Below are 143,669 nucleotides of genomic sequence, written 5' to 3' on the forward strand. Positions count from 1 at the left end.
AGTAAGACAACAAGATTCATAAAGTGAAGTGATGACCTTATGTAAGGGTAAGACTGTATAAAAACCAAGCACTGTAACGGTCATCGTAGGTGGAAGAAGGAGGGGACCAAGGTACAGCGTGGTACGTGTTCATGATCTTTTAATTACACTGAACACTAGAACAAAAATAACAAAAACGGAACAAACGGAACAGTCCTGTCTGGTACAGAGGAAGAGACAAACAACTAACCACAACTCAAGGGCGAAACCAGGCTGCCTAAGTATGGTTCGATTGACAGCCGATTGACAGCCGACTCTGATTGTGAACCATACCAGGCCAAACAGATAGAAATACAAACATAGAATGCCCACCCCAACTCACGCCCTGACCAACCTAAAATATAGACATTAAAAAAGGAACTAAGGTCAGGATGTGACAGTACCCCCCCCCCCCCCCCAAAGGTGCGGACTCCGGCCGCAAAACCTAAACCCATAGGGGAGGGTCTGGGTGGGTATCTGTCCACGGTGGCGGCTCTGGCGTGTGACGTGGACCCCACTCCACCTTAGTCTGGGCCCACTTAGGTGGCACCTTTGGAGCGGCGACCCTCGCCGCCGACCCCGGACAGGGGACCCTTTCAGCGGGCCCCGAATAGACGGGAGACTCTGGCAGCGCCGGAGTGAAGGGCGACTCTGGCAGCGCCGGAGTGACGGGAGGCTCTGGAGCGTCCGGACTGGAGGGAGGCTCTGGAGCGTCCGGACTGGAGGGAGGCTCTGGCAGATCCGGACTGGAGGGACACAGGAGACTTGGTTCTTGGAGGAGGCACAGGATAGACCGGTCCGTGGAGGCGCACTGGAGGTCTCAAACTAAGGGCCTGAACCACCCGTCCTGGCTGGATGTTGATTTTAGCCCGGCACTTGCGGGGCGCAGGCACAGGACAACTGGGCTGTGCAGACCCACGGGAGACACAGTGCGTAGGGCTGGTGCCATATAACACGGACCGAGGAGACACAGTGCGTAGGGCTGGTGCCATATAACACGGACCGAGGAGACACACTGGAGACCAGATGTGCTGAGCCGACTTCATCCCTCCTGGCTCGATGCCCACTCTAGTCCGGCCGATACGAGGAGCTGCGATGTCACTCTCTCTCCACTTTAAGCACGGGGAGTTGGCTCAGGTCTCCTACCTGACTTTGCCAATCTCCCCGTGTGTCTCCCCCCAATACATTTTTGGGGCTGCCTCTCGGGATTCCTTGCCAGCCGTGTTCCCTCGTACCGCTGGTTCACCTCTCCTGCTGCCTCCGCTCTCCTGGCTGCCTCCACCTGTTCCCATGAGAGGCGATCCCTTCCAGCCAGGATCTCCTCCCATGTCCATTCCTCCTTCTTACCACGCTGCTTGGTCCTTTTGTGGTGGGTAGTTCTGTAACGATCGTCGTAGGTGGAAGAAGGAGAGGACCAAGGTGCAGCGTGGTACGTGTTCATGATCTTTTAATTACACTGAACACTAGAACAAAAATAACAAAAACGGAACAAACGGAACAGTCCTGTCTGGTACAGAGACAGAAAACAGCTGCCCCTGATTGGGAACCATACCAGGCCAAACACATAGAAATACAAACATAGAACAAAACATAGAATGCCCATCCCAAAACATAGACCAACCTAAAATAGAGACATAAAAAAAGGAACTAAGGTCAGGACATGACAAGCACTAAGAATGGAATTGCTCGGCTTTGTTACTCTCTGTAATAAAGTCTATTTGAATTCACAAGCGCCGGTATCTGAGAAGTATTTGATTCAATATTTTCCACAACAGGCTCTGGTGTCTGGAGGAACTCCACAGGTACAACAACTTCAGTCTGATCTCATAATAGGCCTGCAAAAATGAAATCATTTGCTAATTAATCTAAACCGTGCAGCTGATATCATGGCAGTTAACACATCTGATTGTGTTAACAGTCTGAGTGAACACACATTTAAATTTAAATTCAATTGATAGTAAATAAGGATATTGTAAGCCCTCATCAGCCACCTGTGACTGCATGTTCTGCAATGATGAGTGTGTGTGTTGAGTGTGTTGACCGTGTGTTTACTGTGTGTGTGTGTGTGTGTGTGTGTGTATCAGAGAGAGAAACATAACTGACATATGTGTTCCTATCCAATGATGACAGATCATTTTTTATTGCTCCTCTGTATTCAAACCAGTGTTTGACAGCGCTGGTATTAACAAAAGAGAGGGAGGGAAGGGAAGGGAGGGAAGAGAGGAAGAGAGAGATGCAGTGGGAGCAAAAGCAAGGTAGACAGAGAAAGTGACTGAGAGAGGGGAGGAGAGACAGAAACAGGTCATAGAGATATAGACACAGAGAGAGGTAGTTCTGGATGGCCAGGTTGTTATGGTTACAGCTCCTCTAAGTGAACCCATCTGCTTTAGCATGTGTGTGTGTCTGTGTGTGAGAGAGTGAGTGAGTGAGTGAGTGAGTGAGTGAGTGAGTGAGTGAGTGAGTGAGTGAGAGTGTGTGTGTGTGTGTGCCTGCCTGTAATATGTGGCAAATTGATGTTTGATCAATATTAGCCGCTTTCTGTCTCTCTTCTCCTCTCACTCTGTATGCCATTAGGGCCTATAAGAAATTACCTGCAATTTTCTCACTATTACGTGTTCACACACACACGTACTGGCGAGAAAATTGCAGGTAATTTCCTATCCAGAGTGAGAGTAGAAAGGAAGCTGCCGATAGCTGAATAGTGATCTCATATTGATGTGCCACATATTTCAGCCTCACAGACACACACACACACACATACACACACACAGACACACACGCACGTTACAGCAAATAACAATGCAAATAATTTATTACATTTGTAAAGTGCTTTTCAATTTACAGAACAAAATGCATAAAATTACAAAATTGACACGGCAACTAGACATAGCAACTGAAACAAAGAACACAGCTGACACGACAAATGACAAGGACACCAAGGATGACAGCTATCAACAGACAGCCTTCCTGTCACACCCTGATCTGTTTCACCTGTCTTTGTGCTTGTCTCCACCCCCCACCAGGTGTCTCCCATCTCCCTCACTATCCTCTGAGTATTTATATCGCGTTTTCGGGATGGTCTGTTCCCAGCTCGTCTTGTCCCGTCAAGTCCCACCAGCGTGTGTTTCCTGTCCTCTAGTTTTTGTTTTTCCTCATCTTCCCAGTTCTGACCTGTCTGCCTGTCCGACCTGATCCTGCCTGCCGTGACTTACCTTTTTGTCTGCTCCTTGTTATATAATAAACTCTGAGACTCGTACTATCCGCCTCCTGTGTCTGCATTAGGCCTGAGCCATGATACTTCCTAAAGAGAAAGGCCCATTTTAAAGGAGCCCAGAGTCTGTGGTGCCTTCAGGTGGTCTGGGAGGGACCTCGGTGCTTGGTCCTGGGGGCGTGGAGGAGCAGGCTATCGCTTGACCGGAGGGTGGGTTACGGAGGGAGAGCAGTTCTTTGCGATGAGGATTGGGCACTGCCATGAATACACTGGAAAGCCAGCAGGAGGGTTTTGAATTCAATCAGGAATTAGACGGGGAGCCAGAGGTGCCAGGATGGGGGTAATGTGATGGTGTTTCCGTACTCTCATCAGGATACTGGCAGCTCTGTATTGGAGCTTCTGGAGACTTCTGCCAGGGATCACAATGAACAGTGCATTGCAGTTGTCCAGCATTGAGGACATAAAGGCGTGGACAAGCTCATCCGCACGCTTGACACAGTTGTTTGACATGGCTGTCAAAGGGACCAACACTTTACATGTTGCGTTTATATTTTTGTTCAGTGTAATTACTATGACTATGCCTAATTCACGTGCTCTAGGCTCCACTAGCTTTATCAGCTGGAACTTAAAAGGCATGAATCGTGTGGTCAAGCATAGCCGAGTGTGTGCTCATCTTAAGTCTTTAAGTCTGGACATCGTTTGACCCATCTCCGGTCCAGCGACCATGGTAAACTAAAGAGAGGATGGGTGGACCAAATATTTCACTTCAACTTTAGTGCCAAGAACAGAGGGACAGCCATCCTTATCAGAAACGGCACCCCGTTTGTCTCCTCCAAAGTAATTCCAGATACTAATGGAAGATATGTTACAGTGATGGGGAAATTGTTTAACACACAGGTTCTCTGGCTAACCTCTCTGGTCCTAATTGGGATGACACAAACATTTTCCCCTGACCTCATTGCAACACTTCCCGACCTCAACTCTCATCATTTGATACTGGGCGGAGATTTCAATTGTGTACTTCATCCAAGTCTAGACAGATCCAAACCGAAGCCCAACAATGTAACTTCAAAATTGAGCGCAATAATCAACTCATTTCTAGAATCTCATAATTTGTCTAATCCATGGAGGAGGAACAATCCCACTGCTAAACAGTACTTGTTTTTTTCTCCAGTCCATCCCTCATAATCTAGGATTGACTTTTTCGTGCTGAACAATAGAAGTCTTCCTTTTGTAACTAATAACCAATATCACAGTATCTTTATCTCAGACCATAGCCCTGTCCAGCTAGATATCCACTTTCCGGACAGTATTACTACTCATGTAGTGCCTTTAAAAATATATATATCAACTCACATTGATTTTTTTTACAGGTCAACTGCACCTTTGACATTTCTCATTCTACTGTGTATGAGTCGTTAAAGCGTATCTAAGGGGCCACATTTTTTCATACACAGCACATGACAAAAAACAGCGCACTAAATGCATATCGAAGCTATCTAAACCCATTCTAGATGTGGACAACAGATATGCCTCTTCTCCAACTCTACAAAGAGAGACTGCTACTTCAAATGGAATTTAACAATTTTCCCACAAAACAAGCCGAACGGCTTCTGTTAAAATCGAGGCAGATATTATATGAACACGGAGAGTAAGCTGGCAAGTTCTCACCAGCTTCCACAATCCGCTGCTAGCAGCACCATACCTGAAATCTGTGTTGAAGCTGATTTAATTTCTACCAATCCCCAAGAAATCAACAATCAATTTAAGCAATTCTACTCTTCTCTTTACTCATCAGAGTAAAGAGCAGGTCCTCTTGTGCATTTCACAGACAGTGATTCCTAGCATAATTAACTCTCACCAAACTGGCTTATCTCAGGTAGGCAATCTTTCTATAATATAAAGCTACTATTTAATGTTCTTTATTCTGCCCACTCAACTCTACAGCCAGAGGTCGTCATCTCTCTCGATGCTGAGAAGGCTTTCGACCAGGTTGAGTGGGAATATCTATTTACAGCACTAGAGAGATTTGGGTTTGGCCCGTAATTTCTTTCCTGGATTCATATTTTGTACTCGTCCCCAGTGGCTTCTGTCCGCACCAACAATGTTACCTCCAGCTACTTCCCTCTCCACAGGGGGACCAGGCAGGGTTGTTGTCTATCCCCTTTCCTATTTGATATGACTACTGAGCCTCTTGCTATCCCTCTGCGGGCGGAGGAGAGGATGAAGGGAATACTAAGGGGCGACATAACTCACAAGGTGTCTTTATATGCAGATGATGTTCTTCTATATATCTATATAGCCCTGTGGAGTCTATACCCTATCTCTTAGTCATGCTACAAGGTTTTGGGACATTCTCTGGTTATAAGTTAAACCTTACAAAAAGTGTGCCAGTTAGCAGAAGGTATTGAGTATGCCAATTTCCTGTTTAAAGTGGAGCATCAGGTCTTTACCTATTTAGGGACGAAGATCACACGCTCATTATTAAGGTTCTGTTTAAACATCACTTCAAAACAATACTCAGCAGGATTTCATACAGTGGTCGTCTCTTCCCATTTCATTAGCAGGTCGCATTAATTCTGTCAAGAAAACTATACTACCTAGGTTTTTGTACTTATTTCAAGGATTCAAATTTTTCTGCCAAAGTCGATGTTCAAACAACTGGACAGCTGCTATTTCAACTTCATTTTGAATAAATCAGATCCACGAATGAGAAAAGTATATCTAGAGAGATCTAAACCCACAGGCGGGCTGACTACTGGTCAGCAAATATATCTAAATGTGTTTATTGGTTTTCTACATTTGAAAAAAGTTTGGTCCAACTTGGGCTATCATGGAGTCACAGTCAAGCCTCCCAGATTCTCCAGTCTCGTTGCTGTGCTCAACCTATGAATCTTGGCACCCATGTTTTGAATCCCATTATCAAGAAATTTGGTCCAAATTCCCGAAATCACTTTAGCCTTAACCAAGCAAGCTGCTTCTCCCAATTAACATCTTAACATCTTTCCCCAGCAACTCAGGTTGACACAATATTCCAGTTCTGGCATAGGGACGGCCTGGTGGTTTTTGTGACCTATTTGCTGATATCACATTTGTCTCATTCGGTACTTGGATAGTTGACCATAATGTTCCCAATCCCCACTTTTTTAGGTACCTGCAAACTCACACGCGTTCTGTCTCCTAGAGATGAATGTACTTTGCAGTGAAACGTGCCTAATCAATCGCAGAACAACAGCAAATGACCTTGTGAAGATGCTGGAGGAAACAGGTACAAAAGTATCTACAGTGGGGCAAAAAAGTATTTAGTCAGCCACCAATTGTGCAAGTTCTCCCACTTAAAAAGATGAGAGAGGCCTGTAATTTTCATCATAGGTACACTTCAACAATGACAGACAAAATGAGGGAAAAATAATTTTTTTAATACATTTATTTGCAAATTATGGTGGAAAATAAGTATTTGGTCACCTACAAACAAGCAAGATTTCTGGCTCTCACAGACCTGTAACTTCTTCTTTAAGAGGCTCCTCTGTCCTCCACTCGTTACCTGTATTAATGGCACCTGTTTGAACTTGTTATCAGTATAAAAGACACCTGTCCACAATCTCAAACAGTCACACTCCAAACTCCACTATGGCCAAGACCAAAGAGCTGTCAAAGGACACCAGAAACAAAATTGTAGACCTACACCAGGCTGGGAAGACTGAAACTGCAATAGGTAAGCAGCTTGGTTTGAAGAAATCAACTGTGGGAGCAATTATTAGGAAATGGAAGACATACAAGACCACTGATAATCTCCGTCGATCTGGGGCTCCACGCAAGATCTCACCCCGTGGGGTCAAAATGATCACAAGAACGGTGAGCAAAAATCCCAGAACCACACGGGGGAACCTAGTGAATGACCTGCAGAGAGCTGAGACCAAAGTAACAAAGCCTACCATCCAGTAACACACTACGCCGCCAGGGACTCAAATCCTGCAGTGCCAGACGTGTCCCCCTGCTTAAGCCAGTACATGTCCAGGCCCGTCTGAAGTTTGCTAGAGAGCATTTGGATGATCCAGAAGAAGATTGGGAGAATGTCATATGGTCAGATAAAACCAAAATATAACGTTTTGGTAAAAACTTAACTCATCGTGTTTGGAGGACAAAGAATGCTGAGTTGCATCCAAAGAACACCATACCTACTGTGAAGCATGGGGGTGGAAACATCATGCTTTGGGGCTGTTTTTCTGCAAAGGGACCAGGACGGCTGATCCGTGTAAAGTAAAGAATGAATGGGGCCATGTATCGTGAGATTTTGAGTGAAAACCTCCTTCCATCAGCAAGGGCATTGAAGATGAAACGTGGCTGGGTCTTTCAGCATGACAATGATCCCAAACACACCGCCCGGGCAACGAAGGAGTGGCTTCGTAAGAAGCATTTCAAGGTCCTGGAATGGCCTAGCCAGTCTCCAGATCTCAACCCCATAGAACATCTTAGGAGGGACTTGAAAGTCCGTGTTGCCCAGCAACAGCCCCAAAACATCACTGCTCTAGAGGAGATCTGCATGGAGGAATGGGCCAAAATACCAGCAACAGTGTGTGAAAACCTTGTGAAGACTTACAGAAAACGTTTGACCTCTGTCATTGCCAGCAAAGGGTATATAACAAAGTATTGAGATAAACTTTTGTTATTGACCAAATACTTATTTTCCACCATAATTTGCAAATAAATTCATTAAAAATCCTACAATGTGACTTTCTGGATTTTTTTTCTCATTTTGTCTGTCATATTGTGTGTCAGTGTACCTATGATGAAAATTACAGGCCTCTCTCATCTTTTTTTTTTTTTTGATTTTTACCCCTTTTTTTCTCCCCAATTTCGTGGTATCCAATTGTTGTAGTAGCTACTATCTTGTCTCATTGCTACAACTCCCGTACGGGCTCGGGAGAGACGAAGGCTGAATGTCATGCGTCCTCCGATACACAACCCAATCAGCCGTACTGCTTCTTAACACAGTGCGCATCCAACCCGGAAGCCAGCCGCACCAATGTGTCGGAGGCTACACCGTGCCCCTGGCAACCTTGGCCCGGCCCGCCACAGGAGTCGCTGGTGCGCGATGAGACAAGGAGATCCCTACCGACCAATCCCTCCCTAACCCGGACGACGCTAGGCCAATTGTGCGTCGCCCCACGGACCTCCCGGTCGCGGCCGGTTACGACAGAGCCTGGGCGCGAACCCAGGGACTCTGGAGCTGGCGCTGCAGTACAGCGCCCTTAACCACTGCACCACCCGGGAGGCCCTCTCTCATCTTTTTAAGTGGGAGAACTTGCACAATTGGTGGCTGATTAAATACTTTTTTTGCTCCACTGTATATCCACAGTAAAACGAGTCCTATATCAACAGAACCTGAAAGGCTGCTCAGCAAACAGCTAATAAAAAAGCCAGACTACGGTTTGCAACTGCACATGGGGACAAGATCGTACTTTTTTGAGAAATGTCCTCTGGTCTGATGAAACAAAATTAGAACTGTTTGGCCATAATGACCATCGTTATGTTTGGAGGAAAAAGGGGGATGCTTGCAAGCCGAATACCATCCCAACCGTGAAGCACGGGGGTGCAGGAGGGACTGGTGCACTTCACAAAATAGATGGCATCATGAGGCAGGACAATTATGTGGATATATTGAAGCAACATCTCAAGACATAAGTTAAAGCTTGGTCGCAAATGGGTCTTCCAAATGGATAATGACCCCAAGCATACTTCAAAAGTTGTGGCAAAATGGCTTAAGGACAACAAAGTCAAGGTATTGGATTGGAGCTCATAAGCCCTTACCAAAATCCTATAGAACATTTGTGGGCAGAACTGAAAAAGCGTGTGCAAGCAAGGAGGCCTACAAACCTGACCCAGTTACACCAGCTCTGTCAGGAGGAATGGCCAAAATTCACCCAACTTATTTTGGGAAACTTTTTTCGGCTACCCGAAACGTTTGACCCAAGTAAAAAAATGTAAAGGCAATACAACCAAATACTAATTGAGTGTATGTAAACTTCTCACCCACTGAGAATGTGATGAAAGCTGAATAATAGCTGAAATAAATAATTCTCTCTACTGTTATTCTGACATTTCACATTCTTAAAATAAAGTGGTGATCCTAACTGGCCTAAGACAGGACATTTTTACTCTGATTAAATGTCAGGTATTGCGGGAAAAAAAAAAGAGTTTGAATGTGTTTGGCTAAGGTGTATGTAAACTTCTGACTTCAACTGTATGTTCCGCTCCCCACCCCACCCTGTGACCAACCCGTCCACTTGGGATGTATTGTATTAATAAATCAATAAATCAATTGGAAAACAAACCCATTTGAAAGTGCAGTATAATTCAGCATTTGTATGAATGTAACTCTATTGAAAATCCTAACAAGCCAGAACACAGACAAATTACTGGCAAACGCATGGTAATTAATACCCGTCTTGCAGTGTTCGCTCGGCTGTACAACCTGCGGTCCCGTGTCAGCAAGTTGAAGGAAGTTTTGCTTCATCCATGCCCTTATCTCCTCATGGCAGGTGTTCAGACAGGCACATGCATCAGAGGGACTTGGGGCAGTTTTTACAAACAGTAGGGTGTCAGCATAGCAATGGAATGAGCTTCCATGCTGGCTAATGACATGAGAAAGGGGGCGCATGTACATGATGAACAAGATGGGTGCAAGAAGAGATGCTTGTCGGATACCGCAGGTGACGTGGTGGGTCCAGGACTTGGACTCACCTAGCGACACATAATCAGTCCCGTCTGAGAGTTAGGCGTGGATCCAGCTCAGAGATGGTCCAGACCGACCGTCCGATGGATTCTAGGAGGCATTCCAGAAGGACTGGGTGGTTGACAGTGTTAAACACTGCACTCAAGTCCAGGACGATCAGCAGATAGGGAGAGCCTGCATCAGCCCTCATCAGCTGTTGGCCGGACGGAAGCCTGACTGCAACTTCTCAAATAGGTTGTTCTGATTGAGTTGTACAGCAACCACTTTTTTCCAAAACCTTGGATGGAAGGGGAGGTTGGATATTGGACTGTAATTGGCCAGCAATTCCAGGTTCAGGATGGGCTTCTTCAGAAGGGGCTGATGACAGGTGTCTTAAATGCAGGTGCAGACACTGCCAGATTGGCAGGAGTGGTTAACAATCTGGGTTATCAGAGTGCTGAGTCTAGTATTGATTGACACCATGCCATTACTAGAGACAATTACTAGTTGGAGAAAACATCCATTAATCCTAAGGCTAGAGGGCAGTATCCTGAATTTCCGGATGACTGACATGCCCAGAGTAAACTGCCTGTTACTCAGGCCCAGAAGCTAGGATATGCATATAATTGGTAGATGTGGATAGAAAACACTCTGAAGGTTCTAAAACTGTTAAAATAATGTATGTGAGTATAACAGAACTGATATGTCAGGCAAAAACCTGAGGAAAAGTACATCCGGAAATGTTCTTTTGTTGAGGTCACAGGCCTTTTCAATGCTAGCCTATGGGATATACAAAAAAATAGGACCCCGATTACAGTTCCTTTGGCTTCCACTAGATGTCAACAGTTTTTAGAAAGGGTTTCAGGCTTGTTTCTTGAAAAACAAACAAGTAGTTGTAGTTTATCCAAGGTGTTCTCATCAGGACAGGTAGACTTTTGGCGTGCGTGAATGAAGGCGCACTCTTCGTTATTTTCCTTTTCTATTGAACACTGCTCTTTCTGTCTGAAATGTGATCATTTATTTACATATTAGGGTACCTGAGGATTGATTAGAAACATTATTTGACTTGTTTGGACGACGTTTACCAGTAGCTTTTTGGATTCCTTTGTATGCATGTTGAAGGAGTGGATTACTAAAATCAATGGCACCAACTAAACATACTTTTTGGATATAAAGAAGGACTTCGAACAAAATAAACATTCATTGTGTAGCTGGGACCGTTGAGATTGCAAACAGAGGAAGATCTTCAAAGGTAAGTTATTTATTCTATCGCTATTTGTGATTTTTGTGAAGCCTGTGCTGGTTGAAAAGGTTTTTTGATGTGGGGCGCTGTCCTCAGATAATAGCATGGTATGCTTTCGTCGTAAAGCCATTTTGAAATCTGACAAAGCGGTTGGATTAATGAGATATTAAGCTTTTAAATGATGTAAGACACTTGTATGTTCATGAATGTTTAATATGTCGATTTTATTATTTTGATTATGGAGCTCTGCAATTTCACCGGATGTTGTCGCAGGTGGACCGCTAGCGGTCCACGATCCCTAAGAGTTAAATTTGCTGTTCTATTACCACTCTGTTCAATGCCTTATGTTGTTATGTACTTTGCTAGTGAATTACAAGTCCATTTCATTGCATAATCTGAAAACCAGGGATTGTGGCATCTGTGTTGTGCAAACAAAAACACTTGTTCGCAAATTTCACTGACAGAGAGGGCTGCCTCGCTTCTAATTGTTAGGAAACCTTGCAGTATTTTGTTTTGTTATATATTGTTTCTTACATTGTTAGCCAAGAAAATGTTGTGTTATTACATACTCCCGGGAAGAACTATTGGATACAGGAAGTACCCATGCTAAGGACTATTCAACGCAAGCCTGACCAATCGGAATCCACGCTTCAAGATTGTTTTGATCACGTTGGCTGGCATATGTTCCAGGTAGCTTCCGAGAATAATATCAATGAATATACTGAGAAGGTGACTGAGTTTATCAGGAAGTGTATAGGAGATGTTGTACCCACTATTAAAACCTACCCTAACCAGAAACCGTGGATAGATGGCAGCATTTGTTAAAAAACTGAAAGCGTGAACCGCTGCATTTACCCATGGCAAGGTGACTGAGAATATGGCAGAATACAAACAGTGTAGTTATTCCCTCCACAAGGCAATCAAACAGGCAAAACATCAGTATAGAGACAAGGTGGAGTCGCAATTCAACGGCTCAGACACAAGACGTATCTGGCAGGGTCAACAGACAATCATGGACTACAAAAGGAAAACCAGCCACGTCGCAGACACCGACGTCTGGCTGCCGGACAAGCTAAACACCTTCTTTGCCCGCTTTGAGGATAACACAGTGCCACCAATGCGGCCCGCTATCAAAGACTGTGGGCTCGCCTTCTCCACGGCCAACATGAGTAAGATATTTAAACGTGTTAACCCTCAAAACGCTGCTGGCCCAGACGGCATCCATAGCCGCGTCCTCAATGCATGCGCAGACCAGCTGACTGGTGTGTGTACAGACATATTCAATCTCTCCCTATATCAGTCTGCTGTCCCCACATGCTTCAAGATGGCCACCTCTACCTTACTTGTCACCCTAGACCCACTACAAGTTGCTTACTGCCCCAATAGGTTCACAGCTGATGCAATCGTCATCACACTGCACACTGCCCTATCCCATCTGGACAAGAGGAATACCTATGTAAGAATGCTGTTCATTGACTATAGCTCATCATTAAGCTCGAGGCCCTGGGTCTGAACCCCGCTTTGTGCAACCGTGTCCTGGACTTCCCGACGGGCCACCCCCAGGTGGTGAAGGTAGGAAACAACACCTCCCCTTCGCTGATCCTCAACACTGGAGCCCCACATGGGTGCATGCTCAGCCCACTCCTGTACTCCCTGTTTACCCATGACTGCGTGGCCAAGCACGCCTCCAACTCAATCATCAAGTTTGCAGACGACACTACAGTGGTAGGCTTGATTACCAACAACGACGAGACAGCTTACAGGGAGGAGGTGAGGGCTTTGCAAATGTGGTGCCAGGAAAACAACCTCTCACTCAACATCAACCAAACAAAGGAGATGATCGTGGACTTCAGGAAACAGCAGAGGGAGCGCTCCCCCATCCACTTCGACAGGACCGCAGTGGAGAAGGTGGAAAGTTTCCAGTTCCTCGGCGTACACATCACTGACAAACTGAAATGGTTCACCCACACAGACAGTGTGGTGAAGAAGGCACAACAGCGTCTCTTCAACCTCAGGAGGCTGAAGAAATTTGGCTTGTCATCTAAAACCCTCACAAAGTTTTACAGATGCACAATTGAGAGCATCCTGTCTGCTGTATGACCGCCTGGTACGGCAACTGCACCGCCCACAACTGCAGGGCTCACCAGAGGGTGGTGCGGTCTGTTCAACGCATCACAGGGGGCAAACTACCTGCCCTCCAGGACACCTACAGCACCAGATGTCATAGGAAGGCCAAAAAAGATCATGAAGGACAACAACCACCTGAGCCACTGCCTGTTCACCCCGCTATCATCTAGAAGGTGAGAAGGAGAAACTGAAAAACAGCTCCTATCTCAAGGCCATCAGACTGTTAAATAGCCATCACTAGCACAGAAGCTGCTGCCTATATACACAGACTTGAAATCTCTGGCCACTTTAATAAATGGAACACTAGTAACTTTATTAATGCCACTTTAATAATGTTTACATATCTTGCATTATTCATCTCATATGTAAACTCAGCAAAAAATAGGCAACGTTGTTGCCGGTGATGTCTGGTGAGGACCTGTCTTACAACAGGCCTACAAGCCCTCAGTCCAACATCTCTCAGCTTATTGCGGACAGTATGAGCACTGATGAAGGGATTGTGCATTCCTGGTGTAACTTGGGCAGTTGTTGTTGCCATCCTGTACCTGTCCCGCAGTTGTGATGTTCGGATGTACCAATCCTGTGCAGGTGTTGCAAGGACGATCAGCTGTCCGTCCTGTCTCCCTGTCTTAGGAGGGTTTGTGCCCATAGGCGACGTTGTTGCCGGTGATGTCTGGTGAGGACCTGCCTTACAATAGGCATAAAAGCCCTCAGTCCAGCCTCTCTCAGCCACAGTCTGAGAGGACATTCTGAGCACTGATGGAGGGATTGTGCATTCCTGGTGTAACTCGGGCAGTTGTTGTTGCCATCCAGTACCTGCCCCGTAGGTGTGATGTTCGGATGTACCCATCCTGTGCAGGTGTTGTTACATGTGGTCTGCCACTGCAAGAACGATCAGCTGTCCGTCCTGTCTCCCTGTAGCGCTTTCTTAGGTGTCTCACAGTACGGACATTGCAATGTATTGCCCTGGCCACATCTGCAGTCCTCATGCCTCCTTGCAGCATGCCTAAGGCACATTCACGCAGATGAGCAGGGACCCTAGGCATCTTTCTTTTGGTGTTTTTCAGAGTTAGTAGAAAGGCCTCTTTAGTGTCCTAAGTTTTCATAACTATGACCTTTAATTGCCTACCGTCTGTAAGCTGTTAGTGTCTTAACGACCGTTCCACAGGTGCATGTTCGTTAATTGTTTATGGTTCATAAACAATGGTTCATAAACAAGCATGGGAAACCCTTTATAATGAAGATCTGTGAAGTTATTTGGATTTTTACGAATTATCTTTGAAAGACAGGGTCCTGAAAAAGGGACGTTTTTTTTTTGTTGCTGAGTTTATATACTGTATTCTATACTATTTTACTGTATCTTAGTCTATCTATGCCGCTCTGGCATTGCTCGTCCATACATTTATATATTCTTAATTCTTTACTTAGATTTGTGTGTATTGGGTATATGTTGTGAAATTGTTAGATGTTACTTGTTAGATATTACTGCACTGTCAGAGCGAGAAACACAAGCATTTCGTCACACCGGCAATAACATCTGCCAAGTACGTGTGTGTGACCAATACAATTTGATTCGATTTGAATAGTTTATTTTCTTGTTTGTTTCAGACAGTTACTACATCACGAGGCACCTGGACACCCACATCAAGGTGTGTGTGAGAGTCTGTTCTGTTCTGAACCAGTGGTCAGACTTCTAAAGCCTGTGGGGAGGACCTGGGTTATATGCTCTGTTTCATGTCCCATATAGGACTGTCATCCCTGCCTACCTTCAAACCTCAGAGGAGAGGAGGGAAGGATGGAGAAAGGGTTCAGAGCGAGGGCAAGTTGAAATAACACACACCTGCACACAAAGAAACGCCTGCATGTACACCGACGGACGAACGAACAGACACACACGCAGACGCACAGAGCCAAAGCACGACATGCATTTGTCGTGGCAACAGCCAGACAAGGTCTAGCCACTCTAAAGGTCACCAGACAGTTAATTCAACCCCTTTTTCTTCCGTAAGTCCGCTCTCTGTTTCTCTCCCTCCCTCTCTCTCTTCTGATCTCTCAGCTTGAATAGAGTCCTCCCTCGCTTGTTTACCTGACTGCTGTCTTGTTTCATTTCCCTCGCTGTTAATCTTGTTCCCTCTGTCCCTCTTTCTTTTGACCTCATGTCACCTCCTCTTAGACTTGCTCATCTCTTGTTCACCGACATACACTCCTCCAGGTGTCTCTCTCACTCTCTCTCTCCTTCTCTTTACCCCCCCCTCTCTCTCTTTTTTAAAGGCCATCTCTGCCCTCAGGCTCACATCCATCTGAGAGGAGGCAGAGGGGAATGAGGACTGGTTCTGTCCCTCAACAGCAAGCATCTGTTTCACTCTGGTGCCATCTAGTTGACCAGATTAAAACTGCAGCAGACTATGCTCTCTCTCTCACACACACACACACACACACACACACAAACACGTGCACATGCACACATGCAAATGCAAGCACTTATTCAAAACAACAGCTGACTCGTAGAGTGGTTAGAAGGTGCAGTGGAAATATGTAGAAAATCCTGTTTGAGAAGGAAGAGAATAAGAGAGGGAGAGTTTGGTGAGTGATTAGGGGGTGAGTAGATAGACTGTAGTAGTCCATGGGCCACCCACCAATAAATGCTTCAGAAAAGGCATTGCAAAGTTTCAACATCATTACGTAGATACTTGAATGAATATGAACACTGTGTGGTTTAAACATTGTACAAGTTGCAGATGAATTAAATGTTATAAATCAAAAGGTAACATTTCTAAATCATAGCGCAAGAAGCTGTTGAAAGGTGCTAAAAGCATTTTTTTTCCTCAGATGCCAGAAGAGCGGTTTATGTAGCTTTCTGGACCTTGAATGTTTTGAGAGCTGTTGTTAGCTAGCAAATTGCTGTCTTTAGTTTGGATAGCAGGCAAACACAATGGTGGCCCTTGTAGGCTAAATATATCTGGCAAAATGTCTTATGTTAACTGAGAAAACCACTCCATGGTTAAAACATATGACCTAATTTCAGGGTTAATCTGGATCAGTGAAGGACTGGTAACGTGCTGCTTGAATTTATGCAAGGACGAACATGAATAGTTACTCGTGTGACTAGTGTGTAAGTACAGTGGTATTTTTGTTGTGTCTTTCCAATATTTAACTATTTTTTTCTTATTTTAAAACATGTTTTTGATTATTATTATGATAATTGTATTTCATGTCTTTGTCTATAACTGTTCTGTACTTTGTCATGTATTTGTTTGTTTTATGTGGACCCCAGGAAGAGTAGCTGCTGTGATTCTAGTAAACTAAACTCAAACCCACAATTTACACTACTTGACCATAAGTATGTGCACACCTGATTGTCAAAATTCTCATTTCAAAATCATGGGCTTTAATATGGAGTAGGTCTGCGGAGTGGAGGCTTTAGGGAAGGCTTTCCACTAGTTGTTGGAACATTAGTGAGGTCAGGCACTGATATTGGGCGATTTGGCCTGGCTCACAGTTGGCATTCCAATTCATCCCAAAGTTGTTCGATGGGGTTTAGGTCAGGGCTCTGTGCAGGCTAGTCAAATGTATCCACACTGATCTCGACAAACCATTTCTGTATGGACCTCGCTTTGAGCAAGGGGGCATTGTCATGCTGAAACAGGAAAGGTCCTAGCCCAAACTGTTGCCACATAGTTGGAAGCACAGATTACCCTTCACTGGAACTAACGAGCCCAAACCATGAAAAACAGCCCCAGACCATTATTCCTCCTCCACCAAACTTTACAGTTGGCATTCTCCTGGCATCCGCCAAACCCAGATTTATTCGTCGGATTGCCAGATGGTGAAGCGTGATTCATCACACACAGAGAATGCTTTTCCACTGCTCTAGAGTCCAATGGCAGTGAGCTTTACACCATTCTAGCCGATGCTTGGCCTTGCGCATGGTGATCTTAGGCTTGTCTGCGGCTGCTCGGCCATGGAAAGCCATTTCATGAAGCTCCCTACGAACAATTATTGTGCTGACGTTGCTTCCAGAGGCAGTTTGGAACTCGGCAGTGAGTGTAGAAACTGAGGACAGTGCAGTTCTGTGAGCTTGTGTGGCCTACCACTTTGCAGCTGAGCCTTTTTGCTCCTAGATCTTTCTACTTCACAATAACAGCACTTACAATTGACCGGCGCAACTCTAGCAGGGCAGAAATTTTACAAACTGACTGGAAAGGTGGCATCCTATGCCGGTGCCACGTTGAAAGTCATTAAGCTCTTCAGTAAGGCCGTTCTACTGCCAATGTTTGTCTATGGAGATTGCATGGTTGCGTGCTTGATTTTACAGGTGTGGCTGAAATAGCCGAATCCACTTATTTGAAGGGGTGTCCACATACGTTTGTATACATATAGTGTAGTTGAACCACACAGTGTTCATATTCATAACATTATCTACATAACGTTGTTGACATGTTATAGTTTTGTTTCCAGGGTCACTGAACAACACGTTTGATTGGTGGCAACATAGAGAACGGGCTTGGAAGCTCTAACCCTGGCAATTTGACTGGTAAACTCGCAATGGCTGCCTGGTTGGGTGATGCAATAATTCCCATGGTGTTTCGTTCTATCAACTGATGCTGGATTGTCATGGTAATGTAGAATGTTCATTCAAAATATGGCAACTGATTTGGCTCATGCAAAGGAAAATGCTTTTTGTGATTTCATTGGGTCAATAAATCACAGCACATATTGAAGGGTACACTTCCTGCTTTTACTTCCTGGCATAGTTACACTCACAATGGCTGCCAGTCCACCCAATATGCCATTATCATCTTGAATGGAGACATCCTTTCGCTTCATTCTATTTCTATGGGTGGCCCTGGGACTATAGGAGAGGACTGAAGAATCAGGAAGATGTCGAAATATCCCAAAACCACCCTCTCTTACTCTCTATGCTCCTTCCTCCTCTCCCTCTCTCTCTTTCCTTTCCAAAGTTGTTGCATATCAAGTTGTCGTTGATAGTTTGAGCATCTATTAGGGACTATCCAAACAGTGGGATCTTGGCAGTTCAGCACATGCCATAGACTACAGTGCATGTTTTACCCTTCTCTTTCTCACCCCTCTCTTTCTCTGGTGTGTTTACAGCCAAAGCTGGAGGGGGGGGAGAGAAAGTGAAATGGTGGCTCGTTCCTGATTGTTGGCATAGTAACCATTGTGATTGTCATCACCTTCATTCTGTTGACCACTGGAGTCATTTCCATGAATGTCAAACACTTCCCACACCACCCCGAGACACACACTAACATTCACACTGTGTGTGTGTGTGTGTGTGTAATGCAATGTCTTTGTATACATTATAAATAAAGCACACAATTATGCATACAGTTTTACAATGTATGCATACAAACATGCGTACAGAGCAAACACACACACACATTGAAGCATCATGGGTTATATTGCACTTTAAGTATGAACATAAACATAAAAAATACAATGTTGTCATCTAAATAGTCTTTGGGTGTGAAAAAACAGTGAAGGAAGGTTTCATAGTGTTCATTTGTGTTGTAAACCAGTATAAAAGTATGTTTACGTCTTCACACAAGCACACACACCCGATGTAAAATACCACAGGAGACCAACCCAGCAGTGGAAGTAATGTACGCCAATTCATGGCACATTTATTTACAAAGTTATCCTCGCCACTTAAAGGAGTACGATGGTGCAAATTCACAAATCTCACAACAGCCATCTCATTGAAAGATCCTGCGTTGTCAAAAAGCACACAATGAAACGCATCCAGACCCTTGTGTGCCTCCCGAAACACACCCTATTGCCCAATACATACATCCCAAATGTCTCCCTAATAGTGCACTCTGGCCAAAGGTAGTGTATTATATAGGGAATAGGGTGCCATTTGAGATGTAGACAGTTTGGACACAAGCATTTTTAGGTCCTACGCTCTTTACATTCAATCACAGAATTATTACTGTGTACAGTATGGTCTATGGCAGGGCCAACAACATTTGGTTTGGCCTCTCATGGTAATGTAGCCCATGTCAGGGAACATATTTTTGTTATTGCTAGATAAGATAGCTGGCTAGACTACCTAAACCTTGTAGAAGACTAATCACCAAACTACCAACTGGGCATGTGCCCAGGGGCCCTAACCACCAGGGGCCTCCCACTGATTGTTTACTTAGTCACTCACTCAGATGAACATGGCATAAGTCATGGCAACATTTGTAAAATGGCCCCTGGGGGAGGGGACACACTAAATTGTCTTGCCTGTGAGGTGGTAATCAGAATGTAGTTGGGTTTCAAGTTATATGGCTACAATGTTTTGAAGTGTGATTTTGTTTTATGCTTACTAAAAAGCTATCCTTTTTTAAAATTGTATTTTATTTGAATAAATACTTATACGTTCAGCCCGTGGCCCACCACTTAGATTATATTTTGGCCCACCAAGCCCAAAAGTTTGAGCACCCCTGGTCTATGGCCACAACACACAGGACACACCCTAAACGGCCCAATTCCAAATTGACCCCTAGCCTTGGACGCCCATGAGCATTTGCTGTATGGTGAAAATCCAGAGAGGGCAAGGTGGAGCTACCAGAGCTATCCAATCCTCTCCAATCTACATGGAGTGGCAAGGGTTTAGGAGTCAATTTGGGCTTGGGCAAAGTAGAAGTTTCCAATTGAAAATTCACATCGGTGTAGTAAAACAGTCAGTCATTATTGGTGCCTATGCCATCAGTAGAGGGACATTTCTAGGTCAACTAATTTACTCTGAATGAGGCGTTATTCCTAACATTGCAAAAAAACAAAAAAAATGGGGTCGAGGCAGTGGCATAGGCAGAAATCCATTCACGGCGGGGCCCGCTAAAAATTTAGGTGGGCAAAAAAAAAAGACCTACTACACATAATAAACCGTAGAGCTATAATTATTAGAGTGAGACTAGAACATAAAACGCACTGATATAGCAGTAATAATCACAACAGGCTTGGCAACTTCTCTGGATCAGCAACCAGGAGACTATAGACTAGGCGGACACAAACGTAACCCTTTAACACTAGGAGAGCCAAAAGAGTCATTGACTGGAAATTCACTTTCTCCAATTACTATGCCATTTAATTTTTTTTTTTTCTTTTTAAAGCCGTCACCCCTGTCCTAAATAAGTCCAACACGTGATCGTTGTTAGAATCGCAATGCTTATAACCTCAATTCTAGTTGATATTAAGAGGATGTCATTCCCCCCCTGCCCATCAGGTCTGTGCAGCCGATGGCCCAACAAAACTACACCTAAACCATATCAAAAGTAATTTTACATATAGTTAGCATAAAGACTAGATTAAATTGACAATAACGTAATGGGTGAGAATATTAATTGTATATGAAGTATCTGATGAACAATTAAATTATCGATAGCCTATAGGGCCTAACTATAATGCATGGGCAGAGAAACAGGGCACAGTTCTGTTTCCAATTCAATTCCTAAAAATCATTGACTGGAAATACTGCTTTGACTGTTTCATGCATTTGCCTATTTTCATATATAAATAACAGCTCCAGTTTTATCCACATAGGCCTACCCTTATAAATAACATAGAATCCCTTCTATTTCAAAATTAGTCTCACGCTAGGCTATTAACACGGGTAAGACAATAGCCTATTATTTGCGAGGCACATCGGAGCATACATTTAAATAACTTTTTCACTGGACTGATGTCCATGAGTCGAAGTGGAGAAGAGCATTTCATCATTTCAAAAAAAAAAAAGAAGTGTTGAATGAAAACAAAATTGTAAGCGCTGAATAAATTTACTGAAAATGTCTTAAAAGGCCCTTAAATTAGATCCGTGAGTAAAAAGGAGGGGGACAGGAGGCCCTTCATGGTGAAATCACTAAGATCAAATAACATGGCATATGCTCCAACATCCTGTTCTAGAAATGGTATCTTAAAAAAAAAAAAAAATTGTAAACAGTGAGCGTTGTTGGCTAGTGAGTTCCCGCTGGCTCACGGTGAGTATCCTACACAGTCTAGCCTAGCCTACACAGCTATTGCTACGGTTTACTGCACATGGTATCAGTGTGAAGTGACACATGCAAGAACCCTCCCATTATTTTGAAATTGGTAAGCTGACAGTTTCTTTTTTGATTTCCCCGGTAAATAATTCATTCAAATGCATTACATAGGCCTAAATGAAATAGATTGTATGTACAGCACCAGATTTTATGTAAGATGCCTTTCAGGACACTCAAGGACATCTGCCAAATAGAATGTAATGTAAATAAATATCCCTTTTGTTTTCACACACCCTTCCTTCGGTTTGCTATGAATTCTATCTGATGGTGTAGACATGTTTAGGCAAGTGTTTGACTTTCCGGTACTCATTTTGGGTGCTGGTACAGTTTGTATTTAAGTGCAAGAACTCCTTAATACTTTGGAGTTAATAGTCAATGGGAGGTGCAGGAATTCAAGCAGAAGAACATTTGAGTTGCCAGTACTCAGTTCCAGTGAGCTCCTGCCCAAGTCAAGTACTGTGCTTAGGTAAAAAGACAAATGATATCCCATGTGGAACACCGACAAGTCATGTGTTTTTGGAGCAGCCTGAGTGGGTAAGCCTTTGTCCCCGAGTTGGGGGGTAAATCCCATTTAAATGCCAGTCAAGTCAGAAAGTAAACCAAATTCCAGTTTCCCTAATTGAAAAGCATGGAAGATAGTTGGAAATTCAGTCTACTTCCTGAATTGACTGGAATTTACCCCAGAAACAAGTTCACTTTTTGATTCGTTGGTCTGGTGAGACATTGTAGAATGTTGCTTTTAGGTGCCGATTTTGGGTCACTTTTCCATTTCTTCCCCTAAAAGGCTAAGGGTAGGATTATCTGATCCTAGGTCTGTGCATACAGGCAACTTCTACACACACCAGAGGAGAGGAAAGCAGGACAATACAGATCTAGTGGTGTGGTTTCCTATGGCATTTCAGGAATAGTAAAAACACATGATACTAAGTTGTTAAAACATCGGAGGAACTGGAAGGACAAAGAGACGAAGGAAGGATTCACATAACAACGACTGAGGATGCGGAGATGTATTCCAATAGTGGATCCTCATTGGAGGATTGGATGGGACACCACCAGAGAGCAGAACCAACCGGGGTGGTCCTGCCCTTCCCTGTTGACCGGTGAGTACTGAACAGAATGACGGTCTCCAAAGTCTCCCGGAGCAGATGCAGGACCAGGTGAGAACTGTACCAGGTGAGAGAGTTTATAGCTGAGAGAGAGAGAGAGAGAGAGAGAGAGAGAGAGAGAGATATAGATCGCAAGAGAGAATCAGTGTTTTTTGGGAGTTCCAGTGATCATCAGTCTCAATAAAACACATGCACAGAGTGTCCTGCAGAACTGGGCTAGGCAGCTCGCCCCCTACATGCGTGTTAGTCCACGTGGTCCTGTATTAGAGGGGTTTGCTCGCTGGATGAAGTGCTCACGCTGGCGTCCGGTATGACAGTCCTCTCACATTTTATGATCTGTCAGGAGAAAGAAACGGGATGGGAGAAGTCAGAGGCGAGGGTATAAGAGAACGGATGTTAGAAGCTCAACACCGTCAACGTAGTGAGGATCAAGTCTGTTTTGGAGCCGAACTAGGCAGCTGACACCACTGTCATTTCATTGAGTTAATTTGTGCATCACAGGCGGCTGGTGGCACCTTAAATTTGGAAGAACAGGCTCATAGTGAATAGCTGGAATGGTAGACATGGTTTCCTTGCATTTGATACAATTCACTTCATCCCAATTATTATTATTATTATTATTATTATTATTATTATTATTATTATTATTATTATTATTATTATTATTATTATCATTATCATTATCATCATCATCATCATCATCTGTCCTCCACTCACCAGCCTCCTGTGGTGGGCATAGAGTAAACTTCTTAATGATCTATCAAACTCACGCACCAACACCTTTTCACTACAAAAGGCCCATAAACAATGCCTCGTACCAAACAAATGTTCAGATACTTTTCAGTTCGATTTACATTGGGTGTATTCATTCCACTGATTCTGTTGTAAACAGTTTCTTAAACTGAAACAACCGGAACAAAAATGGAGAAACCTACCCGAATTTGTTCAATGGAAACTCTTGTCGAGTTGTTTACCTTTTAAGAACCAAATGGAAGCAAACTGTTTCCGTAATGAATACACCCGTTTGACTACAGAGCGTCGCCTGTAATCCACATTCTGGTAACATCATTTAAACTCCCAAAACATTGATCCTAATTGTATAACAGCAGTCTTCAACCAGAGGGTCTGCTGCAAGAGAACATTAACTATGGCCTGTCGGGAGTTTCTGGCTCAAACCATGCTCAGATTGACTGGACACTTAAAAACACAAACATGGGCAGACCACTGGGTCGTATGAAACATGGCACAACGACAGTGGATAAGAAAAGTAGATTTTAAATGATAGTGATGTTTGTACATTAAATATGGGTGAGCGTGATGCTTCGTGTGAGCCCTCAGTTTGTGTTCGTTTGTGACCTGTAGAAAACAAAAAGGTGCAAACACAATGTACAGGAAAGGGGTGAGTGTGTATGTCGGCCTGAAACCTACCTGTGTCATTCATGATAAATGTGTCCATCTGTGCCGTTTACTGGGTCTTTAACCGTTGCCTAAAAGATAGCCAGACCTTTACTAATGAGCCAGTCAGAAGCAGCTACAGGAAATCTTTGACCAACCTGATTGGCTGTCAGGTGGTTGATTTGACTGAGACAGGAAGTGCAGTATTTAGTCACTCAGCCATTGGGTCATTTAATCACGGGCTGAATGTGTGTGTTCATGCAGTGTGTGTTTTAATTGTTGCAGTGTGTGTGTGTGTGTGTGTGTGTGTGTGTGTGCAGATTCAAAACTGAGAAAGACAGATTTAAAGGTGTGGCATGCAGGGCTCATGCGATTGGTTAATGACGCACCTCAGACAGTCTTGACAAATCAATTGTGCCATTTGGATTGATTGACACCTGACCCAGTTGAGAAGGGATGATCAGATTCCATATTCCTCTGATCAAATCAACTTCGTACAGTAACACAATCAGGCTGAAACTGACACGTTATACGCATTCTCCCCCCCGATCAGGAAAACTCCGGTCCGGGAAGGCCAGCGTGTGCAGCCCTTTTGCGACAACCCAGCTTCCACACACACCTGGCTCAGCTAACACAACAGTACTCACCGTCTTCAATCTCCAACATAACTTTACTAAAGATCGAAGACCATGAACACTAGTGTGCAAGCGCTTGGCTGGAGCAAAAGCCTGCACACGGGGGAGCAGCCCCCAAGGACCAAAGTTGGCCTTCCCCTCCCTACGGATGGGTCCTTATAATCAAATCAAAGCCGATCAGAAGCTGTCAGGGTATATAATTGTATATTCATATTGCCATCACATTCTCCTGATTGACAGAGGCATCTTTTCTGGAGTGATTGGGAACAGTTTAATGTGTAAACCAACCCTGTGGTTCTCTATCACTGTAGACGGATCTTTTTTCAACAACACCTGCAAGAAAGAAAACCGTTCACGCCACACTAGTCATAACCACGTGACCTGAAATGCCTGTGTACATGCCATAACCATACACTGTACGTATGGGTAGTCTTTATGGTCCCTGGGGAACAGTGCGTTCAAAAACTAAAATAACCTTGAAATGTGCATTGACCTGACTTGATACACCAAATAACCCCATATTTAATCTGAAGTATCCTTTTAAGAGTCTTGGCAATGAGGCCCTTAGTCTACTTCCCCAGAGTCAGATGAACTCGTGGAGACCATTTCTGTGTCTGTGTCCAGTATGAAGTTTGATAAGGTACTTTCGTGAGCCAATGCTAACTGGCGTTAGCACAAGGACTGGACGTCTGAGGGCATCTGCTAGTACATACACCCATAGACGTCGTCATTGAGCTAATCTAGCATATACCCATAGACTTCCAGTCGTCGCAACAACTCTAGTTAGCATTGGCTTGAGAGTTCCGTTCATGCGTTGATCAAATTAACTGGCTAACGTATAGAGTCAGCCATGTAAAATACAACATGTGCCTTTGGATGAGTGTGTTAAGGAAATCTCTCCCGTGATTAGTCTAACGAGAGTGAGGCGGTGAGGGTGGCATTGTGTGTGTGTCCCCAAGTGGCACCACTGTACTGCATAAATCACAATCTACAGCCACTCAGAGGGAGATGGGGGAGACCTCACAGCACCCTTTCTGGTAGTTAGAAAGGGGGGCGCCAGTGTGTTGGTTTGTTAGCCGAGGCTGTGGGAATAGCCTGTTCTCTGGTGGGTAACAGAGGGCTGCTCAGGACTGTGCAAGAGTCACAGTACCTAGTACCCATGCAAACTAAAGAATGACTCATGTCTCTCCCCTCTCACAACTACTTGCAGCACATTCCGTTTGTGAACACACAAACTCTCGCTCTCCCATCCAACACGCCACGCAAAACGTTCCCATCCACAGTCAGCGAGCGGTGACCATGTGCTGTAGAGGCCTTACCTTCCCGCTGTAGTGTAGTAGTACAGCTCCCAGAACAGTGGCCAGGCCCAGGCCTAGGAAACAGTACTGCATGTACACCATCACCATTGGCAATAGCACCAGGTTGGTGTGGAACGTTTTCACGATGGCACCGTCCATATAGCCATTCTACACGAGAGAGAGAGACGTAGAGAAACACAGGGAACACAAATCTGATGAGCGGACAGGGTTATGAGGGTGTTAAAAAGGGCTAGACACACACGTTAGGGCGGTGATGCTTAATCCTGGTCTTTGGTGAGTTGATTAGTGGTATCAGGTTGGCAGTGATATTACACTGCCCTTTGGGTTCCCAGGACCAGGATTAAGAAACGCTGATCTAGGGGTATGGGTGAGAGATGGAGTGTGTTGGTTAGGTTTGGAGAGTGTTGGGGGGAGGGTAGAGGTATAGAGCAGGTTAGGGGGTAAACGAACCCAGTAATACTCTAATCACCACTCACCTCCTCAAACCAGATCATGGGCATCACAACCTCCGAGATCTTCCCTGTTTCCCTGCAACAGACAAAACAGTTACTCACAGAGATGCACAAAAACACATCCTACATAAAGAACTGAAACTCCCAGATTTAATGGGATCCTTCAGCTTTTTGGCCTTTGGGGTTAAAGGTCAGGGATAAGGAGTTGTCATCATGTGGGGAGTGCTGGGTTGGGGGGGGGGGGGGGGGGGGTCCTTACGTGATACCCGACACCTTCTTCATGTACAGGTTGAGCTGCAGACGGATAGACACATTCAGAGGCACACCAGTCTCCTGCAGAGAGAGAGAGAGATATATATATATATATCTACACATACATACACAAACTGAGTGTCCTAAACATTAAGAACAACTTCCTAATATTGAGTGCACCCCCTTTTGCACTCAGAATCGTCAGGGCATGGACTCAAAGGTGTCAAAAGCATTCCACAGGGATGCCGGCCCATGTTGACTCCAATGCTTCCCACAGTTGTGTCAAGTTGGCTGGATGTCCTTTGGGTGGTGGACCATTCTTGATACACACGGGGAAAAAAAACTTTGCAGCGCTATAGTTCTTGACACACTCAAACCGGTGCACCTGGCAACTAGAACCACACCTTGTTCAAAAGTACTGCAATCTTTTGTCTTGCCCAGTCACCCTCTGAACAGCACACAAACAATCCACGAAAAGAGGGAAAGGATAGAAAAGAGAAAAAAGAGGATAAGGACAGAGGAGAGTGTCAATGCAAAAATACTTGCTACAGTAAGCAAGTAAGGAGAGGAAATGCACATTAATGAGAAAGCACTGTGCGTCCTCAATGGAAAAATATTTTGTGTTTGGACAAAGGCTCTCTGCCCTCTTATTTGGATAGACAGTCGTTAAGCTTAGGGAGAGAGCTAGAACCACACATCTAGTCTCACCTTCTTTTACCAGGATCATTTCATTCCACTCCCTTGTTCCCAAACAGTTTTGTGCCACAAACGAGTGCATCCCCTCATAACTTGACTGGCATAGATTAAAGTCTGCATTTTGTCAAAACAGTGGATTAAAAACACACGCGCAAGTTAAATTAACACAAGGGGCATACACGTGCGGACACAACCACACCACTATGAGCTCGGAGACTGAGCATCAGTCCAACCTCACAAATCAACTGTTCTCAGTTCACTGGCTTATTCATTTTAAAAATGACAATGAGAAACCTATATAAAAACACCAATGGTGATCAAGATAAAAGTCCTGAACTCAAATATACAGCATACACAGTGCCTTCAGAAAGTACTCAGGCCTTGACTTGTTCCACTTTTTACATTCCAGCCTTAATCTAAAATTGATTAAATTGCCCCCCCTCAATCTACACACAATAGCCCATAAATGACAAAGCAAAAACAGGGTTTCCTTCACTTTGTGGTCCAATCACGCTCCTTCTTGGCCAAATAGCCGTTAAAAAGGCTGGAGGTGTGTTTTGGGTCACTGTTCTGTTGAAAAACAAATGAGCACACAAAAGCGCAGACTGACAGCATCACTTATCTTCATAAGAAACGTGTTGAAAATACCAAAATTGTTTGCATAGTCAACTTACACACCGCTTGATATGTAGGCTAAGTGTGCCTTTAAAATATGTTTTAAGTATGTTCATGTTCTGTATTGTTTCATGTGGACCCCAGGAAGAGTAGCTACTGCTTTTGCAACAGCTAATTGGGACCCTAATAAAAAAAAATATATATATATATATTATTTTTTTTTAAACCAAAAATACCTTTCGCTTGCTACATAACTTCTGAGTGACAGGAAGCACGAGCACCAATCAGCCTACACCACTGAGCACTCACCCGTCTAGAATAGCCACGTCAGCAAATGACTGCTGTCTGAACCCACAAACAGCGCCGATTTGGTCACTTGCTGTTCGGACAGTCAGTATTCCAAACCTGATTTGAGCAAAAAGGCCTGCAGTTTGAAGGCATCGTCATCAGACACCTACCTCTGCCTACTTTCACAACTTAAGTCATGAGTCGTTTAACTCCCCATCTGAAACACCAACACCTGCCTATATCATGTCACACCATATGACTTAGCTAACAAAAAACCCCAAAAGTTAGTAATATTTTAGATGATATTGATGACTCAATTGTGTTTACTGTAGGTAGCGTTAGCTAGCGTAAGTTAGTTGTACCTGAACCAAAACTCCAGTATTTGTCATCATATAACTTGTTCTGCAGCTCCTTGTGAGACCCAACTTTGCAACAAACAAAAAAATTCCCGAGCCAGAGTTAGTTTCGTAAGTGTAACAGAAACACTACAAAAAGCCTTAAAGGGTTGCCAAACAGACATCGGGTCAAGATCATATATAGACAGACAAGTTGGATTGTTTCCCTTCCAAATATGGACAACCAATTACTTACAGAACTTGTCACATTAAATGTCATAGATATAAAAATAAATAAAAAAAGATATAATTGTGGTTTAAGAGAACATTCATTTTATGGTAAGTAGTAAGGTTCTCTTCAAATTAAGCCAGAAGGCCAACCAAATATTACTAAAAATGTGTTAGATGTTCTCTACATAGAAAACACAAAATAGTTTATCCGTATTCAATCAAAAAAAAGTTTAACATTTGGATTGGTGAAATTTATCAATTTATTCAAATTAAATATGACTTCATTTCAAATGTATACACCATTAGACAATATTTTATATCACATGTACAGTGCCTTGCGAAAGTATTCGGCCCCCTTGAACTTTGCGACCTTTTGCCACATTTCAGGCTTCAAACATAAAGATAGAAAACTGTATTTTTTTGTGAAGAATCAACAACAAGTGGGACACAATCATGAAGTGGAACGACATTTATTGGATATTTCAAACTTTTTTAACAAATCAAAAACTGAAAAATTGGGCGCGCAAAATTATTCAGCCCCTTTACTTTCAGTGCAGCAAACTCTCTCCAGAAGTTCAGTGAGGATCTCTGAATGATCCAATGTTGACCTAAATGACTAATGATGATAAATACAATCCACCTGTGTGTAATCAAGTCTCCGTATAAATGCACCTGCACTGTGATAGTCTCAGAGGTCCGTTAAAAGCGCAGAGAGCATCATGAAGAACAAGGAACACACCAGGCAGGTCCGAGATACTGTTGTGAAGAAGTTTAAAGCCGGATTTGGATACAAAAAGATTTCCCAAGCTTTAAACATCCCAAGGAGCACTGTGCAAGCGATAATATTGAAATGGAAGGAGTATCAGACCACTGCAAATCTACCAAGACCTGGCCGTCCCTCTAAACTTTCAGCTCATACAAGGAGAAGACTGATCAGAGATGCAGCCAAGAGGCCCATGATCACTCTGGATGAACTGTAGAGATCTACAGCTGAGGTGGGAGACTCTGTCCATAGGACAACAATCAGTCGTATATTGCACAAATCTGGCCTTTATGGAAGAGTGGCAAGAAGAAAGCCATTTCTTAAAGATATCCATAAAAAGTGTCGCTTAAAGTTTGCCACTAGCCACCTGGGAGACACACCAAACATGTGGAAGAAGGTGCTCTGGTCAGATGAAACCAAAATTGAACTTTTTGGCAACAATGCAAAACGTTATGTTTGGCGTAAAAGCAACACAGCTCATCACCATGAACACACCATCCCCACTGTCAAACATGGTGGTGGCAGCATCATGGTTTGGGCCTGCTTTTCTTCAGCAGGGACAGGGAAGATGGTTAAAATTGATGGGAAGATGGATGGAGCCAAATACAGGACCATTCTGGAAGAAAACCTGATGGAGTCTGCAAAAGACCTGAGACTGGGACGGAGATTTGTCTTCCAACAAGACAATGATCCAAAACATAAAGCAAAATCTACAATGGAATGGTTCAAAAATAAACATATCCAGGTGTTAGAATGGCCAAGTCAAAGTCCAGACCTGAATCTAATCGAGAATCTGTGGAAAGAACTGAAAACTGCTGTTCACAAATGCTCTTCATCCAACCTCACTGAGCTCAAGCTGTTTTGCAAGGAGGAATGGGAAAAAATTTCAGTCTCTCGATGTGCAAAACTGATAGAGACATACCCCAAGCGACTTACAGCTGTAATCGCAGCAAAAGGTGGCGCTACAAAGTATTAACTTAAGGGGGCTGAGTAATTTTGCACGCCCAATTTTTCAGTTTTTGATTTGTTAAAAAAGTTTGAAATATCCAATAAATGTCGTTCCACTTCATGATCGTGTCCCACTTGTTGATTCTTCACAAAAAAAATAGTTTTATATCTTTATGTTTGAAGCCTGAAATGTGGCAAAAGGTCGCAAAGTTCAAGGGGGCCGAATACTTTCGCAAGGCACTGTATATGCTTTTGATCCATTTTCATGTGATTTTAATATCAATTTCTCAGTCCTTCATTTTTTAAATTTTTTTTTTACCATTGAAGCTCAATGTTGCATTTTTGCAACACTTCATCAGATTGTCTTATAAAAATAACTTACATTTTGAAATTTGTAAGAGGCTTATTACAAGTATTTCTGGCGAGTAATATGTTTTTTTTCCCCCTTCATTTGAATCTATGCTTGGGTCTCACAGGGTTAAATAGTGAGGCAACGTGTTTTCAGCATTCCCTTTGTCCCTCTGCAGCAGGCATATAGTGAGCAACAAATACATATAGAATCGTGAAAAATCGCACTACATATCTCAGCAACTACGTATCGTGATAATATCGTATCGTGAGGTCTCTGGCAAGTCCCAGCCCTAATATGACTGGATAACATGAGACTTTGGTCAACAAGAGCGATCTCTCCACAATTGTCACATTCAAATGTTACTGCCTATAGCCATAAAACAGACTGCTAAACCAACATTATCGACTGAGTCCACTAACTAAGACATCAGTATATCTATAGGTTACATTCATATGCAATGCTACATATGTGAACATTAACAGAAATCAATAGATGACTGAAAACAGACTAGAGGTCATTGATCTGTCATCATCTTAACCTGAGTTTAGATCGTGACACACCCTGACTAACATACAACCGCCCCACCCACCTTCTACCCCCAAGCCATAATACAGTTATAACATCAAATTGATCAGAAATACAGTGTAGACATTGTTAATGTTGTAAATGATTGTAGCTGGAAACTGATTTTAAATGGAATATCTACATAGGCGTAGAGGCCCAATATCAGCAACCATCACTTCTGTATTTCAATGGCACGTTGTGTTAGCTAATCTAAGTCTATCATTTTTAAAAAGGCTTATTTATCATTAGAAAACACTTTTGCAATTATGTTAGCACAGCTGAACTGTTGTGCTGATTAAAATAAGCAATACAACTGGCCTTCTTTAGACTAGTTGAGTATCTGGAGCGTCAGCATTTATGGGTTCGATTACAGGCTCAAAATGGCCAGAAACAATGAACTTTCTTCTGAAACTCGTCAGTCTATTCTTGTTCTGAGAAATGAAGGTTATTCCATGCGAGAAATTGAAAAGAAAACCTCTTACGTATGTAGTACGCATCTTGTCTGAGTCGCTTGAATTGCAACTCCACTTTGTCTCTATAGTGACATTTTGCCTGTTTGATTGCCTTGGAGGATAATAACTACTCTGTTTGTATTCGTCCATATTCCCAGTCGCCTTGCCATGGTTAAATGCAGTGGTTCACGCTTTCAGTTTTGCGAATGCTGCCATCTATCCACTGTTTCTGGTTAGGGTAGGTTTTAATAGTCACAGTGGGTACAACATCTCCTATACACTTCCTGATAAACGCAGTCACCGAATGAGCGTATTCGTCCATGTTATTCTCAGAGGCTACCCGGAACATATCCCAGTACGCGTGATCAAAACAATCTTGAAGCATGGTTTCCGATTGGTCAGACCAGCGTTGAATAGACCTCAACTCAAAACAGGAAGTATCCGTGCTTCTGCCTATAGGAAGGGAGGAGCAAAATGGAGCCGTGGTCAGATTTGCCAAAAGGAGGGCGGAGGCCTTGTATGCATCGTGGAAGTTAGCGTAACAATGGTCGTGTTTTTCCAGCGCGAGTGCTAGTCGATAGAACTTCGGCAGCATTTTCCTCAAATTTGCTTTGTTAAAATTCTCAGCGACATTAAAACTGCAGCTTCAGGATATATGGTTTCCAGTTTTCATAAAGCCCAGTCAAGTTACTTGAGGGAAGTCGTGGTGTTGGCATACACGGCTGTGGCAATAACCGAAGAGAATTCTCTCAGGAGATAATACGGTCGGCATTTGATTGTGAGGAATTCTAGGTCAGGTGAACAAAAAAAGACTTGAGTTCCTGTATGTTGTTACAATTACATCTCAATTACCTCCTACCCCTGTACAGCGACTTGGTACCCGGTTTATATAACCAAGTTATCAGTCAGTGTGCGCTTATTCCTCGATTTCTAAAATATAGTCTCTGCATTGTTCTGAAGGGCCCATAAGTAAACATTACACTTTTAGTCAACACCTGTTATTTATGAAGCATGTGACAAATAACATTTGATTTGACATGCACAGTTCAGGCTGGCAAGGACCTCGATGAGAGTTGCAGCCCAGGGCTGTGGATGGGACCACCAGGTGTCAAGCTGCAATCCAACCCCAGATGGTCAGTTCCACATCGGGGAGCCTTCCTCTCGCCATATCCTCTCCCTCCTGGAACTATGCTTCGCGCAACAGTCCACGTCTGATCCCCACTGCCAATCGTTACAGCAGCAGTTACAAACCATGTCTTCACTTAGATAACGACGCCTCCTTGTATGGAAGTACACTACCAAGAGATCTGGCCCTAATTGGCACAGTTGGTAGTGACTGGCTCAAACCCTGCTGTGGTTGTCCCCCCTTAAAATTGCTACACACCAACAGACCGGTCATATAACCAATTACTGGGCAAAGCTTATTGCCATGTCTGCAATGCTTTTATAATTGGCAGTGGTGTGATTGTAGAGTGACCTAAAACAAGTGTGCGATTCTTGCTTAGTCAGCGATCAAAAACCAACTTTATTGGGGGCAAATACTAGCAGCTCAGATGCAGTCTTATCTGTACAATACATCTTATCACCTTCAGCCATATTATGACATGGTGCCAATAATTAGTTGCAGTGTATTGGCCAGCAACAGTACGGGATCACCAAACGCACCAGTCACAGCCTTACTACCACCCCCCCCCCCCCCCCCACATCTGGCCTTAATCTGTTTATAGGAGCAATATCGACACCATAATACCCATTTCCTCGTACCGTAATACACAGAAAAGCTACAGCTCCAATTAGGCTATCGCTAAAAAAAGGTCACCGACTTTGTGTCCTGTGCTAGACAATTTACCATTAGCATGCACACGTCTTAAATATTTAGCTGCTAATGTCTGTTCCAGACCATTTGACTTGAGACCTTTTATATAGTTTCATCGTGGACCGGGTGGATTACTGCATGGCAGGCAACCTAAACCACATACATGACCCCCAGGCCTTAGAGGATTGTTAAGATAGATTGCACCAAAAAACAGAGCTGCTATAGGAGGACATTTACACTAACCACTGCCACAGAAAAGCAATGTATATAATTAAGGACCCCAAGCAACCACGGTCACTAATGGCCTTCAGTCCTACAGAACTCATGCTGTGGCCAACGTTCTACAGCAAGGAATCACGAGTCGACTACAGTAATTTCCGGACTATAAGCCGCTACTTTATTCCCACGCTTTGAACCTTGCGGTTTATACAATGACACGGCTAATTTATGGATTTTTCCCACTTTCACAAGATTCATGCCGGCAAAAAACTGAGCACCGTCACACAATGTGACGTAAATCGAGCGCGCTCAAACTTCCCATCATTCTGATTACGGTAGTAATTTTGTCACCCTCATCATGGCAAAGACACGGAGAAATGCATATGATGCAGCTTTCAAGTTGAAGGCGATCGATCTGGCTGTTGGAAAAGGAAATAGAGCTGCTGCATGGGAGCTTGGCCTTAATGAGTCGATGATAAGACGTTGGAAACAGCAGCGTGAGGAACTGACTCAGTGCAAAAAGACACCAAAAGCTTTCAGAGGGAAGAAAAGCAGATGGCCCAAAGTATTTGCAGCCACTCGACATCAGTGTAAATCGTGCATTTAAAGTGGCGCTCCGTGTTCAGTGGGAGGCTTGGATGACAAGTGGGGAGAAATCCTTCACTAAAACGGGCCGCATGCGGAGAGCAACTTATGGTCAAGTCTGCCAGTGGGTCCTGACAGCGTGGAGCATTGTCAAAAAATCCACTATCAACGGGTTTCGAAAGGCTGGACTGCTGCGTGTTGAAGGGGCAGCATGAGCTCAGCGGGGTATTTGCCTCCGGATGAAAGTGACGAGATTGACAATGAAAACGATCCAACATCGGATGAAGCAATTCTGAGGCTATTCAACTCCGACACTGAAGGAGATGACTTCAGTGGTTTCAGTGCACAGGAGGAGGAAGATAGTGACCAAGTTAATTTGTTTCAATGTACCGGTAGGCACCTGCGGCTTATAGACATGTGCGGCTTATTTATGTACAAAATACATCTTTTTTTATAATTCAGTGGGTGCGGTTTATATTCAGGTGCGCTTAATAGTCCAGAAATTACGGTAGGTTAAAACGTTATTTTATTTTAAAAATCTGTCGATGTGCTCTTAATTAAGCAAGGCACCTAACCCTTCGCTCTGGATCAGAGCGTCTATTAAATGACAAATGTACTATGAAAAAGAGTACACCATATCCAACTTGGCACAGGAGCTGGACAAAAAAAGAATTGGATGATATCTGCTCACGTTGGCTGTCCCACAAGTGTATTTTAAAACCATGCTCTCTGCGATTACAGTTGAAGATCACGATGTTTGCATCAAACAGCGAGTGGATGTTTTTCTACAAATGAGTTCAGAGGCAGGACTCATAGGAGTCACAAACACACAAAAAAAGTGAATATATACAAGAATGACTGTCCAACACAAGTTTCTCACCCTCAGCCAGGGAAAATAAATGTTATCTAAATGAATTCTAAGAAAGTGCTCTGGCCAAGCCTCTGTGTGTGTGTCAGGTGATTGCCTCAAGGACAGGCTGTATGGTGTGCGTTCGCTACGGCTATGAGATCAGATGTGTTTACACAATCAATTTAGATAAGGGGAAACAGCATCGCTTTTACTGCCAGAGATATACGTTTATAACAATGTGAACGGGCCCAATTCGCACTAGTAAAAGCACACACACACGTCTATAAATGGGGAAGAACTTGGCACAGATGCTTCAGGCATTCAGACAATGTGGCGCCCCCCCCGTCAGATATATTGAGCGTCCTAAACCAATTCTTCATTCAATTTGACCTTTTTGACACTAAGGGGCACCAAGACCACCACGGTATTGAAACACTTACGCACCCGATACAGACCAGTGGGGCTAAAAAACCAGCGTCGCAAATCTAACTGGAACTCAATATATCTGTCAGAGAAGTGACATTCTTCATCTAAATAAAACCCACCGGGGTATAGTTCAGGGGTTAATCGATTGACTGCGAAACTGTAGAGCCACATTGGAGCCGTCTTGTCTCTGGATGATCGCCTGCCAGAAACCCACTGGTCTTTGACCCTAATAGACCATAAAGGTGTGTGTGGCCGTCCACTAATCTGATCTCATCTTATCCAAGACCTATTAGAACAAAAGGGGACGAGTCCACAGTCAACGGGAAAAATTCATCTTACTAAACTCAGCAGAAAAAGAAAACATCCTCACTGTCAACCGTGCTCATGTTCAGCAAACTTCACATGTGGAAATATTTGTATGAACATGAATCAACAACTGAGAAACTGAACAAGTTCCACAGACATGTGACTAACAGAAATTAAATAATGTGTTCCTGAACAAAGGGGGGGGGGGGGGGTGGAAGTGTCAAAATCAAAAGTTTGTCGGTATCAGCGCATCTCCTGGACTGCACCAGATTTGCCAGTTCTTGCTGTGAGATGTTACCCCACTCTTCCACCAAGACATGCCTGTCTTGCAGGAAATCACCCACAGAACAAGCAGTATGGCTTGTAGCATTGTCATGCTGGAGGGTCATGTCAGGATGAGCCTGCAGGAAGGGTACCACATGAGGGAGGAGGATGTCTTCCCTGTAAAGCACAGCATTGTGATTGCCTGGAATAACAAGCGCAGTCCGATGATGCTGTGGCACACCGCCCCAGACCATGACGGACCCTCCAGCACGATCCCGCTCCAGAGCACAGGCCTCGGTGTAACACTCATTCCTGCGACGATAAACGTGAATCCGACTATCACCCACGGTGAGACAAAACCGCGACTCGTCAGTGAAGAGCACTTTTCGCCAGTCTTGTCTAGCGACAGTGGGTTTGTGCCCATAGGCGACATTGTTGCCGGTGATGTCTGGTGAGGACCTGCCTTACAACAGGCCTTACAAGCCCTCAGTCCAGCCTCTCAGCCTATTGCAGACAGTCTGAGCACTGATGGAGGTATTGTGCGTTCCTGGTGTAGCTCGGGCAGTTGTTGCCATCCTGTACCTGTCCCGCAGGTGTGACGTTCGGCTGTACCGATCTTGTGCAGGTGTTGTTACACATGTTCTGCCACTGCAAGGACGATCAGCTGTCAGTCCAGTCTCCCTGTAGCGCTGTCTTAGGCGTCTCACAGTACAGACATTGCAATTTATTGCCCAGGCCACATCTGCAGTCCTCATGCCTCCTTGCAGCATGCCTAAGGCACATTCACGCAGATGAGCAGGGACCCTGGGCATCTTTCTTTTGGTGTTTTTCCCCAGAGTCAGTAGAAAGGCCTCTTTAGTGTCCTAAGTTCATAACGGACCTTAATTGCCTAACAATTGTAAGCTGTTAGTGTCTTAACGACCATTCCACAGGTGCATGTTCATTAATTGTTTATGGTTCATTGAACAAGCACGGGAAACAGTGTTCAAACCCTTTACAATGAAGATCTGTGAAATGATTTGGATTATCTTGCAAAGACAGGGTTCTGAAAAAGGGACATTTATTTGTTTGCTAAGTTTTCTAAGTGTTCCAATTCAGTACAGCATGTATGTGTTACTCACAGGGTGGATGTCTATGAATAGCCCGTGTTCGTCCTCAGTAGGCTGAAGTCCCTGTACGTAGTCCAGCAGCACAGGGTCAGCATTGTAGAAGTGGGGTTGGGAAATGAACACTGGGGCGTCTAGAACACAATAGTAATACAACGTCGCCTTTACTTGTACCAACATCATACATTTCCTTTTTAACAAGCACACTACCGTTCAAAAATTTGGGGTCACTTGAAAAAATAAAAATAATAATAATTATATGAAAACATACATGAAATGAGTCGCAAAATGAATAGGAAATAGTCAAGATGTTAACAAGGTTATGACATTTTTATTTTTCATTTCAATAATTTTGAATTTCAAACTCTGCTTTCGTCAAAGAATCCATCATTTGCAGCAATTACAGCCTTGCAGACCTTTGGCATTCTAGTTGTCAATTTGTTGAGGTAATCTGAAGAGATTTCAACCCATGGTTCCTGAAGCACCTCCCACAAGTTGGATGGGCACTTCTTACGTACCACACGGTCAAGCTCAATAGGGTTGAGATCTGGTGACGGTGCTGGCCACTCCATTATAGACAGAATACCAGCTGACTGCTTATTCCCTAAATTGTTATTCCATAGTTTGGACCTGTGCTTTGGCTCATTCTCCTTTTCTAGGAAGAAATTGGCTCCAATTAAGCACCATCCACAGGGGATTGTATGGAGTGATAGCCTTCCTTCTTCAAGTTCACTTTTACCCTGTACAAATCTCACACTTTACCACCCAAAAGGCCTAAGGCCAGCTCTGACTGAATTTGTATACGGATATGCAGACCACTGTGGCCCATCATGATGAGTTCAGATTGTGGCCCCCAATCCCATCAAAGTTGCCCATCGCTGGTTTACAATATCCCCTTGACATTGAATCATGATTTATACAAAACATTCCTATAGTATGTGGGCATTTCTCAAGCTACAATTCGGCACCAAGTGCTCATGTGATCTTGAGATGTGATGTTCTATGGGGCGCTATTGGGAACATAAGTGTGTAATGACTCGTGTTGTCTCATGCCCAAGTGTTTCTAAAACGTGTTTATACAGCGGCATGGCTCCTCGGTGTGTGTGTGCGCCATACTTCCTCCTCCAGTCTGTTTACCAGACAAGGTATGTCGGTTATGATTAACTACAAATCGCATGTTTGTAGAGTGACAAGCTTGATGTTGTCGTCGAGTCCTAGGAATATGGGACCAAATACTAAGCGTTTTACTATTTTAATACACTATCAGAGAATTTGTCCAAATACTTGTGACCTCCTCAAATGGGACTTGATACAGTGCTTTCATGTCTAAACAGTAAAACATATGTATGAAAATACCCTCAAATAATAGGTGACATTCTGTCTGTACTGTCACCTGATATGAAACATTTGATCTCAAATTCAAAATGCTGGAGCCAAACTACAAGTTTAAGCGCCACTGTCCAAATAAATACGTAGGGGAGTGTGTATGCATCTGTACTCACTGGATCGACAGCTGCTGACGTTGAGGAGGCCAGATTGTCTGCAGGGACAGAAGCCCTCATTGGGAGCGTAGTCTGAGCCATTAGCCAACATAGTCTTAGGAGCCACAAAGCGATAGAGGGGAATCCCTTTCATTATCCCCTCACGCTGATACACCAGCTCCAAAGACCTATAAAGAGTGTGTGAGGGAAAGGGGGATACCTAGTCACAACGCATTCAAATGAAATGTGTCTTCCACATTTAACCCAACCCTTCTGAATCAGAGGTGCGGGGGGGGGGGGCTGCCATAATCCACATCTTCGGCTCCCGGGGAACAGTGAGTTAACTGCCTTACTCAGGGGCAGAACGACAAATTTTTACCTTGTCAGCTCGGGGATTCGATCCAGCAACCTTTCGGTTACTGGCCCAACGCTCTAACCACTAGGCTACGTGAATCTTTGAAAGCGTGTGTACCTGCAGGCGTCAGGACTGTAGAACGGCAGTGTGGACTCTTTGGTCATGAAGGGCGGCCACATTTGTCCTGCTGTACCGTTGATCATGTTACACTGGGGAGTCTTCCAATATATCAACTAGAGAGACAGAAGGTTAACAGCCGTTACACATCGAGCTCTCTTTCTAGAGCAAGAAAGAATGGATGTCACCCGCACACCTCTGATTCAGAGAGGTTGGGTTGAATGCAGAGGACCCATTTCAGTTGAATTCATTCAGTTGTACAACGGACTAGGTATCCCCCTTTCCCATTGTAAAAGGACCCCATGAAAACAAAGGGCCCAGATTTGTTTTCACTCATCTGTGCGTCTAACTGCCCCTCTCAAACCAATCTGTAAAGGTGAAAGGTCATGGCTGTGTGATCACTAAACTCCAGACAGCTCACCTTGGTCAAGCCGTTCCATGAGTTCACTTTGTGAATCAGCCGGATGTCATCCTTCCCAGTGTGGACGGTGAACATACCAGTGTTGGAGTTGTTGAACTGATGGGAGAAAACAGAAGGATTGATATTTAACCAGTCACCAGTCACTAAAAAAAACTAGACAGCCAACTTAAACAGGCTGTAGATAAGGGGTACTTATATAGTATTTGAGAAGGTTGGGTCAAACACACACTTCCTATGTGGCACAAGTCCGGATGGATAGTCATTTACCAGCGTAGTAACAGTGGCGAACGACTGCCCCCTCATTGAAGCTCCCAAGTGTTGCAACGGTCTAAGGCACTGCATCTCAGTGCTAGAGGTATCACTATAGACACCCTGGTTCGATTCCAGGCTGTATCACAACCGGCCGCGATTGGGAGTCCCATAGGGCGGCACACAATTGGCCGAGCGCGTTTGTCAATATAAATACGAATTTGTTCTTAACTGACTTGCCTAGTTAGATAGATAAAAGGTTAAAATATTTTTTTAAATGTAAAAAAGCCAAAGAAGTTAAGGCTGACTTCAGTACTGCAGGCATGGTTAACAGGAAACAGGATCCCCCATTAGAGTGAATGGAAAAAATGCCAATCTTCGTGGCCAATCTAAATAAAAACGTTTTTGAAGATAATCATGGTACCAATAATTGCTTCTAATACACCAGATAAGGTTCTTGAACAGATTATGTTTTATATACATTAAAAATAACCCCCCCCACAGATTACTTTGATGCCAATTGAAGCCTTGAACTTGAGTTACTCAATGGAGGGGGCAGCACTGAGCAAAGTCAATTCCAGGAGTAACTCAAACTGCACATATTAGGTCTCCATGAAAACAGCATCTTAACAGAGCATTGAAGCCAAATAAAGTGGGTTAAATCTTCACGGAGGAATGAGAGGTGCGATGGCTTTGTCCATCCATACATAGCCATTGCTCACTACCCATGCGACCCCAAACTGTTCAAACTGTCCCCTGGGGATGGAGTTTGGATGTGGTCATGTCCAGCTAGGTTCCAACACTAAACTACCTCCTGGGGGATGAGGCCACTAGGCACATTATTTGGCTTGGATAACTACAAGATTTAGATAGCTGGTAAGCCTATCTAACACTTGATCAACTGGACATTTCTGACATGGTATTAATAGTGCTTTAAGGTCTGCCTGTGAATTAACATAATAGGGAACCTACCCTCGCACTACATCATTCCAAAGCCTGACTGAGGCCTTGATTAAATTAGCTCAAGCATTAAAGGGATACCGTGAGATCCTAGCAATTGTTTTTCTACTTACTCAGAGTAGAGATGAACTTGTGAATCGCATTTTTATGTCTCAGTGTGCAGTGTGAAGGGAGAACGAGGTGGTTTCGCAAGCCAATGCCAACTAACGTTAGCACAGTGGCGAAGTCTAAAGGTACACTAGCATATGCTACTGTACCCGTAGACTTTCGGTCATTGTGAGCTCATCTCCTCCACCCGCTCACCTCAGAGAAGAGGCCAAACTTGCCAGTGGAGGGCAGCATCCCAGGGAACCACTTATTGAGGAAGTCCACCAGCTTGCTGTCGTAGCCCCACATCAGCTCCCCTACAGACTTGCTTAGGAAGGGTCCCTCCTTAAAGCTCTTAAAGGTGGCACTGAGCAACAGACGCACTGCGTGTGGCATGTTGTCCATCATCACCGCCGCACCCTGGAAGACAGGGGAAAAGAAGATGAGGAGAAACGGGATGAAGTGGGGGAGAGATGAGGGGGGCAAAGAGATAGGAGTCCAGTACATAGTGTGTGTGTGTGTGTGTGTGTGTGTGTGTGTGTGTGTGTAGCAGTGCCGTCTTACCAACACCAGCATGTTAGGGATGGTGACCACATCCGACTCGTTGCCCACTGACATGCTGGGCTCAAAGAAGTAGCTCCTGTATTCAAGATACGACACTGTATGGTTGGGATGGAACGTGATGTTCTGCTTCTGAAGACGCTTCCTGAAAACACACAACTCAGGTCAACCTCCCAACTGACAGATGCAAATGGAGACACTTTACAACAGAGGGTTGATAGACTTAGTAGTTAAGACGACTGGACGACTGGAGATCTGATTGAATAGCTGATAGAGAAAAGAAGCAGAGAAAGGGGATTGAGAGTTAACTTGCAGGGATAGGGCATGTTAGGTTAGGTTATTTTATTAAATCACAAAGGGCATTCCACTGACACTGGCTTCTTAAAATCGCTTACCGAGATGAACAGGGTAGAAATTCTCAGAGTTATTCAAGGATAAGGTAAAGGTAAGGTAATGAGAGAAGGATCAGTTTGAGAACAGCTGCCACAATATGGGCAAAAAAGAGATTTATTTTATTTATTTTTTTGTTTGTTTTTTTGAATTTTTACCCCTTTTTTCTCCCCAATTTCATGGTAACCAATTGTTGTAGTAGCTACTATATTGTCTCATTGCTACAACTCCCGTACGGGCTCGGGAGAGACGAAGGTTGAATGTCATGCGTCCTCCGATACACAACCCAACCAGCCGCACTGCTTCTTAACACAGCGCGCCTCCAACCCGGAAGCCAGCCGCACCAAGGCTACACCGCTACACCGTGCTCCTGGCAACCTTGGTTAGCGCGCACTGCGCCCGGCCCGCCACAGGAGTCGCTGGTGCACGATGAGACAAGGACATCCCTACCGACCAAGCCCTCCCTAACCCGGACGACGCTAGGCCAATTGTGCGTCGCCCCACGGACCTCCCGGTCGCGGCCGGTTACGACAGAGCCTGGGCGCGAACCCAGGGACTCTGATGGCACAGCTGGCGCTGCAGTACAGCGCCCTTAACCACTGCGCCACCCGGGAGGCCTGAGATTTATTTTTAACGAAATATTGCGATGCCGATTTCTTTAGAAGTAAAACGCAGCATCGTTCTTGTTTGGAACAACCTGACTGCATTTGACCTAACAGAAGAGCATGCAAACTTGGTGAATCTAACAGCGAGGAGGAACTGCGCTGCTTGAGTAATGGGGCGGGGCTTGACATGTGCGGAAAGCAGCCGCAAGAGCAGAAAAATACGAATTAAAAAAACTATCAAAAAGTTGGTTACATATGGCTGATAAGCATTTCCAAATAATGCATGCAGTGTAGATCTCTTCCAATATGATTTTTATGATATTGCATGTCAATATTGCAATTTTGATGCAAATTCAATTAATTGTGCCCTAGAACAGAGACTGATAGATCAATTGGATACGTTACAGGGTGAGACAGGCCAGATCCATAAGGAAAGGGGGTTCAATTTCGGGCGTTTCTCCCATTCTTCTCTGTGGATCCTCAAGCTCTGCCAGGTTGGATAGGGAGCGTCGCTGCAGTTATTTTCAGGGCTCTCCCGAGATGTTAGATCGGGTTCAAGTCCTGGCTCTGGCTGGGCCACTCAAAGACATTCAGAGACTTGTCCCGAAGCCACTCCTGTGTTGTCTTGGCTGTGTGCTTAGGGTCGTTGTCTGTTGGAAGGTGAACTGTCGCTCTAGTCAGAGGTCCTGAGCAGGTTTCATCAAGGATGTGCCTGTACTTTTCTCCATTCATCTTTCCTCAATCCAGACTTGACACTTGGCATTCAAGCCAAATTAATTTCTCAGTTGGCCGGGCAGCCAGCTCTGGGAACAGTCTAGGTTGTCCAATCTCACTGTATATTGCAGAGGCTTTTGGTGGATCAGAGCAGAACTAGTTTGGGAAGAACTGATGGCACAAAATATTGCAGGACGCAGTCATTTGGGCAACCCCCATCCTCGAGCGTCTCATTGGTTCCTGCATGAACGTCCCCCTGAGCACACTATCTTCATGTTTGTGTGGCACTTAATTTCCACTGATTGTCAACGCAATTAAAATGTGGGTCAAAAATGAATTATTCGGGGTTGAAGGACACCGTCTACCGGTGTCGCACCCCGTCTCTAGCCTGCTGTGTACTGGAATCCTACTAGCGAGTACAGTGTCTTTCGCTCACGTCTGCCCTCGCCATCGTTAACAGAACTGCGGGAAAACAGCACCTGACAGGTGGGGGCGAAGTACACAATCTAACAGTGTCCTAGCTATTTTTAGCTAGCTACTCATCACACCTGTTGTGTACCAGAGTCCTACCTAGCAGTGTCCTTCGCTCCCACTTGCCGAACAGCCCTGTGAGAAACCAGTTCCCGCCTCTTCTGTGGGGTTTACCAATGTTATGGTGCATTACCGCCACCTACTGTACTGGAGGGCTCCCCACCTTCCAACTGTGTACCGGGGTTCTAGCTTTAAAAACTGACCAATAGAAATAAAAGCGAGAGGTTCCTGCAGATGCAATTGTATCCTTCTTCAAACGTACAGTAGTTCAGTCAACACACCATCATAGAATGTCGTGAAAAAGACATATTACCACAAGATTTTCTAAAGTAAATTGTGTCAATCACATGTTATTCCAATTTATGGCTAATGTTAGCTAGGCTAGGGGTTAAGGTTAAGTTTCGGAGTGTTAAATTGTTACATGCTAGCTAAGGGTTAAGGCTAGGTAACATGTTAGTTACGGGTTAGCGCAGCATTCCCCAAACTTTGGGTCACACGAATTGAAAACGGGTAAACAAAAAGGCACTCGCAAATCTGAGCTCTTTGTTGCAGGTGCATGGTAACAGCTGAATAAGATGAGAAATAGAAAGAAATCCGCACACTACTTCCTGCTAGTATCACTGCTCTTTATTACGATTTACGTAGCCGGTCAGGTGTGAAAGCCTACCTGTATACGTAGGGTCCTCTCTGCTCCACCATGGGTTTCTCTCCCGCCAGGAATTCGGTGGGGTTGAGGATGTTGAAGAAGTAGACAGACATGAAGAACGGGACAGGGATGTCCTTCCACATGGTGTAGGACACCTCATTCTCAGGGTCTATTACTAAGTTCTGAGAGAACAATGATAAAAGGCATATTATTATACATAACATATACAAAGGTGTTCAGTGTGACAGCTTGTTCCTCTATGCAGGATGGGATCACTGGCAGTTGACACTCATATTCAGTGTTCCTGATCCACAGGGGAACCAAACCCATAACTGTGTGGCTGCCAGTACTTCATGCCAACCAGCTGAGTCTTTGGAACCGGTGTTGGCAATAAAAGGATAGTGGTAGCAGTATAAAGTGACATTTACCCCAAGGGGGAATTGGTTATGGCAGAATCATCCTTAAAAACAGGAGCAACATCTTGGGAAAGCAAGACTAGCTACGGTACGTAGGCCTATAAACTATGGGAAGTCAAACATGCAAATCACAGGGGTCCCTGCTGGCTGGGGCTTCTGTATGTCAGGATAGGAAACAATACATTTAGGTAATAGGGTGTCAAGTGCATTGACGATATACTGAACAAAATTATAAAAACGCAACATGTAACGTGTTGGTCCAATGTTTCATGAGCTGAAATAAAAGATCACAGAAATGTTCCATATCCACAAAAAGCTAATTTCCCTAAAATGTGCACAAATTTGTTTTCATTCCTGTTAGTTAGAAGCTGATTAAACAGCATGATCATTACACAGGTGCACCTTGTGCTGGGGGACAATAAAAAGGCCATTAAAAATATGCAGTTGTCACAACACAATGCTACAGATGTCTCAAGTTGAGGGAGCATGCAATTGGCATGCTGACTGCAGGAATGTCCACCAGAGCTGTTGCCAGAGAATTTTGAATGTCCATGTTTCTACCATAACCCGCCTCCAACATTTTAGAGAATTTGGCGGTAAGTCCAACCGGCCTCACAACCGCAAACCACGTGTAACTATGCCAGTCCAGGACATCCACCTTCTTCACGCGCGGGATTGTCGGAGACCAGCCACCGGACAGCTGTGGAGTATTTTATTAATAAAAGGTCTTTAAGAAGAATCGAAATTGGCCGCAAGAAGCCCAAACGGATATAATATTTGACTAAAACAATTTCAAACCTTACATTTGTTTACATATTCATACATATAATCTTCCCAGATCCTTGATTTCCTTTGTCTGTGCTTATGGACTGCCCACTTCAATTCAAACCACAGGTTTCTAATGGGGTTCAACAGAGTTCAGAGACTGATGGCCATGGCAAAATGTTGATCTGTGAGGTCAGATAACCATTTATTTGTGGGTTTTGTTGGTGTGTGTCTGGGGCTGTGGTCTTGCTAGAAGATCCAATTGCAATCAAGTTTCAGCCTCCTGGCAGAGGCTACTGGGTTTTTGGCTAAAATGTCCTGGTACTGGGTAAAGGTAATGATGCCGTTGACCTTAACAAGGGCGCCAAGACCAGTGTCATGACTCCTGGGAGGATCCAAAGGATCAGGTTACAGTGCATCAGCTCTACAGAACTCTCCTGCAGAGGGAGGAGGATTGATGTGTGTGTGTGGTTCACACCTCAAGCCCATCAGAAATTGTAAGGCAGCAGACGATTCCTTTCTGCTCTAGTTGGAGAGATTGGAAAGTCTGTGTGCCTTATGAAGGGGTTTACAGCCCAAAACTATAACATTAAACAATGGACATGAGGACAGAAAGAGATCTCTATCATCCTCCAAATGCTGGTAATAAGAGGTGGAATGTGGAAAATTAATGTCTATTTTGTGATGCCATTAAGTTATATGAAGACGTTGCTTCTCTTTAAAATCTCCATCTTGTGTAACACGTGTCAATGTGTTGATCCACTAGGGACTGTTGTCGTCATATTAAGTTTCTAATCCATACCGAGTGTGTGCATGTTACCATTTAGCTTGTTAGCAAATAAATAATCAACTCAATGAGTGGTACAGAATGATCAGTGAGACTCGGGTTTGTGCTAATTATGCGAGGCTGATATGAGGAAATGATTAATTATTGACTGTTATGATGGAGTTAATTTGGGAAACCGTAACTCATTAAACAAACTCTTCCCACGGTGCCCCAGATTCCTAACGAGTTAATTGTTACATGATCATTTAATTATTACCCAATTTAAGTGGAGTAGATAATTATTCAATGAATAGCAGACATCACATGAATGAAAGTCACGTCAACAGTGAAAGCAAAATAGCCCCGTATCAGATCCTCCACCATATTTAAAAAAAACTTAAAAAGCTGAATATTATGCATTACACGGCATAAAACGGTAAATGATCAAGGAGGAACTAGCTTAACATTTAAAAGGAAGCTGTGGGGCAAAACCAATATATAAAGAACAGATCAAATGAAAAATAATGTATCGCTGCTATTTTACCAGGTAAGTTGACTGAGAACACGTTCTCATTTACAGTAATGACCTGGGGAATAGTTACAGGGGAGAGGAGATGAATGAGGTGACCGTGATGGTATGAGGGACAGCTTGGGAATTTAGCCAGGACACCGGGGTTAACACCCCTACTCTTACAATAAGTGCCATGGGATCTTAAATGAACTCAGAGTCGGGACACCCGTTTAACATCCAATCCGAAAGACGGCACCCTACACACGGCAGTGTCCTGGGGCATTGGGATAAAAAAAATGTAGACCAGGGGAAAGAGAGCCTCCTACTAGCCTTCCAACACCACTTCCAGCAGCATATGGTCTCGCATCCAGGGACTGACCAGTAGCTTCAGAAGCAAGCCAGCAGTGGGATGCAGGGTGGTGTAATAAATAGTATAGATTACTACACTGGGGGTGTCAAATAAAATCACGCCAGTTGGGAAACCCTGCTATAGGTCTACAGTCATCGACACCAACCGAAGTCTTGCATGTGTTTAGTCTACACAGTGGTGTAAAAAGTAGCCAATTGTCATACAGATAAGTGAGTTACTTCAGTAAAATTGATTTTATATTTACTTAAATCTCAAAAGTAATAAATTGTTGCTCAAATACACTTAAGAATAAATAATTTCAAATTCCTTATATTTAGCAAAACACGAAGGAACGATTATTATTTTCTATTTTTTTTAAATCACACCCACAGAAGTATCGACCGCAACCAGTGGAGTACGTTCTGGCTTGTAGAGAACTAGGAAATGTTCCAAACAAATGTATGGCATTCATCTCAGACTGTAGCCATGTGGTAGGTATTAAGCATAGTTAAGCCCTACAGTAAAATGCCTCGCTTGTTTGCGCTTTCCCAACAATGCAGTAATCAATATCAATCAAATAAGTAGAAAAACAACACGAGAAATACGAGTAATAAGTCAGGTTCATTCTTCGCTATACGTTAGTCGTGACTGACCAGGAGAAAACGAAGCCTTTTCCATTAGATGTAGGCCTAGAACAGAAGTATACAACTATAGGAAAAAGCTACATTCCATAGCTTTAATCTCAATAACTTACCTTTACTATTTGGTCGTCAATGATGATTGGTCCAACGAATAAAATAACTAACCCAAACACTGCAGTCAGAGTACCTGCGACAAAAAGTCCGATTGCTAACTTAGATGTATTCATTGTTATGGACACAGTTTAACTGTTCACCGATAAAACTGTAGGCCTACTGAAATGTATAGATAAAAACAACGCATGTACGCTATCTGCAATGTCAAGTTCACTGGCTTTTGTTCGGAGCGCTGCCTGGTTCGTTGCAGAGCTAAACAAGGCAAGAAGATGACGGACTGTCAACCGACTCACAACAACACCTCAAGTGTTGAAGGATCTTGCCACTCTTCAGAAGATGATCTTAAAGTCCAAAAAAAACAGGTACATGAATAAGGCTTGTCTTGAAGTCGAGTGTAAGCGATCAGCAGCGGAACCGCAGTGTTTATATTGTACACGCCACGCCTTCCTTCACGCTGAGGCTGGTGGGGGCTGTAGTTTATTTGCGTTAACAGAGACGCATTTCATTTATGTCATGACGTTTCGTACAAAATAAGAAAATGTGATATACACATTATTGATGTATATCAATATTGTATGAATAGCGTTTCCTCACATTTTAAGAACTGATCATACACTAATATTTGAAAACTAAAGGCCCCAGGTGGGAAAGGAAGATGGAGCACAACATGTTGATCAATCACCTTTGGTTTGCAGTTGTGAATTATGAGGCAGACAGACAAACAACAGACAGAAAATAATAATGCCATGTGTAAATTGTGGTGAAACGCTCTGGACCGAAAGAGCCCCGTGGAAGGCAGCAAATCTGTACACTCAAGGCAGACTTACTGACATACACATTACAGTTTCAGATTAGTTTTTGAAACCTCAGCCCTTCAAAGACATAGTAAAAGGGAAGCCTTTAGTTTAGACAGAAAACACCACGTATTCGTTAACCATTTATTTATTAGAATATTGCAGTACATTAGGCTTAGCATTAAGCTCTGCTACTCCAGGGTAACTGGAATAATAATAATAATAATTACAGGCAGTGAACAAGATGTGCTATACCAATTTTTTTTTTTTTTTTTTAATGTAATACTCAAATGCGGTTTTATGCAGTTTTTCTGTGTAATAAAACGGCGTGTGTATAAAATGTTTTTGAGCTGTTTTAAAGGAAATGAAACAAAACTTTTCCAAAAGAAAGAAGAGCAGGAGGAAGCGAGTTTGGTAAGGCACAGTTTATTATAGGCGTGGCTTTCAGCTAGCGCTTTTCGGTCTCCCATAAGAGGGACTGTCATCCCAGTTAACCTGGTCTGTTCATAAACTAATTAGTTGTGCGCTAGCAGGAGGAGGCGAGTTTGATAAGTACTCACCCCGTTCTTGTACAAAGGACTGAAGGCAGCTTTATAATGAAGTTGCTTTTAACATGTTTTAATTTCTTAAATGTTTTACCCTGGTTAAATAATTTGTACACATTTCAAATGCCTTTTACAGATTATGTTTTACAAGAAAAATTACTTTTATTCATGGTTGTTTCTATTGTTTTTAACAACATGTACTTTTTAACTAATTTCAATGCAATATTCAAATGCTGTTTTTTATGCTTTTATGCCATTTTTATGTGCATAAAATGATCTACAAAAATATAATCGAGCTATTTTTAAAGAAAATTCAACAAGAAAAATGGCATGTTAAATCAGGAATAGCGTGTTGACTAGCCGTAGGCAGTGACTTTGATAGCCATGGGATGGTATGGACGAGAGGATGCCTCAACACCAGACAAAGGGTCTCCCGCAACATTTAAGGTACCGGTGGCCACGGCCTGACAGTGCTACGGCGCCTAGAGGAGGGATCTGTGCCCCGAAGGAATGGGACTGAGTTGATTCAGAAGAGCAGGAGGAGGCGAGTTTGATAAGGACTCACCCTCTTCCTACACAAAAGACAGAAGTAGGCTTTTTGAACGAAGTGACCTTTTAACATGTTTTCATGCCTCAAAAATGTATACTCTTGTTTAAATCATATGTGCACATTTTAAATGGATTTTACTGATTGGATTTTTTTTTAAAGTACTATCTTAGGCTGCTTTGTTGTTTTCAATAAAAAAAACGCATACCTTTTTGTAAATGTTCAATGCTGTTTTTAACACCTATTATGCTATTTTGAAGTGTACAAAGTATTATGTAAAAGTATGAGCTGTTTTAATGAAACAGTAGGTGACAAAAAAGCTGCATGTAATACAAAAGATACATAAGATATTTAATTTGTATTTAACTTATTTATTATGGATCCCCATTAGCTGCTGCCAAGGAACATTTAAGGCAGTTATACAGTTAAAAACATTAAGTGTGTGCCCCCACACTATTCTACAACACAACATACATGTTTAGCTAGTCTCCATATAATTGTACTACTCACTTACCTACCACACCATCAGGTCAGTCAGTATGATGAATTAGCTACAGTAAGTTACTATAACTCACTTGTAACTAGTTGACAGTAAATGATTGACAATTAAACAGTAACTTCCAGCGAACCAGCTGTCATTAAGCTAGTAGAAATTGTACAGTAACCTCTTACCAATGCAGATCTCAATTGTCACAAGATCGTATAAATATTGCAGAACTGACAATGTGGAGACAAAAAAGGCCTTAAGTTTAATCAACATAACAATAAAACCACTTAAAATGATACACCATTCACACTGAAGGTTGGCAAAAATACAACATATTTTAGACCATGACCCCAAATATGATAATAAGATAATAAGCCCCACTAGCACATTGCCCCCTCCTACATTTCAAAGTGCAGTAATGACTGTACCTAATGACTGTACCTAATGCTGCATTGCCAAGTGGGAAGTGGGAGTTTACCCTCCAACTGGTAATTACTAGTGGGAAATGCATCTTCTCCAAATTCTCCAACATGACGCCACCTACTAAAGAAATTAGCTCGATAACAGTATTTTTGGCAGTTAAATGTAACAATAAAACATTATTTATAAAAAGCAATCTATTAAAATGGTTTTTGAACCTGTGGCGGGCGCAGATTTTTTAACAGGATTTTTCTTTGCTCGTCTCTGGAGAGATTACATGATAACGGTACTGTACTGTAATTTCGTAGTATCCAATTGTTGTAGTAGCTACTATCTTGTCTCATCGCTACAACTCCCGTACGGGCTCGGGAGAGACGAAGGTTGAAAGTCATGCGTCCTCCGATACACAACCAACCAAGCCGCTGCTTCTTTAACACAGCGGCACATCCAACCCGGAAGCCAGCCGCACCAATGCGCCGGAGGAAACACCGTGCAGCTGGCCACCTTGGCTAGCGTACACTGCGCCCAGCCCGCCACAGGAGTCGCTGGTGCGCGATGAGACAAGGACACCCCTACCGACCAAGCCCTCCCTAACCCGGGCGACGCTAGGCCAATTGTGCGTCGCCCCACGGACCTCCCGGTCGCGGCCGGTTACGACAGAGCCTGGGCGCGAACCCAGGACTCTGATGGCACAGCTGGCGCTGCAGTACAGCACCCTTAACCACTGCGCCACCCGGGAGGCCCCCTGCAATAGTTTTACCACGGTCTACCAAGCTAGCTTTTATTGTCAGCTAGTTTGCAGTGGTTTCGAGCAGGTATTATCAAAGAGGGAATTGCTGCTAATTTGTTAGCTTCTCCCTTTTCAATAATAACTTTCAACTATAAGTTAAGATTCAAATGATCATCATCTGGTGAGTGGAACTGTGTTGTTTTCTTTCTTTTGTTAGCCATCTCTTTGAAATTAACTTAAGTGTGTGAAACTTTTTAAAGTGGAACTGCATTTTAGCAACATGAAATCTTATTACAATCTGTTCATATATACCCCCAGGAAGAATATGACACTTTTTTAAACATTTTCTGACAAGCGACCACTTAGATATGGCCCTTTTCACGTTTTGATAAATTCTTAGAATGTTTGGGAATTACCTAAGGCATTTGTAAAAATTCTATAGCAATATAGAGTGGGAAAGTGGCCTAGCGTTTGTACAATTGTTAGACACTTCAGTAAATAAACCTGAATAAAAACATCTGTCTTGTCCAGGACCGGAGTCTGCACAAAGCCAATGAGAACCACAGTAGGCCTTTATACAAACAAGCCATATGCCACACAGGCCTGCCATCATTCACTTTGAACTGGACTGTGTGTTTACAGGCAGTTGCAACAGCGTGACATTAGATCATTAGAACGCATTTGCCAAAACCCACAAAATACACCTGAATGGATTTCTGCAAATATGCAAACACCCTCAATACGCAAACACTCTTACATTCCCAGCCTTAGTTACATTTCTGTTTTTGTCCAGAATATTGAGTCATTGAAACTGAAACAGTGCATCCTGAATGGAGACAGAAAACAATGTACCAGGCCAGCTGTGATTTACAAACTGATAGCAATATTTCTATCAATAAATGTATTAGCGAATTGTATTAATCATGCATTGAACTGCATCCATGTATTCTGCTAACAATGCATTAGTGTACGTCATGGAAAGTTGAGTCAAATATAACATATTTGTAAATTCTCTTATAAAGTTGGTTTTGTAGCATAAACAGGGAATTTAATATTTTTTACTCATATTATGATTGTCTGTTTGTTTCATATTTGCAAAGTAGTTAACTTTTTATGGCTGCAGGGGCAGTATTGAGTAGCTTGGATGAAAAGGTGCCCATTGTAAACGGCCAGCTCCTCAGTCTCAGTTGCGAATATATGCATATTATTAGTAGTATTGGATAGAAAACACTCTGAAGTTTCTAAAATAGTTTGAATTATGTCTGTGAGTATAACAGAACTCATATTGCAGGCAAAAACCTGAGAAATTCCACTTCCTGTTTGTATTTTTCTGGGGGTGGCAGATTTTCAACTAAGCTCTCATTGAAATTACAGCGAGATATGGATGAGTTTTCCCTTCCTACGCCTTCCACTAGATGTCAACAGTCAATAGAACTTTGTCTGATGACTCTAATGTGAAGGGGGGTCGAATGAGACAGGAAATAGTCACCACTGCCACGAGTTGACCATGCTTTCACCATGCGCGTTCACAGGGGAAGGACCTACGTTCCACCGGTCATCTGAAGTCATTCTAATTCTCCGGTTGGAATGTTATTCAAGATATATGTAAACAACATTCTAAAGATTGATTCAGTACATCATTTGACATGTTTCTACTGACTGTTACGGAACTTTTTGACATTTCGTCACGTTATAGTGGACGCGCTTTGTGACTTTGAAATTGTTTACCAAACGTGCTAACCAAAGTAGCTAATTGGACATAAATAACGGACATTTTCGAACAAATCAAGCATTTATTGTGGACCTGGGATTCCTAGGACTGCATTCTGATGAAGTTCATCAAAGGTAAGGAAACATTTATCATGTATTTTCTGGTTTCTGTTGACTCCAACATGGCGGCTAATTTGGCTACTGTTCTGAGCTCCGTCTCAGATTATTGCATGGGTTGCTTTTTTCGTAAACCTTTTTTGAAATCTGACACAGCGGTTGCATTAAGGAGAGGTATATCTATAATTCCATGTCTATAACTTGTATTATCATCTACATTTATGATGAGTATTTCTGTTGAAACGATGTGGCTATGCAAAATCACTTGATGTTTTTGGAACTAGTGAATCTAATACGCCAATGTAAACTCAGAATTTTTGATATAAATATGAACTTTATCAAACAAAACATGCATGTGTAACATGAAGTCCTATGAGTGTCATCTGATGAAGATAATTCAAGGTTAGTGATGAATTTTATATTTTTCTGCTTTTTGTGAATGCTATATTTAGCTGGAAAATGGCTGTGCTTATTGTGGTTTGGTGGAGACCTAACATAATCGTTTGTAATGCTTTCGCTGAAAAGCCTATTTGCCTATATTAACAACAAGATTAACTTTAAAATGAATTTGAATTTGGCGCCCTCTATTTTCACTGGTAGTTGTCATATCGATCCGGTTAGCGGGATTGCAGCTATAACAAGTTAAAACACTGTCAGTTCCACTTTAAACTTTGGGTCACTGGTTACTTTGTGTGCTAAATATGATTTTTTTTGTTTTTTATGTGAAGTTATAGTGGTACATTTTGATTGGGAAATGCTTAATGGTTGTGTTTTTGTATTCTGATGATTGGGCCCTACTGGCTTATTATGTCGGAGTTTATGGATTGCTTGTCCTTTAACGTTCAAATACCGAGAGCATTTTTGCACACTAAGGACTAGATTTGATCAGATCCACATAGCGGACACCCGGTTGTTTCTGCTGTGTCGGAGGTGGCGTTGGGTTAGAGATGTCAAATCTACAAGTGTCTCCCGGGATTATACCTGAAGCGGAAACTGCCATTGGCTGCACGGAGCTGCATTAAGACAAATCCCATGCAGCAATTTTTACAAGTTAGAACACTGGAATGTGATACAGTATTTAATCTACACCTCGATAAGGTTGATAGAAATCCTCATTTTCTTTAACAATTTGACAGCTCTAATGCAGTTACACCTTTAATGCAGTTACACCTCCGACATCGCCAAAACACCAGCTATACGGATGTCGTCTATTGCGTGTTTACGCTTGATTTGATTGAATCTAGGCCTTAATGTCAAGTGTCACTGAGCACTGCTACTTTTCAGCTGGTGTTGTCAGATAATCTCACAATTAAGGACTTTATTCCGGGCAACATTCAGCAAAGTGCAGAAATGTATTCTTGCCAATAAATCTGTGGCTGATCTCTGACCTAGCGGCGAACCAGGAAATGCAGTTTTCTGTCATCTAAGGGGTTGTGCGTAAAATAAATCCCAGGTGTTGTTGTGTGCCAACCAATGTTAAAGTCAATTCAATTTAAGAATTCTTAGAATTATGACAATGTTCAAGTTTGCGCTCAGCAGACCTGCTCAGTGACAATTTTTTTTAGGTAACATTGCTTGCTAATATTCTAGTTCTAGTGCAACTAGGTGACTGACAAGTGGAAAACGGCTAATGTTATTTCGACAGACTAAGGGTGTTTTGGCTTACTTACTAATGTTAACTAGAGCCTTAGCTAGCTAGCTAGCCATTTTCTATGCTAATATCTCTGGCTGTGGTAACCTTAGCTAGCTAGCTAATGTTAGCCTCGCGACCATGCTTGTGAAGCTAGCTTACTGAAGTGAATATAACTAAATGTACGGTTTTTGTCCACGTTTGGCTAGCTAACTATGTCAGTGTCTGTAACTATAGCTAACTAAATTTGGTAACAATGGCCTTTTCCAACATATCCCACAGACACACATGGGGTGCATTGCGAGGTTTGGTACTTGAAGGAGAAACTGTGTTGAATAATTTGTTACACTGTTTAGATTGAGCACATCTAAGCGAAATATATACTTTGTCATGAGAATATAAACGAATGGATGTGTTATAGACAATTATGCCAATACCATTTAGTGGCTGATTTGGTGATCTGGAATGCAGGTAATAAATAAAAAAGTGATAGTGTGTTATCCCTTATTTCCAGCGATGAGAACCATGTAGCTATGACGCGTTCCTACACGATTTCACCGAAAGACCGCTTATGGTGCTTTCAAGGAAAACTGGGAACTCGGTCAAATCATGACGCCAGTGATGATCTTCAGGTCGGAAATTTGGAGCTTTAGAAATATGCCCGTGTTTCCGACCTGGAATTCCGAGTTGGATGACAGTTCAAAACTTTTTTCCCAGTCAGAGTTCCCAGTTGTCTTGAACACAGCGCCAGAAGTTAAATCATGGAGCATTTTTTTGATTTACCTGGTAATAGAACGTAGCAGTCGGACGTCTGTTTTTGTCTTGTCCTGTCCTGTCCCATCCCGTGTATATATCGTTTTCTTCATTTTCTTCGTATATATTTCGCATATACTTTTAATCTTAATTTCCATCTACAGACTGAACATACTCTCCTGCAACCTGCCTCACCCAATGTGGTACGGGCTGCTATTTTTATACTTTAGAACCAGAACCCCCACCAGAAGCTAGCCAACTAACTAGCTACAATCTAGGTCAATTCCTGACAGTCTGCACTGCGCGATTTCAACCCAGAGCACATCGGACTGTTTTTTCTCTACCGCATATCGGACTGTTTTTTCTCTACCACATCTCTGGATTCGTACCGCAAGCTCTGAACCTTTACACCGGATCATCGCAGCTAGCTAGCTGCAATCCGAGTGGCTACTCCTGGCTAACATCTCTGTCTGAAGCAAGCACCAGATAGCCTGGAGCTAGCCTCGAGCTAGGCCCATCTCCCGGCTAGCCGAAGAGGTCCATCAGCCAATTCTTGGGCTACAATACCTTGTTTGTCAATTGTCCTGGACCCTTTTTATTGTCGACACGGAGCCATACCGATCCATCACGACTGGTCTGCCGACCCAACCGTCCGAAGTGGTTTCAACAGGCTCTTCCGTTGCAAAGTCCCCGAATGCCAATCTGATAGCCCCGGCATGCTAGCTGTCTGAATCGCCATGTCTCCAGCTCGCCCAGCGTAGTAGTACTGAATTGGCTTCCTGACTCATCTATTGCTACTCACTGGACCCTATGATCACTCGGCTACACATGCCTTTCCCTAATGTCAATATGCCTTGTCTATTGCTGTTTTGGTTAGTGATTATTGTCTTATTTCACTGTAGAGCCTCCAGCCTTGCCCGATATGCCTTATCTAGCCCTTTTGTTCAAGTTGAGGTCCACCTGGCTTAACTGGTTCCTCTAGACACAAAACCTCTCTCATCGTCACTCAATGTCTAGGTTTACCTCCACTGTACTCACATCCTACCATACCCTTGTCTGTACATTACGCCTTGAATCTATTTTTCCACGCCCAGAAATCTGCTCCTTTTGCTCTCTGTTCCGAACGCACTTGACGACCAGTTCTTATAGCCTTTAGCCCTACCCTTATCCTACCCCTCCTCTGTTCCTCTGGTGTTGTATAGGTTAACCCAGGTCCTGCACCCCCCTGCACCACTCCCATTCCCCAGGTGCTCTCATTTGTTGACTTTTGTAACCGTAAAAGCCTTGGTTTCATTCATGTTAACATTAGACGCCTCCTCCAAGTTTGTTTTATTCACTGCTTTAGCACACTCTGCCGACCCGGATGTCCTAGCTGTGTCTGAATCCTGGCTTAGGAAGGCCACAAAAAAATCCTGAAATTTCCATCCCTAACTATAACATTTTCCAACAAGATAGAACTGCCAACGGGGGCGGAGTTGCAATTTACTGCAGAGATAGCCTGCAGAGTTCTGTCATACTATCCAGGTCTGTGCCGAAACAATTCGTGCTTCAACTTTTACAAATCCACCTTTCCAGAAACAAGTTTCTTACCGTTGCCACTTGTTATAGACCCCCTTCAGCCCCCAGCTGTGCCTTGGACACCATATGTGAATTGATTGCCCCCCAGCTATCTTCAGAGTTCGTACTGTTAGGTGACCTAAACTGGGACATGCTTAATACCCCGCCTGTCCTACAATCTAAGTTAGATGCCCTCAATCTCACACAAATGATCAAGGAACCTACCAGGTACAACCCTAAATCTGTAACCAACCACCTCTTAGATATCATCCTGACTGACTTGCCCTCTAAATACACCTCTGCTGTCTTCAATCAGAATCACTGCCTCATTGCCTGTGTGCGTAATAGGTCCACGGTCAAATGGCCATGTGTATCTTGTAGCGCTAATTCCAAAAAAGTTTTGGGACACTGTAAAGTCCATGGAGAATAAGTGCTCCTCTTCCCAGCTGCCCACTGCACTGAGGCTAGGAAACACTGTCACCACCGATAAATCTACAATATTCAATAATTTCATCATTTCAATAAGCCAGTTGAAGATCGGTCCTAGAACATTACCAACATTTTAATGAAATGTAACCATGTTTGAACTTTTAGGAAACGTTCAGTTAATGTTTGTTTTTTTGTAAAGTTCCTTAAGAAATGTGCTAAGAATGTTCCAATGCCAAGCAACTATCCTGCAACGTTCGTAGAATGTTGTGGGAAGGTTGTATGCAAAATAACCGTAGGTCAAATACGCTCTCACCAAGCTCTAAGAAACATATGGTTCTCAGAACTTTGTGTGCTAGCTGGCTGGTAAAAAGCTTGAACAGCAATTGTAGCCAAAGATAGTTGAGTTGTGTTCATTACACCACATACTTCACACCTTGGGAAAACACTGCAGTTCGCTAAAGGATCTGGACCTAAAATTGTGTTTAATGGTAGTCTGGTGAAAGCACAGGCTGCAGGATCAGTCAGTCTTACTAGGGGGGGGCATACCCTCTTCAGTTGTGTCTCTTCTCACCCAAAAACACCTCATCGTGGAGCTGTCTCGATGGGCTGCAACACACAGACCTGATGCCACTACTAGCTCTGCATGACAGACAGGCATGTCTGTTCTACACACTGTGTTTCTATCTGGACATTGTGTATGTTCTGTCTGTTTTTCTGGCTTTTATTTTGATTTTAAAAATATATATGTATTGAAAACTATAGAAACGGACTGAAGCCGGTGATCAATACTGTTCTCGTGTGATCAGACATAAAAGCCTGGTGTTACAAGCGCCATGCTCTACCAACTGAGCTTAAAAGGACCTGTCTGGTGGAGTGATCAAGAGCTGAAATGGTTGTTCTGTCACATGCTTCCTGCCCAATCGCTGACAGAAGCATAACGCCGTTTTTGACACAGGCACACACTCTGAATCACACGGCCTCTGACATGGTGACAGTCACATTACCAAAACACGTGGTTTTCCCGCGAGTACTTCCTTTTCTTTGTCTAGAGTAACATTCTATCAGGTAAACACTGCACTGATTTCTATCAGTTTATTCACAGTGAATACTTTTATTAGTGGTAGAATATGAAGTCAAGAGGCCGTCTGTCTGCCCTCTTATTGCTCAGTCAGACTCAAACAGAATTCGAATTATAACTTCATTAGAGCTACAAAAAAAAACATTCCTTTCCTAAACATAGCTAAATTCTGTTTTCGAATAGTTTTCTCTCAGGGTAGCATTGTATTTATAAGCGGCTCAGAGTAGAATTGCTGATCTTGCATTTAAGATTTGAATGAATGAACGGGGGGGGGGGGGGGGGGGCTGATCCTAGATCACCCCTCCAACACAACTGCCCACAGTGGTGTTGGAATGAAGAGGATGGGCAATCAAATCACAATAGAGCGATGCACATACTTACTCAACAGCTTCATTGGTTTGAGTTGGGAAAGGTGGACTCAAATCATTACAAGTACTCAAAAGTCATGCAACAGTTAATTTTCCATACTTAATAGGTCACATGCATGTGATGAGTGTTACATTAGAAAAATACTTAAAAAAATATCCATGTGGTGTTTGGGGAAACTCAAAGGCGAGTAGTAATGTTAGTTAGCAGTAATGTTAGTCTGGAATTCAATCAAACACATGCAACCACAGTGGGACTGGCACTGTCAACTCCCTCCACTGGGATACACTGCTGTGCAAATCAAATGCAGTTGAGAAAGATTCCAGTTTTTTGATTGTATAGTATTTATCCTTTGATGGTATTTATATTATACGACCAGTATAGTGATTTTATTTTGTGTTGCAATGACATCCTGGTATTTCAAGTACAGTATACTAAAGTATGTACAGTACCAATCAAAAGTTCTAACACACCTACTCATTCAATGATTTTTCTTTATTTTTACTATTTTCTACATTGTAGAATCATAGTGAAGACATCAAAACTATGAAATAGCACATATGGAAACATGTAGGAACCAAAAAAGTGTTAAACAAATTCTTTAAAGTAGCCACCCTTTGCCTTGATGACACCTTTGTGCACTCTTGACAGTATCTCAACCAGCTTCACCTGGAATGCTTTTCCAACAGTCTTGAAGGAGTTCCCATATATGCTGAGCACTTGTTGGCTGCTTTTCCTTCACTCTGCGGTCCAACTCATCCCAAATCATCTCAATTGGGTTGAGGTCGGGTGACTGTGCAGACCAGGTCATATGATGCAGCACACAGCTAATCAAATGTCTACCCAGACTAAGTAAGTAAGACTAATTGGCATATGCAAACATTAGTAGATTACCTTGATAACAACGGTCAGACATCTTGGAAGAAATCCCCAGTTCTTATTATAACTCAGTGGTAGGGCCGACATTACAGTCAAATATATTGACATCGGAGAGTACCAACAGTCATTTGTAGTTGGGCCTCTGTATAGACGGGTTGGTTGTTTAGCAACAAAACCGACATATGCGCAACTATGGGGCAAAAGAGACGTGGTTGGCTTAGATTATTGATAACATTTAAATTACATTTAGTCTCCAAGTACTTAACTAAAATATAAATACATTTGCACAATGAGCACTTGTTGTCTCTCAAATGTCATTGCTACATTTGTTAGTTAGCTAGTTAGCGAATCTTTGCAAATATTAGCATTTACACGAGGTCAGTTTAAACACCTCAAGACAAGACATGGTATCAATAACAATACAACAAGCTGAAAAGCCATCTTTGATTCCCCACATAGCAGCTTTTTGTCATTGTTGCTGGATATATCTGACCGTTCAGAATCATAACAACTCTCGGACATATGAATAGGCTAGGCTAGTTTGTCTCAGCCTGTACGGCTGAAGCTCTAGCTCCCCGTAGCTGCACTGCTGTGTGAAAAATTAGCTGTGTGAGAAGATAGTCCAATATTTGAGGCCAGAATCGTTTTCCTTGTCAAATCACACATACAACAGGAATATACCAAAATAGCTTGACAATGACGTGCAAATGTTTTCAAACGTGTTTATTCCTCCAAAATCACATTCCAACCATGGATGGAAGTAATTGTTGGAGGAAGAATGTTTGCAGTAACATTTACATTATCATAAAAAAATACATATATCTCTCCTGACGAGTTCAGAACTAGGGAGTAAGTTGAGAAATAAATAGAAGTTAATACATTTTATAATTTTGCTCTAGTGTTGAAATGGTCTCCTGTGTGGTGACAGTCTGGAAAGAGAAACACATCATGTACGTATGTGTGTGTAGTCACTCTATCATCCCAGTAGAGTGACTGTAGTAGTATTGTGTGTGTAGTAGTAGTGTAATCTTTTAAGTTCATCTTCTCTCCTCTGTTCTGCTCCAACCAATCAGGGCTCTTCATCCTCCGTCTCTGTTTTTGATGGGGTCAGACTTGTCGTCTGTGCTAGACAAACCCGTATTGAGGATTGTGAGGCAACACACTGTTATAACATTGGACTGTTTATTTATCAATTATAACGTCTCACCTTTTACACCATTTTCTGCATCTTGTGGATGAGGGCAATCATGTGACCAGCGTCCTCCTTCGGCTTCTTATAGGACGAGATCGGAAGCGCAACCTTCTCCAGTCTGCTACTAAGACCTTCCTGGCTGGCGAATTTGAGCCATATTAGCATATTATAATACTTTTAAAAAAAATTTTTTTTTTACCTTTATGTAACTAGGCAAGTCAGTTAAGAACAAATTGTCATAAGCAAGGGAGAGTGAAGAAAGGTAAAGAGGGGGAGGTGGTAGAGAGAGAAAATAAGGTTAACCAGTCTAAATCTATGACATTAACAACATGTATAATAGGAGTCTAACATATTATGTGAGTGAGTGAGTGAGTGAGTGAGTGAGTGAGTGAGTGAGTGACTGAGTGAGTGAGCGTGTGTGTGAGAAAGAGAATGAAAAGAGAGAGAGGTACGTGTGCATGTATAACCGAGTGTGTCCTGTCGGGCTGTGATGCTGAGTTCCGGGGCTTGCCTTGTCCCATCTCCTGCCTCCAGGGCCTGCAGCAGGCTGGGGATGTTGACCACACTGCCCCTGTTAGACACCACCTCAGCCCCCACACCTGGTGTTGCCTCCCTGGACCCTCCAGACTTCCAGCCACACGCCTCCTCCTTCACTGGAGCTCCACGTAACAGCCCACAGTTACTTGAACACACAGAGAGAGCGACTTAACATGTATGTGTACAGTCGTGGCCAAAAGTTTTGAGAATGACACAAATATTAATTTCCACAAAGTTTGCTGCTTCAGTGTCTTTAGATATTTTGTCAGATGTTACTATGGATTACTGAAGTATAATTACAGGCATTTCATAAGTGTCAAAGGCTTTTATTGACAATTACAAAAAGTTGATGCAAAGAGTAAATATTTGCAGTGTTGACCCTTCTTTTTCAAGACCTCTGCAATCTGCCCTGGCATGCTGTCAATGGCAGCCCATTCTTGCTTAATCAATGCTTGGAGTTTGTCAGAATTTGTGGGTTTTTGTTTGTCCACCTGCCTCTTGAGGATTGACCACACGTTCTCAATGGGATTAAGGTCTGGGGAGTTTCCTGGCCATGGACCCAAAATATTGATGTTTTGTTCCCCGAGCCACTTAGTTATCACTTTTGCCTTATGGCAAGGTGCTCCATCATGCTGGAAAAGGCATTGTTCGTCACCAAACTGTTCCTGGATGGTTGGGAGAAGTTGCTCTTGGAGGATGTGTTGGTACCATTCTTTATTCATGGCTGTGTTCGTATGCAAAATTGTGAGTGAGCCCACTCCCTTGGCGGAGAAGCAACCCCACACATGAATGGTCTCAGGATGCTTTACTGTTGGCATGACACTGGACTGATGATAGTGCTCATCTTGTCTTCTCCGGACAAGCTTTTTTCCGGATGCCCCAAACAATCGGAAAGGGGATTCATCAGAGAAAATTACTTTACCCCAGTCCTCAGCAGTCCAATCTCTGTACCTTTTGCAGAATATCAGTCTGTCCCTGATGTTTTTCCTGGAGAGAAGTGGCTTCTTTGCTGCCCTTCTTGACACCAGGCCTTCCTCCAAAAGTCTTCGCCTCACTGTGCGTGCAGATGCACTCACACTTGCCTGCTGCTATTCCTGAGCAAGCTCTGTACTGGTGGTGCCCCAATACCGCAGCTGAATCAACTTTAGGAGACGGTCCTGGCACTTGCTGGACTTTCTTTGGCGCCCTGAAGCCTTCTTCACAACAATTGAACCGCTCTCCTTGAAGTTCTTGATGATCCGATAAATGGTTGATTTAGGTGCAATCTTACTGGCAGCCATATCCTTGCCTGTGAAGCCCTTTTGTGCAAAGCAATGATGATGGCATGTGTTTCCTTGCAGGTAACCATGATTGACAGAGGAAGAACAATGGTTCCAAGCACCACCCTCCTTTTGAAGCTTCCAGTCTGTTATTCAAACTCAATCAGCATGACAGAGTGATCTCCAGCCTTGTCCTCGTCAACACACCTGTGTTAATGAGAGAATCACTGACATGATGTCAGCTGGTCCTTTTGTGGCGGGGCTGAAATGCAGTGGAAATGTTTTTTGGGGGATTCAGTTCATTTGAATGGCAAAGAGGGACTTTGCAATTAATTGCAATTCATCTGATCACTCTTCATAACATTCTGGAGTATATGCAAATTGCCATCATACAAACTGAGGCAGCAGACTTTATGAAAATGTATATTTGTGTCATTCTCAAAACTTTTGGCCACGACTGTATGTTATATGACTGTTTATGAATGTGTTTGTGTAATGGTTCAAACAAGGACTTTGTCATTGTCTATCCTAAGTGGTGTCATGGTCAAAAACATACCCTACATAAACTGTGGCATGTAATGAAGGTAGATGTATCCAGTATCTCTGTTTGTCCATTATATCATTATCTATTCAATATCTATAGTTGTCTTGTAGAAACAGAGTAAAGTACAGATCCTTATCTTTATTGGCCACCACTCTCTTTCGCTCAGTGTGGTGTGTGTGTGTGTGTGTGTGTGTGTGTGTGTGTGTGTGTGTGTGTGTGTGTGTGTGTGTGTGTGTGTGTGTGTGTGTGTGTGTGTGTGTGTGTGCGTGCGTGCGTGCGTGTGTGTGTGTGTGTTTGTGTGTGTATAATGGTGTGAGGATGGCTCATTCACAACGTTATCATCCAGCAGGAGAGTAAAAGTGAGGCCATTTCTCCTTATTTAAATTGATTGTGTAAACACCTCTGATCTCATAGCTCTAGGGCCGTTGGAATATCCACTTTACATCCTGGCCTTGAGGCAATCGCCTGACACAGAGAAGGAATTTCTTAGAATGATCATCTAATTTTAGATAAGAGAATGCATAGCCTTCCATGCTGATATTAGGTTCTGGCTCCTCCCAGCGAGAGGCTATCTTGTATGGACATTGTCCCTCCACACACACCTTATTCAACAACTCCTGCACCTGGGTAGGTGTGAGCCACAGCCCTAGTGACAGTAAGATGTTGTGAAGGTCAACTCACCTGTCACTGCAGGTGAGAATAGAGAGCGGTCATTATAATAATTTATTTTGTATCATGAGGATGAATTTACTCCAAAGCAGATTAGTACATTACATATCAGTAAAACTCTGTGTGGTCTAGGGGCCTACTTTACCTCGAAGGCCTCCTTGGTTGTTGAGGTGTGCTGCTTCAGGAGAGAGGAGAGGGGGACGGGGCTAGCCCAGGTCTACGTTCTGTAACCAGGCACAGGTTGGCAGGGAGAGGGGCCCCGTCCTGATACACAGACAATGTCAAAGCCTTAGAATAGCAGCGAGCTGTGACTACTAGATAATATGGCTGGAACTCACTCACAAACACAAGGTCGCACACATCTGATGTTACGTTCTGAATGTGTTCTTGTCCTCCTCCGTAGGTACCATCCGCCAGACATCAGGTAACAGAGACACTTATACCTGATAGAGAGAGAGGGAGGGTTGTTCATTCCAATTCACTGTTACTGGTTTGTAGATGGAGTGCCACATAAAGTGGAAAAGGACAAAACAAAGCAAGCATCTGATTGGCTGTTGTACTGCCTATGTATATGTGTGTGTATATCTGTGAGAGTTGAGAGAGCGGGCGGATTTGATTACACTGAGCCGTGGGGCACCGGTCTACGGCCTGTGGCGTGAACGGGCAAAAACGGTGAGGGAGGAGTGCCCTTCTCAAATCTGTTCGGTCATGTTGTCAACAAGGCAGCATGATGCATCGTCCAGAAACATACATCTCTTTTCCATAAAATATCTGTTTGTATTTTCAAACTAGTTTTCATTGGGAATGCAGATAAAGCTTTTTTTTTTAAATCAATACTCATCATGCTTACGTCACTTTTGTTTTGAGCCAATTATGTCACAATTTTATGGGTCCGACTTCGCCTTTTGAACAGGAGGCTGCCCGATTCCAAAACGGATACACTCATCTTTAACCCAGTGCAAAACACGCCTTTCTGGACGCCCGGGACAAATTCATCTAATCTCCCCAGTGTGTGAGCATGAACATGTGCTTGTGTAGTGTGTGTGTGGGACTGACTGTGAACGTGTGTGTATACTGACCACTGGGAGCTGTCGAAGAAGGGGGAGAGGAGAGAAAGATGATGTGCTTATTATAGTTGAGGTAAATTGCGGTCTGTACCCAATCACAACGTAACCGTCCTCACCTTGATGAAAGAGGCATGGTGCCCACAGCGCTCACCTGTGGTTATGTCTGATCATACTGCACCGTCTGTACAGCTCCTCTGATCTGGCCATGGACAACAGCAGCACCTGTGACACACACACAGTTACCATCCATTGGGCAAACAAGACACACGGGTGGTGAGTGTGTGTGAGTGCCTTATTCTGTGGCCTCTCTCTCTGTGTGTTGGTTGGGCTCGGGCTGGGCCGGACCTAAGAGACAGGGCTGTGGGAAGAGGAAGGGGAGTGAGTGGAGGGGCTAGGAGGAAGGAAGGAAGGAAGGAAGGAAGGAAGGAAGGAAGGAAGGAAGGAAGGAAGGAAGGAAGGAAGGAAAGCTGTCAATCCAGTTGATTGTGAGGTGGCAGAAGCGGGAGGTGCGGGTAGTGACGCTGGAGCTCTAGACTGTCACAGGACACACTGGGGGAGACAGGGAGAAGGGAGGGGAGGATCAATTACCAGATGTACAGATTTGTTGAATGCCTGATTAGATAAATGAATGAATGACAGGTGGACTCACCAATTTCTGGGGAAGCAGGAGAAGAGGGCAGGACTGAGGTGTGGTAGTGGAGGTCTTTTTGGGATGGGCTCACTTCTCCTCCTCCTTCCACCTTCTCCTCTTCTGGTCACAACCCCTCACTCTGCTGTCCTCCCAGTAACACACATACATGAACACATGGCCCAATCTCACAGAACATACATTTTCCTTTGAGGTGCACAAAGAGACAAATCACACACCTCAGCGGATCTCTTTCTGGTGCCTCTGTCCCAGCCATCAAGTCGATGACCATCGTTGGTCACCACCTTTCAAAGTTTGTTGCATTCTGGGGAGAAAAATTGTCAGACAGGTGCAAGTGTAGCACATGGGGATGTGTAAAACGTACTCCTCAGTCTGAAGTGTCCCCACTTATGCAAGCAAATAGCTAGCTTTTAGTGTGGTGCCGACTGGTACGATACTTCGGGAGGGTGGTCACGTGTGCAAGCAAGGCATAGGTACTGGGCTCGAGCCTCAGTGTGAGCATAATCAGGAGGAAGTGGTACTCGCTAAGCAAACAGCGTGACGTCCTTTACACCTACATTGGCTAAAAACATTTTCAGGTTCTTGCCATAGATTCTCAAGCAGATTTAAGTCAAAACCGTAACTCGGCCACACAGAAACATACACTATCTTCTTGGTAAGCAACTCCAGTGTAGATTTAGGTTATTGTCCTGCTGAAAGGTGAATTAATCTCCCAGTGTCTGGTGGAAAGCGGACTGAATCAGTTTTTTTTCTAGGATTTTGCCTGTTTTTAGCTAAAAAAATGTAATCCAAACAAACTCCCCAGTCCTTACTGGCATACTCATATCATGATGCAGTGACCACTATTCTTGAAAATATGTGGAGTGGTACTCAGTAATGTGTCATATTGGATTTTCCCTAAACATAACACTGTATTCGGGACAAAAAGATTTAGACGCTTGAACCCCCCCCATTTTTTCCCCCCAAAAAACTCTAAATAAACATAATTCATGATGGTTTATATTTTATTTTTGTTTGTTTTGTTTGTACATTTAGAAATTACAGAAGTTTTAGTCGTTAATCATTAATAATGATGAGTGAGAAAGTTACAGACACACAAATACACCACAAGTATGTGGACACCCATTCAAATTAGCAATCACCATAGACAAACACTGGCAGTAGAATGGCCTGTACTGAAGAGCTCAGTGACTTTCACCGTGGCAGCGTCATAGGACGCCACCTTTCCAACAAGTCAGTTCGTCAACTTTCTTCCCTGCTAGAGCTTCTCCGGGCATCTGTAAGTGCTGTTATTGTGAAGTGGAAACATCTAGGAGCAACAGCATCTCAGCCACGAAGTGGTAGGCCACACAAGCTCACAGAACGGGAAGGCCAAGTGCTTTAAAAAAAGAAAAATATATAACCTTTATTTAACTAGGCAAGTCAGTTAAGAACAAATTCTTATTTCCAATAACGGCCTACCCTGGCCAAACCCTAAAACATCTCCCTTTTGAAGTAGTCCATTTTCTACTAATACTTCTATGAGGGGCGGCAGGTAACCTAGTGGTTAGAGCGTTGGGCCAGTAACCGAAAGGTTGTTAGATCGAATCCCCGTGCTGACAAGGTAAAAATCCGTTGTTCTGCCCCTGAACAAGGCAGTGTTCAGGGGCACTGTTTCCCGGGCGCTGTGGATGTTGACAGAGGGGTTGTGTTAAATGCGGAAGACATATTTCAGTTGAATGCATTGTTGTGACTAGTTATCCCCATTTCCCTCATGCTCTCTCTCTATAGGTATTTGGAGCTGGTCATTGTAAATAAGAATTTGTTCTTAACTGGCTTGCCTCGTTAAAAATGAGTTGGTAAACAAACTGAAAGGGTACATTTCTGCCACCTGAAGAGGTATAAAGCCAAGGTTGGTGATTTACTGCCACCTGCAGTTATAGAGTGTTTCCTCACGAGTACAATTCATTATCTGAGCCTTCCTGGTGACATGGATGGAAATATGTGATCCTTCCTACAAGCCTTGACAGAAAAGCTGCCCATATCAGCCTACAACTTGTAAATCATTTTCTCCATTCCTGTTCAGAAAGTGTGATTATACTGTGTCCTAATAGCCTTGTTAGTGTTCATTACATTTAACTTGTAAATAAACAAGATTTTTGTTTTGGTTTCTTTTATTTTTTGTTGAGGTTGTATTGATTTCAGGACCGTGGATATTACCAGGTAATTTAAAGATGTGTTTCTAGATATGTAAGACACAGACCCCCCTCAAAAACGAACCATATTTGGTTAACAGAGAATAGAGACCCACCCACTTTAGCTGATCCAGGTAGGATAGTTCTCTATACAACCCAATAACCTATGTATCCCATGTACAGTGTATTACAGTGTATTACAGTGTATTGCATTTTGGGGCTATGGAGGAGGTGGAGAACGAAGTGCTGCTGGATATGTTCGATACAGTTTACCTCCAAAACGAACCGTATTTGGTTAGTAGAGACCCTACTTTCTATTTTCCATCCCACTTTAGCCAAGACCGGTAGAACAGTACCCTCTACAAGCCAGTATTTTCCCCCAAATATAGTGTATTTTATTGGGGGCTTTGGAGGGGTGGAGTGAAAAGACAGCAGCAGGCAATGTAACATAGTCCCCCAACATAATATTTGGTTAGTAGAGACCCTATTGAGTATTTCACACCCCAGTTTATGAGACAGTTAGTAAAAAAAAAGTATTATTCTCTACAAACCAACAAGTATCCCATATACAGTGTGTTGCATTGCTAAGTTTTGCTTAAATACGTCAAAATTATTCATTTATTTTTTCATAGATGGTTGCAATGCTGTGAAAAACAGTTGCACTGCACTTTGCAGGGGACATATTTTGAGAGAGAAAAAAAATCTGCGTTCGTGCCCCGTGGCTCCTGCGGTCATAGTATCCTGCTGCTTGGAGAAAGGTATATATCATGAATATATCGAGATTAAAAACGTGTTCTTTTAAGGAAAAGTAGTCTAATATCGCCATCCAGAGTCTATTGGTCTTTACAAAATTTAGTTGTGGTATAATAATCTATTTGATCTATTATTGCATACGTGTTCTGTAAATATTTTAACTAATAAAATAAAATAAAAATATATATATAGATTCGAAAATATATTAATTGACGGGAATAATGTTGCCTTTCGTAAAAACAAATAAAACATGTTCTACGCGTCCCTGCTCAAGTGATGGATGACGTAGAAGTCAAGCGACGTACACACGTGTCGAAGCCTGGTGGAAGCACTAGAGACAAGAAATGGCTACCGACAGGCTGCAGTTCCATGAAATGGGCATAGATGATCGCATTTTAAAGGTAGATGTTCTTCTCTCCTGTGAAACTATATGAGGATAAATGAATTGTTAAATTGCATGACCTCAATTGTGATGTAAATCCGAGAACTATACGCCAGTAGACACTGAACGCTGCTAGGATAGCTAACATCCGTCGCTAACCATAGCTAACTGTTAGCTAGCTACCATGTAAAAGTGTTTACTTTGCCTGTCAATCTGTCTGGATATCAACGTATTCAATTGTATATGGGACGTAGAATTAACCTAGTTATCTATGTAACTACGTTATTTCGTTATGTAACTAGTTAGCTAGTTATTTAAACAATCACCAGGAAATTCAAGAAGTTGTCATGCAGAATATTTCAGAAATAAACGAATGAGATCATATAACGTCACACAGTATTTTGTTCTGATATGATTTCCTAGCTAGTAACTAAGACCCCCCCCCCCCCCCCACCTAGGCGCTGGCGGACTTGGGCTGGGCTCAGCCCACTTTGATCCAGGAGAAAGCCATTCCACTGGCGCTGGAGGGCAAGGACATTCTAGCCCGGGCCAGGACTGGCTCAGGAAAAACAGCTGCTTACGCTGTGCCCGTCATCCAGCGTATCTTGACATCCAAACAAGTGAGAAGTAGTAGTAGCAAAGGCCATACTGTATCAAGGTGTTTATAACATTAGACCATGGGTGTCAAACTCATTCCATGGGTGGAGGGTGGTATGGCTGTGGTCTAATCAACACTGTTACCATGGGTACTCCATGGCTATCAGTCCAAAATAAGCCGCTTTAAGAAATATTCAATAGTTTCAAGAAGACATTTAAACGTACTTTACTGGTTGTCTGTGCTGTTGGTACGTTTGGCTGTAGGAAGTGTGGATGGGGTATCCACGGGAAAATGTTGTTTACCCAACGTTTTGCAGCACCGGTGGGTTCTGATGAGTTTCATGTGATGCACAATATGTGAACAATGGCTGCATGTAACCGAACGTTGTCGACCAAAGCGTGTTCCTTTGCAGTCACCTGGAAGTGCTTGTGAAATTTGCCGGCTGATTGCGTGGGATAACATTTGGTCTGTGCTTCGGGTTAAACTCGGCCATTGTTGACACACTATGCAAGTCGCATGCTAATTGCGTTCGCATTGAAAATACAAACTGATATACAGACCAGCATACTGAAAGTCAGGTTAATAACACTACTCTCTGGGTATTTTGTCTCCGATTACCTCCTACACGACAAAATCAGAACAACAGGTATAGCACATTCATGGGACTGTTCACAAAATGTTAGACGAAAGAGTCTTTCACTCTCTGATTCATAGAGGCAAGAGCGGAGCCAAGTAAGACCTCAACCAGGTGAGTGCAGTTCCCAACTAACCAGTGATCTTAATTGATTATTCTTTGGTCCATCAAGTACAATGGAGTGGAAACCCAAAGAGACTTGAGTCTTCCCTCCGTTGAACGAGTTTGACACCTGTGCTTTAGACCATCTCTGGTAGTAGTGGCAGAGCCTTTCGATTGGGCTAAGAGTAATCCGTAGTTAGCATAGTAGTAGGTGATGTAGCGAGCGGGAGCAGCTTGAACCTTGCGTGTGTGTTCTCTCCAGAATGTCCGTGAGCAGGCAGTGAGAGTGTTGATCCTGGTTCCTACCAAGGAGCTGGGGCAGCAGGTACAGGCCATGATCCGCCAGCTGACTGCCTACTGTGCCAGAGACGTGAGGGTGGCAGACATCTCCGGCAAGGCTGACCTGTCTGCCCAGAGGTCAGTTTGCTCAACTGTCATCATCTAACATATTGTTTCAGGAGACATTGTTCTGGTCTGCATATTAATGCCTGGGAAAAAGCATCTGTAGTCTTCATGCTTGTGTGTGTACCTGCACTTACGTGTGTGTGTTTCATGACAGGCCCATCCTGATGGAAAAGCCAGATGTGGTAGTGGGGACCCCCTCTAGGGTTCTGGCCCACCTCAGTGCCCAGAGCCTGGACCTGCAGGCCTCGCTGGAGACCCTGGTCATAGATGAGGCTGACCTGCTCTTCTCCTTCGGCTTCGAGGCCGACCTCAAGAGCCTGCTATGGTAAGACACCAAGACAGAGAGACGTACACACACTCTGACAGTGTCACCAATCTATAACGGAGTACTGTTTGTGAGTGGTTATGTTGAAATGTGCTAGATTTCCATCCAATTGGCAAAAGATGTATGTGAATATTCTAGAAATCAATATGCTCATTTTCCTAACAAGAGATGTTTCCATCAAATTGACGTGTCTTGCATAAAGGGCTGTGCGTGATGACCGTGCACATACAAATAACTTTTGCGGTTAAATTCCCTTGTACCGACCCCCCCCCCCTCATGATAATTAGGTCACAATAAACGTTGCGTTGTATAGCGAATGTACCCACTCTGGTCATAGCAGGTGTTCTCTAGCCAATAGCTTGCAGATAGTGTGGGAAGACTACCGGTATGATGACATTATTAGGGATAAGCGCAAGATTATTTTTTATTTGTCACACGGAATAAGACGCTCGATATTCGTTTGAAAAGCAGCACCGACCCTCATCGCCGTGCACTTCCACCACCCTGTGAAGTTCATCATAACTTATTTGATCTGTAGCCTAATACAGTGTGTGCTTACTCGAATCGTGGTGGGAGGACCACACAGCATGTCATTGCTTGACTCCGTTTCCTTCGATATGATGGTTATTGTATTCCACCGCAATTTCTCGCATAACTATCTTTGCAGACACAATAGGATCCCACCTAGTCATAACTATCTTTGCAGACACAATAGGATCCCACCTAGTCATAACTATCTTTGCAGACACAATAGGATCCCACCTAGTCATAACTATCTTTGCAGACACAATAGGATCCCACCTAGTCATAACTATCTTTGCAGACACAATAGGATCCCACCTAGTCATAACTATCTTTGCAGACACAATAGGATCCCACCTAGTCATAACTATCTTTGCAGACACAATAGGATTCCACCTAGTCATAACTATCTTTGTAGACACAATAGGATCCCACCTAGTCATAACTATCTTTGCAGACACAATAGGATCCCACCTAGTCTGGGCTCATTTTGTTTTGTTGGCACGTTTCCATCAGGCCTGTCGTGACATTTACTTTACTTGCGTAAGAAAGGTTGGATGGAAACCTGTTTAGAGGGAATCTCCCTTTCCCATGTACCTTTTTTAGTATATCTTTTTTAATTTGTGTGTGTCATTCCATCAGCCACCTGCCAAAGATCTACCAGTCCTTCCTAATGTCGGCTACTCTCAGCGAGGATGTCCAGGCCCTGAAGGAACTGCTGCTGCACAATCCTGTAAGACAAACAAGAGTAGTGCTCATTTTAGTTTTCCTTTTCAAAACTTTTTTCGACGGCCCTGCTTTGATAGCATATTCTCTGTCGGAATTCCTCTCATAGTGTGTGTGTGTGTGTGTGTGTCCGTCCTAGGTGATTTTAAAGCTGCAGGGCTCCCAGCTGCCAGACAGCTCCCAGCTGCAGCAGTACAGTGTTCAGTGTGAGGAAGAGGACAAGTTCCTGCTCATCTACACCCTGTTGAAACTGCACCTGGTTCAGGGCAAGACCCTGGTGTTTGTTGGGGCAGTGGAGAGGTGCTACAGACTCAAACTGTTCTTGGAACAGTTCAGCATCCCCACCTGTGTACTCAACTCTGAGCTGCCTGTCCACTCCAGGTGAGGAGGGAAGGAGGGTGGGAAGGAACGATGTAGGTGTTGATTGACGTCCATCCGTTTTATCCATCAAAATCTGAACACTTTCCTGCGCTCTCTCGCCCCCCCTCACCCCAGGTGTCACATCATAACCCAGTTTAACCAGGGGTTCTATGATTACATCATCGCCACGGACGAGCAGGTATTGGCTGATCCCACCACCACAGCGCAGGCTGCCGAGGGGAAAGGGAAGAAGAAGAAGAAGAATGCAGGGAGGTATGGGATACTGCAACATACAATTGAGCTATTTAGCAATCGGTCGTTTTAAACGCCTTATCCAGAGTTGAAATGATACCGTTTGTGCCCAGTTGGACTGAATTTGTTTGTTGTAGCAGAGAAGGAGTCACTTAGTTAGGATGCTGTACACTGTAGCAAAATGTTTCGCAACGGAAACGAGAGTTTCTATTGGACAAATTCACATAGCTCCCTGCTTCGTTTGGTTCGGTTCATAGGTAATACACCCCCAGGTGATGGTACAATGACCCTTGACCTCTCACACCTGACTCCCACAGAGCCAAGGACAAGGAGTACGGCGTCTCCAGAGGAATCGACTTCCAGAATGTCTCCAACGTCATCAACTTTGACTTCCCCACCACCGTGGAGTCCTATATCCACCGTGTTGGACGGTCAGTGTCAACAGAATGCAACGGAATACAAGAAACAAGCCTGCACCTCTGAAATAACACACAAAGGCTACGTCTCGAATCACGCCCCATTGCTCCTGTAGTGCACTACTTTTTGAGCGGAGCTCTAGAAGAGGGTGTCATTCAAAATTTGCCCCTGGGCTATCCGCTCAAAGGATGAAGTTATTGGATAAATCTCAACAATTCAACCTTTTCCTTCTGTAGAACGGCACGAGCAGACAACCCAGGCACCGCTCTCACCTTCATCTCACACACAGAGCTCCCCCTGCTGGCAGAGGTGGAGGACGCACTCATTGGCGGTAAGATCAGGCACTGTGTTTCTATCTGAGGTAGTCTGTCTTTGTGACAAAACCTATTCTCTGTGCGGATGTAACGGTAGTCTGTGTGTGTTTGACCTAGCGTCTGTGTTGTGCGTTTTCAGATAACACTGAGTGTGCTCTGAAGCCGTACGGGTTTAAAATGGAGGAGATTGAGGGCTTCAGATACCGCTGCCGGGTACGTACAGCACACCTGGGATGTTATATCACACTTGTTCACCTCACACTAGAGGGGCTGCGGGTCCCAACAGAGATCATTGCGGCGCGGTCTGGATTCTTTCATGCTGCGGTCGGGAGCAGGTGGTCGGGAGCGGGCGGTCGGGAGCGGGCGGTCAGACGGACAACTATTCAACTATTTTTGTTGTTTCCGCAGATCATTTGGAAACGGTCGTCTTTCTGCTTTGCATGAGTTGGCCTACCTATTGTGTTAAAAGCACACAAAAAAAAATGGTACAATTCGCTCCTGGAGTTAAGTAACCCTCTCCTGGTCGGGCGTGCGAGATAAAGTGCGCCTAGTTTATGTGTGCTCTCAGTGAAAGAGCGTAGGCTGCCTTTTGCGTGGGTGGAGAATCACGTGGTGGTTATCTTTCCAAGGAAATTGAGTTTTAAGTATGATTAGACTTAAGTTTCGCTAATAAATATGGATCGTGGAAAGATGTGGATGGCGCTCAACCAACGTGAGTGGGGGTGCAATCCAAAAATGACGTGATGGGATAAAGGCGCAGGAAGTGCGTATGGGCAACCGTGGTGAGCAACTTTAATTTTCATACAAAAAGACCCATTTTGTCTCTGCTTGAATATCGTCCTCCTTAAAGGCAGGCTATATCCTATAGGACAATGCGAAATGTAGACGGTGTCGCTGTCGTCATCCTTGCTGCCTCCAGTTCAGTGGTCATACCTGCGAGATCAGGTTTGTGCGTGTGTGCGGTCTCAATTAGAGTAGGATCCAGCCTCCTGCATGGGCAGAGAAGCATGGGGCAACTTTCCAAGGAAGTCTTCTCAAGGAAATGTACTTCCTAAATATGGTTAGGCTATAGTTTACTACATTGCCTAGAAATAAATATTGTTCACCCACATTTGTCTCCATCTGAAAATCGTCCTGCTCCTAAAAGAGAGCCTATAAAACTAATATAATGGGCCATGTGAGAATGTCTGGTAATTTAACTACTTAGGTTATTTGTGCGTGTTTTTGATGTGGCTGGCAAGTGAGCTGCGTCACATACGCCTAAAATAACATTGTGGGACTGCGGTTGGGTTCGGGACCAGCTCTGCGGTAGCGGGTGGTAGTTGGACAGATCCAGCGGTTTGAAAAGCTCTGGGCTATACACAGGTAGTCTATGAGTTTGGATTTTGTAATAATAAATGTGTGTGTCTAGGATGCCATGAGGTCAGTAACTAAGCAGGCGGTGAGGGAGGCCAGACTGAAAGAGATCAAACAGGAGCTGCTCAACTCAGAGAAACTCAAGGTGAGTGGGCTTCTCTCTCTCGCTCTCTCTCCTGCTCCCCTTTCTGTTTCTCTTCCTTTTCCATGGCACTGATTGGTCAGTTCTGTCACTCAGACGTACTTTGAGGACAACCCCCGAGACCTGCAACTGCTGAGGCACGATAAAGACCTGCACCCTGCTGTCATCAAGCCACACCTGAAGAACGTACCAGAATACCTCAGTAAGACACACACATTGCTTAGGGACCTCTCTCCTATCAATAATGGTTTTCAACCTTACACTCAGCTTATGGTAATATGTAAACAATATTCTCATTGGCCGTTTCAGTCCCTCCGACGCTGAGGGGAGTGGCCAACCCAATGTCCGGCAGGAAGAGGAGGAGGAGAGAGAAGCCCAAACCTGACGGGGTCGTCAAGACGACCTTTAAGGTAAGGTTCCGAACTAACTCTAGCCCAGACATAACTTTAACCCTAACATAATCCCTATACCCCTGGCCTTAACCCTAACCTAGCTCAACAAAGACCACGCTGGGGAGTTGCAGATGTTCCATTAGCTTTTTTTTCTCCCATTATTTCCTTCACACTGGGAGCAGCAAACAATAAGCAAGCATTTACTTTCAAAACTGTAATGGATACTCTGATCCATCTAACCCCGTCTCATCCCTTTTTCCTCCTAGAAGGACTTCCGAAGCAAGAACCCCTTGAAGAGTTTCCACTACACCGGGGGGAGGAGCCGAGGGGGCAAGGCTGGCAAATCCTAGGCCTCCATGTTAACGTGCACCAATCAGACTTGCTGTGTACAGCTGGCCTATGACATCACCAGTTTCCAGATCAGTTCAGGTGGAGAGGAGACAAACTGAGGAAGCCATTGTAGACTACTGAGATGCAGCCGGAGTGTCCAACATCAGGGTGGTATTCACTAGACGCCAAACGGAAGAAAACCGACTGAAACAGGGCGGGACTGCCTGAACTTTTCCAATAAGAAACGCTTATTTGAGTTTTGCTACGTCTTGAAACGGTGTGCACTAATGAATACCACCCAGGTTTGAGGAACCTCCCAGCAGCACCGTTACTCCTCTGTCAGTGAACCAACATCCTCGTTTCCATTGTCTGGTTAGAAAACCTGTGAACTCAACAGAATGTCCCTTCCCTCAACACAACAGGTGTTTATCACAGTAATGTAACAATGACTGCATTACTCTGAACTTCCACTGAAGCAAATTACCTTCACTAGTGTTCAAAATCCTAATTTGAAGAATGAAAATTGCCATTTAGTTTCAGTAAGTAACTTTCTATTGTTGAATTGGGATCTCAAATTACTTCCGTAACTGAAATGCAACACCTGTTTTACGACACACGATGTACCTTGAAATGTCCATGTGATTTCAGATGGTTACATGTGGGTATTGTTTCTTTGTAACATAATAATTCAGAAAAGTGTAACATTTTATTAAATGGTTTGTGCTCTTTAAGCTGTTTTCTGTTGATCATGTCACTCCCAGAGGTCTCTCCCTCTAATGAAAGGTTGTGCTGTGCAACTGCTTCTGAGACTCCAGACTCCTGCATGCATCTGCGGTTCCTTTCCTTGGTCTCTGCCAGGAGGCTGCTTTAAAAACCCTGAGCCCACAGCTATATCCTCTTCCTCTCCTCTCTCTGACACACCACCAAACAGGACTAAGTTCTATACACATCTGCACACCAAAGTTTTCACCACAGCCTTCTACGAACCAAAACGTTCTACACACCAAAGATTTCAACAATATTTTCTTCAGTCTCCTGGCTCTTAGAGACTCTTCAAGCTCTTAGAGACTCTTCAAGACAGACTGACTCCGGCTGAGACGTCTTCTAAACCTGAGGACTGTTGGATGGTCTATTGTTGTTGCTCGTCTAACTCATGCAGGTCATATGTTAGCTGAGTACTCTGACTGGTCTGTGTGAGAGACTGTGGGTGGCCTGAGGATTTTGTGCGTCACTAAAACATTAGTTGGCCTATTTGGTCTGCAACCTTGCCTTTGTTTCGTTGGTACAACCCAGAGTGACTGAGGAATCTTCTCCTGCACGGCAGATAAGGCCTTTTTAGAGCTGGGGTCAGGTTGCACTGCGAGTCCTGGTTCTGAGTGTAGGAAGAAGATGAGGGGTGCAGTGTTGAGTTTGTGGGTGTCTCTGGTCCTGTGCTGCTGGGTTCTGGGCTGGGCTGGAGGTGTAGAGGGACAGGTGAGACAGACTGGACCTGGGAGAGTGGGAGAGTGGAACAAATTGTTCATCCACTGTAACGTGAGGACCAGGATTGTACAGTAACGGTAACATTTATTCCACCCATTTATCCCATACATCTCTGATTGCAGTTTGTCTCTCACGTCAGAGAAGAGAAGCAGAGAAGTTGTTGCCCGGAATATTGGCTTTCCATTTTCTTCATCCCACAGGCTGGCCCTTCGCTTTCCGTTTGACTTGTACACTCCAGCTAATATCAGCAATCCAATGTCCGCCTGCAAGTCAATCCGATCGAGTGGCTTCCAGTTCGCTTGAAAAACACGCCCCCCCCCCCCAAGTTGGTCATGTCCAGTACAATCTTCTCTATTGCTTGGGGTAAAAAAGAGCATCATGGACTCGAGTGACAGCAAATCGTGTAGGCCCAGGATCAACTCTGATTACATTGGAAGCTGACAGTCTACCTCTACTTCGTCGTGATGACGGTGACCATTCAGTATTACCATCTTTAGACTTCTATGTCCTCCCTTCTCTGGATGATGGCTGTTGCTCTCTCTCTCTCATCTGATGGAGGGGATGGTATGGAAGATATCATCTCGGAATCCTCTTCACCAAAGAAAAATTCAGTCTGGATCATCGACAGCATTGTCCTCCATCTATGAAATGTCCTCCGTCTCCGAAACCTCTTCTTCTATTTGACTGTCACAGTCCAGAATTTGTGATAAGGCTTCATGGACTGAACGTCTTTCGGAGCTAATTTTTGACCGTCTGTGTCAGAGATCAGCTGCTCTCGCACTGAGAAGGAGAAGCTTTGGGAAAGCTCTTTTTCACCCAAACATGATTCTAAAATTGCAACCAGAACCAGTCAACACAAAATACATCAAAGACACTTGTTTATTTTGGATTTATCTATACACACGAAAGCCTCCTGGTCAAAATGACCTCCGACATCATGTTTTTATACACAGACAGACATTCCACAACACATCAGTGTGTCCACCTTTTGAAGTGAAGGTTCATGACCCTAAATGAGGGAAAGTCATTTAATTTCATGGCGAAAAAGAGAGGTTTAGACGACTCAAAAAGTGGAAATGGGTCAACATAATAGCAAGGCTAGATACCTCAGAGTAGGCTTGCCTGAGTAAATAATACCGTTAGCATGCCTTTGACTCCCTGATCTGCACAGAAAGACAGCCCTATTATCTGATCAATGTGTGCGTCACAAGAATATATCAGAATAAATGTAAAACCATCATGAGACATTAATAGAAGAGCACCACAAAGAAGTATTATTCTTTTAATATAAAAAGTGCTACAAAAAATGCAGTTACAATATTGTCTTTCAGCACGAGACGGAATTAAATTTGTTTTTTATTTCCCACAATTTGAATAATGCCTTTTAGCTATGATTGTGTATTTACAGACTGTAATTTGTTACTTTAGCAATTCAATTTAGTAATCATCAAACTTGTAATCAAATATGTAGTCCTGTGTGGGCTCTGACTCCTGGATTTCCGTGAGGATCTCGGCCTGCGTGGGCTCTGTGTACGAACTCTCCACAGGGAACCACGAGTCATACCAGGAAGTAGTGCTCTCGGTCACCAGCTCCGCCGTCGTCGTGGGGGCCGGTGTGCTGGTCGTGGTGGCAACGGTCGTGGTGGTGGAGAGGTTGGCCCTGAGTCTCCGCAGGCGGCGCAGGCGCATCAGCCGTAAGCGGCGGAGATTCTTAGCATTCTGGGAGTCGGCTGCCCTGCCACCGGTGTCCGTCTTTGTGGTGTTCATGCTGCCAACGGCTCCACCACTGATGTCACTTCCTGCCTGGGGTGGTGCTTTGGTGACAAGCCGTATTGGCTTCTTGCCGTGGAGGTCCATGATCTGCTTGATGCGATCCCAGTTGGACTTGGCCAGGGTGAAGCTGCAGGGGGTGGCCCCGGAGTCGTAGCCCACCATGCACAGCCGAGTCTGGGGAGTGTGGCCTTCGGCGCGGGCCATCACACGGTACTCCCCAGGGTTCAACAACCGCCAGTAGTCTCCGGCTGCAGCTACGGGGGGGGGGGGAGGAGACCAGAAAGAGAGGATCAGAAATGTCATATCATTTTGGAAGGAAATACCATGTACATTTGCCTTTGGTCTTCCTCTGCGATATGCTGTGTGTGTGTAAATGCAGGTTTACCAGTCTTGACGTCGTGCTTGATACCTTCCACAGAGATGGTGGCGTTGGCCAGAGGATTTCCCTCCATGTCCCTCACTATACCCTTTATCCCACGATGCACCTGGCACAGGAAACAGAACCTCTATCAGGGCTCAACGCTCAGATGACATCACTGGGCGCAATTCAGTCAAGTACAGCATTTACTCAGTGGCATATAGGGAAAGGGGGATTCCTGGTCAGTTGTACAACTAAATTACTTCAACTGAAATGTATCTTCCGCATTTAAACCAACCCCTCTGAATCAGAGGTGCGGGGCGCTGCCATAATCAACATCCACGTCTTCAGCACCAGTGGGTTAACTGCCTTGCTCAGGGGCAGAACAACATATTTTTACCTTGTCAGCTCAGGGATTTGATACAGCAACCTTTCGGTTATTGGCCCAACATTCTAACCATTGGGCCACCTGCCACCCTTACTTTCTTGGGGACCTGAATATTGACTGGTTTTCATCAAGCTGTCCTCTCAAGTGGAAGCTTCTTACTGTGACCAGTGCCTGTAATCTGGTTCAGGTTATTAATCAACCTACCAGAGTGTTTACAAACACTACAGGAACAAGATCATCCACATGTATCAATCACATTTTTACTAATGCTGCAGAACTTTGTTCTAAAGCTGTATCCGTACCCATTGGCTGCAGCGATCACAATATAGTGGCTATATCCAGGAATGCCAAAGTTCCAACAGCTGGGCCTAAAATAGTGTATAAGAGATCATACAAAAGATTTTGCTGTGACTCTTATGTGGATGATGTTAAAAATATTTGTTGGTCTGATGTGATTCATGAGGAGCATCCAGATGCTGCACTTGATGAATTTATGAAATTGCTTCTTCCAATTATTGATAAACATGCACCTGTTAAGAAACTGATTGTTAGAACTGTTAAGGCTCCATGGATTGATGAGGAATTGAACAACTGTATGGTTGAAAGAGATGGGCAAAAGGAGTGGCTAATAAGTCTGGCTGTACATCTGACTGGCTGACTTACTGCAAATTGAGAAATTATGTGACTAAACTCAACACAAAGAAGAAGAAACTGTATTATGAAGCCAAGATCAACGATATAAAGAACGATGGAAAAACATTTTGGAGAACTTTAAATGAAATTATGGGCAGAAAGACAAATTCAACTCCGTCTTTCATCGAATCAGATGGCTTATTCATCACAAAACCATTTGATGTTGCCAATTATTTTAATGATTATTTCATTGGCAAAGTGGGCAAACTTAGGCAGGAAATGCCCACGACAAACAGTGAGCAATTATATTTATGCATAAAAAGCAAATAATGAAAGAAAAGCAGTGCAGGTTTGAATTTTGTAAAGTTAGTGAGGGAAAGGTGGAAAAATGTATTGTTACTGATCAATAATGACAAACCTCCTGGCGTTGACAATTTAGATGGAAAGCTACTGAGGATGTTGGCTGACTCTATAGCCACTCCTGTCATATTTTTAATCTGAGCCTAAAGGAAAGTCTTTGTCCTCAGGCCTGGAGGGAAGCCAAAGTAATTCCGCTACCCAAGAGTGGTAAAGCGGCCTTTACTGGTTCTAACAGCAGACCTATAAGCTTGTAGCCAGCTCTTAGCAAACTGTTGGAAAGAAATGTGTTTGACCAAATACAATGCTATTTCTCTATAAATGAATTAGTAACAGACTTTCAGCATGCTTATAGAGAAGGGCACTCAACTGACACAAATGAGTGATGATTGGTTGAAAGAAATTGATAATAAGAAGATTGTGGGAGCTGTGCTGTTAGATTTCAGTGCAGCCTTTGATATTATTGACCATAACCTGTTGTTGAAAAAACTTAATTAAGTGCTATGGCTTTTCAACCTCTGCCACCATATCGTGGATTCAGAGCTATCTATCTAATATAACTCAAAGGATTTTCTTTAATGGAAGCGTCTCTAATGTCAAACATGTAAAGTGTGGGGTACCGCAGGGCAGCTCTCTAGGCCCTCTACTCTTTTCTATTTTTAACAATGACCTGCCACTGGCATTAAACAAAGCATGTGTGTCCATGTATGCTGATGATTCAACCATATATGCATCAGCAACCGCAGCTAATGAAGTCACTGAAACCCTTAAAAAGAGTTGCAGTCTGTTTTGGAATGGGTGGCCAGTAATAAACTGGTCCTGAACATCTCTAAAACTAAGAGCATTGTATTAGGTACAAATCATTCCTTAAGTGCTAGACCTCAGCTGAATCTGGTAATGAATGGTGTGGCTGTTGAACAAGTTGAAGAGACTAAATTACTTGGCGTTACCTTAGATTGTAAACTGTCATGGTCAAAACATATAGATTCAATGGTTGTAAAGATTTAGGAGAGGTCTAGCCGTAATAAAGAGATGCTCTGCTTTTTTGACACCACACTCCAAAAAGCAAGTTCTGCAGGCCTTAGTTTTGTCTAATCTTGATTATTGTCCATCTGTGTGGTTGACAGCTGCAAGGAAAGACCTAGTTAAGCTGCAGCTGGCCCAGAACAGAGCGGCACGTTTTGCTCTTAATTGTAATCAGAGGGCTGATATAAATACCATACATGCCAGTCTCTCCAGGCTAAGAGTTGAGGAGAGACTGACTGCATCACTTCTTTTTATAAGAAACAATGTGTTGAAAATCCCAAATTGTTTGCATAGTCAGTTTATACACATCTCAGACACACACACACCTATCCCACCAAACATGCCACCAGGGGTCTTTTCACAGTCCCCAAATCCAGAACAAATTCAAGAAAGCGTACAGTATTATATAGAGCCCTTAATGCATGGAACTTTCTTCCATCTCATATTGCTCAAATAAACAGCAAACCTGGTTTAAAAAAACAGAAAAAGTAACACCTCGCAGCACAATGCCTCTCCCCTATTTGACCTAGATAGTGTGTGTGTATCTGCATTGATATGTAGGCTACGTGTGCCATTTTAAAAATGTATGTAGTTCTGTCCTTGAGCTGTTCTTGTCTAATGATGTTCTGTATTATGTTTCATGTTTTATGTGGACCCCAGGAAGAGTAGCTGCTGCTTTTGCAACAGCTAATGGGGATCCTAATAAAATACCAAATGTTTATAAAATAACAAAGTAACAAAAGGCACAGTAAAATGCATTAAAAAACAAGATAATATTAAACATTAATTGATGTTGTCTTTGTAGTGTGTATTCTGACCTGTTCTATGAAGGACAGTAGTGCCTCTCGGTTGTTCTCCCACTCCAAAGGCAGCTCACTCTCGTGCGGAAACTTGTCACAGCCCAAGAAGACGGACAGCTCAAAGCAGTTAGTGTGCAGGTAGCTGAAGTCATTCATACCTGGAGGTTTAAATCATGAGGGAAGTATAAAACATGAGATGGATTTTCTTAACACTGTCTGCTTCTCTCTATCTCTCTTTAACCTGATTCTTCATACTTATTTCTTCCTCTCTCTGTCACACCCTGATCTGTTTCACCCGTCTTTGTGCTTGTCTCCACCCACCTCCAGGTGTGGCACATCTTCCCCATTTATCCCCAGTGTATTTATACCTGTGTTCTCTGTTTGTTACCAGTTCGTTTTGTTTTGTCAAGCATACCAGCGTTTTCCCCGTGCTCCTGTCTTGCTCTAGTTTCTGTTTTCCCGGTTTTGACCATTCTGCCTGCCCTGAGCCAGCCTGATGTTTTGTACCTTTTCACACCACCCTGGATTACTGACCTCTGCCTGCCCTGAGCCTACCTGCTGTTCTGTACCTTTTGGACTCTGCTCTGGATTACTGACCTCTGTCTGCCCTTGATCTGTAATTTACCTGCCCCACTGTTTTTGTAATAACCTTTTGTTACCTCGAAACTGACTGCATCTGGGTCTTCTCCTGAGCCTTGATACTCTCCTTTTTTTCTCCCTTTTTCTCTCTATCTCTCTCCCGCGCCCTTGCTTCAGACTCCTCTCTTCTCTCGCCTCTCCTCCACTCTTCACGTCTTTCCCCGTCCCCATTGACACTCACTCCCCACCACAGGCTTCCAGCTGGCCCTGTTGATAATGCCCTGTCCCCCAGAGATGTCGTCGGTGTGGCAGGAGCCCCGCTGGGTCTCCGTCATGGTCAAGTGGCTGTGGGCGTACGACATGGCCAGCCAGCGGAACATGGTGTCGTCTGCCGTCTCCCGTAGCGCGTCCCCGTTCTGACGCTGCATCCGGGCCCACGTCTCCTCATTCATCTCATGGTCCATACCGGGCCGAGACCCACGCCGAGACCCCAACGTCTGTTGAAAGACACAGGAATCAGATTATGTTAATGTAATAGAAGGTAGCAGGGCTGGAAATGGGATCCTATTCTCTTGGGTCCCTGTGCAGATATAAATCTATGGGTACGTCTGAAATTCCCTAGATAAAGATTCCCGATATAGGATACTACTTTTCCTGCTTTATCTTATTTCAGTCACAACCGAAACCCACCCCTGCAGCCCTTGGAGGCCGCTGCATATCAAACGGGTATGCCACTACTTTTTCTCCCCCCTGCAAATTGGCTCCCAACACAAATGGGGTCCGCTCCATCCAGTTAATGACAGCTTTGGTCTCCAGGGCAACCTACAAAAAGAGAGAGAGAGAGAGAGAAAATAGAGATGTCACCCCAGAAATTCAAACTAGTATAATTGGAAATTGAGAGAGAGAAAGAGACAAAACGAGAGAGAAAATAGAGACTAGTGTAATTGGAAATTGAACAGTACAAAATCAATAACAGAAACAACAATGTCTCGAGCCCAAACACTCACAGAGCCATTGAGGAAGTTCTCTGGGAGTGGGATGTGGTGATTGGGTACAATGCGTGGGACCCAGCCCCTGTCCTCTGCCCCCCACAGAACACTGTTGAGGTCCGGGAAGTTCTGGAAGATATCGTATCCCTCCTCCGTCCAGTGGCCCAGACCCCAGTTCCCCATCTCAGAGCCCTGGAGACGAGAGAGGAGAGGTGAGAAAATGCCATCTCTATTGGAGAGATTATTGCAAATACACTTCTTAGAGCAGGCAGTTTAGGACCTGTGGGGAGAGAAATAGGATATGGAAAGAACATTATGTAATGTTACATTGGTTCCCGTTTCATCAATTAAAACATATATATTCCTTGTTGGAGCATCTTTCTGGAATGAGCCCAGGTCCCTCACCATCTCGTAAGCCAGTTCGTAGGCGTCTGGGTTGAGTGAGGGAACCAGGTGTATTCTCACACCCTCCACCAGGCGGCGCACTCGGGGGTTGTCGTCATTGTACTCCTTACACATGAATTGCATCAGCAGGAGGAGCAGCTCCCGCCCCAGCGCCTCATTGCCATGGAGACCCGCCGTGTAGCGAAACTCCGGCTCACCTGTTGAGTAAGATGTCTTTATGTGACAGTGTTTTGTGATCACTTAGTATGTGTGCGAGGTCCGTTGCTGTATGGCTCACCAATTACTCTCACACACACACACACCTGTCTGGTGTTCCCCGGGGTTGTCAGAGATCTCCATGGCGTACATCTTCAGGCCAGCAGAACTCTTCCCAATGTTATAGATCCTTGTGATGTTAGGACACTCCTCATTTATCACCTTCATCATCTGGGATGGAGAGAGGGAGGGAGGAGAGAGAAGGGAGGTGGGAGAGAGGAAGGGAGGAGAGGGAGGTGGGAGATATGGGAAGATGGAGGGAGAGAGGAGAGTGATGTGTTAGGTGGGCGTGACGGAGGGGGAGATGGAGCAGGAGGAGAGAGTGGGAGAGGAGGATAGAGAGAGAGGGATGAGGGAGAGATGAAAGAGGGACAGTGGCTATCTCACCTGACATACCCACCTGTGCCCCACTCTCATTTTAGACTCACCTGTCTCATGTCCTTATAGTTGTGGTGTCTGTAGTCCAGGTCGTCTGTGGGGTGGACCTCATTCTCACTACGGAAGCTGCCTGCGGGGAGTGAAGGGAGGAACAACATTGGAAGCATGTGGTGGAATTCATATGGGAGAGTAACGGGGATGGTTGTGGGCGTGATTATGATCCTTTTATAGGTTATGAGGTGATGGAGTTAGGGACGTGATGAGGTTCTGGAGTTGTTGGAGGGGATGTTTTCACTGAGGTGATGGGGTTATGCATTGTGCTGTACTCACTTGGCAGTTGGCAGGCCATGATCTCAGCTCTGAGACACAAGCTACCGTTCCAGCTCTGGGGAAGGATACGGATGTAACGTGCCACAATTGGCCAATCAAACTGCACCATCACTGGCGTGTCCCTATCCACATTGCCATAGAACAACTGGAGGGATGGAGAGGGGAAGGATTAGAGAGGAGGAAAGTTGAGATAATAAATTGGCAGCTGCACTGACCAATCTTAAGAGGTTACTCACCCACTCCGCATAGCCATCGTGGAGCACCGTCCAATCACGACTGTCGTTACTGAAGGACACGTGGAACGTGGACACAAAATCTTCTCTGAAATACAGGAAGAGAGAGCGAGAGAAAGAGACTTTATACGAATAGCCAACATTGTGTAATCTTTAACATTCAAAGTGCCATTTGATTCCACAGGAAATATTCAAATTCCTATTACTTTTTCCTTATAATAATTTTTGCAGCATTCTGCTTATCTAATGGATAAAAAAAACATTGATGTGAATGGTGTTTGGTTTGTATTAATTTCATGTGTTGTTCATTTCAAATCAATTGTGCAGGCTAATGGGGATTCCAACTGGCCCTGGCTGTGTGAACAGTGCAGTGACCCCAGGGCAGTGACCCCGGACAGCAGGACTTACACTGTGTCTGAATTCCTGCCCTGTACAATGACTCCAGTGAACTCCACCTCTCTGCGAGCGTCCACCTCAAACCAGTGGTTATTCTCCTCTGGCTCTGCGCACCACGCACCCCCGTACACACCGTCGTCATCACCGGAACTCTGGGGAGACAAAATTATCCCCTCAACTGGTCAATCATGCAGCATCCTCTTAAGATCTGAGGAAATAGTTGGAAGGAAAAGCTCCCTAGGTAGGAATGAACCTTGAGAGTAACCTGTCTCTAGAGGGGGAGCCCATTTTCCAGTACTATGGTGGCAAGATGGTGCCGACAGACATGGCAGCTCTGCTTCTAGCTCCTAAGCAAATTTGCAATACTTAGTATTTTGTGTTATTTCTTACATTTTTAGCCCAGAGCGTTTTTTTGTGTTTTTGCATACAGCCGGAAATAACTTTCGGATATCAGAGCGAAGGTAACAGACAGGAATAAAGAACTCTTCGGGAAGAACAAGGGCGGTGCTGTATGTTTCATGATTATTTTAACTACTCATGGTGTGATTGTGATAACATACAGAAACTCAAGTCCTTTGGTTCACCTGACCTAGAATACCTCACAATCAAATGCAGACCGTATTACCTCCCAAGAGAATTCTCTTTGGTTATAGTCACTGCCGTGTATATTCCCCTCCAGCCGATACCACAACAGCCATCAAGGACCTACACTGGACATAATGCAAACTGGAAACCACATATCCTGAGGCGGCATTCATTGTAGCTGGGGATTTTAACAAAGAACATTTTAGGAAAACACTACCAAAGTTCTATCAACACTTTTGCTGTAGTACTCGCTTTGGTAAAACACTCCCCCTTTCGAAATGCCTACAAGGCCCTCCCCCGCCCTCCCTTCAGCAAATCAGATCCAAACTCCATTTTACTCCTTCCTTCCTATAGGCAGAAACTCAAATAGGAAGTACCAGTGCTAAGGTCTATTCAGCGCTGGTCTGACCAATCAGAATCGATGCTTCAAGATTGTTTTGATCACGCGAACTGGGATATGTTCCGGGTAGCCTCTGAGAATAACATTGACGTATACACGGACACGGTGAGTGAGTTCATCAGGAAGTCTATAGGGGATGTTGTTCCCACTGTGACTATTAAAATCTACCCAAAGCAGAAAACATGGATAGATGGCAGCATTTGCGCAAAACTGAAAGCATGAACAATCGCATTAAACAATGGCAAGGTGACTGATAATATGGTTGAATACAAACAGTGTAATTATTCCCTCCGTAAGGCAATCAAACAGGCAAAACGTCAGTACAGAGACAAAGTGGAGTCACATTTCAATGGCTCAGACAGGATACATATGGGAGGGTCTACAGACAACCACAGACTACAAAGGGAAAACCAGCCACGTCGCGGACACCGTCTTGGTCTCAGACAAGCTAAACACCCTTTTCACCCGCTTTGAGGATAGCATAGTGCCACCGACGCAGCCTGCACCCAAGGACTGTGGGCTCTCGATCTCCATGGCCGATGTGAGTAAGACATTTAAGCGTGTTAACCCTCGCAGGGCTGCCGGCCGAGACGGAATCCCTAGTCGCGTTCTCAGAGCTTGAGCAGACCAGCTGGCTGGAGTGTTTAAGGATATATTCAATCTCCCCCTATCCCAGTCTGCTGTCCACACATGATTCAAAATGGCCACCATTGTTCCTGTACCCAAGAAAGCAAAGGTCACTGAACGAAATGACTACACTCACTTCTGTCATCATGAAGTGCTTTGAGAGGCTAGTTAATGATCATATAATTTCTACCTTACATGACACCCTAGACCCACTTCAATTCGACACAATAGATCCACAGACAATGCAATCGCCATCACACTTCTCTATCCCATTTGGACAACAGGAATACCTACGTAAGAAGGCTGTTCATTGACTATAGCGCAGCCTTCAACACCACAGTACCCTCCAAGCTCATCATTAAGCTCGGGGCCCTGGGTCTGCACCCCACCTTGTGCAACTGGGTCCAGGACTTCCTGACGGACCACCCTCAGGTAGTGAAGGTAGGAAACAACACCTCCACTTTGCTGATCCTCATCACAGGGGCCCCACAAGGGTGCGTGCTCAGCCCCCTCCTGTACTCCCTGTTCACCCATGACTGCTTGGCCACGCACGCCTCCAACTCAATCATCAGGTTTGTAGAATACACAACAGCAGTAGGCCTGATTACCAACAATGGAAACAGCAGAGGGAGCAAGCCCCTATCCACATCGATGGGACCAAAGTGGAGAAGGTGGAAAGCTTCAAGTTCCTCCGCGTACACATCACTGACAATCTGAAATGGACTACCCACACAGACAGTGTGGTGAAGAAGGCACAAAAGTGCATCTTCAACGGCAGGAGGCTAAAGAAATTTGGCTTGGCCTGTAAGACCCTCACAAACTTTTACTGATGCACAATTGTGAGCATCCTGTTGGGCTGTATCACCGCCTGGCACGGCAACTGCACCACCAACAAGCACTGGGATCTCCAGAGGGTGATGCGGCGCATCACCGGGGGCACACTGCCTGACCCCCAGGACACCTACAGCACAGGAAGACCAAAAATATCATCAAGGACATCAACCACCCGAGCCACAGCCTGTTCACCCCGCTATTATCTTTAAGGCAACGTCAGTACAGGTGCATCAAAGCTGGGACCTAGAGACTGAAAAACAGCTTCTATCTCAAGGCCATCAGACAGTTAAATAGCCATCACTCGCCGGCTACCACTCGGTTACTCAACCCTGCATCTTCGAGGCTGCTGCCCTATATACATAGACATGGCCACTTTAATAATGGAACACTAGTCACTTTAATCATGTTTACATTACTGCTTTACTCATCTCATATGTATATACTGTATTCTATTCTACTGTATTTTAGTCAATGCCACTCCGACATTGCTCAATCTAACGTTTATATATTTATTAATTCCATTCTTTTACTTTTAGATTTGTGTGTATTGGTATGAATTGTTAGATACTTCTGCACTGTTGGAGCTAGGAACACAAGCATTTTGCTACACCTGCAATAACATCTGCTAAACACGTGTATGTGACCAATAACATTTTATTTTATTTGGTGTCCAGTATGTAGTATTCTAAGTATATCTGCAGTACTATGGTGTGTATGTTATGTAGTATATGTTATACAATACAGTGTGTACCTGCATGTGGAGCCTGCCCCTCTAAGCAGAGAAACCGTGGTGAGACTGAGACAAGGCAATACTATGGTGTAGTACTGTGTATCTCTATACTATAGTGTACTCTGTGTACCTGCATGTTGAGCCTGCCTCTCTGAGCTGAGAAGCCGTGGTGAGACTGAGACGAGGCCAGCAGCTGGTCATCATCAACACGATGGGACTCCAGGCCTAGAGGAGGGCATTCTGGGAAAACAAAACAAAACAACTGAAAACTAATGGGACACACACCAAAACAGTTTAGTCATCCATGCTAAATGTTTTGGTCTGTAGTCGTCAAGAGCAACAGGCTAAAAACACAGTCCAATACTGACCACATCTTACACAACCACACACAATGCTTTTTTTTTATTCTGAAAAGGCTATAAGGGAATGGTTGTTTTCAAGTGCTAAAAAACATTTTTTTGCTTTCTCATAGCATTCTTTTTCCTTTTTATGAGGTCTCGGAGGCCGTAACACGAGTCTCAGATCTGGTACTTGGAAGAGAAAGAGACGGTGAGATAAAGAGAGAACAGGCTAGTCGTCTCCTAGTCTGACTGTACAGTAAACATCTATTTCTGGCCGGACCAGAAGGCTGATTGTGGAGAAAACAAGTTTATTACAGGAAACAGAAGAAAACAGGCCAGCATTCCAACAGTATCTAACTGCGACAGATAAACACTCACATATCAAAGACTGTGACCGAGACATTTACTGTAGGGAAGGTTTGGGAGTATAGGGTTAGGGGTTCAAGTAAAGTTGAAGCTGATCATTGGTGAATATGATTATGAAAACTGGGTTTTGAGGTGATTTTCTTACTCTTGGACTCGGCGTGTAACGGGATCTGCCTCAGCCTCTCCTCCTCTTCCTCTTCCCACATCTTCCTCAGTCGCTCCACTGTGGTGCAAGACACCGCCATTACTCTCCAGCTCAGCAAGCATCAAATGCTGTCCTCTCATATGTGCTGCCGATATAGCACTGCGCAGTTACTGCCATTCCATTACCCTCCAATAACCCTCCCTGCATATTCTCAAAAACAGATGGCTCAGTTTACTCTATGAAACTTTCCTGATAGGCCTACACCGAGTGGTGAATTTAACATCATCAAATGTACACTTGAAATATCTCCGCCTGCTCTGCACACACTCAAAATGAACCCCAACTCCCCTCCTACCCTCCCTCCCTTCTTCCCTCTCTTCATCCCTCCCCCCCTTGTCTGTCTCACTGATACTGAGGCCCAGGGCGCCAACACGTGACAGCAGCTGTTTTGATAAACCCCATTATTTTCCTTATCGCTCTCCCTTCCTCTCCCCCTTTCTCAATCCACCCCATTCTCTCTCCAACAGCCACATGGCGATTGACTCTTCTCTCCTTCCACTCCCTGGTATTGACACGGTCGCAATCCACAGGATATAACATACCTTGTCCCATAAACAACCCAGTCGCCTAAGTGAGGAATTATCACATAAGGGTGTCCTAAAAGGGACAGAGCTACAGGGTTCTTCCTGGCAGAAAGATTCAAAGAGATTCAGACCTTTCTCCTCCTTCTCCTTGCGAGCTTTCTCTGCCTCCTCCTCTAGCTTCTTAGCTGCCACTGTGGAGAGAGCAGAGGTTGGACGTTACAGAGGGGAGTGCTCTTACAGAGCATGATAAATAACCAGACAGGCAGGTGGTGTACCTACAATCTGCATAATCATACTCTTCGTACCAGGGCATGGGCGGTACGGTGGTTTCCTCTGAAAGAAAAAAACATTTATTTGTGTGCGTGTTAAATAGATGCAAAATAGACGATTGAAACTAGTACTGTAATTTGTTTTACGTGACGGGATTGGCTGTTACCTGGTACATACATAATGACCTCAGTGGTGGTCCTCTCTCTGTCAGCTGTAAACAGACGTTTAGATGTCTTAGAGGGCTGAACAACAACAGTTTTCTGTTTCTGTACTCTACATGAACGTGTTTCCTCTCAACTGTCACAAACATGAGGCTTTGACAATATTAGTGTCTTGCTTTTTTTGCAATTTCTCATAGATGACGTATGATCATAATCTCTGCCAAGCTGAACTCATGCGTCAAAACAGAGAAGATTGGATTGAAAGTGACTGTTGAGTCATGTCAGACGCACGCTTGGCATCCCAGTAATCTTGGTCATGCTCTGTCAGGGTCTTGGAGCCAGCAGAGGGTGGTGTGGGCCCCGAGGGTCTCCTGTCTACTGGGCAGAAACAACACACACACAAACCCCAACGCAGAGTCAACAGAGAACTATTGGCTACAACACCTGCACATTGCAAATGAATGAGATTACACTGAAACGTTACATGAACGTGACCTGTCAAAGGTCTCGCGTGAAAAGAACCAGCTCATAGCACAGAGATAAGCTGATTTCTCATGTGTGATCCCATTGTCTGATATCAAACCATCTCTTACCCTGGCCTGGCTCTTGGGGCTCCTTGGGAGTCACAGGTGGAATCACTGCAGAGACAGTTCTGTTAAGTCATCAACCGTTCTACTCAGTCACAAACCAACGCACTGCATTAAAAGACTATATTGTCTACTGAAACCTACAGCCCACTAAAAGACTAACGTAATATTGTAAAGCATTTTGGGGGTCCTTAGAAAAGCCCTGTATAAATCAAATATACATCTGTCACATTATTTTTAAAGCCTCTGTATAAGTACATCTATCCCAGCCCAGCTCAATCAGCAGTTTCTCCTCCTCTTCCTCCAGAGTGGGTCTTTTGGCCACTGGCTCCACCACCTCGTCCTTCCTTCCAGTCGTCTTGGAGTCCTTCGTAGCTTTGGGCTTGGTGACCTTGAGTGCCTTGGTGGCTTTAGGTGCCTTGGTAGCCTTGGGCTTCTTGGGTGCCTTGGTGGCTTTAGGTGCCTTGGTGGCTTTAGGTGCCTTGGTAGCCTTGGGCTTCTTGGGTGCCTTGGTGGCTTTCGGTGCCTTGGGGGCTTTCTGCTTCTTGGCTTTGGCCTCCCTCTCTGCAGCTTTCTTTGCCCTGGCTGAAGAGAGAGAGATAGAGAGAGTGTGAGAAAAAGCATTTAATAAAAAATGACCACCACCATTACTACACCCTAGATCCATCCAGAAAATTAGAGAAAGAGACTAAAAGGTTGGAACAGAAGACGGGACCACTAACGAGAGAGAGAGAGAGAGAGAGAGAGAGAGAGAGAGAGAGAGAGATCTCCACAGATATCCCTTTGCCCTCTCTTTCCCTCTCTTCTCTTTCCTATTTCCTGAAGGACAGGCCTGAACACATTCTCCCTCTCCCACAGGGTTCAAGGGTTCAGCAATGATGCTGAGCCCTTGTACGGACAGACAGGGTCAGCCAGGTCACTGCTTTGTTTTGGTTTGCAGGCCAGGCAGCCAGCTGGCCAAGCTCAAACCCACCGCGTTGACGGTCCTTCAACTCTCTGAGTGTCGACAGCTGTCCAACTGTTCCTGGTTGGTTCGTTGTGGCTTGTGGATAATGCTTCATTATCGGTGCAATCATTTACACTTCAGTCCCCGCACCAAGCAAGACGTTGAGTTGTAGAGCTACAATGATCACCCAGGAAAGTATTGTGGAATACTACTATTTCATATAATGATTTAAAAGCAGTTTACTTATGGTTAACAAACTTTTTTTTAAACTAGTTTGTAATCAAAAGTGTTCAGAGACTTGCCATACTCAGAGACACTGCAGCTGTGGAAAAAGACTAGTCAACCATTGCCATCCATGCAATTGCCCTCAGACTAGAAGACAGACACAGGACTGTAATACACAGAGCAGTAGCATAACTATCCCCAGACTAGCAGACAGACACAGGACTGTAATACACAGAGTAGTAGCATAACTATCCCCAGACTAGCAGACAGACACAGGACTGTAACAGACAGAGTAATAGCATAACTCTCCCCAGACTAGCAGACAGACACAGGACTGTAACACACAGAGTAGTAGCATAACTATCCCCAGACTAGCAGACAGACACAGGACTGTAACACACAGAGTAGTAGCATAACTATCCCCAGACTAGCAGACAGACACAGGACTGTAACACACAGAGTAGTAGCATAACTATCCCCAGACTAGTAGACAGACACAGGACTGTAACAGACAAAGAAGTGCTTGTTTTCTCCCCGGTAGACTTCAGTAGACCTGCTCCTGCAGCTCTGTTATGGTTCCATGATCACAGCATTACCTAGCTGTCTGAAATGTAAATGTCAACATCCTCACACACACACACAGGCCAGCTAAACACACTGCCCAGGAAACTGTCTGCTCTTTCTCTGTCTACTCACCTTTTCCACTAACATTTTATTGGTAGGTAAGGATTTTCCTCAAGTGCTGTTAATCAATAAGTGAGAACTCAAGCCTGAAGAAGGCTGTTTTTTTCCCCCCATGAAGATACGTTGATATCTGTAGGTAAAAACAATGAAGCACTCCTGGATCCCTGTGAGACGTCTTTGGCACTGTGAATCATGCCATTTTATGACAAGTTAAATGCATAAATCAAGCAGTTTTTGTTCATAATTGTATCTCCCTGCAGCACAACCAAATGAAAGATCACTCAGTGGTTCCCGGTTCTGCAAACTCAGCCTTTTTTTTATTAAAAAAAAAAATGTAGCCTAATTCTAACCGCCCGGAATGGATTTGGAAAGAACTAGTAGAGTTGTGGCTTTGCAGTGGAAAATGTAATAGTGCACACATTAAACATCAACTCCATTGTTACAACTGGGCCCAGTCAGAAATTCTCTCTCCTTACTGTGAAAATGTTTTTGTATTTTACACAAAAGTATTCTGGAAATTGATGGCCTGGGTGTGCAGAAAGATGTTATAATGTATTCAATCAGACAATGCAATATTTTCTCTGGTTCTGCCATGAAAATGCTGTCAGACCGCTAAGTAAGTGTATATGACAGTAACCCTCTCCCTCATCCCTGAATTACTGTATCCTTGAAAACCGGAAACATACACTTTCTTCAGGCTGAGAGTGAGCACAACTCTGCATCAGCCAAACACCACATGGTTACTAATCGGTTAAATCCACAGTAGGGAGTCTTCCCCACTTTCCCACTACAACACAAACTTGTAAAACTTTTTAAGTAAACTGTATGTATATGTATGCATGCCTCTTAGAAAATTGGTCTTCTGAGATCATTTGTGGATAATAAAGACTACTGCACTACGGAGTCTAGACATCAACAGTCTCACTGAAAACATATTGTTGACAGATAACTAACTGTGTGTTTTCCCCACGCAATGGAGAGTGTAGAGAGGATGGGGGGGGGGGGGGGGGGGGGGGGGGGTAAAGAGAGAAGGGTTATAAGAAGAAGGATGATGAAAGGATGGAAACGAAACCCACTGAACCACCCCTTACCACCCCGCTTCTACCATGAGACAGACCAGATGTGTTTGCCATCTACACACACACACACACACACACACACACACACACACACACTGCTGAACTGGGATGTTTCCCACTGCCTGTGAGAAATTGTGAGTGAGAAATTGTGAGTCATTTTTGACAGTAAGAGGCTCAAGGAACGACTCGGGCTCCCACACATTGTTCAATACTATTATTACATATCTAAACTATAGAGAAACAACATTATAGAAAAGTGCTACAGCTCCGTTACCCTCCTCTCTAAGAGGCGACAGCATCAGGCGTGTTGGGTTTGGATGAGACTGGTTGGCTCCATGCACACGTGTTTCAGAGAGGAGTGTGTGGGAATCATTCCGCTGGGAGCTCTACTGGACCAGGATCATCTCTGCCAATGCCTCTGTCTCCACACATGTTTGTGAACAAGACACAACAAGGGGAAAACTGGGCCAAGTCTTTGTTAAGTTTGTTCCCAAGAGGTTACAGGGATTGCTGGTTGATGGACCACCAGGAAGATACAGTCAAGGAGAGAAAGAGAAGAAGAAGAAGAAGAAGAAGAAGAAGAAGAAGAAGAACTGAAGGAGCCACCTCTTACCTTCCTCGACCTCCTCTGGAGATTTCTTCTTCTTTGGTTTGCTCTCCTCCACCTCCACGCCAGGGTCGTCCATCATAACCTCCTCCCTGTTTTCCTCCACCTCTCTCCCACGTGCCACAGGTCCAGTCTGTCTCACCTGTGTCTGGACACGTGCAGTGTCCTGTCCCTCTACACCTCCAGCCCAGCCCAGAACCCAGCAGCACAGGACCAGAGACACCCACAAACTCAACCCTGCACCCCTCATCTTCTTCCTACACTCAGAACCAGGACTCGCAGTGCAACCTGACCCCAGCTCTAAAAAGGCCTTATCTGCCGTGCAGGAGAAGATTCCTCAGTCACTCTGGGTTGTACCAACGAAACAAAGGCAAGGTTGCAGACCAAATAGGCCAACTAATGTTTTAGTGACGCACAAAATCCTCAGGCCACCCACAGTCTCTCACACAGACCAGTCAGAGTAGTCAGCTAACAGATGACCTGCATGAGTTAGACGAGCAACAACAATAGACCATCCAACAGTCCTCAGGTTTAGAAGACGTCTCAGCCGGAGTCAGTCTGTCTTGAAGAGTCTCTAAGAGCTTGAAGAGTCTCTAAGAGCCAGGAGACTGAAGAAAATATTGTTGAAATCTTTGGTGTGTAGAACGTTTTGGTTCGTAGAAGGCTGTGGTGAAAACTTTGGTGTGCAGATGTGTATAGAACTTAGTCCTGTTTGGTGGTGTGTCAGAGAGAGGAGAGGAAGAGGATATAGCTGTGGGCTCAGGGGTTTTAAGCAGCCTCCTGGCAGAGACCAAGGAAAGGAACCGCAGATGCATGCAGGAGTCTAGAGTCTCAGAAGCAGCTACACAGCACACCTCCTGGCTCCCGTCTGTTCCTCTCCCTCTTGCTCCTCCGTAGGCATTCTTCTCTTATCCCCTCTCCTCTCCTCTCCCTCTATCCCCCTCTCCCTCTCTTCACTAAACACAGGGGAGGAGCCTTCCACACTTCACATTCCAGAGGAGGAGAGATAGAGAGGGAGAAAGAAAAGAGAAAAGAGAAGAATAGTAATGAGAATTTAAAAAAAAGAAGAATGTTTAGACTCAAAAGTTGACAAAAGTTGACAAGGAAAAGAGAAAAGAAAAGAGAAAAGAAAAGAGAAGAATAGTAATGAGAATTTTTTAAAAGAAGAGAATGTTTAGACTCAAAAAATTGACAAAGCATTTGCACAGAAAGACAAAATAGTGAATCCATTTTATCCAGCTAGGTCAACATTTTCAATGTGTTCCGGAAAAACTACAGTATTTACACATGAAATGATTTATTGGAGAGGAAAACTCATTCCATCTTTAAGAATGTACCCACATTGTGTGGTTGGATATAAGTGCTTCAGCAGACTTGCTAAAAGACTGCACGCACGCACGCACGCACGCTCGCACACACACACACACACACACACACACACACACACACACAAAAACAACCCAGCTCAGCTTCACATGCCTCCAGGTCATACACGAGATGTCAGGACCTATCCCTCTCGCCTACTCTGCTCTCAAGCAGAAAACAGGAGAGAAAGAGAGAGAAAAAAGAGAGAGAAAGTGTGGAAAGGAGAGTGTGAGCTGAAAGTGAATTTCCCCCCCAAAAATACATGAAGTTACACTGGTTCCCAAAGGTGGGTCGGGACATAGCGGTGAGTTGCAGTTCATTCCTTCAGAGTTCTCTGGGTTCCGACTAGAAACATTGAACGAGAAAGAACCTACAGCTTTGCGTTGGTCGATATACTCTCATAACAAAGAAATATGTTCGTTACTATTCATTCGTCATAGACTTGTACCGAAAGTGACCTACAGTTACAGTAATACATTTAGTATGACCCCAACTCGTGCTCGGACTACTGAGTCTAGGGGCCACTGAGTTACAGAGAGTTATTTATCCTGTGAGAGTAATGGCAGTCAGATGTGCTGTGATGTCTAAGTGCTCAATTTCTAGGCCAGATGTGCTGGGATATCTACGTTCTCTATTTCTGGAGCAGTGAGTCAGACTGAAGAATGTCAGCAGGAGGACATTCCTTTCTATTGCCATGCATCAAAGAACACATCTGATCTGATGTACAAAGAAACGATAGAAGTCTGCTATTCACAGATCATCAGAAGTCAGTGAACATGAATTAAAATGCTATAAACTCAGTGCAGTGTATGTACTTAGCTCAACATACCTGGTTATCATATGTTGTACATTTGATCATGCATAAAAGTTATAAATGAATGGGTCGTGAATTCCTGTACAGTTTATGACTTGGTAGATACGTCTATGTTGAAGCCTCAAGGACGGAAAAATACCTTCCTCATTATTACTGTAGCATGTAACCAGTCACCCAATCAGTCATACTGATGTCTGCATTGTATAATCTGTATCTGTGTGTCTCATGGAAAATTGGCAGATTTATTTCCATAAGATCTCGTCTCTCTCTCTCTCCTGTTCACTTACACACATTTGGCCTTGCTGTTAGTGACTGTGATAGGCCTACAAAGGGTGACCTGATATTATTAACCGTGTGTGTGTGTGTGTGTGTGCGTGCACTATTGGACTCAGTCTTATATTAGTCCCACAGTGACTGAGATCATTTCATGGAGAGAACCAGAGAACCCACCCTCCATTGTTAAAGACAGAGTCAGTGTTGACACTCTGCCCAACGGCTGTGTCCGATTATCAAAGCAAGGACAACGAGCTACGTTTAACCCAATGATGAGGACCATCCAATGACCCATATATTAGCCTGGGTACCAGTCTGTTTGTGCTATCATTCCACTCCTTGCCACTCTTTGTCATGTGAAACATGAATGATAGCACAAACAGACTGGTACCAGCTACCACATACAGTATATCAACAGAACCAACAAAGTATATACCCACGGAAATCAACCCAGACATCAAATATCCTATCACAACCCATGTGGATGTTGTTCTTTAATTCTGGAAGAAAAAAAATAGTTTGTTTCTTAAATGTAACAGAAATTCAAGTCGCCGTTTTCTCTCCGTTTGAGTTAACTATGTTCTCCCCGTTGTGCATTCTTCTGCGGTGGATCCATCTGGTTGTAATAGTGGTGCTGGAGGGGGTGCCTGGTGGTCAAGGAGGAGTTCTGCTTCTCTTAAAGATCTCCAGAACAAAACAATGGGCTTTAGTTCAGATGGCTGTACAGTGCTGTTTAATGGACAGAGATTACATGGAAAGATCGTCCATATAAAAGAGCATAGGTTAATGTTATGTCAGAGAGAGACCTCTATCTCAGTGGTTACAGAGCAGTGCCAACGAGTTCCCTTACAACTTGAAGTGCTCTCTAACTTGCGTCTCGGACCGTCTGTCCCCCCTTGGCTACATGACAAAGTACAAGGAAATCGCTGTGAAACAACCAAGCCAAAGAGCGATTTACAACCAATGGGTGTGTCTGTTATTTTACTGTTCCTCTTTGGTTTTTGAGTGACACTTGGAAGTCACAGATTGCAGTGTTCGGAATTGCCATATTAGGGCTACCCTAAACATTTACAGCTGCTTCTCTTTGAGGATCCATATTAAGAAAACCCTAAGAAGCATAACAAGGGTTATTTACTAGCTGCGTCTCCTTAGTGATATTTCTGCTGGGGTTGGTGATTGTGAGGGAGGGGATCTAATATCCTCGATGTCAAAGGATTAACACAAGAGCATGTGGTGGGTTGCACACTGATTGTATACCTTCCTCATGAGTGAGTCTTTCGTCTCAGAGACCAGGAAACCACTAGGAGGACTGGCGGCTATTACGATCATTTCCGTTCCATCTGTGCGTGTGTCTTTCTTGCATAATAAAATGCAGGATTGATTGACTTATTTTATTTGGAAGAACACTCGTGGTACAGTACAAAAATATTCCATGCTCATGGAAATGTATCAAAATAAGTTCAAACCTTTCAAAACAGTAAGAAAGATAAGCCTATCAGTCAACATGTCACAGTAATAATCCTTTGGCACATTACAGGATCGCTTGGCATAGTTTTCCCACTGGCTTTCAAACAGCACATAAATAGTAACTCATTTATAAATACTTACATTCATTTACAGTGGACTATAGTATATTGCACAAATACATTTAGGATAGGGCAGGCTACAGTATCTAAACTGTGAACGCCGACTTCAATCTCCTTACAAAACACCAACGTTAGCTCTTACAAACAGGCTACATCCTTTCTCATTTAATACGGACGACGGTGGTATTGTGGAACGAGGAAGCACGGTGGCGTGAATAGTTGAATCTGTGGTCCCTGGTGACAACGCATAGTGTTGTACAGTGGCCGGGTTGTAGGATAGACAGGAGGCGGTGAGGGGTATCCGACCCCACACTGGAGCTGCTCTTCAGGCACCCCTTTCCCCTCACACTCTTTCTTCCACTTGGTGCGTCGGTTCTGGAACCAGATCTTCACCTGGGTCTCCGTGAGACAGAGTGTCGAAGCAACAGCGTAGCGCTCAAAGACAGACAGGTAGTGGCTGCTATGGAAACTATGTTCTAGAATGCGTAGTTGGTCCAGGGTGAACGCTGTCCGGACCCGCCGCAACTTGCCCTTTGACCTCTCCGGGCAATGGCATGCAGATGCAGGACGGGCCTCGCTCGCTACCGGCGACATTGCTGATTCCACTGTGGTGGAGCATTCACTGGCTGCTGGACCACTTGGAAATTCTACTCTGCATTGGCGTTCAGTAATGGCTGCCCCACCTGAATAGAAAATAGTGAGTTTAAAGCAGGAACTCATCCATTCTTTTAAAAAATAATAAAATATAAAAAAATATATATATATATATATATATATATATATATATATATATATATATATATATATATATATATATATATTTTTTTTTTTAAAATCAGCAGTTATGATGATATTAGTTGAATGCTGATGAAGAAATAACCTTTTCATGTCATTATGAAACTAGTCTGAGGCTGGGCCAATAATAAATAAACCAACACTGACCTCTCCTGGGATGAAACTAATACTACCGCATCTAACGTAGGAGGACACTCTTATTAAACTAAACTTCTGCATAAAACCTATACCCCAGTCCAAGGATCATATTTATAAAAAAGCAACAGCTCACGAGTAAGTAAATAGCTTCGAAGCCATTCATGTGTTTGTAAAGCTTTAAAGCCCGTTTAGCTTTCAAAATATATAGATCGAATAACAGAAATCTCACCTGTGGTCCCTCTCGCTGCGTCAATCTGAATTGAACCATGGTTTGGATGAGTAATGTTTGGTCTCCCAGTGAATTTAGACGGATCCAGGATGTCTGCCACAGAGAAAGAGGTTCTGCTGACCTGCAGCAACTTGTCTGGCTGCATTTCTATTTTTAGTTCTGTAAAATTGGACGAAAAGGCACGTTGTTCGCTGAAGACCGTGGCAGAGAACTCGAGTAGACGACCACTACGCATGTATCGTATCCACCTTGCTTCCCTGTGATCTGATGCATGTGGCCCTTCCGCCACATCTATTTATACAGGTCAAGAACACGCTCATCACAAGCATAACATTTACATTTCCAAAACAGTAAAGGCCCACAATGACAAGTCACTGCGCAATGCAAGACAAAACACGCGCTCCTTCTTTCTGCGTGCCTAATTTGGCGCGCGCGCCACACACACACACGAAATCGACCTCGTGCGCGGAAGAAGGAAACCCCGCGCGGGTACTTTAAAATGCTAATGTCCGCGCTCAGCTAGCTGGGTTACTTATTGCAGGGCATCTGGTTAAAATGTGCCCCTTTCTTTACAACCGTGTTCCTGTTTTGTTGTTTGAGTTGTCGTTATTTGCAATTGTGTGATTTTACGCTGGTAGGACACGTAAACGCGGGTTGTAATGCTAATTAATCGACTCTACTCAGAGGGATTTGTAGGCAAAATCCTGCTGCTTCACTTGTGCACGAATATCAATAGGGGCATTTGTTTTTTTTATTGAATGTGGTTAAAGTGTATAGCTTTGTAGTCAGTCTAGTCACACAAAGTACTTAGCTATAATTAGAGGGCCACACAATCAGAACTAACAAGATTATGAGTGCCCATCTGCCTGTTCAACAGGGGGAAACGAGACTCTGATTTGTATCATTGGGAAGCATGTTGTGGTCTTTTTGTTCATGTATTTCCACTGTAGTCATGAAGTGCTGCTGTAGCCTACTGTTAGAAAGTTAGTTTAAAAATCCCTTGATATTGGTTCTCCAAATGCTCTTCATTGGTGTACAGTTTCTCCAACGTTTCCAAATACACCTGCTGGGGTTGAAGTGGGAACCTATTGCTATCCGATTGTGGACTGTTATAGGTTACAGTTCAAACCAGTCAACAAACGTCTATACAAAAATCCCTTGGTCTCTTTCATGTCAACCAAACCGAGATGAGAGCAACATCAGACACAGAGCGTAAAATGACCACAGAGAGATCCACCTGGACGTTTGTACTGTATAGTAATCAAGCCCACTGATAAGTGCACATTGGATAAGTGCAAACTTTTTTTTGGGTGGTGCCGCGCAGTGCAGTCTACTAGTCTTCCAAATAACTGTAGGGCCTACTATACATTCTTTGCAGCCTACATGTTGTATATCTGCATCCTCTATCAGGAATGGTCTATAATTGCACCAAGTGCTTTTAAGCCTTAGTAATAGTCATGTCCTTAGCTATACAGTAGTAATATGACTTCTACTGATCTGTAGTCTCCAGAGAATGAGTAAAGGGAAAGGGGGGGGGGGGGGGGGGGGGGGGGTGGTCCGTAGGGGTATATGAGGGGGTTAAATGACCTGACCCCTTGGAGCAGGCCAGGTCGTAAAGGTGGGGTAGCAGGATGGCATCTGCCAGCGTCCTCCCAGCAGTGACCCCTACAGAGCGGCTGGTATTGAGGGGAGAAGAGAGGCCGGCCCACCGGGACAATTAGCAGATGTCACCAGTGGGCCTGACCCTCCCTGACCCATGTCTTTGTCCAGCAGGACCAGAGGAGACCAGGGGGTGGGGGTGGTGGGGGGGGGGGGGGGGGGCATTTATGAAATGTGTGGTGAAGAGCATCAAACTTATCAACCCACACCAAGCACTGGCTTACCCAGGGTCGAAGAAAGAGTCCTAAGTACTATTGCATCAACTTTATTCTATATTCTTGACATAATCTTGATTTAAAAAGTGAGTGTATTTACCTTACATTTTACATGACCTTCCATATGGCTAAAAATCAAATAAAACTTGTATCTGATCTAAATCTGACGGAGAGGGGTGAGAAGGAGGTGAGGATAAGGAGGGGGAGGGCAAGAAGAAGACTGTGGAAGAGGCAGACGTTTTCTAGATTATACAGTATACTACTTTTTTAACTTTAACCAGGCCCAGGTCTATCCTTTGTGTCTATTAGTAAAGCCTAAATAAAGGTTGAACTTACCCATCAACATTGTGTCATGATAGACATCATGCATTGTGGTTAGATATCATTAGCTATACCGATGGTAGAGCCTACAGTGGGTGAAATAATGATAATGATATCTCCTTTTGTGAAATGTATGTATCCTGACAGTCATGGTCTAATTGAGAATTGAATGGGCTTTACAGGGGGTACCCCATTCATAACTACCCCTCACCCCTCTCCTCCTTACCCCCCTTCGACCTGCCTCTCTCCACTCTACCTCACAGATGGGCTCCACTACAATAAGAGAGCGAAAAGGAGGAGAACCTACAAATATGTCATCTCCTTAACAACAGTTAAAAGCACTTCTAACCACACTCAGGGGTGCTCTTAGCATTCCACAGCAGTAGGATTCCTTTATGGTCTATCTATCTGCCACACTTTTGGACACACGCCTATGGGGTATAATGGTGCCCTTCTGTCGTCATGGTAAAGCCGGAGGAAACTGCCAATAAATATCAGAATGGCATTATAGCATTGATGGTGGTAATAAATGTGTTTTAGATATGTTTAACCACACATTAGGAAGGGGTTTGTCTGTGGTCATAAACGTAAGCTTATGTGTTCAAACAAGAAATTGCTATTTCATTTATAGATGTGGGTTTTGACTAAAAAACATGTTCTACAACAGGCGTGGACAATTCCAGTCCCCGAGGGCCTGATTGATGTTACATTTTTGCCCCAGCCACAGCTAACACCCGACTCCAATAATCACCCAATCAAGATCTTCAGTTTAGAATGCAATTTGATTAATCAGCTGTGTTTCTGTTCTACAATAATGCTGCACTCAGAGTGTTGTTTTTTTATACTGACCATTCTAGCAGAGAAAAGTCTAAGTGGGAACCTTGGGACGTTCACCTCTGACCCAATTTAAGTTGAAATGTAAAACGGGTAATGGTATGGTATGATTGATATAAAGGTTAAGGTTATGGTTATGGTTAGGCAATGGTTTGGGTTTAAGGTAGGGACTTCCCAAGGATTCCAATTAGCAACTACCATCCCGAGCAGTGCGACACAATTTCATGGCACACTCACAGAAGTTTCTACTTAATTGTCACTGATATAGGATCATATTTCCCTTACCCCAATGCATGTATAATGTTTACATGCGAAAAGCTGAAACTGACTCCAGATCCGCGCTTGGCGTCTAGCGTCAATTTACACCAAAACGTCTCGCGAGATGTCATATTTCATTAGATTTGAAACATGGCGTCGGATGGAGAAGCGGGTAGTGCTTCTGTTGTTGAACCAGATACTGGGGACTGGTAAGTCTCCGTTAAAACAGGGAAAGAGCAGTCGTTTTGTTTGTTGTTTAAGTGTGATGCTAGACAACCAGATAAATATTGCTCAACAAGCTAGACCGCTGATGTTAGCTAACTAAACTGAAGCTAGCTGGCTAGCAAGCTAACAACGTTAGACTCCTCATTCAAATGCCCAACTTGTAAGCTAACTTGCAACAAACTAACTAAAGCATGAAAGAACAGGTTCATTTCCTTGTCGAATATTTACTTCTAAATAAATCTCTAGCATGAATCCTGCAGAACCTAGCTAACTAGCAAACCAAGTGAAAATAGCTAGCTCATGTCCGGGGAGGCTGAAGGTTCAGCAGCGGTGCTCTGCATCTTTCTCTATTATACTTTCGTTACTCATAAAAGTAAAGATGTTACTATAGTGCTGAATAACCGTTGTCTGTGTGCACAAGCTGTCATTTATCCAAAATACGAAATAAACGCGTTTTGAGCGCTTTATCCCAGCTGGCAGCATTGCTATTTTATTAGGAGCCCTAATACTAGTTGTTGCGAAAGCCGCAGCTAGTCGTACTGTGGTCCACACAGAACATGACACAATACAGAACATTAATATACAAGAACAGTTCAAGGACATAACTACATACATAGCCTACATATCAATACATACACAAAATATCTAGGGCAAATATGGGACAGGTCTTGTGCTGTGAGGTGTTGCTTTATCTGCTTTTAAAAAACCAGGTTTGCTGTTCATTTGAGCAATATGAGATAGGAGTGCCATGCTATAATACTGTACGTTTTCTTGCATTTGTTTTGGATTTGGGGACTATGAAAAGACCCCTGGTGGCATGTCTGGTGGGGTATGTGTGTGTATGTGTCAGCTGTGCATAAGTTGACGACGCAAATCATTTTGAATTTTCACATGGTTTCTTATCAAAAGTGACGCAGTCAGTTTCTCAACTCTTAGCCAAGAGACTGTCATGTATAGTATTTGTATTAGCCCTCTGATTACAATGAGGTGCCGCTCTGTTCTGGGCCAGCTGCAACTTAACTAGGTCTTTCTTAGCACCACTTGACCACATGGCTGGACAATAATCAAGAGAAGACAAAACTAGAGCCTGCAGGACTTGCTTTGTGGAGTGTGGTGTCAAAAAAGCAGAACATCTCTTTATTACGGACAGACCTCTCCCCATCTTTACAACCGTCGAATATATGTTTTGACTTTGACAGTTTACAAGCTAAGGTAACGCCAAGTCATTTAGTCTCAACTTGTTCAACAGCCACATCATTCATTACCAGATTCAGCTAAGGTCTAGAGCTTAGGGAATTATTTGTATCAAATACATAGCTGAAGCTAAGCTAATGTTCATGTTGATATGTTTGTTTACTTTCAGTGATGCTGGATTTGGGGACCTGACAGGCAACATGGACACTGAGTCATCAAATGGCAAAGAGGCCATGGTATTACACCTCTTATACAGCAGTTCTCTGGGCATCTCTGTTCTCAAACAGACAGACAGTAGCTAACCCTTTTCCCTGTGTTCTCCTCAGGACACGGGTGGTGAGGGTTTGGAGGCGGCGGACACCCAGACAGGTTCTGGGGACGAGGAAAGCGGCAGGCACCAGGGAGAGGTGGAGCTGCAGTGTGCTCTCTGTATGAAGTGGTTCACAGCCGACACCTTCAGCATCGACACCGCGTACGTCTGACTCACTGAGTAACTCATTCTCTCTCTTTTCATGGAGGCCTTTGGCCAACTGATTATAAGACTAAGCTTGTTAGACTTTTTAAAATTGCTCCATGTAGCTCGACTAACCAGGTACTGGCTGAGATGAACATATAAGGATCAAGGTTTTTTGATGAGTCTTTCTCCCTCTCTCTCTCCAGGACTTGTTTGCCTTTCATGACCAACTATGTGTTCCATTGTAACGTGTGTCATCACAGCGGCAACACCTACTTCCTCAGGAAACAAGCCAGTAGGTGTTCTCAGTCAGCTGATACACTTCCATGTGCATGTGTGAGCTTGGGGATTATTGATGGTCTGTTATCAATTGATTGTACTGATTGAGTGTCGCTGTGTGTGCCAGACCTGAAGGAGATGTGTCTGACTGCCCTGGCTAACCTCACATGGAGGTCCAGGACTCAGGAAGAGCACCCCAAGACGATGTTCTCCAAAGACAAGGTTAGTCCTCTCAACAGTCCCTACATAATCCACTTTGAAAGCCAATGTGATCTTTTGAAAATGCTTGATACTACATGTCACGCCAAGATACGACACAGTCTTTTGCGTATGTTTTTCCGTTCTCTACACCTGCTTAACCTCTCTGGGATATGTGGGACGATAGCGTCCCACCTCGCCAACAGCCAGTGAAATTGCAGGGTGCCAAATTCAAAACAACAGAAATCCCATTATTAACATTCCTCAAACATACAAGTATTTTACACCATTTTAAAGATAAACTTGTTGTAAATCCAGCCACCGTGTCCGATTTCAAAAAGGCTTTACGACGAAAGCACACCAAACGATTGTTATGTCAGTACCTAGTCACAGAAAACACAGCCATTTTTCCAGCCAAAGAGAGGAGTCACAAAAAGCAGAAATAGAGATAAAATTAATCACTAATCTTTGATGAGCTTCATCAGATGACACTCATGTTACACAATACATGTATGTTTTGTTCGATAAAGCTCATATTTATATCCAAAAATCTCAGTTTAAATTGGCGCGTTATGTTCAGCAGTTCCAAAACATCCGGGGATTTTGCAGAACCACATCAATTTACAGAAATACTCATAATAAACATTGATAAAAGATACAAGTGTTATGCATGGGATTTTAGATCCACTTCTCCTTAAAGACTCCGGATGTGTTTTGTTAGTGTTTTCCTGTATTCCCCTTCTCTCCTTGCAGGACATCATCCCGTTCATTGATAAATACTGGGAGTGTATGACCACCCGACAGAGACCTGGAAAGCTCACCTGGCCCAACAACATAGTCAAAGCCATGGTGATTCTATGAGCAACCACCGACTTACACAAGTGCACCAAACTGTACACGTCACACCAAATGTTCACTGTTGAAAAAGTAGCCGGACTTTCTCTTTAGAATCATGTCTTTACTTGATTTTACTGTGTTTCAGAGTAAAGAGCGGGATGTGTTCCTGGTGAAGGAGCATCCAGACCCAGGCAGTAAGGACCCAGAGGAGGACTACCCCAAGTTTGGCCTGCTGGACCAGGTAGGAAAACACAACACACACACAGACACAGACACACACACACACACACAGTGAGGCTGACTGTTGGTTGGTTTTTCATCTCAGGATCTGGGCAACATTGGACCATCTTACGACAACCAGAAACAGACCACCGCTGCTCCCACTCCTGGAGGGCTCAACGGTAAGCTCAAAACATACCAACACACTTGCTAAACACATCAACACAAATTGGCACCAAACACACAACACATGTCACACACACTTTGATAACTAATTCCATGAAAAACTGTGTCACAGATTATAATTCCACACTAAAGCCCTAAGGGGTTCTCCTGTTATAAATGCTCTGTACATGCTGTGTTGCGTTCCAGGTGGACCTTGTTTCTCAGGTGAATATGATGTGGTGGTTTGATATCTACCTCTGAGCTCTGTGTTTTGTGCAATCACAACTTTCCGGTTAGAGGTTGCCATAGGCACAGATCTAGGATCAGCGTACCCCCTCCCCCATTCCTTAGCGAAACAATAAAGGGGCAAAATGCAATCTGACCTTAGATCAGCGTCAATGGGCAACTTCACCCTGCTCCAATGGAAACCCCGTCCCTCACCTGTTCTGCGCTTATGCTTGGTGCCCTGAAGCTTTTACCCTTTTGATCTGGCTTTTGATTAGTGGACTGATTGAATGATTTCATTTCCTCTGGCTTTCTGCTCCTGAGTTCCCGGGCTTCATCCCAATGCTCTGGAAAAGCCTCGTTTTCCTTTCCGTACCCAGTGGTGAGTGGTAAAGGACAGACCAAAGGAGGCTGTTACTGTTGGGATGCAGCCGCGAAGTGGTGTGAAATAATCCCCTGGCTTCCTCTGTGTGGCTGCTACTCTCCTTTCACCCTAATATGTGGTGTCCCTCCCCGCTCAATCCATGCTTGTGCCTCTTCGGGGACTTTTTGCTGAAAGTGTGTGCGTTCTATATTGTAACTTGTGTATTTGTCGTGTGAAGGTGGTCTGGCCCCCGGCCCAGGGAAGGGTAGAGGAGCCAAGCGTAAGCAGCAGCAGCAGCAACAGGAGGGAGCCACAGCCGGAGCAGCCAAGAGAACACGCAGGTACAACACAGACTGAAACATATGTAGGATGTATTATAATATGCAATCAATACAACTCTCCTCTCTCTCTCTCTCTGTTATTGTCCTTCTCTTTCCCTCCACCTCATTTCTCTTTCTATCCCAAATGCACACAATCCTGTTCTCTCTCTCATTCTTTCCTCTCTCCTTCCCCTCTGTAGTGACCCTCTGTTTTCGGCCCAGCGTCTACCCCCCCATGGTTACCCCCTGGAGCACCCCTTCAACAAAGATGGCTACCGCTACATCCTAGCAGAGCCGGACCCCCACGCCCCCGACCCAGAGAAACTAGAGCTGGACTGCTGGGCTGGGAAACCCATCCCCGGAGACCTCTACAGAGCCTGTCTCTACGAGAGAGTACTGCTAGCCCTGCACGACAGAGGTACACACACCCAGGAAATCCTACTGTAATGTAGTAGAGATGGGCTTCTTCTTATTAGCCTTACCCAGTAATGTCTTTCACCTTCTCTGAGAATACTGTCTGTGGGCGTCTTTGTGCTTGTGTGTCTGTTATTTCAATTTTACGATACTGATACCGAGTGTGTGTGTGTATGTATATACAGTTAAAGTCGGAAGTTTACATACTTAGTTTGGAGTCATTAAAACTGGTTTTTCAACCACTCCACAAATTTTTTGTTAACAAACTATAGTTTTTGTACTTTGTGCATCACACACATAATTTCTCCAACAATTGTTAACAGACAGATTATTTAACTTATAATTCACTGAATCACAATTCCAGTGGGTAAGAAGTTTACATACACTAAGTTGACTGTGCCTTTAAACAGCTTGGAAAATTCCAGAAAATGATGTCATGGCTTTAGAAGCTTCTGATAGGCTAATTGTAGGTGTACCTTGTGGATGTATTTCAAGGCCTACCTTCAAACTCAGTGCCTCTGCTTGCCATCATGTAAAAATCTAAAGAAATCAGCCAAGACCTCAGAAAAATATTGTAGACCTCCACAAGTCTGGTTCATCCTTGGGAGCAATTTCCAAACGCCTGAAGGTACCACGTTCATTTATACAAACAATAGTATGCAAGTATAAATACCATGGGACCACGCAGCCATCATACCGCTCAGGAAGGAGATGCGTTCTGTCTCCTAGAGATGAACGTACTTTGGTGCGAACAGTGCAAATCAATCCCAGAACAACAGCAAAGGACCTTGTGAAGATGCTGGAGGAAGCAGGTACGAAAGTACCTATATCCACAGTAAAACAAGTCCTATATCGACATAACCTGAAAGGCCGCTCAGCAAGGAAGAAGCCACTGCTCCAAAACCAACATAAAAAAGCCAGACTACGGTTTGCAACTACACATGGGGACAAAGATTGTACTTTTTGGTGAAATGTCCTCTTGTCTGATGAATCAAAAATGGCCATAATGACCACCGTTATGTCTGGAGGAAAAAGGGGGAGGCTTGCAAGCCGAAGAACACCATCCCAACCGTGAAGCATGGGGGTGGCAGCATCATGTTGTGGGGCTGCTTTGCTGCAGGAGGGACTGGTGCACTTCACAAAATAGATGGCATCACGAGAAAGGACAATTATGTGGATATATTGAAGCAACATCTCAAGACATCAGTCGGGAAGTTAGTTTGGTCGCAAATGAGTCTGCCAAATGGACAATGACCCCAAGCATACTTCCAAAGTAATGGCAAAATTGCTTAAGGACAACAAAGTCAAGGTATTGGAGTGGCCATCACAAAGCCCTTACCTCAATCCTATAGAAAATGTGTGGGTTGAACTGAAAAAGCATGTGCGAGCAAGGAGGCCTACAAACCTGACTTAGTTACACCAGCTCTGTCAGGAGGAATGGGCCAAAATTCACCCAACTTATTGTGGGAAGCTTGTGGAAGGCTACCCAAAATGTTTGACCGAAGTTTAACAATTTAAAGGCAATGCTACCAAATACCCACTGAGTGTATGTAAACTTCTGACCCACTGGGAAAGTGATGAAAGAAAAATAAGCTGAAATAAATCATTCTCTCTACTATTATTCGGACATTTCACATTCTTAAAATAAAGTGGTGAACCTAACTGACCTAAGACAGGGAATTTTAACTGATTAAATGTCAGTAATTGTGAAAAACTGAGTTTAAATGTATTTGGCTAAGGTGTTTGTAAACTTCCGACTTCAACTGTACATGCATATGAAATATTGTTGATACAATAGATTTTCAGGACAAAACCTTAAAATGTATGATCAAGGAAAACAGAACCTGCATGTGAATATTCTAAGTTATTATATTTCAGTAATCACTTACATTTAGTTCAATATGGGAAAAATAATACATTTCCCAGAATGCATTCGTTTAACCCTCAAGTTGACCCTGAGGCCTTACATTTCTTTTTCAAACAAATGCAATGGTTGGTGGAAATATAATTGGCTATTAAGTTTCAAAGAGCATATTAATTTTTTTTATAGAGAAAAGTTATATATTCTTTGCTATCTGGAAGTGTGACCTGTCAGATTCAATGAATTTATTTGTATTTGGCTAAGGTGTATGTAAACTTCCGGCTTCAACTGTGTGTTTGTATATATACAGTGGGGCAAAAAAGTATTTAGTCAGCCACCAATTGTGCAAGTTCTCCCACTTAAAAAGATGAGAGAGGCCTGTAATTTTCATCATAGGTACACTTCAACTATGACAGACAAAATTATTTAAAAAAATCCAGAAAATCACATTGTAGGATTTTTAATTAATTTATTTGCAAATTATGGTGGAAAATAAGTATTTGGTCACCTACAAACAAGCAAGATTTCTGGCTCTCACAGACCTGTAACTTCTTCTTTAAGAGGCTCCTCTGTCCTCCACTCGTTACCTGTATTAATGGCACCTGTTTGAACTTGTTATCAGTATAAAAGACACCTGTCCACAACCTCAAACAGTCACACTCCAAACTCCACTATGGCCAAGACCAAAGAGCTGTCAAAGGACACCAGAAACAAAATTGTAGACCTGCACCACGGAATCTGCAATAGATAAGCAGCTTGGTTTGAAGAAATCAACTGTGGGAGCAATTATTAGGAAATGGAAGACATACAAGACCGCTGATAATCTCCCTCGATCTGGGGCTCCACGCAAGATCTCACCCCGTGGGGTCAAAATGATCACAAGAACGGTGAGAAAAAATCCCAGAACCACACGGGGGGACCTAGTGAATGACCTGCAGAGAGCTGGGACCAAAGTAACAAAGCCTACCATCCAGTAACACACTACGCCGCCAGGAACTCAAATCCTGCAGTGCCAGACGTGTCCCCCTGCTTAAGCCAGTACATGTCCAGGCCCGTCTCAAGTTTGCTAGAGAGCATTTGGATGATCCAGAAGGAGATTGGGAGAATGTCATATGGTCAGATGAAACCAAAATATAACTTTTTGGTAAAAACTCAACCCGTCGTGTTTGGAGGACAAAGAATGCTGAGTTGCATCCAAAGAACACCATACCTACTGTGAAGCATGGGGGTGGAAACATCATGCTTTGGGGCTGATTTTCTGCAAAGGGACCAGGATGACTGATCCGTGTAAAGGAAAGAATGAACGGGGCCATGTATCGTGAGATTTTGAGTGAAAACCTCCTTCCATCAGCAAGGGCATTGAAGATGAAACGTGGCTGGGTCTTTCAGCATGACAATGATTCCAAACACATCGCCCGGGCAACGAAGGAGTGGCTTCGTAAGAAGCATTTCAAGGTCCTGAAGTGGCCTAGCCAGTCTCCAGATCTCAACCCCATAGAAATTATTTGGAGGGAGTTGAAAGTCCGTGTTGCCCAGCAACAGCCCCAAAACACCACTGCTCTAGAGGAGATCTGCATGGAGTAATGGGCCAAAATACCAGCAACAGTGTGTGAAAACCTTGTGAAGACTTACAGAAAACGTTTGACCTCTGTCATTGCCAACAAAGGGTATATAAGGGTATATAACAAGTATTGAGAAACTTTTGTTATTGACCAAATACTTATTTTCCACCATAATTTGCAAATAAATTCATTAAAATCCAATGTGATTTTCTGGTTGTTTTTTTTTCTCATTTTGTCTGTCATAGTTGAAGTGTACCTATGATGAAAATTACAGGCCTCATCTCTTTAAGTGGGAGAACTTGCACAATTGGTGGCTGACTAAATACTTTTTTGCCCCACTGTATATGTGTGTGTATATGTGTGTGTGTGTATATGTGTGTGTGTGTATATGTGTGTGTGTGTATATGTGTGTGTGTGTGTGTGTATATGTGTGTGTATGTGTGTATGTGTGTGTGTGTGTGTGTGTGTGTGTGTGTGTGTGTGTGTGTGTATATGTGTGTATATGTGTGTGTGTATATGTGTGTATATGTGTGTGTGTGTGTATATATGTGTGTGTATATGTGTGTGTGTGTATATGTGTGTGTGTGTGTGTGTGTATATGTGTGTGTGTGTGTGTATATGTGTGTGTGTGTGTGTATATGTGTGTGTGTGTGTGTATATGTGTGTGTGTGTGTGTATATGTGTGTGTGTGTGTGTGTGTGTGTGTGTATATGTGTGTGTGTGTGTGTGTGTATATGTATGTGTGTGTGTGTGTATATGTATGTGTGTGTGTGTGTATATATATATATTTATTATCTGTGTTTTTTTTCTTTGACTTCGTATTGATTCCATGTTTTTATTAAGAATATTCTGGATTTGACAGTTTTCCATTTCTTTACATTGAATACTGCGTCGAGGAAGAGCTTGCAAGTAAGCATTTCACTGTTCTTTTCACACCTGCTGTATTCTGTGCACATGACAAACGTTGATTTGAGTTGTCTGTATGCAGCCCCCCAGCTGAAGATCTCAGATGACCGTCTGACAGTGACAGGGGAGAAGGGTTACTCCATGGTCAGAGCCTCCCACGGTGTCAGGAAAGGATCCTGGTACTTTGAGGTCTCCATCGATGAGATGCCCCCGGACACCGCAGCCAGACTGGGCTGGTCTCAGCCCCTAGGTAGATACTGCAGAGACACACACTCACACACACTGAGAGACAGGTACAAACACCGCAGCTACATCTAGTTGATACCACACGTTAAAACATGTCCTGTCTCCCTGTGTGTGTTGTAGGTAACCTGCAGGCCCCTCTGGGATATGATAAGTTCAGCTACTCGTGGCGCAGTAAGAAAGGGACACGCTTCCACCAGTCTGTGGGGAAACACTACTCCTCAGGCTACGGACAAGGAGACACTCTGGGCTTCTTCGTAGAACTGCCGGACGGCACTGAGACAGCCAAGGCACTGCCTGACACGTACAAAGACAAGGTACTTAAAAAATATATATATATTTTTCAAATACTATAGTTGATAAATGAGTAACTGAGAATCAATAAAATATACGAATTATGATTAGCAAATAGCAGACATCCACTGTCTGTTTTTATGAGACTTGACTGCTCATCCCTTTGTGTTTGTGTTCACTCAGGCGCTGATTAAGTTTAAGAGCTACCTGTACTTTGAGGAGAAGGACTATGTGGACAAGGCAGAAAAGAGCCTGAAGACTGTTACCCCCAGCAGGGTGAGGCTCCAGCATAGAACTCCAACCAATAGCTCAGACATTCAAATCAATGGAACACATAGCTAGAACCAGTAGATCATTCAAAGCAGTGGAACGCATAGCTAGAACCAGTAGATCATTCAAAGCAGTGGAACACATAGCTAGAACCAGTAGATCATTCAGAGCAGTGGAACGCATAACTAGAACCAGAGGATCATTCAGAGCAGTGGAACGCATAACTAGAACCAGTCGATCATTCAGAGCAGTGGAACGCATAACTAGAACCAGTCGATCATTCAGAGCAGTGGAACGCATAACTAGAACCAGTAGATCATTCAGAGCAGTGGAACGCATAACTAGAACCAGTAGATCATTCAGAGCAGTGGAACGCATAACTAGAACCAGTAGATCATTCAGAGCAGTGGAACGCATAACTAGAACCAGAGGATCATCAGAGCAGTGGAACGCATAACTAGAACCAGAGGATCATTCAGAGCAGTGGAACGCATAACTAGAACCAGAGGATCATTCAAAGCAGTGGAACGCATAACTAGAACCAGAGGATCATTCAGAGCAGTGGAACGCATAACTAGAACCAGTAGATGATTCAGAGCAGTGTTAACGCATAACTAGAACCAGAGGATCATTCAGAGCAGTGGAACGCATAGCTAGAACCAGTAGATCATTCAGAGCAGTGGAACGCATAACTAGAACCAGAGGATCATTCAGAGCAGTGTTAACGCATAACTAGAACCAGTCGATCATTCAGAGCAGTGTTAACGCATAACTAGAACCAGTCGATCATTCAGAGCAGTGGAACGAATAACTAGAACCAGTAGATCATTCAGAGCAGTGGAACGCATAACTAGAACCAGAGGATCATTCAGAGCAGTGGAACGCATAGCTAGAACCAGTAGATCATTCAGAGCAGTGGAACTCATAACTAGAACCAGAGGATCATTCAGAGCAGTGTTAACGCATAACTAGAACCAGTAGATCATTCAGAGCAGTGGAACGCATAACTAGAACCAGTAGATCATTCAGAGCAGTGGAATGCATAACTAGAACCAGTCGATCATTCAGAGCAGTGGAACGCATAACTAGAACCAGTCGATCATTCAGAGCAGTGGAACGCATAACTAGAACCAGTCGATCATTCAGAGCAGTGGAACGCATAACTAGAACCAGTCGATCATTCAGAGCAGTGGAACGCATAACTAGAACCAGTCGATCATTCAGAGCAGTGGAACGCATAACTAGAACCAGTCGATCATTCAGAGCAGTGGAACGCATAACTAGAACCAGAGGATCATTCAGAGCAGTGTTAACGCATAACTAGAACCAGTCGATCATTCAGAGCAGTGTTAACGCATAACTAGAACCAGTAGATCATTCAGAGCAGTGTTAACGCATAACTAGAACCAGTAGATCATTCAGAGCAGTGGAACGCATAACTAGAACCAGTCGATCATTCAGAGCAGTGGAACGCATAACTAGAACCAGTAGATCATTCAGAGCAGTGTTAACGCATAACTAGAACCAGTAGATCATTCAGAGCAGTGGAACGCATAACTAGAACCAGTCGATCATTCAGAGCAGTGGAACGCATAACTAGAACCAGTAGATCATTCAGAGCAGTGTTAACGCATAACTAGAACCAGTAGATCATTCAGAGCAGTGGCAACCAGAGGCCATATTGGATGTACCATTTGGAATGTTGATGAATTTGGATAATCTCAATCTATTTTTATTGTCAATATCATACGTTTGTTGACAGTAGATATAGCAATTGGCTTTTCCATTTGTTGAAATCTCTGTTCTTCCCTCTTTCTAGATGCTGTTCTATAAGAATGGGGTGAACCAGGGTCAGGCCTATGAGAACCTGTTTGAGGGGCTTTACTTCCCTGCCATCTCTCTCTACAGGGGCTGCACGGTTAGTGCTGTGTGTGTGTCTGTTTGAAGGGTTCTATTTTCTCTCTCCATCTGCAGCAGCCGTTCTTAAAGTGTGGGTGTGACCCACGGACCCGTTAATGGTGGGTCGCGACGTGTCAGAGTAAATGTATAATTATTTCATTAATTACTGAAATTGATTTGGCAACGTGCATTTGCTCTCTCTGTTCAGTGCGCTCTCTGCTTAGCAGCAGCCTCTGCTCAGTTTGGCAGCTGCGGAAGTGTGAGAGGGAGATGCCCGTGTGCTTCGCGGTTTACTGGATCCTTTTTCTGCAGTTTTCTTTAAGATTACTCACCGACCCCACACGATGCAGCGCTGTCTTGTTATTCCCACTCGCCATCACTCACCGCTATCATCAAATGGACTCATGCTAGCCACAAGTTCTGACTGAGCTCAATTCATACAAACTTATAACGCGGAGCACCCACAATGTGTTTTGTGTGGGGAAGTGCTGATTAATGAGTCTCTCATAACAAACAAATGAATAAATCAAATCAAATCAAATCAAATTTTATTTGTCACATACACATGGTTAGCAGATGTTAATGCGAGTGTAGCGAAATGCTTGTGCTTCTAGTTCCGACAATGCAGTAATAACCAACAAGTAATCTAACTAACAATTCCAAAACTACTGTCTTGTACACAGTGTGAGGGGATAAAGAATATGTACATAAGGATATATGAATGAGTGATGGTACAGAGCAGCATAGGCAGATACAGTAGATTGTATCGAGTACAGTATATACATATGAGATGAGTATGTAAACAAAGTGGCATAGTTAAAGTGGCTAGTGATACATGTATTACATAAGGATACAGTCGATGATATAGAGTACAGTATATACGTATGCCTATGAGATGAATAATGTAGGGTAAGTAACATTATATAAGGTAGCATTGTTTAAAGTGGCTAGTGATATATTTACATCATTTCCCATCAATTCCCATTATTAAAGTGGCTGGAGTTGAGTCAGTGTCAGTGTGTTGGCAGCAGCCACTCAATGTTAGTGGTGGCTGTTTAACAGTCTGATAGCCTTGAGATAGAAGCTGTTTTTCAGTCTCTCGGTCCCAGCTTTGATGCACCTGTACTGACCTCGCCTTCTGGATGATAGCGGGGTGAACAGGCAGTGGCTCGGGTGGTTGATGTCCTTGATGATCTTTATGGCCTTCCTGTGACATCGGGTGGTGTAGGTGTCCTGGAGGGCAGGTAGTTTGCCCCCGGTGATGCGTTGTGCAGACCTCACTACCCTCTGGAGAGCCTTACGGTTGAGGGCGGAGCAGTTGCCGTACCAGGCGGTGATACAGCCCGCCAGGATGCTCTCGATTGTGCATCTGTAGAAGTTTGTGAGTGCTTTTGGTGACAAGCCGAATTTCTTCAGCCTCCTGAGGTTGAAGAGGCGCTGCTGCGCCTTCTTCACAATGCTGTCTGTGTGAGTGGACCAATTCAGTTTGTCTGTGATGTGTATGCCGAGGAACTTAAAACTTGCTACCCTCTCCACTACTGTTCCATCGATGTGGATAGGGGGGTGTTCCCTCTGCTGTTTCCTGAAGTCCACAATCATCTCCTTAGTTTTGTTGACGTTGAGTGTGAGGTTATTTTCCTGACACCACACTCCGAGGGCCCTCACCTCCTCCCTGTAGGCCGTCTCGTCGTTGTTGGTAATCAAGCCTACCACTGTTGTGTCGTCCGCAAACTTGATGATTGAGTTGGAGGCGTGCGTGGCCACGCAGTCGTGGGTGAACAGGGAGTACAGGAGAGGGCTCAGAACGCACCCTTGTGGGGCCCCAGTGTTGAGGATCAGCGGGGAGGAGATGTTGTTGCCTACCCTCACCACCTGGGGGCGGCCCGTCAGGAAGTCCAGTACCCAGTTGCACAGGGCGGGGTCGAGACCCAGGGTCTCGAGCTTGATGACGAGCTTGGAGGGTACTATGGTGTTGAATGCCGAGCTGTAGTCAATGAACAGCATTCTCACATAGGTATTCCTCTTGTCCAGATGGGTTAGGGCAGTGTGCAGTGTGGTTGAGATTGCATCGTCTGTGGACCTATTTGGGCGGTAAGCAAATTGGAGTGGGTCTAGGGTGTCAGGTAGGGTGGAGGTGATATGGTCCTTGACTAGTCTCTCAAAGCACTTCATGATGACGGAAGTGAGTGCTACGGGGCGGTAGTCGTTTAGCTCAGTTACCTTAGCTTTCTTGGGAACAGGAACAATGGTGGCCCTCTTGAAGCATGTGGGAACAGCAGACTGGTATAGGGATTGATTGAATATGTCCGTAAACACACCGGCCAGCTGGTCTGCGCATGCTCTGAGGGCGCGGCTGGGGATGCCGTCTGGGCCTGCAGCCTTGCGAGGGTTAACACGTTTAAATGTCTTACTCACCTCGGCTGCAGTGAAGGAGAGACCGCAAGTTTTCATTGCAGGCCGTGTCAGTGGCACTGTATTGTCCTCAAAGCGGGCAAAAAAGTTATTTAGTCTGCCTGGGAGCAGGGCATCCTGGTCCGTGACTGGGCTGGATTTCTTCCTGTAGTCCGTGATTGACTGTAGACCCTGCCACATGCCTCTTGTGTCTGAGCCGTTGAATTGAGATTCTACTTTGACTCTGTACTGACGCTTAGCTTGTTTGATAGCCTTGCGGAGGGAATAGCTGCACTGTTTGTATTCGGTCATGTTACCAGACACCTTGCCCTGATTAAAAGCAGTGGTTCGCGCTTTCAGTTTCACACGAATGCTGCCATCAATCCACGGTTTCTGGTTAGGGAATGTTTTAATCGTTGCTATGGGAACGACATCTTCAACGCACGTTCTAATGAACTCGCACACCGAATCAGCGTATTCGTCAATGTTGTTGTCTGACGCAATACGAAACATGTCCCAGTCCACGTGATGGAAGCAGTCTTGGAGTGTGGAGTCAGCTTGGTCGGACCAGCGTTGGACAGACCTCAGCGTGGGAGCCTCTTGTTTTAGTTTCTGTCTGTAGGCAGGGATCAACAAAATGGAGTCGTGGTCAGCTTTTCCGAAAGGGGGGCGGGGCAGGGCCTTATATGCGTCGCGGAAGTTAGAGTAACAATGATCCAAGGTCTTTCCACCCCTGGTTGCGCAATCGATATGCTGATAAAATTTGGGGAGTCTTGTTTTCAGATTAGCCTTGTTAAAATCCCCAGCTACAATGAATGCAGCCTCCGGATAAATGGTTTCCAGTTTGCAAAGAGTCAAATAAAGTTCATTCAGAGCCAACGATGTGTCTGCTTGGGGGGGGATATATACGGCTGTGATTATAATCGAAGAGAATTCTCTTGGTAGATAATGCGGTCTACATTTGATTGTGAGGAATTCTAAATCAGGGGAACAGAAGGATTTGAGTTCCTGTATGTTTCTTTCATCACACCATGTCACGTTAGTCATAAGGCATACGCCCCCGCCCCTCTTTTTACCAGAAAGATGTTTTTTCCTGTCTGCGCGATGCGTGGAGAAACCTGTTGGCTGCACCGCTTCGGATAGCGTCTCTCCAGTAAGCCACGTTTCCGTGAAGCAAAGAACGTTACAGTCTCTGATGTCCCTCTGGAATGCTACCCTTGCTCGGATTTCATCAACCTTGTTGTCAAGAGACTGGACATTGGCAAGAAGAATGCTAGGGAATGGTGCACGATGTGCCCGTCTCCGGAGTCTGACCAGAAGACCGCCTCGTTTCCCTCTTTTTCGGAGTCGTTTTTTTGGGTCGCTGCATGGGATCCACTCCGTTGTCCTGTTTGTAAGGCAGAGCACAGGATCCGCGTCGCGAAAAGCGTATTCTTGGTCGTACTGATGGTGAGTTGACGCTGATCTTATATTCAGTAGTTCTTCTCGACTGTATGTGATGAAACCTAAGATGACCTGGGGTACTAATGTAAGAAATAACACGTAAAAAAACAAAAAACTGCATAGTTTCCTAGGAACGCGAAGCGAGGCGGCCATCTCTGTCGGCGCCGGAAGTAGAATAAAACGACACGTCCTGACCAAACATCCACAGCATGACGGTAAACCCAGGGAGTTCTTTCAGAACAGGGCAGAATGCTTCAGGAAACCATGCTTCAAACCTGGAAAAGTTAGTCAGCTGGCAAGGCATTGTTGTCATTTTATAACAGATGATAATAAGCAGAAATAAGGGCGTACTAACTGTCATAGTAGTAGATGTGAGTTTCTCTTTCAAACTATCCCCTGTCCTTGTACACAGCTAATAGCTAACATTCGCCTGATAGTGCAACCCTAGTAACAGTAGAGATGAAAAATGATCAGGCCCTATGTACATCTTACTGTAGAAATGATTGTTGAAAACTAGTCTAGGTTGGAACTGTTGCTGCTAAAATACAATCATATTTTTTATTCTTAACTGGAATAAACTGATTGAAGCGACTCTTTTTGAGGTAAACACACACACAGTTCTGGGTTGCTCATCTACAGCAGGAAGCGGTCTCCTGCCTGACTGAGAAAGCAGTAGATGTTCTGGTCCAGTTTGGCACCACATACCTATGTGAGTCAGGGTTCTCAACTCTGACATACTTAAAAAACAAGTACAGAAACAGTTTCAAGGCTGAGCATGTGTTACACTGTCAAAAACAGAGGCCAGAATAGACATGCTCTCATTAGGACTGTGTGTTTTCTGGTCTACATCTGTGTGATGTGATCAATCTGTTTATTCCAGTTCAGAATGTAAATGATTGATTGTATTTTAACAGCACCAGTTCCAACCAAGACAGATATGTACGTGTTTTTAATGGGGGAGAATAAACATTAATATATATATATATATGGATATTACATTTCATTGTTATTTGTTTTTGTCTCTATTGCATTTGTTTTAGGCATAAGGGCAATGAAATGTACCGACATTTATGTATAGTTGCATATTGTCCTAAGCTTGGGTCCCAGGAAAAACACAGAATTTCTCATGTGTGTTCCAGGCTGAAAAAGTTTAAGAACCCCTGCCCTACAGCACTGTAAATAATTCAATGCCCCAAAGTTTTGTGCTCTGATATAGCCAAGTATCTACTTCAGGGATTCCCATTTGAATCACATTATGTTGATTGTCCCTCCTTTCTCCCAGGTGTCCGTTAACTTTGGACCACATTTCAAACACCCTCCAAAGGACATCAAGTACCAGCCAGTGAGTACACAGACATGCATGCTTTAAAAAAATTATTAGACGAGCAATAGAGGTACAGTACTTGGGAGTTTTGACGTCACTTGAGGTTGTAGATGGGATTAATTGGTGTACGTTTGTGTGTGTCCCCTCCCAGATGAGTGACATGGGCTGGGGAGCAGTGATCGAACACACGTTGGCTGACATGCTGTACCACGTAGAGACGGACGTGGACGGACGACGTAGCCCGCCCTGGGAAGGATAAACGCACGCGCACACCAGAGCTCAACACACAGACGGCCAGTTGAGTGTCTGGACAAAGGCACGGAGGAGTCCATTCCAGCAGATATAGGTGGGCTGATGTCGACCTGAACACTGACACACTGTACTCTCTTTGTACTCTCTCACTGTACTCTCTAAACATTACCTTCATTAGTAACTTTGAAAAAATCCTAATGGATAAGATGTGTGTGTGATCTAAAATAGGGAGACTTTGATGTCAGTTGACTGATTTTTACGTGTGTCTGAACATAACACTCTTAGCTTATGAAGCACATCCAGGTGTTTCAGCATTGTAAATTCATGTACTAGTATGCATAAACAATTAAAGGGAAGTGTAAAAAAACAAACAAAAAAATTCTACTTCATATTCATCTCCAGCATCACCCCAACATCAACATATGTGAAAATGGCGCGTTTCTGTTTTGTAGTAAAAAAGAGAGAACCTTAAGTGTTTCTAATGACATCATCGGTGTGCATCGTGATTTTTAACCAATTACGAGTAGGCATTGCCTACTAATTGGAAACACTTATTTTCCTCTTTTACTACAAAACATAACACGCCATTTTCACATATGTTGATGTTGGCGTGGAGATGATGAATATGAAGTTAAAATTGTGAAATGCCCCTCAAAAGGAAGGAACAAATCTGTACATTGTTTTGACCCAACTAAGTTTCAATTTAAAATATCTAACGTTTGTCAGCACCCCAGGTAGTCTTATTGACAGACGTTCTATCTTCAAATGAACAGATTCAGTTGCCTGTGTTCTGTTATTTGTCGTAAAATACTATATATACACAAAAGTATGTGGACACCCCTTCAAACTAGTGGATTTGGCTGTTTCAGCCACACCTGTTGCTGACAGGTGTATAAAATTGAGCGCACAGCCATGCAATCTCCATAGACAAAAATTGGCAGTAGAATGACCTTACTGAAGAGCTCAGTGACTTTCAACGTGGCACCGTCATAGGATGCCACCTCCAACAAGTCAGTTCGTCAAATTTCTGCCCTGCTAGAGCTGCCCCGGTCAACTGTAAGGGCTGTTATTGGGAAGTGGAAATGTCTAGGAGCGTTGAGCAATAACGAAGTATGAGGCTCAGCTGCGAAGTGGTAGGCCACACAAGCTCACAGAATGGGACTACAAGGGCTGAAGGGTGTAATCTGTCATTGGTTGCAACACTCACTACCGCGTTCCAAACTGGCTCTGGAAGCAACGTCCGCACAAGAACTGTTTGTCGGGAGCGTCATGAAATGGGTTTCCATGGCCGAGCAGCCACACACAAGCCTAAGATCACAATGCGCAATGCCAAGCGTCGACTGGAGTGGTGTAAAGCTCGCCACCATTGGACTCTGGAGCAGTGGAAACGCGTTCTCTGGAGGGGATGAAACACGCTTCAGTATTTGGCAGTCCGACGGACGAATCTGGGTTTGGCGAATGCCAGGAGAACGCTACCTGCCGCAATGTGTTGTGCCAACTATAAAATTTGGTGGAGATGGAATAATGGTATGGGGATGTTTTTCATGGTTAGGACTAGGCCCCTTAGTTCCAGTGAAGGGAAACCTTAACGCTACAGCATACAGTGACATTCTAGATGATTCTGTGCTTCCTCCTTTGTGGCAACAGTTTGGGGAAGGCCCTTTCCTGTTTCAGCATGACAATGCTGAACAATACAGAAATGCATGACAATACAGAAATGGTTTGTTGAGATCGGTTTGGAAGAACTTGACTTGACTGCACAGAGCCCTAACCTCAATCCCATCGAACACCTTTGGGATTAATTGGAACGCCGACTACGAGCCAGGCCTAATCGCCCAACATCAGTGCCTGACCTCACTAATGCTCTTGTGGCTGAATGGAAGCAAGTTTTCAACATCTAGTGGAAAGCCTTCCCAGAAGAGTGGAGGCTGTTATAGCAGCAAAGCAGCAAACACCATATTAATGTCCATGATTTTGGAATGAGATGTTTGACGGGCAGGTGTCCACATACTTTTGGCCATGTAGTGTAGCTGCTAGCTGGTCTCGTAGATGTAAAATCTAATTGTTTTACCAAGTAGTTTGGCCTTTTTTTTGGTCTTTTTTTTTACAATGTTATTTTGTTTTACATTCATACTGGTTTTAATAAAGTGAAGATTTTTGGAAAGATTTGTTTTCAGGCTCTTTATTCTGAGGTTACATACAAAACACAGGTAGGTACAGAATCAAAACACTCTCTTTGCTGAGGTTTCCCTTTGATCATTCTAAATGAGTGTTTTACAGAAATAAGACCGCCTCTCCTCAGTATGATAGTTTGGGGATGGTCCCTTTGGCCTGTGCTGGTGAATGATAGATGGTATGGCCCGAGTGTATGACAGACATTTTAAAGACATCTCTTAAATAAAGCCCTGTCTTGTCACTTCATCTTTAAAGTGTGCGCTCTTTAAGTGCTGGAGAGAAAGTGAGAACATCTGGCCACAGATTCTTGTTCTTCTTTGGCTGTGTTTGGGTTGTTGATTTGCAGAAGGCGGCAGGGTAGCCTAGAGCTTTGGACTAGTAACCGAAAGGTTGCAAGTTCAAATCCCAGAGCTGACAAGGTACAAATCTGTCGTTCTGCCCCTGAACAAGTTAACCCATTGTTCCTAGGCCGTCGTTGAAAATATGAATTTGTTCTTAACTGACTTGCCTAGTTAAATAAAGGTAACATACATTTAAAAAAATAAGTACTAACTGGTTGATCTGTGTATTGATCAGTGTGCTGAGTGATCATCAACACCAACAAATCATTTTACTCTACACCGGGTAAGCTGATTGAGGGAATGTTCTCATTTACAACTAATGTTGCAGTGGTGAGAGGGTTTGAGGAAGCCCATCTATCAACAGGTGTGTGTCTTGTGGAAGATGCGGTCCAGCAGTCTACGTTTAGGTTTCTCTGGGGCAGGATTCTGGCCCCAGTCCAGGTCAGGGGGTCTAGAACCCTGAGGGCCAAACACATTCAGCTCCTTGAAACAACCCATCTCTATCATCTATAGAGAGAGACGGGGGGAGAAAGGCGAGTGATCTCTATTAGCCTATGACGTAACCATACCTAACCTTATGTTCAAATTGCTACCAAGAGGATAAATTGCATTGAATTGAACAAAACGTAACTAAATCAAAGGTCATCTGCTGCAGTTGACTTTACCTCTGTCTGCCAGGGTATGGCCACGCAGCCTGTGTTAAACTTGGTGTAGAAGTCGTCGTCTGTCCTCTCCAAAATGACTCCTTTTACTGTGGAGAACTCATCAATGTCCTGCACATCCTTGCAGTACACCGCCCTGGGCTGGACAGAGGGAGGGAAGGATGGGGATGATGACATGCCTTCATTAGGGTTAATGCTATAGTTGGGGGTTAACAAGTAGAGGTTAGTGGGTACAGATAGGGTATGTACATTTGGTTTGAAGGGTGGCTCAATGACTCCGGCGTCCAGCCTCCTGAAGTTGATGGTGCTGAAGAAGGGATGGGACTTGACCCCTTCCACCCCACACCTTCGACACCCTAACCTCTGTCTCGGGTCTTTGGTCAACAGCTGAGAGAGCGGTGGGGGGTGAAAGAGAAAGATTAGTGAGAGCGAGAGAGAGAAAAGCATCGATGCAGTTCTAATATAGAACTATAGGTAACTGCTAAAATAAAGGAAACACTTGAGTATATTGAAAGCAGGTGCTTCCACACGTGGTCCCTGACCCATGCTTTGGGTCATGTATATAAATGCCCAGTTGTCCATTATAAGAGATCTTAGTGACTTTCAAAGGAGCATTAAAGGTTGTCTCTGTCACCAGATTTTAACCCAATAACACTTATGGGAGATTCTGGAGTGGTGCCTGAGACAGTGTTTTCCACCACCATCAACAAAATACCAAATTATGGAATTTCTCAGGGGGGAAATGGTGTTGCATCCTTCCATCAGAGTTTCAGACACTTGTAGAATCTATGCCAAGGCGCATTGAATCTGTTCTGACGGCTGGTGGTGGCCCAACGCCCTATTAAGACACATTTTTGGTGTTTCCTTTATGTTGACAGTTACATTTACATTTGAACTACATTTAGTTGACAAGCTTCAGGTCAAAGCTGAGCAAAAGTCTAGTCTCACAGAGCGGCAGAAGTCTTCTGTCTCGCTGCTAAATGTCTTCCTGTACACCTCCTCCGTCTCCTGTATCCTTCTCTCCATCTCTTTTTCTGTCAATTGCTCCCCTTGTCTCTTGAATGGGGATCGTCCGGCCGTCATCTCGTACACAAGGCAGCCCAGGCCCCACCAATCAGGGCTTATCCCGTAGTACTCATGGCCAATCACCTCTGGAGCTGAGGGAAAGAGGGACGGGTTTGGAAATGTCCACTCCCTGTTTGTTGTTGCTCCTAAATTAGATCTGTAATGAGACTTAGTACAACATCTGGAAGGAAAAGGTGAATGTAAAAAAATATATATATATATATTCATTTTGACCACTGTGGGCATCTAAACAGTGTGCAAGTCTTGTAATGATATTTCATATACCTTGCACTTTTTGAAGTCCACAAGATATGAATACACAACCTGTTGGAGCCAAATTCCTAGTCAAGACTGGGAGAAGGGGTCCGAGTCAAGACTGGGAGAAGGGGTTCGAGTCAAGACTGGGAGAAGGGGTTCGAGTCAAGACTGGGAGAAGGGGTCCGAGTCAAGACTGGGAGAAGGGGTTCGAGTCAAGACTGGGAGAAGGGGTCCGACTCAAGACTGGGAGAAGGGGTCCGAGTCAAGACTGGGAGAAGGGGTTCGAGTCAAGACTGGGAGAAGGGGTTCGAGTCAAGACTGGGAGAAGGGGTCCGAGTCAAGACTGGGAGAAGGGGTCCGAGTCAAGACTGGGAGAAGGGGTCCGAGTCAAGACTGGGAGAAGGGGTTCGAGTCAAGACTGGGAGAAGGGGTTCGAGTCAAGACTGGGAGAAGGGTTCGAGTCAAGACTGGGAGAAGGGGTTCGAGTCAAGACCGAGACCAGAAATATGCGAGTTCAATTACCATGATTTTAATTTTGTCAAATTGCCACCACAAAAGTTAAAAATGTCCACTATTTAAATTGTATTAGGGAAAATTTTTGAAGTGGAATCACATTTTGACTTAATGGATGGGACCATTATTACAATAATTTAGGTAAACTTACTGCGCAATAGCGAGCAGTAGTTTTCCCATGGGTGGGCTAGCTAGCTTGTTGTCGGCTAGTTTGCAGCAGGTGTTATCAAAGAGGATGATGTTGCTAATTTGTTAGCTTCTCCCTTTTCAGGAATAACTTTCAACAATAAATTAAGTTTCAAATGATCACCATCTGGTGAGTGGAACTGTTTTTAAAAAAAAATTTCTTTATTGTGGCTTTTTTGCTGTTAGCCATCTCTTTGAAAATGACTTGTTTGTGTGAAACATTGTTGCATTTAAAGTGGAACTGATAGCATTTTAGCAACATGAAATCTTATTAAAATCACTTAATATAAACCCCCAGGAATGACACTTTAAAAAAAACTTTCTGACAAGCGACCACTTAAATAGGGTCATTTTAATGTTTTTATAAATTCTTAGAACGTCTGGGAATTACGTATACTAAGGCATTTGTGAAAAGCGGCCGTGCATTTGGACAATTAATACACTGCAGTAAATAAAACCGAATAAAAACATTGGTGTTGTCCAGGACCGGTCTACACAGACCGGTGCACTATAGCCAATCGGAGCTACAGTAGGCCTTTATACAAACAAGCCATTTGTGTCGGAAATACTTCTTAAAAATATATCTTAGACACCGAAGCTTGTGAATTCAATGTTGACTTTATTACACAGTAACAAGCCGAGCTGGTCCCAGACTGAGATCACTTTCTATACAGTTTCAGTTTGACACAACATGTCCAAGGACACCCAAAGGACTAGACAACGGCCTCCCTCAAGCCCAGTCACACACACACACACATCTGTGAACACCACAGGAGTCCTCTTACATTTGGGAACTTAAGAATTTTTGATCAAACAACTCTGAAAAAGGTAGGCTCCCTCTCCCTCAGTTATGAACATCAACAACAACAAGATCAACAACTAATGCTTGCCAGAGCAAGATGAGCTAAAATCTAATGAAGGAACAACTTTTTCAGCTACTTGGCCATCAAAATTGCACTGAAAAACGATGGGGAATTGTAGCCTCATCATCCTTCTGCAGCTCGCCTGCCAATTCCCTGGGGCGGCAGGGTAGCCTAGTGGTTAGAGCGTTGGACTAGTAACCGGAAGGTTGTAAGTTCAAACCCCCGATCTGTCGTTCTGCCACTGTTCCTAGACCGTCATTAAAACTAAGGTTTTGTTCTTAACGGACTTGCCTAGTTAAATAAAGGTAAAATAACAAATAAATTCTTGCTTGTCCTAACCAAGCTCCCGAGCTAACTGGCTAAAGTTTGCTTCTAGCTTCTTCCAGACACAAATGAGAGAACACCTCACTATGACCATTTTACTCACTGTAGCAGGGCTGGTTAGGCTGTTTACATGTTATCTAGGGCATTCTTGACTATGACTTTTTTTTTGCCTACGTTTACTGACACCGGTCATATTCAGCGGGTGTCAGAGAGAAAGAGATATGCTAACTGGATAACAGTTGTTCAAGTTCTTGCTAGCTAACCAAATGACACCTGTATCTCTAGCTGTGTGTAGCCACCGAAAAAGAATATGAAGGTAAAAAGTCAGTCACTCACCCACTCCTCCAATGGCATGACATCCTCCTAGCAGCTAGCTAATGTTAGGCTCTGTGTTTTCATCTTGCTACATAAATAGATATGCTAGCCTATTAGCCATGTTAAATCAAATTAAATCCAATTTTATTTGTCACATACACATGGTTAGCAGATGTTAATGCGAGTGTAGCGAAATGCTTGTGCTTCTAGTTCCGACAATGCAGTAATAACCAACAAGTAATCTAACTAACAATTCCAAAACTACTGTCTTGTACACAGTGTAAGGGGATAAAGAATATGTACATAAGGATATATGAATGAGTGATGGTACAGAGCAGCATAGGCAAGATACAGTAGATGATATCGAGTACAGTATATACATATGAGATGAGTATGTAAACAAAGTGGCATAGTTAAAGTGGCTAGTGATACATGTATTACATAAGGATACAGTCGATGATAGAGTACAGTATATACGTATGCATATGAGATGAATAATGTAGGGTAAGTAACATTATATAAGGTAGCATTGTTTAAAGTGGCTAGTGATATATTTACATCATTTCCCATCAATTCCCATTATTAAAGTGGCTGGAGTTGAGTCAGTGTCAGTGTGTTGGCAGCAGCCACTCAATGTTAGTGGTGGCTGTTTAACAGTCTGATGGCCTTGAGATAGAAGCTGTTTTTCAGACTCTCGGTCCCAGCTTTGATGCACCTGTACTGACCTCGCCTTCTGGATGATAGCGGGGTGAACAGGCAGTGGCTCGGGTGGTTGATGTCCTTGATGATCTTTATGGCCTTCCTGTGACATCGGGTGGTGTAGGTGTCCTGGAGGGCAGGTAGTTTGCCCCCGGTGATGCGCTGTGCAGACCTCACTACCCTCTGGAGAGCCTTGTGGTTGTGGGCGGAGCAGTTGCCGTACCAGGCGGTGATACAGCCCGCCAGGATGCTCTCGATTGTGCATCTGTAGAAGTTTGTGAGTGCTTTTGGTGACAAGCCGAATTTCTTCAGCCTCCTGAGGTTGAAGAGGCGCTGCTGCGCCTTCTTCACAATGCTGTCTGTGTGAGTGGACCAATTCAGTTTGTCTGTGATGTGTATGCCGAGGAACTTAAAACTTGCTACCCTCTCCACTACTGTTCCATCGATGTGGATAGGGGGGTGTTCCCTCTGCTGTTTCCTGAAGTCCACAATCATCTCCTTAGTTTTGTTGACGTTGAGTGTGAGGTTATTTTCCTGACACCACACTCCGAGGGCCCTCACCTACTCCCTGTATGACTGACCTGTGATGATGCACTTGCTAGTTTGATTGTATTGACATTCCCAGCCTGAATTACATGTCTGTTTTTGTCCAGAATATTGAGTCATTGAAACTGAAACAGTACATCCTGAATGGAGGCAGCAGACAATGTACCAGGCCAGCTGTGATTTACAAACTCATAGCAATATTTTTTGGACTACCATGAAATGTATTGGTGAATGATATTAATCATGCATTGAACTGCATCCATTTATACTGCCAACAATGCCTTAGTGTTCGTCATGGAACGTTGAGTTAAATATACCCTATTTTTAAAACCTCCTTTTAAAGTTGGTTTTGTAGCATTAACTGGGAATTTTATATTTTTGACTGATATGATTGTCTGTTTCATATTAAAATGCTGACAGTTCCACTTTAAACTTTGTCATGGGTTACTTTGTGTGCTAAATGTGATGTTTCTTTGGGAAGTAATAGTTGTACATTTTGATTTGGGAAATGCTTAATGGTTGTGTTTCTGTATTATTATGATTGGGACCTCTACAGGCTTATGTCTGAGTGAATGGACTGCTTATCCTTTAATGTCATGGGAGCTCCCGTGTGCCGCAGCAGTCTAAGGCACTACATCTCAGTGCTAGAGGCGTCACTACAGACCCTGGTTTGATTCCTAGTTAAATAAAGGTTAAAAAAAAAGTCGTATTCGATCTGTCCCCAAATTCATATATAGTTGGTTCTGGGTTCGTTTTGATATTTCAACCTGCCTGTCCTGATCGCGTCTGGTGTGGATGGACAAAATCAATATGCTCACAATGACGTGCCTGGTCTAGTCGGCATGTAAGCCGTACACCCACTTTTTTTCAGTGGGCATTACGTATACTCACTTCTTATTCCCTACTGATGCGTATCGAAGTAGTGTAGCGGAGGTATATGACTTATTATGATGTAGTACAATGGAGAAATAATGCAAAAAGTTGCCTACACAATCGCAAAGTACATTAAATATATTCACATATGCGCCGCACTCATAGCTTACTTTCAACGGAATATAATCTGCAGGCAGCAAGTGTGTGCAGCTCAACTGGTCTTGGCATGGAGCAGTTCACCGAAGAATGACATCAGTAGCCGGTAGGGTAAGAAATGCTAAGGCAACAATGGGTATGCAAACCAGGAATTGAAAAAGTTTAGTCCGAAGTGTTGGTTAGTAGGTTATTGGTGATGTGCAATTGTCTTCATGTGCTATTTGCATCAGGGGCGTAGACATGGATGGGGTCTAGGTGGACAGAGGCCCACCCAATCAGATTTGATGTAGTTTAAGCATTGTTGTGACAATCAAATTGTTATTTAAAAAAAAAAAATGTAAACTACTGACAGTGAAAATCTATAGGAAAACAAACAAAACAGGATGTCTCACACAGGGTGCATTTCCTTCGCTGGGCGGGCCGTGTGGGAACTTTTTGGCAAAATTTGAGTATACCCACTCCTCTACTGCATAGGGCCGATGGAAAGACAGCAGTCACAGAGAGCATATTTTTATTTGATTTCGCCTTTTAACAAGGCAAGTCAGTTAAGAACACATTCTTATTTACAATGACTGCCAAAACCGGACGATGCTGGGCCAATTGTGCAGCGCCCTATGGGACTCCCAATCACGGCCGGTTGTGATACAGCCTGGATAAGCATTAAACATTCATGGTGATTTAGCTAGCTAATTTGTCCTGGGATATAAACATTGGGTTGTTATTTTACCTGAAATGCACAAGGTCCTCTACTCCGACAATTAATCCACAGATAAAAAAGTAAACCAAGTTAGTTTCTCGTAATCTCTCCTTCAGTCTCTGTCTTCTTTGGATTTTATATGGCGGTTGGCAACCAACTTTAAGGTGCATTACCACCACCAACTGGACTGGAGTGTGGATCTCAGTTTATCTTCAATCACCCACTTGTGTATATGCTCCTATAAACCAATGAGGGGATGGGAGAGGCAGGACTTGCATCGTGTCAAGCGTCACAAATAGAACCAAGTTATATTTTAGCGCCAAGCTACGCAGATGCTCGTGGGCAGTTTGGATGCAATGATTGAATAACGTGTACATTTATTTTGCAACGTTCGCTCACGTAATGCGAGCGGTATGGTTAGCATATGGTCAGCAAACGGTATGGTTAGCATATGGTTAGCAAACGGTATGGTTAGCAAACGCCCTTTGTGTTTGACGAAAAGTACACTCTCCCACATTAGTATGCTGGTATTCAATTTCTGTCCTTTCAGAATCACAAACCTGTCACACACGGAAAGACTATAGGTTCACCCCTGCGCAAACATGGCTATAAAATATATAAAGGCTGTTAAGATACTGTATTAATGTTTCATGTATCTGGTGAAGTGGTTTTATGCGCTGACTTAATAGATGCTGACGATTTGAGTTTTTTACTCGGCTGATCTCAGGAAGAAATTACTAGTCCTCACTGTCCGAGACTGAGTCAAGGCCGAGTACCCGATCAATATGTGGTCTCGAGACCGGTCTCGGGTACTACAACACTGACTGAAGCTAGTGTAGCTCTGACTGATTTTTATTTTCGCTTCGTGCTACTCACTGTGGAGAAGGGTTATGAAGTGCGGTTACTCTTTCTATTGCTCAATCTGCTCGAAGTGTTGGATGAATTTGGGAACTTTTAAGATTTGTGGAACTTTAGCTGTGTGTGCCTTCTGTTGGATTCGCGCTCTGAGTTGAGAGCTCTCTTTTCAGCGGAGAGAAAAGCGGACGCTTTGCTGGTTGTCTGTTATGTGTTGGGCTCATTCATTATGCTGTGCCTTGCTAAACTGTATTCCTGCTGTGCTGGTGGTTGCAAATCAATGGGATTTATGTTCAGTGTCACATGCCTTTTAAAATGGAAACTGCAAAAATTCAAAGGATCTAGAAGTGCTAAGTTCGGCACACTTTACTTAAAAGAGATGCGATCACACAGCTCATGGTGAAAATGTTCAATTGGTTGTCAAAGATGTGCACTGATTTCTCAAAGTTGGTTGAGTTGCATGATCTCAATGAGTCCATGAAGGCTTTGTTTCCCGCCAAGGAGGCAGAAAAGGATCCGGTTGAATGGTCTGGCCCAAACGGCAGTCTGAAAAGACAGCCTTCTTACTGGTTAAAGTTGAAGCATTGAAAAGGAAACGAGCATTGGCAACACTGGTAAAGCAGCAAAGGTTGTCCTCATCACCTCTTAGTGTACCAGTGTTTAAGGGTGACCCACTAGACTACAGGTTCTTTGAACATGCTATTGAAGACAGTACCGAGAACACCAAAGACAGGCTGTACTTTTTGGAGCAATGCACCATGGGCCAACCCAGACATCTAGTCTGCAGTTGCCGACACGTGGAGGCTGACAGAGATTAGGCAGATGCCAAAAGGCTTCTGAACCCCCCCCCACTGGAGATGAGTATAGAATCACCACAGCTTACATTGAGAAGCTGGTCGCCAATCAGGGTTGAAGATTCCAACATTTTTCTCACTGGAGGCCTCAACACTGTGGATAATGTTCAATATAGGGAGGAAATGGACAGCCCAACAAATGAGAGCTGTAGTCTCAAAGCTGCCATATAAGTTTAAAGGTGGGTCGGCTACCTACAGTGCCTTGCGAAAGTATTCGGCCCCCTTGAACTTTGCGACCTTTTGCCACATTTCAGGCTTCAAACATAAAGATATAAAACTGTCTTTTTTTGTGAAGAATCAACAACAAGTGGGACACAATCATGAAGTGGAACGACATTTATTGGATATTTCAAACTTTTTTAACAAATCAAAAACTGAAAAATTGGGCGTGCAAAATTATTCAGCCCCTTTACTTTCAGTGCAGCAAACTCTCTCCAGAAGTTCAGTGAGGATCTCTGAATGATCCAATGTTGATCTAAATGACTAATGATGATAAATACAATCCACCTGTGTGTAATCAAGTCTCCGTATAAATGCACCTGCACTGTGATAGTCTCAGAGGTCCGTTAAAAGCGCAGAGAGCATCATGAAGAACAAGGAACACACCAGGCAGGTCCGAGATACTGTTGTGAAGAAGTTTAAAGCCGGATTTGGATACAAAAAGATTTCCCAAGCTTTAAACATCAAACAAAAAAATACAGTTTTATATCTTTATGTTTGATGCCTAAAATGTGGCAAAAGGTCGCAAAGTTCAAGGGGGCCGAATACTTTCGCAAGGCACTGTACAAGAGAAATGGAAGAAGAGCCAGGTTTGCTGATCTGGTTCACTTTTATTGATTGCCAAGCCAGGATAGCATAACATCCTGTGTTTGGAAACCTAAGGGAAACCCTCCCCCCACCTCAGCAGTGAGGGGAGGTTCAGTACCTGTAAATAGGTCAAGTGTTTTGCCATCAGTGTCACACCAGCTGTGAAAACAGTGAAAGAGCTGGGTTGGCAATCCCTCTGGTGCGGCACTCCGGCAGTGTCCGTTCTGGCAAAAGAGAACACAGTCCAGGCACATGCACAGAACTGAACAAAAAGCCACATTGAGAGAAGTTGGACTTGTTGAAGATCCAAAGGAGCCTGCTTCGGGTTGTCTGACCCCCTGGAAACACGAGCAGAGGATGCACACAGACTTACCCGTGAAGTTTGTTCGCGCAGACATCCTACCATGTTGCACAGCACCCACAAAAAGCTAAACCATTGCAGAATAAATGAAAACGGAGAGCAGAGTGCTACCAGTGCATTTGTTCATTTGGATGGAGATGCTGGGGACAGGAATCCTGATTGCATCCTAGTCATCGTGCCCTGTCAGGGTTAATAAAATCAACACAAAAAAGGGGGAAAAAGTAAGAACTTAACTTTGATTGGAAATTGGACTAATGGATCATTGCGTGCAGAATGTCAGGTTATTGGAATCGCTCATGCTATGCCTGTGACAACGAGCCAGGGTTGTGGCAAGCATTTCCCGGCGAAACGAGAATAATTAGTTGAGCCAAATCTTCCGCGCCGTTGCTCATCAAAGGACATTGGTATGTGCGCGAAACTCTTGTGTTGCGCGGTGCAAGTTGAACATTTTGTTTTGGAAGCGTTGTGGAATAGGAATTGGAGTCAAGTGTTTCATAGGGAAATACTATCCAATATGTTGATGCTTCATTTATGAACATGAGAACAGAGTATTGGGCTCTGTATCTTCGCATTGGTGAACAGGCAAAGAGTGGCGTCATGTCATTGAATAATCAAACCTTCTGGTGAGTGGGCTTCATGAGGTGAAGATGGATTGTAAAGGAAGAAGTGGAGAACCACTGCTCTGATAACATGTAAGAAATTGACAGATAAAAACTACAATATGGTGGATTGGCAGCAATGCTCCACAGGCCATCAACCCTGCTGGTGACGACCGTGTTGGAGATGGATCCCATTGGTGTGGGTCTCTGGCGGCCCCTTAGGAGAAGGTGGTGGCAACCCAGGACAGATTGGCTGCCCTGCTGTTACTGCCCACCACATCTACACATAGGAGTGGCACACTGGGGTCAAGCTACTTTCAAAAAATGTAACTAGGGAAGTCCGTTAAGAACAAATTCTTATTTACAATGACGGCCTACCCCGGCCAAACCCGGACGATGCAGGGCCAATTGTGCGCCACCCTATGGGACTCCCAATCACGGCCGGATGTGATTTTAAAAATATATATTTCACCTTTATTTAAAGTTGAGAACAAGTTCTCATTTGCAACTAGGACCTGGCCAAGATAGAGCAAAGCAGTTCGACACATACAACAACACATAGTTACGCATGGAATAAACAAACACACAATCAATAATACAGTACAAAAATCTATATACAGTGTGTGCAAATGAGGTAGGATAAGAGAGGTAAGGAAATAAATAGGCCATGGTGGTGAAGTAATTACAATATAGCAATGAAACACTGGAATGGTAGAATGTGCAGAAGATGAATGTGCAAGTAGAGATACTGGGGTGCAAAGGAGCAAGATAAATAAATACAGTATGGGGATGAGGTAGATTGGATGGGGTATTTACAGATGAGCTATGTGCAGGTGCAGTGATCTGTGAGCTGCTCTGACAGCTGGTGCTTAAAGCTAGTGAGGGAGGTAAGAGCTTTAGTAATTTTTGCAGTTCGTTCCAGTCATTGGCAGCAGAGAACTGGAAGGAGAGGCGGCCGAAGGAAGAATTGGCTTTGGGGGTGACCAGTGAGATATACCTGCTGGAGCGTGTGCTACGGGTGGGTGCTGCTATGGTGACCAGTGAGCTGAGATAAGGCGGGGCTTTACCTAGTAGAGACTTGTAGATGACCTGGAGCCAGTGGGTTTGGCGACGAGTAAGAAGCGAGGGCCAGCCAATGAGAGCGTACAGGTCGCAGTGGTGGGTAGTATATGGGGCTTTGGTGACAAAACGGATGGCGCTGTGGTAGACTGAATCCAATTTGTTGAGTATAGTGTTGGAGGCTATTCTGTAAATGACATCGGTAGGATGGTCAGTTTTACGAGGGTATGTTTGGCAGCATGAGTGAAGGATGCTTTGTTGCGAAATAGGAAGCCGGTTCTAGATTCAAATTTGGATTGGAGTATTTTAATGTGAGTCTGGAAGGAGAGTTTACAGTCTAACCAGAAACCTAGGGATTTGTAGTTGTCCACATATTTTAGAACTAGGTACTGCAGTGATGCTTCTTGCACTGAGATGCAGTGTCTTAGACCACTGTGCCACTCGGGAGCTACTACAGAACTTATGCTGAAAAGGGGCAAAGTGCTAGCAACCTCTGGTCCTGAAGATCATCCCTTCCTGAAGACTAATCCACACACATACATTTGTGTAATTGTTTCTTCCCTAAATCAGAGAACAATTAGGGGCTGGTGTGTAGGAGCCATTTTGGCCTGTTTATGTGTTGTGTGTATGTTGTCTGTCAAGGGCTATTTTAAATTGTTTTGTACACTATATGATGGGGTCACTGGTCGTGTGTGTGTAGGTAGCACAGGTGACCAGGAAGGGTAAGCACAGTTGAGAGGAGAGCGCATACAGTTCTTAACCATATCACAGACACAGCTTATAAAATGCTTCTCTCTGCACCTTTTTGTATAGGAATATGTGTATTGGAGCTATTTATATTTTAAATGCGCAATAAATGGGAACTTCAGCCGACAAGAGTAACGTTTGGAAAGTTGATTCTTGTGGACGTGTTATGGACGGCTCTCTCCTGTGCCAGCGGCTTTTCATAGGGAATCACCACTACAACATGTAAGTGTACAGTAGGTTAGAGCCACGTACCCATGTAACCCAGGGTCCCCACCCTGCCTCGTACCAGATTCCCCCCGGATAGCTTCACCGCCAGGCCCAGGTCTGAGATACGGATGTGCCCTAAGAGAGGAGGTGAGGGGAGGGGTTAAGTGGAGCATTAGTTCATATAGTATGGTAGCCACAGATTATTTCACATACTAGATCAACGTTTTCCCATGACAGGGAAATTCATCGAACACAAAGTACAGTGCTTTCGGAAAGTGTTCAGACCCCTTCCCTTTTCCCACATTTTGTTACGTTAGTCTTATTCTAAAATTGATTAAATAAAAATGTTCCTCATCAATCTACGCACAATAACCCACAATGAGAAAGCGAAAACAGATTTTTGGAGTTTTTTCAAATTTATTGAAAATAAAAAACAGATTCCTACGGAAGTATTCAGACCTTTTGCTATGAGACTCAATTGAGCTTAGTTGCATCCTGTTTCCATTGATCATCCTTGAGATGTTTCTGCAACGTGATTGGAGTCCACCTGTGGTAAATTCAGTTGATTGTACATGATTTGGAAATGCACACACCTGTCTATATAAGGTCCCACAGTTGACGGTGTATGTTGGAGCCAAAACCAAACCATGTGGTCGAAGGAACTGTTCGTAGAGCTACGAGACAGGATTGTGTCGAGTCACAGATCTGGGGAAGGATACCAAAACAATTATGCAGCATTGAAGGTCCCCAAGAACACAGTGGCCTCCATCATTCTTAAAATGGAAGGAGTTTGGAACCACCAAGACACTTCCTAGAGCTGGCCACCTTGCCAAACTGAGCAATCGGGGGAGGAGGGCTTTGGTCCGGGAGGTTAACAAGAACCCAATGGTCACTCTGACAGAGCTCCAGAGTTCCTCTGTAGAGATGGGACAACCTTCCAGAAGGACAACCATCTCTGCAAGACAACCATCTCTGCAAGAATCAGGCTTTTATGGTAGTGGCCAGATGGAAGCCACTCCTCAGTAAAAGACACATGACAGCCCTCTTGGAGTTTGCCAAAAGACACACAAAGGAAACAATATTCTCTAGTCTGATGAAACCAAGATTGAAGTCTTTGGCCTGAATGCCAAGCGTCACATATGTGGAGATGTTTTCAGTGGCAGGAACTGGGAGACTAGTCAGGATCGAGGGAAAGACGAACGGAGCAAAGTACAGAGAGATCCTTGATGAAAATCTTCTCCAGATCGCTCAGGACCTCAGACTGGGGCGAAGGTTCACCTTCCAACAGGACAACAACTCTAAGCACACAGCCAAGACAATGCAGGAGTGGCTTCAGGACAAGTCTCTGAATGTCCTTGAGTGGCCCAGCCAGAGCCCAGACTTGAACCCGAACGAACATCTCTGGAGAGACCTGAAAATAGCTGTGCAGCGACCCTCCCCATCCAACCTGACAGAGCATGAGAGGATCTGCAGAGAAGAATGGGTGAAACTCCCAAAATACAGGTGTGCCAAGCTTGTAGAGTCATACACAAGAAGACTCAAGGCTGTAATCGCTGCCAAAGGTGCTTCAACAAAGTACTGAGTAAAGGGTCTGAATACAGAATGATTTCTGTTTTTATTTTTAATAAATTGCAAAAATTACTCAACCAGTTTTTGCCTTGTCATTATGGGGTATTGGGTGTAGATTTTTTCCCCCTATTCAATGTAATCCAATGTCGAATAAGGCTGTAACAAAATGTGGAAAAAGTGAAGGGGTCTGAATACTTTCCGAATGCACTGTATATGAGGGAAGAAGTATGATGTTTTTGGCAGGTGACATCGGCAGAGTGTGTGAATCCTGTGAGGTAGTAACTAATTACTGTGGTATGGTTGATATCATCTACAGGTGCCTCCAACACACTGCCAAGTTTGGAACAGGTGCAAATAAGTTGATCTAAATATATACTAGACCTGCTTATCACACACCGTTAACTTACTTCCTGATAGACCAACCGTTTGTGTGAAAAGCAAATCTGAAATGACGTCACCAGGATATCCTGTTTGGGGAAACTAGATTCTGCTTCGATGGAAGCGTGATCTGATCTGGGCGTGAAGCACAGATAAGGTTGCGACAGAGGTGCAACTTTCAACTTTTGTTTGGTGTGTTTATCTGACTGGATAATAATAATTATGCCCCCCACCACCACTTCTCAAACCAAAGTTGCGCTCCTGGATTGCGATATTATTGAAGTGTGCCTACCATTGTCATCCAGAAGTATGTTCTCCGGTTTTAGATCCCTGAAACAGAAAAACAAAAAGACAGAAGTCAGTACAGTGCCTTTTCAATGTCACAATCTGTTTTAATATGGTTGTGTTCCAGTTCTCCACCCTTTTCCAGAAGTGTGCAAGAGGTGGGCAAACAATTTCTCGCACAGATTTACAATGGGGGGGAACTCCTTCCAGTCAATACTTACACCAATCCTATGCTTTTAAATCCATGAAGGGGAGTGTGCGAGGGCACACTTCTGGAAAAGAGTGTAGAATCAGGACAGAGCCTGTGTCTACTGACCTGTAGACAATGTTCCTCTGGTGGAGGTGGTGGAGACCACAGCAGACCTCAGCAGCATAGAACCGAACCCTGGCCGGCTCCAGGCCTGGAGGACCAATGTTATAGATGTGGAACCGCAGGTCTCCTCCGTTCATTATGCTTAGAACCAGACAAAGAGATTGTTTGGTCTCATACGCATACGCCAGACTCACCTAGAGATAAAGTTATGGGAGGATGGAGGGGAAGAGAGGACATAGAGAGACAAAAAGAAAAGAGGGGATGAGGGAAAAAGGATGGAAAGAAGGAGAAGAGGATGGAGAGACAGAGAGAGTCCGATTGTGTGAAGAACCCTACCACAAATCTGCTGTTGAGCTTTTCCAGTATCTGTTTCTCGTTGAGGGCCATGGCCTCTCCTCTCCTCTTCTTCATGTGAGTCTTCTCCAGCTTCTTACATGCATACATCTTCCCAGAGGCTCGCACCTGGCATGCCCACACCTGGGGGAGAGGGGAGGAAGGGAGAAAAGGATGGGGAGGCGGAGAGTGTATGAGCTGAATCCTCACGATCAAAATTGTAGTTAATAATTTGCATCTCAAGTTGGATTTGGGCTCTATCTTTTCAGTTTTGATTTCTCTCCAAAACTTTGTGAAAAGAAGTGTAGTGAAAGAAGCCTAACCTCCCCGAAGCCTCCCTTGCCCAGCATCCTGTACTGTCTGAAGGTGTGTTTGGTAACGGGTTGTCTGGTGGGAGAGAAATACACAGTTAGTGGCTGGGTGTCAAGCACGTGGGGACATATCTCACTTAGTTTGATTACTCAGTCAAACACACACCCGTCCATATGCACTGACCTCTCTACCATCTTCCACTGCAGAAAACGCTCAAAGTACATGCTCTGCAGGTACTGAAGGAAGGGGGCACCACTCAGGAACTCATGGAGGTCACTGTGATCACACAGTGAGAGAAGGGTGAATTACTTCGCAGCACACACATTCACATTCACTCATGCGTGGGGTAAGATAGTGGAGGGAAGGGTGAGAGCAACATGGGGAAGGTTGGAGTAAGAGGGAGGTCAGTGTTTAGAGATCTGTGGTTAGGATAAGGGTCAGACTCACTCTGTGCAGTCAATGAAGATGTCTCTACCGTGCCTCACCTTCAGACTCTCTCTGCACCTCTTACCATAGCTCTCCACAACCTGTACACACTCAGACGACTGGCAGGAGAACATACACAGTTATTTAGCACAAATCTAAAGTGAGAAATCAACCTTTAGTGTGTGTGTGTGAAGAGACGGTACCTGTCTACTGAGGAACCTGTTAATGATTTGCATGCCAAAACTCTTCCTATCTTCATCTGATTGCACCTCATACTCCCCCTGTAAAAATTCAAAGACATCTGTACTTGTGATTCCTGTTTTGTCAACATGAATTTTGAAGATCCCCGTCTAGTATCTGTCACTGATTGCTTGATCGTTCTTCATGAACGACCCAGGTCACTAAATCTCAGCATGCCATTGAATCCAGGCCAATAAGGAAATACAGAGAGATCTGAATAACAAAGTTATTTATAACCCAGTAGACATAAGACGTCTTCTGCATACTGTAACATACTTTACGTTTCTAACAAAGTTATCATATTAGAACTCTTTCCTGGCCGTGCGCCCAAAACACACCCCTTTCAGAAATATGGCATCACTTTGTTATGACGCAGGTCTTTCAGCAGAGTGTACTTTAACATCAGCTCGCAGCATTCAGTCGGATCATCTCCCCCAAAATGGACCATACCACCTCCTTTATAGTGAATAAGGCCTATATAGTGGATCGTACCATTTTGTCCAGTAGGGAGTTGCAGTGCCGTAGCTCAGGTTTGCTCTGACAGAAGAGACAGAATAGTTGTCTGCCAATAGGCTGCTTCACACACAGACTGGAGTAGTCTCTCGCTGAAACAAACACACATTACAAACATACAGTATTACACATACAAAACTTGCACTCACACACGCACATAGACACACATACACACCAGGGTTGTGCTCAATTCATAATTGCATTGAGAATGCGTCATAAGTCATTTTGAATTGAAGTAGTAAACATGATACAGAATTTCAATTGAAATTGGTATTAAAGGCAATAGAACTGAATTCAGTGAAATTAATTGAAATTCAAATGCCTCTTCTATTGTATATTAGGTGTAGTCTATACAAATATACATATTGTACATAAAACATCAAACATGTCATTATGTACAGTTGAAGTCAGAAGTTTACATACATTTAGGTTGGAGTCATTAAAACTAGTTTTTCAACCACTCCACAAATTTCTTGTTAAACAAACTATAGTTTTGGCAAGTCGGTTAGGACATCTACTTTGTACATGACACAAGTAATTTTTCCAACAATTGTTTACAGACACATTATTTCACTTAGAATTCACTGTATCACAATTCCAGTGGGTCAGAAGTTTACATACACTAAGTTGACTGTGCCTTTAAACAGCTTGGAAAATTCCAGAAAATTATGTTACGGCTTTAGAAGCTTCTGATAGGCTAATTGACATCATTTGAGTCAATTGGAGGTGTACCTGTGGATGTATTTCAAGGCCTACCTTCAAACACAGTGCCTCTATGCTTGATATCATGGGAAAATAAATCAGCCAAGACCTCAGAAAAAATATTGTAGACTTCCACAAGTCTGGTTCATTCTTGGGAGCAATTTCCAAACACCTGAAGGTACCACGTTCATCTGTACAAACAATAGTACGCAAGTATAAACACCATGGGACCACGTAGCCTGTATACCGCTCAGGAAGGAGACGTGTTCTGTCTCCTAGAGATGAACGTACTTTGGTGTGAAAAGTGCAAATCAATCCCAGAACAACAGCAAAGGACCTTGTGAAGGTGCTGGAGGAAACAGGTACAAAAGTATCTATATCCACAGTAAAACGAGTCCTATATCGACATAACCGGAAAGGCTGCTCAGCAAGGAAGAAGCCACTGCTCCAAAACTGCCATAAAAAAAGCCAGACTACTGTTTGCAACTGCACATGGGGACAAATATCATACTTTTTGGAGAAATTTCCTCTGGTCTGATGAAACAAAAATAGAACTGTTTGGCCATAATGACCATCGTTATGTTTGGAGGAAAAAGGGGGTGGCTTGCAAGCCGAAGAACAACATCCCACCGTGAAGCACGGGGGTGACAGCATCATGTTGTGGGGGTGCTTTGCTGCAGGAGGGACTGGTGCACTTCACAAAATAGATGGCATCATGAGGAATTCAAATTATGTGGATTTATTGAAGCAACATCTCAAGACATCAGTTGGGAAGTTAAAGCTTGGTCGCAAATGGGTCTTCCAAATGGACAATGACCCTATTGTGGCAAAATGGCTTAAGGACAACAAAGTCAAGGTATTGGAGTGGCCATCACAAAGCCCTGACCTCAATCCCATAGAACATTTGTGGGCGGAACTGACAAAGCGTGTGCGAGCAAGGAGGCCTACAAACCTGACTCAGTTACACCAGCTCTGTCAGGAGGAATGGGCCAAAATTCTTATTGTGGGAAGCTTGTGAAAGGCTACCCGAAACGTTTGACCCAAGTTCAACAATTTAAAGGCAATGCTACAAAATACTAATTGAGTTTAAGTTTAACTTCTGACTCACTGGGAAAGTGATGAAAGAAATAAAAGCTGAAATAAATAATTCTGACATTTCACATTCTTAAAATAAAGTGGTGAACCTAACTGACCTAAGACAGGGAATTTTAACTGATTAAATGTCAGTAATTGTGAAAAACTGTGTTTAAATATATTTGGCTAAGGTGTTTGTAAACTTCCGACTTCAACTGTACATGCATATGAAATATTGTTGATACAATAGATTTTCAGGACAAAACCTTAAAATGTATGATCAAGGAAAACAGAACCTGTATGTGAATATTCTAAGTTATTATATTTCAGTAATCACTTACATTTTGTTCAATATGGGAAAAATAATACATTTCCCAGAATGCATTCGTTTAACCCTCAAGTTGACCCTGATGCCTTACATTTCTTTTTCAAACAAATGCAATGGTTGGTGGAAATATATTTGGCTATTAAGTTTCAAAGAGCATATGAATTTTTTTTATAGAGAAAAGTTATATATTCTTTGTTATCTGGAAGTGTGACCTGTCAGATTCAATGAAACTCTCATGTTCAACGATAGAGTGGAATTTCTTTGAATTGAACCAAATTAAATTCTACTTCCTGACATTCAAATTCTACATCCTGTTGGGTGTGGTCAATTCATTTCAAATTTCAACTCATGAGTTGAATGGGAGTCAATTCCCACAGCCCTGACACACACACACACACACACAAACAAACACACACTGACCGATGGTGTTACCCAGCTCCATACACTGGCTTATGTGAGGGAAGCGCAGCATCCTTCTCCATTTCCAACTCCTGCC

At 43.8% G+C, this 143,669-nt stretch overlaps 5 protein-coding genes, 1 long non-coding RNA gene and 1 pseudogene across 11 annotated transcripts in view; 3 read left to right on the forward strand and 4 right to left on the reverse strand.

Moving 5' to 3' along the window:
* Positions 1-11,585: 11,585 nt before the first annotated feature.
* On the forward strand, positions 11,586-17,011 carry LOC139388383 (uncharacterized). The gene is made up of 3 exons (XR_011629281.1): positions 11,586-11,916; positions 14,923-14,963; positions 15,062-17,011. It is a non-coding gene; the product is annotated as an uncharacterized lncRNA (long non-coding RNA).
* A 1,917-nt stretch (positions 17,012-18,928) lies between these two features.
* On the reverse strand, positions 18,929-48,469 carry LOC139388801 (scavenger receptor class B member 1-like). 4 transcript variants are annotated; one of them, XR_011629333.1, is made up of 14 exons: positions 48,016-48,469; positions 44,476-44,636; positions 41,572-41,713; positions 41,224-41,427; positions 39,712-39,807; positions 39,291-39,406; positions 38,840-39,006; positions 37,353-37,471; positions 26,529-26,602; positions 26,294-26,345; positions 25,818-25,964; positions 23,897-23,955; positions 22,750-22,804; positions 18,929-22,551 (listed from the first exon to the last, which is right to left on the reverse strand). XR_011629333.1 is itself a non-coding variant. In XM_071135729.1 (13 exons), the coding sequence occupies exons 1-13, from the start codon at positions 48,127-48,129 to the stop codon at positions 22,340-22,342; spliced, it is 1,659 nt and encodes a 552-aa protein (XP_070991830.1). In that variant the 5' UTR covers positions 48,130-48,469; the 3' UTR covers positions 18,929-22,339. The 4 variants fall into 4 exon arrangements, 3 of the variants coding, with proteins under 3 accessions (XP_070991830.1, XP_070991831.1, XP_070991832.1); XM_071135729.1 differs by lacking the exon at positions 23,897-23,955; XM_071135730.1 differs by lacking the exon at positions 23,897-23,955 and having other exon boundaries at positions 22,705-22,804.
* A 12,658-nt stretch (positions 48,470-61,127) lies between these two features.
* Positions 61,128-65,576, reverse strand: LOC139387803 (cell division cycle and apoptosis regulator protein 1-like; annotated as a pseudogene).
* A 3,624-nt stretch (positions 65,577-69,200) lies between these two features.
* Positions 69,201-76,890, forward strand: LOC139388304 (DEAD (Asp-Glu-Ala-Asp) box helicase 56). Of its 2 annotated transcripts, none has more exons than XM_071134903.1 (14): positions 69,201-69,303; positions 69,743-69,904; positions 70,881-71,035; positions 71,178-71,348; positions 72,513-72,603; positions 72,736-72,977; positions 73,092-73,229; positions 73,526-73,639; positions 73,862-73,956; positions 74,079-74,152; positions 75,351-75,440; positions 75,534-75,639; positions 75,747-75,847; positions 76,096-76,890. In XM_071134903.1, the coding sequence occupies exons 1-14, from the start codon at positions 69,247-69,249 to the stop codon at positions 76,177-76,179; spliced, it is 1,680 nt and encodes a 559-aa protein (XP_070991004.1). In that variant the 5' UTR covers positions 69,201-69,246; the 3' UTR covers positions 76,180-76,890. The 2 variants fall into 2 exon arrangements, with proteins under 2 accessions (XP_070991004.1, XP_070991005.1); XM_071134904.1 differs by having other exon boundaries at positions 69,210-69,303; positions 76,099-76,890.
* A 1,612-nt stretch (positions 76,891-78,502) lies between these two features.
* On the reverse strand, positions 78,503-96,628 carry LOC139388792 (AE binding protein 1a). Its single transcript, XM_071135713.1, has 21 exons — positions 95,719-96,628; positions 92,430-92,756; positions 92,178-92,222; positions 91,876-91,959; positions 91,590-91,634; positions 91,433-91,486; positions 91,285-91,344; positions 90,570-90,647; positions 89,848-89,957; positions 86,554-86,693; positions 86,149-86,233; positions 85,913-86,057; positions 85,633-85,712; positions 85,252-85,375; positions 84,950-85,146; positions 84,563-84,736; positions 84,246-84,377; positions 83,797-84,052; positions 82,995-83,134; positions 79,800-79,899; positions 78,503-79,668 (listed from the first exon to the last, which is right to left on the reverse strand). The coding sequence occupies exons 1-21, from the start codon at positions 95,960-95,962 to the stop codon at positions 79,079-79,081; spliced, it is 3,210 nt and encodes a 1,069-aa protein (XP_070991814.1). The 5' UTR covers positions 95,963-96,628; the 3' UTR covers positions 78,503-79,078.
* Positions 96,629-104,325: 7,697 nt separating this feature from the next.
* LOC139388055 (ash2 like, histone lysine methyltransferase complex subunit) lies at positions 104,326-123,702 on the forward strand. Of its 2 annotated transcripts, XM_071134566.1 has the most exons (17): positions 104,337-104,408; positions 105,788-105,854; positions 105,945-106,090; positions 106,279-106,367; positions 106,479-106,573; positions 107,303-107,398; positions 107,532-107,627; positions 107,712-107,787; positions 107,978-107,995; positions 108,598-108,700; positions 108,880-109,097; positions 113,505-113,672; positions 113,789-113,982; positions 114,143-114,235; positions 116,049-116,147; positions 121,245-121,304; positions 121,438-123,702. In XM_071134566.1, the coding sequence occupies exons 1-17, from the start codon at positions 104,350-104,352 to the stop codon at positions 121,543-121,545; spliced, it is 1,785 nt and encodes a 594-aa protein (XP_070990667.1). In that variant the 5' UTR covers positions 104,337-104,349; the 3' UTR covers positions 121,546-123,702. The 2 variants fall into 2 exon arrangements, with proteins under 2 accessions (XP_070990668.1, XP_070990667.1); XM_071134567.1 differs by lacking the exon at positions 107,978-107,995 and having other exon boundaries at positions 104,326-104,408.
* A 22-nt stretch (positions 123,703-123,724) lies between these two features.
* The window catches only part of LOC139388056 (G protein-coupled receptor kinase 5-like), a 33,328-nt gene continuing 13,383 nt past the window's right edge, over positions 123,725-143,669 (reverse strand). The window contains exons 2-15 of the mRNA XM_071134570.1: positions 143,594-143,669; positions 141,049-141,161; positions 140,520-140,597; positions 140,338-140,435; positions 140,074-140,166; positions 139,902-139,965; positions 139,582-139,722; positions 139,249-139,439; positions 138,940-138,977; positions 136,746-136,835; positions 125,665-125,873; positions 124,966-125,103; positions 124,720-124,857; positions 123,725-124,561 (exon numbers count right to left, since the gene is read on the reverse strand). The exon at positions 143,594-143,669 is cut by the window's right edge and continues 14 nt beyond it. Of these exons, the coding sequence (XP_070990671.1) occupies positions 124,412-124,561; positions 124,720-124,857; positions 124,966-125,103; positions 125,665-125,873; positions 136,746-136,835; positions 138,940-138,977; positions 139,249-139,439; positions 139,582-139,722; positions 139,902-139,965; positions 140,074-140,166; positions 140,338-140,435; positions 140,520-140,597; positions 141,049-141,161; positions 143,594-143,669 (1,617 nt within the window). The 3' untranslated portion in view covers positions 123,725-124,411. The remainder of the gene's footprint in view (positions 124,562-124,719; positions 124,858-124,965; positions 125,104-125,664; positions 125,874-136,745; positions 136,836-138,939; positions 138,978-139,248; positions 139,440-139,581; positions 139,723-139,901; positions 139,966-140,073; positions 140,167-140,337; positions 140,436-140,519; positions 140,598-141,048; positions 141,162-143,593) is intronic.

Source organism: Oncorhynchus clarkii, chromosome 29, assembly GCF_045791955.1.
Source record: "Oncorhynchus clarkii lewisi isolate Uvic-CL-2024 chromosome 29, UVic_Ocla_1.0, whole genome shotgun sequence".
Lineage (NCBI taxonomy): Eukaryota > Metazoa > Chordata > Actinopteri > Salmoniformes > Salmonidae > Oncorhynchus > Oncorhynchus clarkii.

What these genes read in the sequence shown, in the direction of transcription:
- LOC139388792 (XM_071135713.1), bottom strand. Translation starts at nt 95,962, where the DNA reads ATGAGGGGTGCAGGGTTGAGTTTGTGGGTGTCTCTGGTCCTGTGCTGC. An exon ending in CTGGAAGCCTGTGGTGGGGA is followed by an intron (nt 83,135 to 83,796) that starts GTGAGTGTCAAT and finishes TTAAACCTCCAG; the next exon opens with GTATGAATGACTTCAGCTAC. An exon ending in CAAGCACGACGTCAAGACTG is followed by an intron (nt 79,669 to 79,799) that starts GTAAACCTGCAT and finishes CCCCCCCCGTAG; the next exon opens with CTGCAGCCGGAGACTACTGG.
- LOC139388304 (XM_071134903.1), top strand. Translation starts at nt 69,247, where the DNA reads ATGGCTACCGACAGGCTGCAGTTCCATGAAATGGGCATAGATGATCGC. An exon ending in TAGATGATCGCATTTTAAAG is followed by an intron (nt 69,304 to 69,742) that starts GTAGATGTTCTT and finishes CCCCCCACCTAG; the next exon opens with GCGCTGGCGGACTTGGGCTG. An exon ending in TATATCCACCGTGTTGGACG is followed by an intron (nt 73,640 to 73,861) that starts GTCAGTGTCAAC and finishes TTCCTTCTGTAG; the next exon opens with AACGGCACGAGCAGACAACC.
- LOC139388801 (XM_071135729.1), bottom strand. Translation starts at nt 48,129, where the DNA reads ATGAATACATCTAAGTTAGCAATCGGACTTTTTGTCGCAGGTACTCTG. An exon ending in TCCCTAACATGCTGGTGTTG is followed by an intron (nt 41,428 to 41,571) that starts GTAAGACGGCAC and finishes CCTGTCTTCCAG; the next exon opens with GGTGCGGCGGTGATGATGGA. An exon ending in TATTCATAGACATCCACCCT is followed by an intron (nt 26,603 to 37,352) that starts GTGAGTAACACA and finishes CTCTCTCTGCAG; the next exon opens with GAGACTGGTGTGCCTCTGAA.
- LOC139388055 (XM_071134566.1), top strand. Translation starts at nt 104,350, where the DNA reads ATGGCGTCGGATGGAGAAGCGGGTAGTGCTTCTGTTGTTGAACCAGAT. An exon ending in GAACCAGATACTGGGGACTG is followed by an intron (nt 104,409 to 105,787) that starts GTAAGTCTCCGT and finishes GTTTACTTTCAG; the next exon opens with TGATGCTGGATTTGGGGACC. An exon ending in GCTAGCCCTGCACGACAGAG is followed by an intron (nt 109,098 to 113,504) that starts GTACACACACCC and finishes GTCTGTATGCAG; the next exon opens with CCCCCCAGCTGAAGATCTCA.